At 52.7% G+C, this 141,992-nt stretch overlaps 1 protein-coding gene across 1 annotated transcript; it reads right to left on the bottom strand.

The window, feature by feature from the left end:
* Positions 1-52,598: 52,598 nt before the first annotated feature.
* Positions 52,599-103,687, bottom strand: Tmem132e (transmembrane protein 132E). The gene is made up of 9 exons (XM_046456103.2): positions 102,101-103,687; positions 63,341-64,271; positions 62,385-62,531; positions 61,915-62,107; positions 61,063-61,206; positions 58,760-58,965; positions 56,561-56,849; positions 55,477-55,668; positions 52,599-54,731 (listed from the first exon to the last, which is right to left on the bottom strand). Exons 1-9 carry the CDS (start codon positions 102,165-102,167, stop codon positions 53,682-53,684), a joined length of 3,219 nt encoding a protein of 1,072 aa, XP_046312059.1. The 5' UTR covers positions 102,168-103,687; the 3' UTR covers positions 52,599-53,681.
* Positions 103,688-141,992: the final 38,305 nt, after the last annotated feature.

The raw sequence follows: 141,992 nt of genomic DNA, 5'->3' as shown, positions 1-141,992 counted from the left end.
ATAGCTAGCATGTGCTGGAGTAAGAACCTGGAACCCAGGCCTTTGTGTCGTTCTGGCTTTGGGATATGAAAGCCCCGGACTGAATACTTTCAAAGAATCCTGCTGGTCCTCTCCTCTCTGTGCTGGGAAATGATCAATCCAGGGTAATAAATAGCCAGCTCTTACTGTGAGGCCACGCCAAGCAGCCTGCCCAGGCAGTAGCACGTCTGTGTGCAGCCCCTTTGCAATCCCTCATCTCCCCAGGGCTCAGCAGGGGCTTCCCACAGACCATTCCCCCAAGAGAAGCAGGCTTTTTGAAAACAACTGCGAAACTGCCCGACCTTCTCCTCCCTAGCCTATCTCTTTTGCTCTTTCATCCCCTTCAGGTATCAACCCTGGGGATGGCCAGAAGCATCTCTGAGCTGGGGCTCTGCCCCCAGAGAGGCCAAGGGAGAAAGGGCAAAAATATAAAACAAAGATTATGCAAAAGAATTACCCTCCGTGTTTCTCCCATCTCCCTCATCTCCCCGTGTAAATTACCCTATTATTCTGCTCCCTTAGGACTCCTGATCGTCCTTATTTCTTCTTTTGAGCTAAAGTCATTCATGCAGTAAATTAGTTCTTTGCTTCGAAATAGCTCTGATTGTAGCAGTTGCTGCCACCGGCGGCAGCGACACCACGTCCCCGGACAGTTTCAAAAAAAATAAGGATGAGAGAAATAAAGATAAAAATGCAGAACAACTCTCACGTCTTCCCATTCTATTCACATGTACAAAGAGACATGGGGTGCCCATTTCCCAGGAAATGACTTCTTCGAAAGGCATGTGCATGCTGAGAGGGACTGCAGATGGAGTCCTAACCTAGCGACCACTCAGGATGGGATCCGGAGAATCGGTTGCCAAGGCCAGGGATCAGCTGTCCCTTCCCTCTTCTCAGAAACCGAACCTTGGGTCACCCTGGTTTACTGAAGGTGCCGAATAACAAAGAGGTTCAGAACACACTTTTCTGCTGTGTGATACTGGGCAAGTGTCTTAAGAGTCCTGAATCTGTAAGTTCCCCCATCTAAGATGCAGACCTCTCTCCAGACTCATATTTAGGTGACTTCTCTGCCTCTCACACATCCAGTAGGCAAAGCCAACTTAAAGATGTCCCTCTTGAGGTTTCCCCTTCTAAACAGGCTCCTCCCACAATCTTTTCCATCTCAGTGAAACTCCTCCCATCTTGGGCTCAGGATGTCATTCTTGACTCCGCCCCTTTCTTTCACACACTGCACTCGTTTCCTTACGTGGGTGCATCTGTTTACAAACCACCTCCAGAATCTGCAGACTTCTGATGACCTTCATTGTTACATCCTGAGTCCAGCTACCTTCACCTCTGCCCTGGCAAATCAATAGCCTCCTAACTGATTCCCATACTTTTTTTTCCCTTGTCTCCAAAGTGGTTCTTTAAAAACATGTCACTCCTGGTACTATGTATAATTGCAAAGCCTAGTTAAAAAAATATAATATAAGTCAGTTCACATTGTTATAACATTGGGGCCCTCTGGGAACTGGGGCAGGGTGAAGGGGCCCCCTTCAAATCCTGATTCCTGTGATTAAGGCAGAAAGATTTTGGACATGTCGCTCAGAGTACAGTTTATTAGAAGGATAGGAAAGGAGAAAAAGGAGACTCACTCTCTCTCTCTCTCTCTCTCTCTCTCTCTCTCTCTCTCTCTCTCTTTCTCTTTCCTTTCTCTCTCAGGTCCCCTCAGAGAAGAGATGGCTGATATGCCTCTCCTGTCCTCCAGCTTAATTAGGGTCCCAGGGAAGTTTCCAGAGAGTCCCATCCAATTCCACCTCCTCTTGACTTTCGACTGACAGCAGGATTACAACAGTCTTTTGAGTCCCCATTGCCATGACAACTCTTGGTCACTTTGGCTCATGCTAACTGGTTCTAATTGGAACCTGTTCTTAGGGGGGATTATCCCCATCTCCCTGAATTCTGGGATCTGTTTGGTGTAAGGGTCATGTAACTTGTGTTCTTCTTCTTAGTTTTTATTTTTTTCCTGGTGCCAGGGATTGAACCCAGGGGAGCTTAACCATTGAGTCACATTCTCAGCCCATTTTTTGTTTTGAGACTGGGTCTCCTTTGCTAGGACCTCACTAAGTTGCTAAGGCTGAATTTGAACTTGGCAATCCTCCTGTCTCAGCATCTCGAGCCTCTGGAATTCCAGGCGTGGGGCACTGTGCCCAGGACTTGTGTTCCTCTGATGGGATTTATTTTAGGTCTGCATTTCTCCTGTGGATAACAGGTAGTTTGCTGAAGAACGTAACGTATCCTGTCCACTTAAGCCAGGCAGGGCTGCCAGGTAAATTGCTTTTCACAGGTGAAAGTATGTGGGGGTCAGCACAGTGGGTCCATTTTATAGAATTATTCCTTTAACCTCATGTTCCCACCACTAACATCTGTCGGTCCCCTATCAACATCTTGCCTCTTCAAAACCTTCCAAAGGTTTTCAATGTTACTCCAAGAAAAAGCCGAGGACCTAAACAATCGGCACCCTTCCCCTAGAGTGGCTGTTCTTGTTATTTACTTTGCAAGTACCACCTGCAAATAGATGTTTGCCTTCCTATCATTCTGATCTTCCCTTAACATTGCAAAATAACTTAATGTGTGTGTGTGTGTGTGTGTGTATTGGGAGGTGTGTGTTGGGAGGTGATGGGGATAAATGGGGGAGGACTGGTCCTAAGAACAGGTGAGCTCACTTGGTACTGAGATTCTCACCATTTCTTCCGAATCTCCATGGTAACAGATGTGCACCCAAAGCCTTCTCTCAAGTACTGATGTCACCTCTCAACTGTCTCTTCTCCACTCCTCATGGTGCCCTCTCCTTTATCACCTATGGCTGTGGCTATCAAATTTTAGCTGGAAGAATAATTGAATGAAGGAGCTTGTTTTAAAAAAATGCACATATATAAATACACACACATATTCATAAATGATAACATATATAAATTTTATTTTTAAAGTACTTGAAAAGGTCGAATTTTTTGTTCATTTTCAAAAAGAAAGATTTGGAAGTAAAATATACAAATATCAATAAAAAGTATAATAAAACAGTGCTCAGTACAGAGAACCAGTGTACACATTTAGATTTATCATTAAACATGGTCTGGATGATGTTCTAGATCAGGAATATTGTGTAGAGTAAGAGGCCCATCTAGGAAATTGAACTTTGAGGGTGAATTTCTCCACAGTTTAAGAGACATGTGTGCATACAGTGCCCACCATGGACTGCCTCACAGATTAGGCTGAGAGTCTCTCAAATGGATGCTTCTCTCGATTTCTGAAGTTTCGGTTATGAACATAGCAGCCGTACTGACTTTCTTCACCTCAGAAAGTGGTAAGGGAATTTCTACTGTTATCCTGTTCTTTTGGTCTGCCTTTTGTTTTAATTCCCACACTGCTCATTCTACTAGTTCTTACTGCTAGTACACAGTGTTTGTGTTTACTTACATATGTGCCAGCTTTTGTGATGACCATTCCATTATGCATCTGAGAAATCCCTTCTGGAAACATTTTCTTTTTTCCCAAAATAGATCCTTGAGAAGTTCATTTAGTGAAGTTCTGTTGGTGTTAAAAGCTCTAGAGTTTGGTTTTCTGTAAATAAATTTATTTCACCTTTGTTCTTGAAAGACAGTTTTGCACAGTACACATCTCTAGAGTGATGGCTATTTTTCTTAGCACTTTGAAGACAGCCCTCTGTTTTCTGGTTTTGGTTTTTGTTGGAAAAGACAACTTTCAGTAGTCTAATTCTAGCTGTTTTTTTTTTTTTTAATATGATCTGACTTTTCTCTCTGACTCTTTTAAGATTTCTTTAGCTTTTGTGTTCTGTAATTTCACAAGCAGGTATATAAATATCCTGTATGTTCCTGACAATATGTGTTAGTGTAGATTTTTTTTTTAAATTCCTGCCTGCTGTATACTTTACTTCCCATCTACTTGGATACATTTTTTTCCTATCACAAATGGAAAATTTTTTATTCATATATTTCTTTTCTTTGATTCTATTCTCCACAGCTGAACCTCTGAGTAAATGCATGCTAGATCTTTTGATCTGTCTTCCATATGTCTTAATCTCTTTCATTATTTCACAGCATCTTCTCTCTGAATAATTTCCTCAGACTGATCTGCCAGTCAACCAGATTCTATCTTCAACTGTGTCTAATTTACTACATCCCCTTCATTTCTAGAAATACTATATAGATATTTTTTTACAAACATTTCCGATAATTTTTATGATCTATTAGTCCTTGCTCATTTTTCTGATTTTCAAATTTCTTTACATTTTACACCTGATTATTCATCAAATATTTTGTGCCTAATAGGTGTCAGTTACTGTTGCAGAAGCTGAGGATTCAGTAGAAAAGAAAACCTATAATATGTTAGCTTTTGTTTAGCTTATATTCTAGTGTATACTTCCAGTAGCTAAAGACTTTGAGGGCCTGAATTTCTTGTGTTTTCTTCTGCTGACTCTTCCTGTGGGTGGTTTATTTCTCCATATGTTTGCAGTCCTTGGTTGTGAGCTCATGTTAGGCTGCATATAATCTGTGGGAATGCAAGGTATCTAATTTGGAAATGCATTCCTCCAAGGAAGACTTGCCTTTGCTTTTTCAAAAGCCAGGGAACGTTACTGTTCTAGAACCAGTTTAATCCTTTTTGAGAACTCAGATTAAAGTAGGAATCTTAGCTCAGTTTCCTACCTTACCAATGCTCCGAGGTTCTGTATCCCCAACAGTTGAGATATCGATATCAACAGTTGTCCACAGGCAACACCTGCCTTAAATTTTTGTTGTTGTGGCAAAACATACTAATTTTGGCAAGAAATTAAAATATTAAGTGGACGATTCAGAGGTATCAATTACATTCCCAATGTCACTATTTACTTTTAAAACTTTTTCATTACTCCAGACAGAAACTCTATACTTATTAAGCAATGACTTCTCATTCGTCCCTGTCCCAAGCCCCTGGGAAATTCTAATTTCTACTTTCTGTCTCCATACAATTTGCCTAGTCTAGATATTTTATATGAATATTTCATATTTCATATATTATTTTTCCTTTTGTGTCTAGCTTATCTCATTTAGCATAGTTTCCAAAGTTCATCCATGCTGTAGTGTATATCAGAACTTCATTCATTTTTATGGTTGAATAACATTTCATTCCAAGTATACATAGCATTTTGCCTACCCACTTATCTGTTGATGGACTTGGGTTGTTTCTGTATTTTGGCTATTGTGAATAGGATATGTATGTGCAAGTGTCTGTTTGACTTCCTGCTTTTAATTATTTTGAATTCATACCTACGAATAGAATTGTTATGTCATGAGGTAATTCCATGTTAGGGTTACATGCACACCCACCAGCACTGAATGAGTGTTCCAGTTTCTTCATATGAGAGAGAGAGAGAGAGAGAGAGAGAGAGAGAGAGAGAGAGAGAGAGAATTTTTTTAATATTTATTTTTTAGTTTTCAGCAGACACAACATCAATTTGTATGTGGTGCTGAGTATTGAACCCAGGCCGCACGCATGCCAGGCGAGCGCGCTACTGCTTGAGCCACATCCCCAGCCCTTGTTATTTTCCATTATTAACATTGTCATCTGACAGGTGCAAAGTAGTGATTCAATGTGGTTTAAATTTTTTTTATTTGTTCCAATTAGTTATACATGATAATAAAATATATTTTGACATATCATACGTATATGGAGTATAACTTCTCATTCTTCTGCTTGTATGACATGTAGAATTACATTGACCGTGTAATTATATATGCACTTAGGATAGTAATGTCCCAATCATTCTACTGTCTTTCCTATGCCTGACTCCCTCCCTTCCCTTCATTCTCCTTTATTTAATCCAAAGTATTTCTATTTTTCCCTACCCCCTGTCCTCACTGTGAAGTTAACATCCGCATATCAAAGAAAACATTCGGCTTTTGGTTTTTTGGAATTGGCTTATTTCACTTAGCATGATTGTTTTAGTCATCGTTTTTTGCTTCTGTGACTAAAAGATCTGATCAGAACAATCGTGGAGGAGGAAAAGTTTGTTTGAGGGTTCACGGTTTCAGAGGTCTTAGTCCATAGAAGGTCAGCTCCATTCCTGAGCTGAACATTATGGTGGGAGACGGTGGTGGAGGGAAGGAGCACACATCATGATCAGGAAGCAAAGAGAGGGGTTTCCACTTGCCAGATACAAATAGATACCTCAAAGCCATGCCCTAATTTCACCTCCTCCTGCCACACCCTACCACTTCAGTTACCACCCAGTTAATCCCCACCAGGGGATTAATTCATCAATTGGGTTAAGTCTCTTACAACCTAATCATTTCTCCTCTGAACCTTCTTGCATTGTCTCACAGATGAGCATTTGCAGGGACACCTCACATCCAAACCATAACAATGATATTCTTCAGTTCCATCCATTTACTGGCAAATAACATAATTGCTTTCTCCTTTATGGCTGAGTAATATTGCATTGTGTATATATACTACATTTTCTTTATTCATCTGTAGAATGGCACCTAGGTTGGCCCCACAGCTTAGCTATTATGAATTGAGCTGTTATAAACATTGATGTGGCTGTGTGACTGTAGTATGTTGACTTTAAGTCCTTTGGGTATAAATGGAAGAGTGGGATAAATGGGTCAAATGGTGGTTCCGTTCCAAGTTTTCTGAGGAATCTCCATATTGCTTTCCAGAATGGTTGCACCAATTTGCAGTCCCACCAGCAATGTATGAGTGTACCTTTCCCCTACATCCTTGCCAACACTTATTGTTGCTTGTATTCTTGATAATTTTCAATGTAATTTTGATTGCATTTCCTAATGATTAATAATATTGTGCTTACTGGCTATCTGAGTATGTTCCTTGGAGAAATGTCTGTTCAAGTACTTTGTCCATTTTTTAAGTAGGTTGTTTGCCTTTTTTGTTCTGGGATTCAGGAATTCTTTATATGTTTGAGATATACAGACATTACCAAATAATTGGAAACTATTTTCTCCCATTCTGTAAGTTGTCTTTCATTTTCTTGATAATGTCCTTTGAAGTACATTTTAAATTTTAATGAAGTTCACTGTATCTATTTTTTTGTTGTTGTTGCTGATGCTTTTGGTGTCATACCCATGAGTCCATGGCCAACTCTGACAGCTTTATACCTTTAGTTCTATATAGTCCATCCATCTACTTTGGATTAATTTTTGCATTTGCTATGAAATAGAGGTCCAAGTTCATTCTTTGGCATATGGAATTCCAGTTGTCCCTGTGTTATTGGTTGAAGAGACTCTACTTTCCCCATTGAAAAGACTTGGAACTTTTGTCCGAAATCAATTGACCATATGTGTATGAATTTATTTCTATATGGCTATCCTTATACCAGTACCACACTCTTGATTCCTGCAGCTTTGCTCTATGCTTTGAAACTAGGAAGTGCAAGTTCTCCTACTATGTCCTTTATCAAGATTATTTTGGTTACTCAAAGCCCCTTGCAATTCCACAGGGAATTTGAGGATGGGCGCTTCCATTTCTGCAAGAAGAAAAGAGGCTGTTGGAATTTCGATAGGGACTGTATTCAATCTGTAGATTGCTTTGAGTATTTTGAACAACCTGACACTATTGTCTCCCTATTTATGAACAGGGATGTCTTTCCCTAGATTGTCTTGAATTTCTCTTAGCAATACTTTGAGGTTTTTCAGTGTAAAAATCTTTCCCCTCCTTGGTTAAATTTATGTCTGGATATTTTATTCTTTTAGATTGTTCACAGTGTGCCTTTCTTAATTTCCCTGTTTCCATTGCAGGTATATAGAAACATAATTGATTTGTATGTGTCAAATCTTTCACCCTGCAATTTTGTTTAATTTTGTATGAGTTCTCAGAGCTTTCTTGTGCATTCTTTGAGATTTTCTATAAATAAGGTAATGCCATTCTATACCTAGAGACAGGCTTGTTCCATGCTTTCCAACTTGAATGGCTCTTATTTATTTTTCTTGTCTAATTGTTCTTGGAATGTGACTTCAAGTAACTGAAGTGAAAGTAAATATCCCTGTCTTGTTTCAAAACCTGTATTTTGAGTTGGTTGGATGCTTGATACCTTTTGTCCTATATTCAGTGAATTTTGAGAGACGAGTGGGACTATTATATCTATTTCTTACTTTCGTTTACCCCAGAGATGTACTTTTATGTCTGTTTTAGAAAAAAAAAATCTGAGTGTTTTTAAATGTAAAGATTCTTCTAGGTTGTCAAGTCTGCCCTTGTTGGACAATAGTCTGTAGAGGGTCGATACCAGGTGACACTTGGAAAACTCCAACATAGAAGACAGGAGATACATTTTCATGGCTTGATGGCCCCGTTTCCACTTTACCCATAATAACAAAAACAGCTGTGTTTTCAGGATGGAAGTTGAATCTCAAAAAGAATCTGGAAATTAATCAAACTTACAGGGTTCTAGTGGACAGGGAGAGGCTCTGGGGAAACTGGCTTGAAGCATGGGAGATAAATACATCTTGTATCCCATACAAGGACCAAATTCGTTTAGTTTCTCAGCCAAGTGTCAATAGATATATAATCAGGTGACACTTTGGAAATGTGTAATCAGTTGCTAGGGAACTTGCCCCCTGAACACGAGTCCGACTTTATCCTGTACATCTGTGTATTGGAAGGGGAGAGAGAGTGAGATTGAGAGGGAGAGATGAAGCCACTCCTTGGGGTGAACTAAGGGAGGGGAGCAGAGAGCACACTCCTGGCATTCCCTCCCCACCTCCTGCCCATCCTCTACACTGGAGGAGTGGATTCCCTTTCCTGGGGTTATGGTCACCTGCAGACCTTCTGGAAAACAGGAGGGGCAGGCATTCTCTTCTTGGGACTTCATGTCACATCTCCTAGTCCCTCTGGGTGCTCCCCACCCTCAGTTCCTGGGGGCCCAGGTGTGCTCCCACCTGCCTGGTGAGCTGTTGAGTGTGTCACCTCCTGCCAACGCCCAGGGGTTACGTTGCCCAGCTACTGTTGCTGGGGGAACTTCAAGTTGAACTGTCTTTGCTCTAGGGCATGTGAAGTTATGCAGTTTCTCCGGCTAAATGTGAAACCCCCATAAGTGAGTGTCTGCTTCCAGAGTGATTGAAGTAAGAGCTTCCCATTTGGATCCTGTCAATCACACCCCTTTCCCTCACGGCTCAGTGTGCTTAGACTGCAGATCCCAACTGAGAGTCTAGGAGAAGTCAGAGAAGCCATTGCGAACCCTCTGAGAGGTCCCTACCAGGCAGAAGGTAGATCCAGAGGGGTCTTCTGATGGTGGCATTAGTCCCCCATTCTGAGGGCGTTTCTAAGCTGGTGGAAGAGATACAGCCTCTGCCTTGGGAGGCTTCTGGTGTGATGGGGAAGACACATCCTGCTTAAGTCAACTCCATGTCTAATGTGGGAGAGCCAGTCTCTGCCTCAGCGGAAACTCTGGCCTGGTAGAAGGTAGACCTCTGCCAGAGATGCAAAATATGATGGAACTGTCCTATTCACATGTGCCCCACTGGATAAGGGGGATCAGGCTGGCTGGGATGACTTGATAGGACAACCTCTGGGAACATGCCATTTGACTTTCTGACACAGGAAGGCTCTAGAATCCTAGCTGAACCCTTGTGGCCCCTGGGAGATCCTGACCACTCCTTCCTGCCCCCACTTGTAGAAGTCCTATTTGGAGTGTTTTCCATTCTTTCCTGGGCTTACCTGCCCTCTCCTGACTCCCCTTCCCCCAAAAATTTATTATAAAATTTCTAAACATACAGAGCAATCGAAAGGATCATGTACCCTGCATATAGATTTTACAATTGTCAACATTCTGTTACATCTCCTTCCTTAAATGCCTATGCATATATCTTAGTTTGGGTATATTTGAAAGTAGGATGCCAGCCATTGGTATACCCCATCTCAAATACTTCAGTATGTATATCATTGTATAGAGTATTTACTTTTGGTTCTCTGTGTGTGTGTGTGTGTGTGTGTGCGCGCGCGCGCGCGCGCGCGTGCGTTGAAGGGTAATTTTACGTCGTTGAAAGGGTAAGATACACAAATCATGATTATATCCTTTAAGGAGATTTTATGAGTGCTTATGCACATGAAATCCAAAACTTCAGAAAGATAGGGGACATTTTGATCACCTAGAAAGTCTTCTCATGTCCCTTTCCAATTACTGCTCTTACAGAAGCACCACAGTTCTCAATAAAAACTAAACCAAACCAAAACCCAGTAAAAACAACCACCAAACCTTTCATCCATGTTGTCACACATATTGATTCTTTTTTCTTTTATGTAACTGAGTAGCGGTCACACTTTATTTACCCATTCTCTCATTCATGGAATTTGTTTGGGGTCATTTCCAGGAGGGGGACACTGTGAATAAAGTAGCTATAAATATTCTTATATGAGTCTTTTTATGGTCACATCTTTTTTTTTTTTTTTTCATATTTGTTGGGTAAACACCCAGAAGTGGAGTTGTGGGTTAAAGGGTGGGTGTGCGTTTAGTGCACAGATCTTACTGTGAAGTACCTGTTCAGATATTTTCTCTTTTTTCTTTATTGGGTAGTCTGAGTTTTTATTATTGTGTTGCAATTTTTCTGTATTTTATTTATACAAGTCCTTTAACAGATGTGCTTGACAAATATTTCCTCCTAGTCTGGACCTTGCTGCACATTTTGTTGATGGTTTTTGATGAGCAGAAGTTTGAAAATTTTCTGAAATATAAAAATTTTTTCTTATAGTTAATTTTTTTTTTTTGCTTCTTTCCTAAGAGACTTTACTCTAAGATATTCTCCTGTTTTATTTGAGGCACTTTCCAGTTTTAGCTTGTGAGTCCAGAGCATCTTGAATTAAATTTTCTGTGTTGTGTGAGATAGAGGTCAAGGTTCATGTTTTCTATATATATATCCAGTTGGTTTCACCACACTTGTTGAAAAAACTGCTTTGTTCACAGGATTGTTTTGGTTCTTTATTGAAAAATCAAATGACCATATAAATATGGGTCTGTTTCCTGATTGTTTATTCTCTTCCATTGATTTATAAGTCCATTTTAATGCTAGTATTCTGTCTTGATGACAGTATGCTAGCTTTTTAGCAGGACTTGAAGTTAAGTAGTTTAAGTGTCCAAGTTTGTTTATCGTTGTCAAGATTGCCTTGAATATTCTAGGTTCTTTATATTTCCATGTAAATTTTGGAATGAGCCTATCGATTTCTACAAATACCTGCTACAAATTGAGATTGGAACTGTCAAATATGTAGAATTAAAAGGGAAGTTAATAATTGAAGATAATTGACATTTTAACAATATTGAGTCTTCCAAAATAAGATCATTAATTTAAGTCATCCTTAATTTATTTCATTAATTTTTTTTTCAGTTTTCAGTATGTAGGTGTTGTACATCTTTTACTAAGTTTATTCCCATTTCATGGGTTTGGCCATATCACAAATGGAATTTTAAAAATTTAATTTTCCAGTGGTTTTCTTCTGGTTAATGAAAATACAACTGATCTATGTATAGGGCCCTTTTATTCTGTGAGTTCACTAAACTCACTTATTAGTTCTAATTGCTATTTCTTAGATTATTTTGGACTTTCTAATATAAACAGCGTGCTATCTGCATAAGGAGACAGTCTTAGTTCTTTGTTTTATTTACTTGTGCCTTTAATTATTTTTTTCTTGCCTTATTGTTTGGGCTATCACTTCTACAAAATATTAAATAGATGTAGTGAGAGACCATCCTTCTTTTCTCCTGATCTTAGGAGCTATGTGTATAGTAGTTCCTATTCAATATTACTTTAGCTGTAGGTTTTTCCTAGATGTACTTTATTGGGTTGAAGAGGTTCTTAATTTACTCAGAAATGTGTTTTTTAAAATTTATTTTAAAATGATGAACAGAAATAAAATATCATAAAAAACAATCATATAATTTTTCTTCTTTATTCTGATAACATATGGAATCATATTGTGAGTTTTTGAGTGTTCAAACAGTCTTGCATACTGGAATAAGTCCACGTGGTCATGATGTTTATATATTGCTAGATTTGATTTGTTAACAATTAAAATCTATAGTCACAAAGGATATTGACCTCTGATGTTTCTTTCTGTCTCTCTCTTTGGTGATGTCTTTGTCAGGCTAATCAGGGCTAATCTGTTATCAGGGTTATGCAGAATTTTAAAATGAGTTGGGAATGTTCATCTTCCTCTATTTTCCAAGTTTATGTAGGATTGGCATTTCTTCTTTCTTAAATGTTTGATGAGTTTATAGTGAAACCATTCCTTTCTTGAGTTTTATTTGCAGACACATTTTTGATAACAAGTTCACTTTATTTAATAGACACAGGACTATTTAGATTTTCTGTTTTGTCTTGGGTAGGTTTTTTAATGTAGATCTTCCAAGGAATATGTCCAGTTTGTTTAAATTTCTTGATTGTTTCCAATTGAAATCTCCCCACATATGTTTTATTCTAAACCCATGTCCTAAACTCCATTCTCTTTTATTCTATTAATATAGAAAATCATATTGTGCGGGGTTCTCTTTTATGTGCAGGGTTCCAGCATTCCAACACAATACTCTTGATCCTTCTCTCTTTACACATTATGGCACACACTGGTGTCCAAGCCATAGTCCTTTGAAGCATCTCCAGCCTCAGCTCTGGTTCTGATAGCCCTGAGAAGCCATGTGACTTATACGTCTAGAACAGGTTGTGCTTTCCCTCCCATTGGCCTTCCCCCCCACCATGCTTTCCTCTCCACATGGGATAGGTTTCCCCCACAGATTCCCTGAAGAACATCTACTCAATTCAGGAATAACTTCCTCTATGAAGCCGGGTGAAATCAATGACTTTTTTGTTCTGCAGTCTTCTTGGATGGACATGTGGGTATAGATGTACAGAAATGTGGATATAGATGTCTACAGATATACATCTGTTATACTCCATTGTATGCATTTGTTGATATCTTTCCTTCCTCCACTGAGTCCACAAAGTCCCCAAAGACAGGTACCATGTGTTCATATTTAAATCCTTAGTACCTATGTCCTGTAGGTTCTCAGGATATGTTTGTTGACTGAATATATAACATTTGCATTTTATGAAGAGCCGGGGTTCTAGGTGGAATGACCCAGCCTTTCCCTATCAGTTGCCTCTTCTCCTGTTCCCTCAGTCCCCCTCTCTTCTCCCAAGGTGGGGAGCCACTGGTGTTTTCCTGCTCTTCTCAGGAGTTTCTAACGTCTGGATCTTCTTCAGGCCGCCTCCCTTTCCCTCTCTTCCCTTCAGTTCCTGTTGTCTCCACTGCATTTTGAAGTAGCCTTGCCTCACCCTTGAGCCACTCTCTACGCTGACCCCTGGGCTTTCCACTGGCTGGCTCTAGTCCATCCTTCCTGCTATTTAATTTTTATGAAACACGTCAGGAAGAAGCTTTCCTGGTCTTTTCATTGTCCAGAAGACAAATGACAGCTGGCTTTTATTGAGTATTTACTATATGACAGGTTTTACATGCTTATTAGCTTATAATTAATTACCCCTTTCAGCCTCCTTGTGAGATAAGGAAACCGAGGCATAGAAATGTTAATTAACTTGCTTAAGATCATTTAACTACTTCCTGGAAATGGAATCCAGATCTTTGCCTTCCATTGGAAGCCCTCATCCTTGTTTCCTAACTCTCTTCTCACCCCTCTTTCAGGCACCGATGCCCTGGATAGAAACCTGGGGCTCATCTTTATATACCATCACTGTCTTCCATGAAGCCCATGAGCAGTATGACCTGAATCTTTGCCCTAATTGTTCCCCTGCATAGGATGCTGCTTGACTTCTCTCCCCATGACTGCATGTTTGCCAAATTTCTGCCCTTCCCTTGAATCTCATGTAACTCTCCCCTCTTCCAGGAAGCCTGTCTGGTTGTACCAATAGAGATCTTCTTCTCCCCCACCCCCCGACCTTCCTCCTTTCTCCTCCTCTATCTTTTTTCCAGGGATTGAACCCAGAAGTGCTTTACCACTGAGCCACATCTCCAACAATTTTTATTTTTTTATTTTGAGACAGAGTATCACTAAGTTTCTTAAGGCCTCTTGAAGTTCCTGAGGCTGGCCTCGAATTTGTGATCCTCCTGCTTCAAACTCCCTTGTCTCTGGGATTACAGGTGTGCCTCGCTGTGCCTGACTGATGATTCTTCTTTGATGCTCAGTAGAACTTATTGCTATTTGCTTTTCTCCCTGAAGTTTCTGGTTGCTTAAATTCAGTACAAGTTCAGATCCTCTGTACCCTCCCAGGGAGCACAAGGGTACAAACACAGCAGGCCCTCACGAAAGCTTATTGTTGATGAGTGTTTTCCATTTCTTCATCCGTGGCTCACTTGATATTTGAATAAGCCCTAAGAAGTACCAGGCACTGGGGAGGAGGCCCAGAGATGAGGCTGAGGAGGTCGATAATGACCGAGGATAGTGACAATAATGGCTGTCTTTGTCCACTTTGCCTGTTATAATAATCTATCAAAGGCTGGATGACTTATCAACAATGGAAATTTATTTCACAGGGCTCTGAAGGCTAGAAGTTGAAGATCAGAGTGCTAGCATGGTCAGGTTAGGCGTCTTCCGGGGCTGGCTTGTGTCCTCACATGGTGACAAGTGAGTGGGAGAGTTCTGATCCCTATTATCAGGGCACTAATCCCGTTCCTGAGGGTTCCATCCTCATGACATAATTACCCCCCATATCCTTACCACTGAATGTCATCACACCAGGAACACCCGTGGAAGATTTCAACATACACTCAATGCAAACATTCAGTACGTCTCAATAGCGCTAATGGGTGCTAGGTTAAATTCTTTAGAGGGATTATAGAATTCAATCCTCACAATAATCCTATGAGGTAAGAACACCAGTAGCCTCATTTTATCAGGAGGAAACCGAGGCACCGAGAAATTAAAAGAAAATCGCCAAGGTCTTACAGTAAGCGGCAGGTCAGGAGCCAGGGATCTTGGTTAAGTCCAACCCAAACTCAGTTTGGGGGGCTCCCATTCTTGCATAGATTCACTAATTACAGAATAATAACTCCCACTTACTGAGTATTTAAGACACAAGTATCTGTGCTAAGCACTTGCTATGGTTTGGATATGAGGTATTCCCCCAAAGCTCCTGTTCATGCAGGAATATTCAGAGGTAGAATGATCATATTTTGAGAGCCGTAACCTGTGGACTGACCACGTAGTAGCTGTAGGCAGGTGGGGTGTGGCTGGAGGAGGTGAGTCCTGGAAGGGTGTCCCGTAGAAGGGTACATCTGTCTTGCACCTTACCCTACAATGCACTGAGTAGCTTTGCTCTTCTGGGCCCCTCCCCCACAGAGTGCTGCCTCTTCTTGGGCCCAGAGCAATGGCGTCAGCTCTCTATGGACCAAATCCTGTGACACCGTGAGCCCCAAATAAACTTTTCCTTCTCGTAGTTTTTCTTGTCAGGTATTTGGCTCACAATGAGGAAAAACTGACTAAAGCAGCACTTTAAATACATTGTTTCATATTAATCCTTCCTCCCTAAAAATCCTTTATAAAGCTAGTGTTATGATTCACATTTCACAGGTGAGGAAAGAGGGGCTCAGAGAAAGTTTACTTGAGCAAGTAGGGTGCAGAGCTGGGACCTGAGCCAGGTTGGCCTTGACTCCAGAGCACCTGTTTATTTACCTTTGCTTTTTGGTACCTCTGCTACCGCAAGATCTGGGACTTGGAGGAGCCACCTTCACAAGTCGCCCGCCTCAGCTTCCTGAGCATCACTGATGGAGGATCCGCCTAGCCCAGCTTGACTCCCTCCAGGGCTGAGGGGCTCACCTGCTCCGGAGGCAGCCCATCTGTGGTTGGACAGCGCTGGAGAACTCTTTTATTTTTTTCCTAACAAGCCCAAGAAATCCACCTTCCTCAGTCCCCAGCAAGTCCCCTGCAGAGCTGCCTGTGTCCCTCTGTCGGGCTCCAGCTTTGCCCGTGGGAAGATTGAGTTCAATTCTCAGGGTCAGAGAGGCCACTGACCTGCCCAAGGTTGTGCAGTGGGGGTGGGAGCTGGGGACGTGGCAGGCACCCCTTGGAAGAGAGGCACACATGTCCTGGGTCTTTCATCTTCAGTGGTTTCTGATCTGTCTGGCTGAGCGATTGCTCAGAGCCACCCCTGTTTAACATTCATGCAGATCCCAGGCTGGGCAATTGCCGAAGTAAATCACCCTGCTAGCATTTACCCCCCACCCAATCCCCAGGCCCCCAGGCCAAGTATCTTCCTGGTCTCCATGGCAACAGAGCCATCTGTTTCACATGGCATCCCAGGCTAGACGAAGTTCATGTTGTCCCAACTCTGCTAAGTTGTGGATAGTGCTGGGAGAAGCAGGAGAATGAGAGAGAGACGGGGGACGGAGGAGGGGCCTGGGTAGTCATTTTGAACAGGAAGCTCATCACAGACCTAATGTCCTCATGTTTTGTGTGGAACACTAGGTTCTGAGAGGAGAAATAGCAGTCACACAGCCATTGACATCAGAGCTGGGTCTAGCAGGCAGCCCATACACATTCACTGGATGAATCACAGAATCATAAAAGTTAGAAGCAGACAACACATTATGCAAAATTCCCATCTTAATGCAGGAAAGTATCCAGAAATTATACTCTACAACAGATGGTCATTCAGCATACGCTTGGATGCTTCTGGTGACCGGGAGATCACTATCTCAACTGCCTTCATGGCCAGACACTTAGAATACAAAAAGGTCTTCTGCACACTTCTACATAGTTCCCAGCCTGCCTCTCTGTAACGTTACCCACCAGTCCTCATTCTGTTGGAGCCACAAAGATTCAAGTCCTTTACGTATCTTGTCCTATCTTGGGGAAAGTTTGAGAAGAGATGATTCCCCATCTCATAGAGGTTTGGAGAAGTGAGGTAATTGGCCAGAGATCCAGAGCTAAGGTAAGAGCCCAGGTTTCCAGATGTCTTGGCCTTAGTCAAGGTTGGGGGCAAGGAGGGTTTTCTCTTAGCTCCTTGGATTGCTTCTCACCCCTTCCCATCAATCATGCTCCTGGAAGATGTCTCAGCTCCCTCCTTGGTCTGTGCAGTTAGTTTCTGAGTGGCACTTTTCACCTGACCCTACCCATTTTTGTCTCCATAAGGCAAGAAAATAGTTCCCCTGCTCAACTTTAGGCTTAAACTTTGTGGGTGGGAGGAGATGGTTCCTAGGTGTTTAGTCAGCTTTTTTTTTGTTACTGTGACTAAAAGACCTAACAAGAACAATATAGATCAGGGAAAGTTTATTTGGGGCTCTTGGTTTGAGAGGTCTCGGTGCCTATGGCTGACTCCATGGCTCTGGGCCAAGGTGAAGCAGAATGTCATGGCAGGAGAGCTTGACAGAGGAAAGCAGCTCAGACATAGTGACAGAGAGCTCCACTCACCAGGAACAAAATAGGTACCCCGAAGGCATGACTCCAGTGACCTGTCTCTTCCAGTCACTCCCTACCTGCTTACAGTTACCACCCAGTTAATCCTTATCAGTGGATTAATCCATTGAGTACATTTCAACTCCCATATCTCAATCATTTCACCTCTGAATGTTCTTCCATTGTTTCACACATGAGCTTTTGGAGGACACCTTATATCTAGACCATAATACCAGGCCAGGTCTTCCCCACACGGTCATTGCCTCTCAGGTCCCTCATCCCTGTGAGAACATCCTCCATGTACCTGGTTGGTGTGAAGCTGGAGAAATGAAGAAGGTAGAGATGGCTGCTGCTTAGCCTACTTTCTTCCTTTCTACGCATCTTAAACTTGGGCCCTTGCTCCTGTTCTTGCAATTAGATTGAGAAGCCCAGAACAGTTTTGCTATACTCCGTGGACCACCATTCTAGCCCTCTAAAGGAGTTCATTGCCATTGGGGGATAGACCTCTGAGTATCCTCTTGCCTTAGCTGAGCTTGCTTTCTACTACAGGGGGCAGTGATTGACCAATCAGTGCAGGCATGCAAATGAGAGAATCCTGAGTAGTCTTTTCCCTGGCCACTCATCAGCAGAGTTATAGCCTTGGCTCTCTGATTGGTCCGTCGGAAGACAGCTTGGGAGTTCAGGCTTAGTTATCATCTTTAATGGGCCAGCCGGCAAGAAAGGGAACAAAAGAGCAGATAATTAGAAGTAGACAATAGCATACTTTCAGTTTGCCTTGGAATGCATTATGCTGGAATTTTTTGTATCATGTTTAACTTCAAATAATGTAACAGTTGACTTTTGTGGAGTCAGATGGTGAGGAGAGGAAGAGAGGTGTGAAAGCATAGATTAGGATTAATGAGATGGGTAGGGGAGCTCCCACCCCTCCAATTGAGATGTCCCTATCTTATATCTTGTCCCTGTTTTGATTGGTGTCAGACCTTTTTGTTGCTCCCTCCCACAGCAGATGTGTTCACAAAGAACTTCCCAACATTTAGCACCAAGACCCCTGGGTGTGCCCAGTGCAGGGTTCTGTGTGCACAGACCAGACACAAAGATGAATTGTTCCCTGCAATAAATATCGACTGATTCATAAATCTGGTTGCCAGATTCAATCACAGTCGCTGCCTGCATAATCCAGGAGAGGGAGGATGCTGGCTAATTGTGTGTGGGGCCAGCTGATTCCCAGCGGAAGAATGTATAAACATCAATGTCTCTCAGTTCCCTGCAACTTGAGAGCAAGGGGGAGAGCAAATCCTCCTAGCCAAGGGAGCAGTCTCTGAACAGTGATGAAGAGCAGATGAACCAGGGGACAGAAGGTTCCACAGCACAGACTGCTGCCCTCCTCCCTCCCTACCTGTTGGGAGGTCCTCAGCTTGAACCCCCAACATCACAGCTTTTAGCTGTCTCTACGGCAACCTTATTCAGGCTGACGCTTGATGGTGCTGAACATCTGGATGAAAGGCAGAGTCAGCCAACCCATCACCCCGATGTTTCTAGAAGGATTTTGATGTTGCTGTTGCTGCACCAACGATTGAACCCAGGTGTGCTCTACCATTGGGCTACATCCCCAGCCCTTGTTGTAATTTTAATTTTTTTAAAATTTTGAGACGGGGTCTCACCATGTAGCCTAGGCTGGCCTTGAACTTGCATCTTCTTGCCTCAGTCTCCTGAGACTCTGGGATCCCAGCCTATACCACCATGCCTGCTTGCCCAGGTATTTCTAAATACTTAGAGCTGTGTGTGTGTGTGTGTGCTAACAATGATGATTTTTTTCACTTTCCATCCAGATGTTGGATGCCAGGAAAATATAATCTTGGGGGCCCTTAACTGCTCTTTCCTAGACTCCCCTTTTACTGACTTGAGGTCCCACAAGCATCTGTGGGGAACTTCGTGGAAGGATGCTGACGGTTCTTCTTGCTGGTGGATGGTTGGGGAGGTTATCTTCCTTCATGTGGCCAGCTGCATGGCCTGAGCAATTGGGGTTTTATTTAAGGGAGAAGACCTCGGGGCCCACCCCTCACTCACCCTCTCTCTCCCTTTGGCCCTCCAGCACTTTATTCAGCCCCCGACCCTCCCCCTCCCACCCCCCTTTTGTTGCCTAACAAGGATGAGCAGAGCATCCGCCTTGGGAAGCCTGTCTCTCTGGTTCTCTGTTGAGCCTCTTTCCAGAGCCATACAACCCCTCCCTTTTGCAAGTGTGACTTCAAGCAACCAGCCCTATGCAGCCAGACCCTGCACAATGGCTTGGGATCCCTTTGGGTCTCCACGGGAGAGAGGTGGGGCCAAGGGCCCAGGGGCTCAGGGTACCTGGCCAGGGTGTGGGAGGGCCCAGGGCAGATGTGGGAGGTGGGAACGTGGCTCTCATGGCCCGGGGCTGTCTGCAGCTCATCCCAAGGTTGTTGCCAGCTCTGTGGCCTTGGGCAGGTTCCTGACTCAGTGTCAGGGTCAGGACAGTAGGTGTGGGAACGGTATCTGTCTCATAGGATGGTTATGGGGTGGAAAACGTTAATGCAGGTAAGAACTCATGGGGTTTTCCTTCATCCCACACATTCCCTGTTCTGACTCCAACTGGGTGTCCTCCAGTGCTGCAGAGATCTGGTCTTACTCATCCCAAGCACTCATCCTGATGCAAGTGAAAGGCTCAGTACCATGAGTCTGACCTTGCTTCAGATGCCAAGTCAAGTCTTGGGTCCTCAAGGTACTTGCTTCTGTCTGACTGAGCTATCAAGTGGGGAGTTCCCACGTCCCCCTATCCAAGGTGTGATAACGTGCCACACCACAGTGACTCATATGACTCAGGAAAATGCTAACCTTACCCTTACGGTTTATTATAAAGGATAGAAATGAACAGCTGGATGCAGAGGTACACAGGGGAAGTCCTGAGCATAGGTGCCTCTGTCCCCATGGACTGGGGATGTGCCACCCCACAGTGTGGTGTTCTTCACTGTGGCTGCTTCTAGAAAGAGCCCTGCCTGCTCTTAGGGGTTTCTGTGGAGGTTTCTCTACACAGGCATGACCATGGCCTTAGGTGATGAACTCGCTCTGCAGCCCCTCTCCCCTCTCCAGCGTTGGGAGCTGGGGCTGGAAGTTCCAAAACCTTCTAATCACATGGTTGGTTCCTCTGGCTACCAACTACAGTCCTGAATCTATCTGGGGGGCCAGCAGTAGTATAGCCTCAGGTGTGGCTGAGAGGGGCTCATGGATAACCAGATACTCCTATCAATCAGGAACTTCCAAGGGTGTTGGGAACTCTGTGCTGGAAATAGGGGACCAAAGACCAAGTGTGTGCATGTGTGTGTGTGCATGCGTGTGTGTGCATGTGTGTGCATGCGTGTACGTGTATTATACCATAGAGGAGACCACTGCTTGGAATAGGACCTGCACTCCAATGTGCCAATGTTGGTGGTTATTTCTGTGATGGCCTGGGATCCTTGGTGTCCCATTCTGCTGAGAACATAGAATGCTGGTGTGTGCAGGTCACTGGCTGGCATGTGAAGTACGCAGTCAGAGAGTCTTTGGCCTACCCCGTCATTATGTCCATCACAAATACAAACAGAGGTCAGGAGGGGCTGGATCAAATGCTGTTTGGCGAGTTGGGGAAGGTTCGGTGGAGAGAAGGGAGGCCTGACGGGCTGTTGGAGGAGGTACTGCTGAGGCTGAAGGGCGCTCCCTGGCATGGAGGGAGGAGAGCCAGAGTGTGGGGAAGAGGGCGTGAGAAGGGAGTTGGACCGGGGTGCTGGGTGCTATGTCCTGGGGGGTCTTGAAGGCCGGGTGAGACTGAGCCTAATCCTGTAGATGATGATGGGAGCCCCGGAAGGGCCTGCAGGAGGCAGAGCTTCGTCAGAGAGCTGAACTTTGATGTGGTCTCTCCAATGTGGCGTGACCATGGGATAGAAGAGGGCTGAGATGGGCAGAGGAGGTGGCTCCTGGGTTTGAATGACGCATGTGGATGACAGGACCCCATACAAGGTGAAGGGTGGAACCCGGAAGACTGAAAAGTGCTACCAGAGAAACAGAGGGGCTGATCTCGGGGGCCCCAGCGAGGCTGGGCACGCTGTGTCTCTTCCGGTGGCTCCTCGGTTTCCCTCTGGGTAAGGGGAGTGGCTACTCCCATTTGGGAAGCATCTTATAGAGTTTGGATTGAAACTAATACACCCACAGACCAGTGGTGCTGGAACACCGGGGGATCAAGCAGCTTAACCCTGTATTTCACAGGTGCTAGAGGGAGGTCTAGAGAGCAAGGGGCGTTTCCATTGATGCCTGGCCTGGTGAGGAGCCCAGCCTGGACTGATTCTCATTGGTCCTGGTGGTGGGGGGGGGGGGCTCCCAAACACTCTCCAAACGTCCCATCCCCCACCCAGCCAAGTGAACGTGAGTTCAAGTCGTTTATCACAGATATCCTGAGCACCTCCTCTGGTCTCATTTCTCTCTGTGGCTGTCCATTGGCTCCGAATATCTCTAATTTTTCCTTCCATCACACACCTGCACACATGTACTCTGCCCCGCAGCGCTAGCCTACACCTTCTGCATTGAGAAGAAGCCAACGCCACCATGGACAGAAATGTGTGGCTCTAATCACCAAAATCATTGAGGCCGCTCAGTGGAAATTTCCTCCCTGGCCTGGCCTGGCATCCTGACTCCCTCTGCCCTCACTCACACATTCATTCACGGTTGGGCGATTTTACAGGCACCTGGATGTGATATCTTCAAGCGGCTTCCAAGACTCTACCTGGACTGTGGCCCAGGTGGCGCTGGGTCTCGCCTTTGGCAAGCTGAGGGCCTCATTCAGTAATGATGTGCGTCCGTGCTGGGTACTGCCAGGAACGTGGGATTTGGGCAGTGAATAAAATGGACAGACTCTCTGCCTTCACGGTGGGAGACAAACACACATGAGGTGGCCAGAGGCATGGAAGAGAAAGAGCAAGATGGCGAAATGAGAAAATTGTGGGGCTGATCAGAATTCCAGGTTGTGTCGCTGGGTCTACCGGAAACAAAGTGAGAGGACCAGGTGATATCCGGGGGGATGCAGGCAGGGGGCCTGCGATACACAGCCTCAGAGGTAGGACTGTGCCTACCGGGTGTGAGAAGTCGCAAAATGGGTGATGTTCCTGGAGGGGAATAAGCACTGAGGAGATGAGGTCACAGTGCCCAGGTCTTACAGGGCCCTGGAAGTCATGGCAGGAATGCTGACTTTTGCTGGGTGCAGTGGTGCATGGTGCAAGCCTGTAATCCCAGTGACTTGGGAGGCTGAGGTAGGAGGATCACAAGTTGGAGGATAGCCCCTGCAACTTAATGAGCTCTTATCTCAAAATAAAAATATAAAAAGGACTGGAGATGCAGTTCAGTGGCAGGACAGTTGCCTAGCGTGCATGAGACCTGGGTTCAATCCCTGGTACACACACACACACACACACACACACACACACAAAGCAAGCTGGCTTTTACTCTGGGTGAGCAGCAATCTCACAGATCATCCTTCTAAGACCCCTCGCCCACACCCCGTTCATTCATGACTGTGTCTGGAGGGAGGGCAGGTGTTCCTTCACAACCCTGGAACAGTCTGCATTCATCTGATTCTGCTTTAATGCATCCCATGGTTGAGGGCCACATCTTCTGATCCTGGGCTTGTCCACATGGGCAGCCTGGGGAAGGCCAGATATCAGCTGAACATATGATGTGCTGGTACTGCCAGCTAAAGTCCCCTAGGCTGGCCACAAGAAGGCAGCTGCCTGCTGACTCACCTGGCCCAGGGCTCAGGACAGACAGCCATTTGTTAGTATGTAATGGTCCCATAGACCCACTTAGCCCCTTCCCACCTGTCCCCTTTCAAGCCTATGGGATTAGAAAAAAAAATCAAAAACAAAAACACTCTAATCTGAGGGCCACATTGAAGCACTTGGTCTCTGGAGCCAGAGAGTGTCCATTTCTGGATCCGCCATTTGCCTGCCATGAGATCTGAACAAATTGCTGAGTACTCTGAGCCTTGGTTTCCTCCTCTGTAGAGCGGGTAGGGCGAGAATGGCGCCTCACTGGTGGAGTAGAGGGGAAGGCTAATGTGAGGATGCAGATGGCATGTTTAGTGTGCATGGACCTGGGTATCCAGTACAGCAGCAGCCAGCATGATGGGTCCATCTTGGAATCTCTGCCTCACCCAAGGGTCAGGGAGGTGGAGGCCCCAGAGCCACTGGTTTGCAGGGCTCAAGATGCTGCGCAGAGGTCTGGGGACTCTGAAAGTGGCTGTGGTTCTAGCTCCCTAGGTCCAGCCCCAGCTCTGTAGGCCACCCAGGGACTGTCCTCATAATTACGCCAGTCTGCTGGAGCCAACTGGGCATTGAACTTTTCCAAGGTGATGCTGGTTTCTTTTTGCAGGGCTGAGGATCAAACCTGGGGCCTCGTACATGTGAGGCGAGTGCTCTACCACACCCAGCTCTGTCTCTCTCTTGAAGCATGGAGTTTCTGCAAATTATATATATGGCTATGTGCAGCATAGTGAGGTGGATCCACATGAGGGAAGACAGAAGTCTGGGTTCTCGCCCTGTGTGGGCTCTGTGACCTTGGACAGGTCACCTCTCCTACCTGGGTCTAAGCAATCTTTTCTGTTAGAGCTTGAACTTGGCCCAGAAGATCCAGGGGTCCCTCTGGCTGAGAATAATCTATTCTGAGGATCAAAATAATAAATCAAAGCCAAGTTCTGGTGCCAAAGTTGAAAGCTACTCATCTGTGAAAAGAGGGTTGAAATTACCCCGTGTTTAAAAAAGAAGAAAGGAAAAAAAAATAATGGGACTCAGAATGAGTCCGCTCTTTGGGCAAAGCAGGTGAGGGGTGGTGATTGTCATCTTCAGTGGTGAAGAAGCACTGGGAGTTTGTGATCTCTGATGGAAAAGAGTTTTTGCAGGTGTTGGGAGGGGTGGTGAAGTCACTGAGAGTCGGTGGCAGGAAGGGGAGAAGGTGGGCCCTAGAGTGGAATGTAGGAGGGGTGGAGGCAGCTGGGGGATTCTGGCCAGAGAGTCTGGTCTGAGGTTGGGGTTGTCTTGGAGGCTGGGTTAGGGAGGAGCCAGAAATTGGAGGAGAGATTCTCACAAGCTACAGGGAGATTCAACATGGCTGTGAACAAATCCTAGGAAATGTCTTTCCCCAGTAAGGGGGCATCACAGGCCCGACTGGGGCTTCAGAACTTGCATTTGGTTTTCTCCTATTCAATGGGGCCAGGAGGGACTGCACCAGGGTGCATGTGTATGTGTAGAAAGGGGCCTGGAAAGACCAGGAGGGCAATATCCCATGTGGCCACAGTGCAGGGTTGGGGTCGAGGGCCATCTAAAGTGTTTGGGCCCGGGGTTGTTACCAATGGGAAGATCAGAGAAATCAAATAACTTGATCTGGCCGCCAAGGACAGAGATTTGTGCGCAGGTGTTCCAGGTGGAGAGGGCTGCAGAAGTCCAAGCTCAGAGGCTGCTTAGCGAACACAAGGTGGGTCAGTGCCGACCACTGCTCCTAGGCCACTGCCCCTGCTTAGAGACCCAGGGCAATGCTCTATCCAAGGGATCCGCAGCTTGAGGGCACATCCGATTGGACCAGGGGTGAAACCTTGCCAATCAGAGCCCCCATCTGGGAAGTTCGCAGTTGGATCCCAAGAGCTAGTCTGATGGCGGTGATCAGGTGGCAGGGAGTGGAGCATGGTGCAGAGTACATGCTAGAGAGGATGAAGATATGGGTCAGCCCTGGGGTGGGGGCTGTCAGCAGGGGAAGCGGGTGTGCATTGCTGAGCAGGAGAAGAAAACAGGGTACAGAAGGGAAGGGGGCAGGTAAAGCCCCAGGGGCCACGAGAGGGGTCCCATCAGGTTCTTAGGTTAGCCGTTATATTCCTAGCCACCAGTTCCCCTCGGCTAAGCCCTGGGGCTTGCTGCAGGATGGAGCCTGTGCAGGCAGGTGTCAGCTGTTTAGATCTGAGCCTGAGGAGTTTGGATGGTGGCCAGGCTGCAAGATCCTATGTAAGTTTGCAGGTGCAGGATGCTTGAGTGGGGCGGCCACTGAAGTTTGAGCAGCCCTGGGAGCCCAGATGTAGTAAAGAGGAAGGGGTGGCTCTTTGAAGTTTGGGACTTATGTGTCCCCAGCAAGAGAGCCCCGAGGGCAGGGGGATGGCTCAGAGAATCCTGCTGAGGGCTTCATGCCTGCTGTGGGCCTATGTCCTCAGGGATGGGAGAGGTACTTTCTGTCCCTTCCCTTTGACACTCTCCCTCTCGTCTTGTCAGTCTTGGATAATGTTCCCCACCCCACCCCCACTCTCACCATACACGGAGGTCACCAGGAAAACAAGACCAGCAGCCAGCGAGGGGCGTCATAAGAGCCCAGGGTTTGGATTCTGGCAGATCTGGGATCTGGTCTGGCTCCCATTTATAGCTTGGTGACTTTGAGCAAATCCTTCAACTTCTCCAAGTCCCAGGTTCCTTGTCTATAAACCACGGATGACGGTTCTCTCTCCCAGATCTGTCAAGAGGATTAAATGGCAAGATGAATGTAAGAGGCCCGGCATGCGCCTGGCACCTGGTACAGACTCACAGTTCACTTCCTCCCCAACCAGGCAGGTCCAGTCAGGTGGACACGGCCCCAAGACGGCCAGACCCAAACTTATCGGGGTCACTCTTTCCTTTCTAGTGAGAAGAGCCCACCTGGGGCAGTGTTGAATAGCTGAGTGAGTGTGTCTGGGTTTCCGAGAGGCCCAGTTCCCACACCCCGGAGCCCCCAGCCTCCGTCCAGCTACCCCACCTTCCACACTCATGCATGGGGCAGGGGATGGCTGCCTTTTGCACCTGACAGATGTAGCTTCCTGTCCCACCACGTGCTGGCTCTGTGGCCACAGGCAGGGTCCCTGAAGCTTCTGAGGCCTCAAGTAGTACATGCCTGGCTCCTTCCAGACTGCTGAGATGAGGGTGGTGTGTTCCGGGCTCCACCCGGCCAGCTACACAGCCCAGGGCTTTAACTGTCCCAGACCGAAACCCTCAAGTGTCCCTGCCCTTCAGATCCCCACACCCAGGTCGGGGCCTACAGGTGGCAGCCTCTGGGTCCCTGCCTCCCTCCTCTGTCCCAGGTGTGAGACTCCTCGGCTTGGCCCACTCTCTAGCACCCGCCCTTTTTCTGAGAAAGAAAAGAACAGAAATAAACCTCCATGTCATTAAGCAATTAAGTGGAAGTCAAATAATCCCAAGGACAGAAAAGCCAATTAATAAAGGAGCAATGAAAGAGACCAGAACCACGAGGGCTTGGAGCAGACCAAGCAACGCCGCGACACTGGAAGTTCAGGAGAGAGTGGGCTCTGGGTCGCCAGGGGGGCCCCAGAGGAGCCCCGCAGGCCTGGAGCCCCTCGTCTGTGGAGGATCCTGGGGGAATCCCAGAGGGGCTGAGGAGACACGGCCTCTGCCCCGGAGCAGTAGACTTTCTAGTGTATTAAGCTGCCACTCTATGTCGGGCCTTGTGCCAGGTATTTTTACATAACATTAATGCACAAGAAGTTATCATCATCAACTTGACTGTCTCATTCAGCCTGAAACCCAGAGTCCTCCCAAGGGTGAATGCTACCTGGCCTCTGTGCCCAGCCCCTGTCTTGACCTTTGCTCCTGTGCGGGGAAGGCTGCCTGGCCCAGGAGCCTCCTCTCTGTTCAGTTTGGAGCAGGTGGAGTTGGTAAGGTCCTAACTAGGGCATCCCTGATGACCTGAGGCCCTAGGCAGACGGCTGTTAAACGCCAGCGCTGGGAAAAGGACCTGCCACCATAGGCCCTTCTTACCAAGGCCCGGGAGGGGCAGCTCCCTGTTCAGTCACACCTGGAGCTGTGGTGGGTGCAGCCCCCTCTTTGCTTTCTGGGGTCTGCGTGCTGGGTTTAGCCTAAATCAGGGAGATCTGAGGCCCAGGGTCAGAGAGCGCTGGCTAGAGGGGCTCAGCACCTGTGGACCACCTGGGGCCACGTGGGGCAGGGCCCACCAGGTGGGAGTCCCTGGTGGCACTCTCTGGCACAGCTGGGCGATGGCATGCACCATGAATGGAAGGCCCTAGAGCAGTGCCCACTGCTCAGCTCAGGAGCAGGGGCAGCCCACAAAGGGATCCCGGACTCCCTGGTCCCCAACTATACCTGCAAAGGTCCAGAGCCATTTCTAGCCCCCACAGGCTTTGCTGAGGCAGGAGGGATTGACAGTAAGCCGGGTGACAGAGTGAGGATCTAAGGTCTTGGCTGATTGGAGCCGAGTCCAGAATCTGATCAAATAACCTTATTGGTTACAGAGAACAAGTCAACCTTGGGGGTTGCAAGAGCTTAAGCTTAGGCCAGCAAGACCCCGGGCTTTAGCAAATCGTTGGGCAGGGGCCCCAGGCAACATTTGTATTTTGAAGGGGGAGTAGAGACAATCAAGTTGATACCATTCTCCTGGCCTCTGTTAATATAGCAGCCAAAATAAGGGGCAAGCTTTTTCTTTTCAGGGCAAGTGCATGCTAGTGTAAGATTTAGGAGGGAAACTGACCCAAAGGAACATGTCCAGGGGAAGACCAGGCAGGGTCCCTGAAACCTATTATACCTGGAAGCCAACACTGAACATTGGGGTTTAGGCTCAGGGATTGGACACACCTTACTTGGGAGGCTGCCCAGCCTATCTTTAGATAGCCGTGATCAGTGAAATGCCAGGTCTAAAGGCTGGAGGGAATGGGAAAGCATAAAGTACTCAGGCTAGAGACAAAGAAGGACTTCCATAAGCCAGGAAGAGAGGAATACAGTGTGTATGTGTGCGTGGGATAGAAAACCTGCAAACCCAAGCACCAGCTGAGAACAGACCCCGGCCGCCTCAGCTGATTCTGTGGCCCCAGGAGGGAAGGAGAAGGACAGGGGGCTAGCTGGTGCATGCTCTCCCTTTTAATTACCCCCTCAGCCTAATTGGTCTTCCAGCCCCCTCTCCGGCTGTCAGGAAGAGGTCTTTGTTTGATGCTTGCATGTTTACCAAGCAAATGGGTTTTAAAAGCTTTCATAGACACACAGAACCCATTTAGGAGGCTTGGCGGCTGAAATTATTTATAGAGATTAATGGTGATCGTCCTCGTGCCTTCAGGAAATCAGGAGCCATATGCCGCAGTGTGGTGACGGGGCACGAGGGCCAGACCGCCCCTGTGCCCTTCCCTCCTGGCCCACCAGCCTGCCTCTGCCTGGGCCTGTCTCTTTCCTCTCAGCCTCCTTCCACTTGGGCCTCTCTTGGGCCTCTCCTGTCTGCTTCTCTTTTGGAAGGTGGCTGTCCCTCCCCCCTTCCCTTCTTCTTCCCTTCTCTGTCCTGGTCTCCTCTCTGTCTGTCTGCCTCAAGGTCTAGATTTTCATCTGTAGCATTTGTAGACTCCTCTGTCTCTTCCGGCTAATCTCCATCTTTGTGGCTACCCACCCCACTCTCTGGCCTGGCCTTGATAAGTTCCTATCTCTCGGCCTCTCCGTGCCTATCTCTGCTCTATCTCCCCCTCGCTCTGTCTCTGTCACGGATCCCTCTCTCCTCCATCTCTCGGCCTCTGCTCCCCTCCACCTTTTCCTCTCCCCTCCCCTCTGGCGATGGATCCTGCACACTTTGTCCAGACAAAACACTGGGCCGTGGCCTGGGTGGGCAGCTTCACCCCATCTCTTCTCCAGTGCAAGTGGCGGGTGGGTGGGTTCCCGGGTGTCTGGCCTGGCTGTCTTCCTGGGTGGGGGCTTTCATGGCTCTGTGTGTATGGGCTTGAGTATGGGACTCCTCGGCTTCCTCTGCAGAAATAAGGCCCAGAGTGGGGGAGTCTGCTGCCCAAGGCCGCCCAGCTGGAGCTTGGGAGCGGGAACAGGGAGTGGAGACTGGGCGATGGTATCTCGGGCTCCTCCCATGTTCCCCGGCTGAGAGCCACAGGCCAGAGGAAGACCCCAGCGGGGTAAAGGAGTTGGGTTCCCAAAGGTCAAGGATTCCAGGAAAGCTCTGGGAACTGGGCGGAATTTGAGTTTCTCTGAGATCAGGTCCACCTAGACCCTGCCCAAACAGGCTGCCTCTCACGGGCAAGCCTACTGCTGTCCCCTCCCCAAACCGCTGGCCCTCTAGCTTCTGCTGCAGACTTGCAGGGACAGGAAGCTCCTTTCTCTGGTCTGCTTTGCACATGATGCTCTGCCCTGAGTGAAGCCTCTGCCTGCAGAAACCCTGGAGCGAACCCCAAATCTGGGGACGCCGGGACCAATGGGGAAGAAAGACTCTGAGAAGCCGGGCTCCAGTCCTGGTAGAGGGGGTCCCGCATACTGGCTGTGTGCCCTGGCCTCATCCTCCACCCCTGGGAGCCTCGGCTTTCTCCTCTGGACAATGGGATCGGTGGTAATGTACTTTCACTTTGGGGTTGACAGCCATGTGACCCGTGATCATGAGCCCCAACTTGGACTCAAGTTTGGAGGATGACTAAAAACCCCGTGTTCTCATGCATACTGCCCTACTTCCTCATTGTGTGGCCTTGTACAAGTCTCTTAACCTCTCTGAGCCACCATTTCTCTATGACATGGTGATAAAAGTAGTCCCTGTCACATCAGAGAAGCTGGGAGAACAATTCAATGAGGTCTTGCAGGCACAGTGCCTGGCTTGGACAAGCTGCTTAGCCTCTCTGTGCCTCAGTTTCCTTCTCTGTAAAGTGGGGGTGATAATAGAATCCCCCCCTGCGTGTGGCTATAGCTATGTCTGTCCTGTGGACCGGGCGTGGGTGGGTAACTGTCACATGATTGCTGTAGTCAGCACAGTGCCTGGCTTGTGACAGGATGTGGTCCACCGAAGCCCCACCCGTGGACTCTGCCCCCTCTTCCTCTCCTGAGTCCTTCACCTGGATCCCTGCCCTGTTCCCCAAGCCTGAGAGGAGACAGTGTCTTGGTCAAAGTCAGAGATGGCTTCCTGCTCTTTCTCTGTTCCAGAACTATCTGGCGAAAGGGGAGCGGAGAGCCTGAGCCGTGCAGAGGGGTGGCCTGGGGCTTCGGGGAAGGCCTCTCTCCTCTGTCCTGTACCTGCTCATCCACCAGCAGGCTCCAGTGGGGCCTCTGATGGCTCTTTAACAAGCTCCATGAGCTTCTCAGATCCCCTGCTCCCCAGGAGACTGGGGTGGGCAGAGTGGGGACAGGTGCAGCATCCTTGGGGGGACCAAGGGAGGAAGCCCCGCCCATCCCAATCCTCCCTGGGGGACTTGGAGCTATAAGACCAAGTCCCGGGAGCACCCTGCTACCTGCACACCCACTTCATTGCTCTGGGTGCTCGCAGCAACCTGGGCTCAGAGACTGGGGGTGCCCAGGCCTTTGTGGCCAGCCTCGTCCTTCTGCCCTATCTGCTCAGTAAGCGATCTTGACCTTTTCCTCTTCCCAGAAATTATTGAAGGGAATTCAAGTCAGTGGTGCTGGCAGCAGCTTGGGGCGGAAGGGAGGTGGGTTCTCATTTTCTGGCTCTGTACTTGACCTTACATTTGGAGAGATTCTGAATCTCCTTATCATCTGGACCTCAATTTGCTGGTTTAGAGGATGAAATGAACAACCATGACCTCATTTAGCCTTTAATGGGGGGGAGGGGGGCTTTTATAATTAATAACCCCATTAACACCAGCCACGTCGATTCTGTGCTTCCTGTGCGCCGGGCACTCTGTGGCTAAGGCTTTCTTCGGGGTCCTGTTTAACTCTCGTCCTTGCTTGAGGTAGGGCTGTCAGGTTTCCCAGCCTCCGCGTGGGAGATGGAGAGGTGGAGCCCCGGCCGAGTTCCCACAGCTGGTGGCTGGTGCAGGATTCCGACATCACTGGGTCCCACACGCGGCCTGGTGCTGTTTCCACCAGATCATAATGGGGGAGTCGGGCCTGAAGACTCAGGAGTATGGAAAGGGTGAGGCCCCCGGGAAGAAGGCCCCATGTGAGGAAGCGTCCCCCAGGCAGGGCAGCTCCCCTGAAGTCCTATCCTACGGGAACCTGGTTCCCATAGTGGGCTTTCTGGCCAGGTCTTCAGGGACACTAACCCTCTCAGGATCTTTGAGGCCCCATCTGCAACAGAGCCAGCTGGGACATGATTGACAGCTTGGCGAAGGCCTAGGGAAGGGGAAGAAGATCAGAAGGGGGGGCGGGAGGGGGGTGTCTTTTAGCTTGGCCTTTACTTTCCCAGCACTTTGCACAGAGTAGGTGCTCAGGTAAAGCAGCTGACTGACAGAGGAACCCAGCAGAATTCCCTGAGCTTCCAATTTCTGGCCTCTAGAGGCCCCTCTGTGAAACCCACAGACTGGGCAGGATAGGAGGAGGAAGGCCCTTTTCTGCCCAGACTGGAGGGAACCTGCAAGTCGTTCCACGCTTCTTTCAACAAAGACTCAGCTGTGTAACTGCTGGGACAAACCACCAAAAGTCCTCTGCCCCCTTGGCCACGCCTGGATGCCCAGTTACCCAAGGGCAGCCGCACTGGGGCCAGAAGGACCCTGCTGTACACAGCTATGCCGTGGGGTTGCCATGCCCCGGACCCTGCTCTTCCCCCATCTCAGTTTCCAGAAGAAAAATGGTCATCACCTTGGGAGTATTAAAGGCTAATTTATTTTTGGAGAAGTACGATCATGATCACGACTTACATACAGAAATAAAATGAACATATGTCAAAGATTGTACTTAATTCATTAATTATTGAGGGACCCCGTGAGATGTTACAACCTGTTCAAAGGAGAATTCAAAGAGTACCTCGTGCATACGGTCAAATAAGGTGTGCTGGAGTGGACGGACAAACAGACGCCCAAACTGGCTAGTTCATCAGTATCCACGGATGAGCTGGGATGACGGTCACTGCGTTCCTCTGAGGACAAGTGGCATTCCTATGGGCCAGAGTTACTTGTATTATTCTCGGTTGAGCCACGGATGGCAGCGAGGAAGAGAGATCAGGAGAGATCCTGAACTTGGACCTCTGTGCCAGGCACCGTCTATCCAGGCGTGGCTTGCAGGCTCCCAGGGACAGGCCATTCCTGCATGTGCCGCATGCTGTGCACCTGTGCACGACGACCTCAAAAGCAGGTTGAGGAGAGTGGCCAATGTGGAGATCCGTGTTGTACCTGCTGGTGGCCTGAGTACTGCAGGCAGAATGGCAGGGATTCCTGTGCCCTTGCCCTGGCTGAGGAGGGACCCCAAGTCTTATGGACGAAGCCCACTAGAGACGGGGGCAGCAAATGGAAGGTAGATCTAGAGGAGGAAGGAGGCTTGGTGGAGGCTGGAGCTGGGAGCCTCCTTGGGGTGGCTCTAGTAGCAGGTGAGGCAAGGGAAGGGAGGAGAGATGCGCAGGGTGGTCAGCAGGGCACCGAGCAGTGGCTTTAGGAGAGCAAAGAGCCCAGCCTGGGAATCATCTTGGGCTGGGTCCCCGACCGGTGCTGGCCACCTGACCTAGGTAAGTGAAGCCCTTTCAGGTCTCAGCCTCTCATTTGCATGTTATACACCTGTCAGAGCACCTGGTCCTGGGACCACAATTCCTGCGGTGCAGGGCCGTGTCCCCATGGATCTTAGCAGGCTTTTAGTGAATCTCTATTAGATGCAATGATTTTGGGGAAAAAAAAAGAGTACAGCAGAGGAGGAGCAGGAAGGGATGACGGGAGGAGGAGAGGCCCTGCCGGGCAAGGCGTGGAGGTCTGAGCTGCCGAGAGGAGCTGGCAGTGCTGGTGAGGATTAGCTCAGGAGAGAGGCGAGGGCCCAGCCAGGGCCCTGGCTGCTGCTGGCTGAGCTGGCATCTGGTTGAGGACCTATCTTTAAGGACAGGAGCCCTCTGGACTTCCTCCAGACATGGAACTCTCCCGAACACTCCTGACGATGGATGGGGGTGGGGGGAGAATCAAGCCTGGGCTTTCTCTAAGGGAAGCAGAAAGCCTGGCACTCACCCCAGTGCTCCTGCTAGGGGTCTTCCCTTCTGTCTCTGCCATGCAGACGGGCAGTCAGGGGTGGGCAGGAGCCTTGTTAGCAACTGCCCTAGGGCTGCCTCATATAAACTGGGGCACAGAGACGGCAACATATTGGCTGAGGCAAAACAGAATTGGCCCACATATAAAATGTGTTCCCTTGGAGGTCTGGTTTTGCAGGTACAGAGTTGTGGGAGATGGCAGCTCAGAGTCTATTGGATGAGAAGGTAGACAGGTACCAGCCCAGGTCACAGAGCAAGCAGGTGATGAAGCATGGGGTCCAAGGTGAAAATTCCGTCCTGCCTTCTCCGTCTGAGTGAGGAGACGAGATGTCCCTGGGTCTGGGAATTTTGTTCCTGGACAGCTTGCAATCCAAATCCAGAGTCCAGAGCTTGGCGGTGGCTTAGAGAAGGGGCTTTTCTGTAGGGGCGCAGGTAGGGATGCCTCGGTCCACTAATAGCCAGCTGGGCAATGTCCCAGGCTCCCAGGCTGCTCTGGAAATGGAGGGGCCAGAGGATGCCAGGCTTGTTGGCAGTGTGGCAGCCCCACTCTGGGGATGGGGAGAAGATGGGATTTGAGAAGAGGCACGGGGCAGTGGTCCAGCATCTTTGGCTATTCCTGGTAGTGCCACCTGGATCCCAGCTGCTCTGGGCCAGTGTGCCACCACGCAGTGCCTGGAGCAGCCACCTCTTCCCTACCCTTAGTCACACTGCAGATGGGAACCATCCACCTTGTTACCCTCAGCCAGGTGTCCCGGGGCGCTGACCCTATGGAATCCCTGCCTCCTCTCACTCCCTAATCTAGCTGCCTGTCTGCACTGAGGTCCCTACCAGCCATGACTGCACAGGCTCAGAGGCCAGGTGAGGGTGGCCAATGCCTTTTTTTCCCAGGGGTCCTGGGCATCCTAAGCCAAGGTGGGAGGGAGTGAGGACTGACTGGTGTCTGCACGTGCCTGGAGACCCCACTGATCCTCACGAAAACCACCAGGAGTGCCTATCATTAAGCCCATTGTGCAGAACAGGAAACCGAGACCCAGAGGTGGTAATAGCCCACCTGAACAGACCCATGGGGCTTTGTGGGAGTGGAGCCAGGACCCCAATGCAGACCTAACCACATTGTCCCTTTCTCATTCACCATCCCCACCAGAGGCTTGGTGCCTACTCAGTGTGATGCATGTGCTCAAAAAAGACTGTGGGGATACAGGGGGAGGGGCTGCAAATTCAGATGGGAGATACCAGGGACAGCTTCACAGAGGTGGGGCATGTGCCAAATAAACAGTGACCTAGGCAGTAGGAAGAAGGAGTCTGTAGGGCACCTGCAGCAGAGCTGGTGGCAGAACAGGCTTAAATATCCCTCAAGAACATTGGGCTATATATCCTGCAGTTCTTATCCCCGTGGACGTGACGATTGGATTAATATTGGTCTCTTCTATCAATTTCTGAGCTCCATAAACCCAGAGGGAATGACTTTTTATTTATTTATTTCCAGTTATAACCAAACCTTAGTAGACTGTGGGTGAATGCTAGGTACTCAGTAAGGAGTGATCAGTTGGATGGGTAGTGTCTCCTTCATCCGTGACCTGCAGACCCCTCTGCCCTTCCTCTGCCCCTCCCTTCCTTGGTATCCAGCCCTCCTTGCCCTCTATGGTGTGGATTGTCTCTGGGAGATCTTGGGCCAGGCTCTGGGTTGGAGGCGGAGGCTCCCGCAGCCCTGGGCTCTGTTTCCTTGCCCTCCCCAGCCACCCATGCCCGCCTACCATCTGCGAGGGCCAGGGCAAGAGTGCAGAGAGAGATCCACATACCATATGTCTAAATACCTAGAAGTCATTCCGTCAATGAACAAACTGGTAAATAAAATGTTTTATCGTCCGCCTTTGGCAAGTATATTTTCACCACGACAAAATGGATAAGTATATATAAAGCTATCATGGCAGCAAATATGGAAGACAATTGAATTGAATTTTTACTGTGCATGTCCCTGGGTTCTGCGGGTGGGCTTCGAGTATTTAGATGAGAGAGAAAAATGAAGACTTGAAGCCTGAACTAAAAGAGGGGCAAATGCACCCTCTGTCTATGTGGAGTTCAAGAGCGAACAAATGAGTCCACGGGGGTGGAAATCAGTTCGGGGAGGTGGCTTTAACTGCCAAGAGGTCTGAGGTTATGGGGTGTTTGTATCTAGACTGGGGTGTTGCGGAATAGTCGTGCACACTGATCCAAACTCACCCAACTACCTTTAAAACCAGAGCATTTTATTGTACGTGAAATGACGCCCTAAATACAAAACCTTAATGATATCAGAATCGCGAGAAACAAACCACACAAATTAAAAGTGTGTCATGCTTCAATTATTACATAGTTATTCTATAAAATCTACTTTTCATGCTATTATGCTAGCAAAATCAATAACTTCATTGTTAAAGTTAAGGATTCTCATATAATTTGTGTTGTATTGACAGTAATGAGCTAAAGTAGCCCTGTCCAGTGGAAATGTAGGAGTCACAGATGTGACTAATTGCCATATTAAAAAAAATAAAAAGAAACTGGTAAAATTAATTTGGGGAGGGAGGCACTGGGGATTGAACCCAAAGGCATTTAACCCCTGAGCCTTTTTTATATGTTTATTTGGATTCAGGGTCTCACTGAGTTGTTTTAGGGCCTCGCTAAGTTGCTGAGGCTGACTTTGAACTCATGATCCTCCTGCTTCAGCCTCCTGAGCCGCTGGGATTACAGGCATGTGCCACCAAGCCTGGCAGGTGAAATTAATTTTAATACATTTTTTATTCCATTCAAAATGTCGAACATGTGATTTCGGGAGGTAGTTGGTATAAAAAATTATTAACAAGATATTTTATGTACTTTTTTATGCTAAGTCTCTGGAATTTGGTGTGTATTTTATACTTACAGCCCATCTCAATACAAACTAGCCACATTTCAAGTGCTTAACAGTTGTAAGTACATAGTGGCTAATGTACTGGATCCCTCATATAAAGGATTTGAGAATAAAATACAGTTTTATGCAGTCCCTGAAATTTGAATGTATTTTCATTAAACATTTAAGTTCAAGTAATACTATAAAATTGAAAAATTATACTCTCATATGTTTTCAAAAAGAATTCAAAATGATCTATTAAAATGAAAAGATGTAATTACATTACAATGAATATTAAAATTTTAAATAAAGTCATTTAAATATCATTGAAATTTATTTTTTGAAAGCGATTTAAATAGTCTTACACATTTTTATAATGATAAAATTGCTCACAACTCTAGCATTTTTGTCTGACCTTTCTTGTTGTAATGAAGGTATTGGGCCTTTTACATCTAGGTGTACAAATATTCCATGTGACGATACAACTTGCCAGTGTTGCAAAATGTCCCTCAGCTGCCTCGTCCATGGGAACGAATGCTACAGATCATTCGATGACCTGTGGGTAATTTCAGAATCATCAATTAAAACAGGGAGACAGCTCAGACGGGGACACTTGGCATTATTTGGAAATGATTCTTTGGTTTTCAAGAATTTCTTGCATTCATGTTATCAGCGAGCAAAGATTTGGAAAGCTAATGAATTCATCTTCTTTCTTTTTTAAAAAATATTTACTTTTTTTAGGTGTAGATGGACACAACACAATGCCTTTATTTTTATGTGATGCTGAGGATCGAACCCAGGTCCCGCCTATGCTAGGCGAGCGCTCTACCGCTGAGCCACAATCCCAGCCCAATTCATCTTCTTTCTTACCTAAAGACTTCTGCTTCCATATTCTGGGGCCAATGTTACTGGCAGCAGATTCCAGCAACCTCCATGATATTGGACTCCTACATCTTTTATTTTGAGAACCTAGAGCAGAAGATGGGGGAAGCCTTTTCCCCCTGACACTCAACATTATTAATCGCGAGAGCAGATGCTTAGGATTCCGGGCTACACCAGGACAGTGCTGAGCATAATCATCTTGAGTGACAAGAGGGTCCCATGTGTTCCTTAGGGTGAGTGTGTGTGTATGTGTTGAGTCCCAGCAGATGGCTGCCATTTAAATAAATGAAGAGTTGGAGCACAGCCACGCCCATTTGTCCATGCTTTTGAGCTGCAAGGGCACAGTAGTTTTAACAGGAATCGCTTGGCCTATATAAGCCTGATGTGTTTCTAGCTGGTCTTTTAGGGCACTTGGGCAGGGAGCCCTTTTGCCTGGCTCTGAGTGCTTTTCCTCCTAGGAGACCCTTGAATGGAGCCCTCGTGGGCAAGGGAGGATTTGGTGGAGGCTTCTGCTGCAGTTCCCGGAAAGGTCTGGGAAGGGGGCTGGGAAGGCTTCCCAGAGTAGATCGTTCAAATTCGGTTTTGAAGGCTTTGATTGCTTTTGGTAATGACTTTGCTGTTCCTAGAGCACTGGGGACAATCCTCTCTCAACAATGAGGCCAAAGTGAGCAAGTGGTCAGGGCCAGACCAAGAGAATGGTTTTTTGTGCTTCTCCCTTTTGGTCAACTCCTCCCCATCCTTCCTCTGAACAGCCAAGAGGGAATTTCCCACAATCCCTCACTTGCCTCTTAAGAAAGCCACGCCGGCCCTGAGCTCTCTCTTTCTTCTGGCCCCCTGTGACCTGGAATGGTGGTGGTAATGGCCAAGGGGTCTGGCCAAGTGTCCTTGGGACTCTGTGTCTGCTCTGGGGAGCATGATCCAACTGAGAAGGTAAGGCCAGTGTGGGGTAAGTAATGGGGCAGTGTGGGGTGGGCATGCTTACCCTGTTGCAGCAATGGCTATGGTGACACTTTTGTTTTTGCATCTGTCTCCTCTCCTAGATGCATCCATCTCGGTCAGTCCCTTTGTGCTTGACACATGGTGGCTCCAGGGTTTGTAGCTACCGTCAGCTATCTTTGGCACAGGCTGCCTGCCAGGTCCGGGTGGGGGCTTACCCAAATGAATCCAAGGGGTCTGTGCCCTCCGGGAGCTCACGGCCCTGCAGAGAAGCCTGCAGTACACCCTCTCCCTGATCCCTGGAGCCCCGAGGAAGTGCTCAGTCTGAGACTTCCAAGTAGGGCACTATAATTCAGCTTGGAGGGATCAGGAGGCTTCTGCAAAGAGGCGACAAATTGAGCTACTTGTTGAAGGAAAGCGTGAACAAATGAGCCTGATGCTGGCGCTGTGAACTTTAAAAATGTGGGAAGGGATTGCCTCTGAAGTTTTAAATTGAATCCCTTTAAAATGTGGCTGGGCTGAAAGTGGGACAGGAGAGGACTGGGGGCGGGGCGGTGTGGAGCCAGGGCCTGGGGGCTGCTGGGAGCTGAAGACCAAAGCGGCTGCCAAGGGGTACCTGTGGGGCTTCTGCCCCTGCTCTTTCCAGCAGTCCCTGCAGACAGCCTCAGCTCCCAGCCTAGGGAAAATGGTTGCTTCTTGTGCAAGAGGGATGAGCTGTCACTGCTGGAGGACAAATCTCTTTTAATTTTGTCCTCCAGAGGAAGGGGTGGGGTTGGGCCCACGTTGGAGATTGGCCCAGTGAGCAAGAGCCTGCTGGCTCCACTAGCCACCAGGTGAGGGATGAGAGGAGAGACACTCCCTCCCCTTGCCTATTCTGGGCCTGGCCACCAGGGGACAGGGAGGGACTGTTCTGGGCTTGGCTTCTCCAGAGATGCAGACGCTGGAAAGTTTCTTAGGAACCATCCAACAAGGGCTTCTGAAGGTGGCCTCCCTGGAGCTTTAAGGGGAGCCCTCAGTGGGCCGGCCACCCCTGCTGAATAGCATGTGGAATGTTCTAGAAGTCAGAAATTTTTAAGACATGGTGTGTGCATGGTGGGGATGTTTTCCTCAGCTTCTTGAAGGGGACCATGACTCACTCAAGTTAAATCTCCTAGAAGCTTCCTTCCTTGTTAGATGTGGAAGGGACGGGGCTCATCTAGTGTCACATAGGGTAGGGGGTCCTGTAGGGTCTCTGGAGCCTCTGGCTAAGCAGGTGCATTGAAGGAATTGAACTTGAACCCAGGGCTCCTGAGTGCTCCTTACATACCCTTCTCCTTGTGAACTGAGAGGCAGAAGGATTGGGGCTAAGAGATAGAAACCAAACCAGAGGTCAAGGCAAAGTCTGGTGTGCACAGATGTCCCTCCTACTCCCCCAGAGGGTCTGAGTCGCCGAGAGGGGGCCTGATGTTGGAGGAGACAGACGGAGAGCACCTCCTCTTCCGGGAGGTGTACACCCTCAAGGACACCTGGAGAGGCCGGGGAGGGGAGGGGAGGGCAGCACCCCCCCCGCATACACTGGTGCTGGAAACTTTAAAACCATGGATATGATGGCTTCTGAAGTTTTGGAATGAAGCCCGCCTTCATCCCTGCTTTAATTTTCTTGTCGCTCTGGGAAAGACCCATCTCTGCATTGGCCTCAGTTTCCCCATCTGTTAAGTGGGAGATCATCATAGTAGCAACACTCTTCTTAGCCAATGAGGCCTGAAGACAAGATGGAGGGCACGGAAGCACTTTGATGCTCATGGAGAACAGATGGGACGAATTGTAGACAAGGACTTCAAAAGGTTATAATAGGAAGACATGGTGGTGGGAGAGGGGAGGAAGTGATGGGGAGGACCAGGAGAAAGATGAATCTGGTCAATAAAATTTGTAGGAGGCCATTGATTTGGACTAGGCTTCTGTATTGGGCTCAATGGACCAAACCAATATGGGGGTCACTCATGCTCAATGAAACTAATGAACTTAGGAGTGTACTCATGTAACAAATCACTGGGTTCCAGTTAATTACAGCAGCTGAGCTGTGGTCAATGGTAGGTGGCCAACTGATCCGAATAATACCAATGCCAAGCCAATTAAGCTCTCTATGTCACTACGGTCTCTATTGTCACTTCTGTTTTCTCTCCATAAACACTGCCTGAACACATTGCCACCCTGGAGTTCTTTGAACCTGTTCTGATTCCGAGGCCCGCCCCATTCCAGAATCATGTATGAAAGACATCCACGTAGGAACTTTAAGCTAAGTGTATAGTAATTGGAACCTTGGATAAGTCAAGACTGGCTTGAGGTGTCTATGGACGGTCTACCACCTTCGGGTGGTTCAACCTACAACTTTTACATTTCATGATGGTGTGAAAGCAATAGACATTCAGCAGGAACTGTACTCTGAATTTTGAATTTTGGTCTTTTCCCGCGCTGGAGATGGGCAGTCAGATGCACAGTCAAGATGCTGAGCAGAATAGCAAGCGGGGGCCCCCAGGCCACTGTGTGATCATGAGGGGGACACGCTATATAATGGACGGTGTTGCTAAGCTGTGGCGTTGGGTAGCTTCGGTGGATTCGGTGAATTTTCAATTTACAAAATTTTCAACTTCCAATGGGTTTATCAGGACATGGCTCCATTGGAAATAGAGGTGCATCCATAGTTATTGCTTTCTTGGAAGCAGTGACAGCAGCATTTGACAGAGCCTCCTGTGGGGTGGCCTGTGGCTTGGGAGGGGAGTGGGGAAGTTTGGTTTTACCTATGTTCCAGCCCAGTCCTGACTGCATTGGAATGAAGACACCTCCTTAGAGGCGCTGCTGAGGAAGGAGGTTTAGGTATATGATATGACTCCTGGGGACAGGGGTAGGATTAAAGTTATTCAGCTACCTAAAGCTGAATTTGGTGGAAGGGGGACCACTAAGGGTGCTGGGAGGTAAGGCTGGGAGGGTCTGGGAAGGCTCCTTGGAAGAAATGACTTGTGGGCTGGCACAGAAGGATTCCAGCAGCACCACGGAGAGAGGCACCCCCCAGGTGGAGGGGCCAGCAGGGTGTAGCCCGAGCTTCTCCATCACCAGCTGCCATTTTTTTTCTTGGACCACATCAGAAGTGAGGAGACATATGATGTGAATCATGGCCCATCGGACTTTCTAACCTTTGGTTCTTGCAGGTGCAAGTAACTGACCACGGTCTCATCCCAGTGGGTGCCCCCAAGAGGCCTGCCAGCCATGGCCATCCAAAGAAACACGTTCCAAAGCTGCCTCTCCATCCCCAGGAAGACTGCAGAGCTGGGCTCGGCTCCGGGCTGCTCTCTGCCAGGCTCGCCTGTTTGCCACTTCACTGCAGAGCAGATGGATGACACAGAGGCACCATTTTTCTCCCACAGCAGCGGGAAAATGAATCTCGCCAAGTGTTGCCGACACCATCCTACCAGGTTCCACATCCATCGCGGACCAGGGCTGCTGACAGAGCACAGGCCCATTCCTCAGCCCCGTGCTGGGGCCCAGGGGAGAGAGTGGTGAACATTTAGCATGTCTCCCTTGCTCACTGTGGTCCCTTGGCTCCCCGCAGATCCATCCATTGCCCGGGGCTGCCCAGGGCTTTTGTTGCTGCAGACCTGGTGCTTGACATCTCTTGGGAAGGGAGGCTCCAGGACAGGAAGCAGGTGGGCACAAAGAGGAGGTACCAGGTGCAGAACTGCTACCCTCACACAACCTTACAGCATGACAAAGGGCATCAGTCACCAAAATGCCCAAAGCCAAGTCTGCCTGGGACTCATGAGGCAGCAGGGAAGATGGAAGATGGGATGTGGTCAGGAGCCCTGCATTTGAATTCTGCTCCTAGGATCTAGGACCTTGGACAAGCCTGGATCTTGGTTTCTTTCACTATTGGACTGGATTCCTTCCAGTGCTAGGGATTGGTGATTCCAGACTAAACATATGTGTTGTAATTTTAAAGACATGGTACTAATTAATGTTCACCATTTACTGAGCACTTACTATGGGGCTTAAACAATATGGAGAAGATCACTGATCTCCATGATGACCTTGGGGAAAAAGTCCACTTCAGCCCCATTTCATGGTCTGGGTGACCGAGATACTGATAGTACAGTAGTAAGTAGCAGAACCGACATTAAAACCCAGCCCTCTTGACATCGATGTCCTTTCTTCCTACTACGTGACATGACAATCTCGGGGCACAGACACTCTTGGAAGCCTGGGCCATAGGGAAACTCAATAAAGGAATAAGTGATTGAAATGAGGGATTTGAGCAGCTTGAGAGAGTCCTTTAGGAAGGCATTTTATTCACAGATTCAGGAGACATCCAGTGTGACTTCATCTCTCATCCATTCTGTCCCCTTCCTGCATCATGACCATCTTTCTAAAACCCATTGGCATAATCTGCTTGGACCACTCTCAGTTTAAAAGTCTCCACTGGCACACATTTGGGTCAAGGAAAGATCTAAATTCTCATTGCTCTGCCATGCCAGCTTGCTTCGTGGAACTCAGTGGAAGAATCCTTGGGGCTTCCCAATACCCCAGATCCTTTCTCACCTCTGGGTCTTCTCTGGTGTCTGGATCCCCTCCCCTTGCCAGCATTAGTTCTCTGTACGTTGTCCCAGAGAGAGTGTGGGACCTTACTAATGCCTTTCCTATCTACTCAGCCACTAAACTTGTGCCTTCCCCACCCCCACCCCTGGGAAGCTGTCCAGGTGAGAAGGTGCAGCCTCTTTTTCCAGGACAGAGGTGCAGTAGCAGGTGGGACCTGAGCCATTGGGGCAGGTGTTCTTCTAACCTGCTCTGTGTGCTCAGCTGTCCCCCCTGCCTGCCGGGTGACAGTAGGTGATGGTGGGCGGGAGACACAGCTGTTAGCTGGACACAGCTGTTAGCCTGCAGGAGCTCCTCATGGGCTCCCAGGAGGACAATAGAGCCTCCGTTCATTCATTTGATTCTAGCAGAAGGACAGGAAGCACCATCTTTCAAATACAATCATCCTGCTCCCGTTCACAGCCATTTTTGTCTGGGGCTGTGTTATGGGCTACTTGGGGCTAGAGATTTTATTTGGGTTTGTTGTGGTGTTACTTCTACTCCTTCTGAGATGAGTGGGTGGCCTTGTTTACTGTTATTAGGAGTCCCTGGCTGGGTGAGGTGGTTGGTGCATGGCTGGAATCATGAGCAGCCCTGGAGGCTGAGGCAGGAGGATTGCGAGTTCAAAGCCAGTCTCAGCAACAGTGAGGTGATGAGCAACTCAGTGAGACCCTGTCTCTAAATAAAATACAAAATAGAGCTGGGGATGTGGCTCAGTGGTTGAGTGCCCCTGAGTTCAATCCCTGGTACCAAAAAAAAAAAAAAAAAAAGGAGTCCCCTTCAGGTGTGACATGGGGAGGCTCCTAGTGGGGCCCTGGGGGTACAGGAGTGGGTGAGAAGTGCACACTCCCCCATGCCCTTTCTCAAGTTCCTGGCCTTTGTAGAGCCAGGCCACTTTGAGAAGGGAATGAAATGCAGAAAACCTGATGTGAAATTGGGCACACTCACTCTCCCTTTAGATGCCATTTTGGGAGTCTGTGGGCATCTGAAGCCCTTCCACAGGCTTCTAGTGAGAGCCCTGTTCTGAGGCTCCAATTCGGATCGCGGATCCCGGGCTACTTCCCCTCAGCCAGGCTTCCCTTCCAGTGCCTCTGACAGCAGTGGAGTCCCTACCTGGGAGTCTCCCACGCCAGGGGTCCTTCCCCTGCCCCCAGCCTTGGTCCTGAGCCCTTGCTGGCAGTGGGCCCTCCTGAGCTGGGGACTGCCTCCGGCTTCCTCAGACTCAGGGCCAAAAGGTGGGGAGTGGTCTGGGCCCCAGGAGCTTGCTATGTTGGGTTGCCCCTCCACCCTGAGAGGACGATGCCCCTGAGGGTGCACTCCACCACCCCCTTCCCTGTAAATGGAAGAGGGTGGGGCCTCTGGCCCTGCTCCCGCACCCTAACAGCTCAGTGTGGATCTCAGGCAAACACACATATGAAGTTCCTTCTGGCGTGTGGGGGATACAGTGCTAAATAAAGCAAGGTCCCTGCTCCCGTGAAGGCTTCATCCCAGCGAGAGTGACATAGAACGTTAGCTAAATAGGAGGTCTCAGGGGCTGGCAGGTTCCTTGAGGACCCTGAAGCCAGCTGGAGGGATGGAAGGTGCTAGAATGGAGGGCTGCTGTCTCTGGTAGAGGGCTCAGTGGGGGGTGCTCAGGGGAGCAGAGCTGGGCAGAGCTCAGATCTCTGGCTCTTCCCACTTGTCCCCTGGTCCTGTGCAAAACTGACTCAGGGGCCAATGGCCTTATCTGGGTCTGGGAGGGGACAAGTAGGAGACAGCTTCCTGGATGTGCTTTGGGGACCCAGGGCCATAGTTGGTGCATCTCCCTGGACACTGCAGGGTCAGGGACATAGTCTACCAGAAGAGACAAAGTCCCAAGGAAGAGGGCAATTGTAGATGAGGCTCTCTCTCCCTGGTCATATACTGCTTTGGAAAGGGACCTCCCACCTGGCAGCCCCCGGAGGTCCCCAGCTCCTCTTCTCTCACTCGATGGCAGAGACCTCTTCCTCTGGAAGGGGTCAGGCTGGTGTACCTGGAAGTCTCTGACCCAGTGATGGCCCTGCCTGGGGGCACTGAGATGTAGGTCCTGCAGGAGGAGAGGAACGGAAGGATGGAGTGGGAGAGGTGGCAGCTGTCCAGCTGGTTGTGTCCTCACCAGCCTGTGGACACAGCCCAGAGAAAGGCCAGCAGGAGATAAGCCCCCTACCGCTGGCCTGGGCCTTATCTCAGCACTGCAGATAGACATCTTCATCTAGCTGGACGCTGAGGCTCACAGTGACTCTTGGGGCTCTGTGCCAGGCTGAGGAGGGGGAGGGTCTGAGTGTGGCTCCCTGGTGGTCTTGAAGGAAGGTCTGGTGCCTGACAGCTCTTGGAGAAGAATGTTCTAGGATAGGGAGCAGCTGAGGAGCAAGGAGAAGGAACCAGGTTCAGACCTGCTACCCCCACACTTGGGGGAGGGCCTGACCCTGTGAACAGAGTCCAGGGACCTACATTCCCTAAGCAATGCTTCCCTGTCACCTGGACCAATGGATGTCCACTCCCATGCACAAAAGATTCAGTTCAGGCACCTCACTTTAGGGTAATTCCAGGGACTAGGCACCATCAGGAAGGGTCTCTTGAAGAAGGTTTTAAAGGTCTCTCTCCCTGCCACCAGCTCACCATCAGCCCTCTTTTGAGATGTCAAACAAATCGTTCCAGCTCTTCCTGCCCTGACCCAACAAATCATCAGTATCTTTCTTTTGGGGATTTTCAACGTCTTCACAAAATCGTTGAAGTGCCCCTGAGAAATGACTCAGCTCAAGATGGAAGTCCTGCCCCTAAACCTCAAACCCAAACAAGAAACAGTAATTGGAGTAGCAGATGGCAGGGTCGGATCAGACCTCTAGGCCATGCAACTTTAGCAAATTCATCTTTCTTTAGAAAATGATAGACGACTAGCTCATATTTGCTGGGGGGAGCTGGGGGCTGGCCATTTTCTGTTTTTCATGTGTGGTGACTCATTTAATCCTTGCAAGAATTCTAGAAGGTAGGTAAGGATTTCCCGGACCAGGAGCCCAAGTTCAGGGAGAAATCAGTTTGGTTTCTTCTGTGGCCCAACCAGAGTGAGCTTGAGTCCCCCAGCTGCCTTTTCCTTCCGGCCATCTCTGGTAGGGCTCTCCATCTCCAGGATCTTGGTCCCTCTCCTCCCAGAAGACTTTTTGGCTGTCATGCAGAGAATATCCTCCCAGAGAACCAGGGGTTCCCCTGAATGAGGGATTCCGTCTCCAGGTTCCACCTCACCAGGCACCAGCCCCAAATAAATCATTTCATTAGAGTTAATCACATAGTCCCTTTAACTGAAAAGTGCTTCCGAATAGAGGGCTCTCTAGTCAGAGTTAATGAACAGATAAGAATCTTTGTAATTAACTCAGTGATGGCTGGCATGGTAATGGACGTTCTTCTAAAGCTGCAGGACTATTTGTTTATTGCTGTAAGTATAGGGTAGACATGCTCCTGGCCACCCTCTCTCTGACCAGCTCCTATACACACAAGGACCCCTCAAGGTTATTTATGCACAGCCCCTCCTTGCAGAGACTATAACCCTCCTTGGTTATAGTACAGCTCAGAGGGCTGCCTGGCTTGGCTCCAGTCCCTCTCCATCGGGGCCACCCCCTCCTTTACTTGCAATGCTGGCTGCCACCCTGTGACTTGTGCTTACCTATTATCTTTTCTGCACTGATCATATAGTCAGGTATGAGCGGCCTGTTTATTACTGCACTGGAGCTGTGGGGCTCCGTCTGCCCATGTGCGTGTGCGCATGCGTGGAGTGTGCGCACGCACTTGCGTGAGAGTCTGGTGGGGAGCGAAGAGGGTGCTCTGAGAGTTAGCGTTTGTGATACTTTCTGCATGCGTGCGAGGAGTGCGCGTGCCAGGATTGCGTGTGCCAGGAGCGCACGTGCCAGGAGTGCGCGTGCATGTGCTCCTCTTGCAGCAGAGCGTTTTCTCATCTTCTGACAAAGCCTGCCCCTGGGCCACTTAAGGCCACAGGTGCTTTGTTGTGTCTCCCTAGAGTGGAGTTTTCTGGGGTGGAGAGTTCCCAGGGAAGCCACCCTGCTGTAATGTTCTTTCCTTTCCCTGCTCTCCTCTGTCCCCAGGGAGGCACTTCCGCCCTGTGGGCTACTCAGTCCAGCCCCCACTCCCTTGGTGGTGAGGTCTCCATGGGGATGAATCTGGAGCTGAGCCTGGGGGATTGGGGACACACTTCAGAAGGAGGACCCCTACCTGGTGTGCAGGTGTGAGTGTGTGAGTGTGAGTGTGCTGTGTGGGCAGGGCGTAGGGAGACAGCCTGGGGACACTGTCCCAGCTTCCTGTCAGCACTGATGAATTGCATCCCACCAGGGGTGGGCTCAGCTCCCTCTGCCTCTAGGAGGGTGGAGTGCGTGCCAAGGTGGAGGCGGCTGGTAAATAATAAGGAGCGGTGGAGAAGGGGAGGGAGGAGGGATCCTTTCTTGCCGCCTCCCACCATCTTGAACCTCCAAGGCTCCCTCCCTTCCTCCCTTCCTCTCTGCTCTGGGGGGAGCGGCTCTCAGGTGGAGTCACCCTTTCAGGACAGGAGCGCGCTGCTCACCTCCACTGCAGACGGGGCTCCCAGGACCCACGGGCGTTTCCTTTTCTCCCAGAATTCCTCCTGGTTGGCAGGCTCCCTCCTTGTGGGAGAAGTCCCTGGGAGCAGCCATCCAACAACTATTGGAAACACTTGTAATGGAGGAGAAAGAAAGTCGTTCTAGAATTGCAGGTGTGTGTGTGGGGGAGGGCCAATCTAGCCCCACAGTGAGGCTCAAAGAGGCAGGGTGGGACCCCGACATCAGGGCCTGCCTCACCCTGCCCGAGCTGGGATCCGGGGAAGGCGGCTCTGCACGCCTGCCCTGCTCAGCACCTGGAGGGGCTGTAGGGTCCCCCATTCCCCTGCTGGAAGCCACTCTGCAGATGGGGTCATGATTAGACTTCTGACTGGGCACATAGTCTCACAGAAAAGATGGGTCCTTCCCTGTGGGTACCTCCTTCTCCCTGGGAGCTGAGAAGGGCTGGGAGCCTCTCTGGGCCTCTCTCAGTCCTGGGCAGTAGTGGATCCCCCTCCAGGCCTGTAGAGGGTCACCTCTGCCCCCTCCCCACGCCCCTCCTCCTCTCCACCAGGCCCCTCCAGGGCTCCATCTCTCAGCCAGGCTAAATCCATCCCACCCCCTAATCCTCATCCCAGCCATCTGGTGGGCCCTTGCTAATGCCCCCTCAATGCGCTCTACACCACAGCCCCTGGTCCCTTTCAGAATCAACCCGGGCCTTCCACATCTGCTCTCACCCTCTGCTCTGTGGCGGTGCGCCTGCGTGCAGGGATCTCGGTGCACATGTTTGTGTTTTTCTCTGGATGCACCATGTCACTTCCTCTGGGTGTGGTCAGGTCCCCGCAGGGGATTGGGTGTTCCCCATGGGCAGGGCTTTATCTCCCCCTGCAGACTGGAGACCTCTGTAGAAAAGGGCTTCCTCTTCCATCAGACTGGGGGCTCCCCTAGGGCAGAACCTGGGACCCAGGCATCAGACCGGGAGCTCCCTGTGGGTAGGGGACAGGCAGCTTGTACTTTGAAGATGCCCTGTCTCTCTGGCACGCACCCAGGATCACCTCACTCACCCTGCTTGCTCTTTCACAACACCCACTTACAATATGGCAACCCCAGCCCACAGGAGTGTAAAGCAGAGACTGGAGAAGCCTGCACCGCAGCTGAGGACCACCAAAGTCCCTTCCCGCCTGCCTCTGCCCACCCACAACAGCTGTCTCTCCAAGAGGGTGGGGGATGGTGCAGGGTGTGAACGGGCAGGACTTGGTGGGATCCAGGACTTCACACCTCCAAGTCCAAGAGCCATCAGGACTGAAGGCACTAGGGGGACACCCTGGGCCCTGGACTCCAATGGAGGGTCTTGTGTTGCTCCACACATGGGTGATGTCGGGTTCACGGCCACACCAGCAGACACAGGCAGAGTGAGAATTCCTGCTGAGCCCCTGGACTCCCAGCCCAGTGCTCTGCCAGCACATCAGAACGCCTCTCTGAGTCCCCAGACTTCCCTGCGGGGGGCCATGGGGAACAGTGGGAAAATCATGGAACTTGGGGCCCATGTAGCCTGGTTCTGCATCCTGGCTCTGTTATGCATTTGCTTTGTGGCTTGAGGCAAGTCATATAACTTTTCTGAACCTCAGTGTTGTCGTCTGTAAAACGGGCGTAGTAATAGCCTCTACCTTAACTGGTTGTTGTGAAAATCCATGAAAGGATGGAGACGAAGTGGTCTGCAGATTGTGAGGTCTCAGTAAACGTCGGTGACTTTTTAACACTCCTACTTTCTCTGTGCCTGGATCCGTAGAAAGGTTTAATAATTGCTCACTGAGCCAAAGTGACAGGGATGGGGGCCTGGATGGCCTCAGTTTGCAGTTTCTCTTGCTAAGTCCTAGGGGACAGCAGGAATTCCCCAAAGGGAAGGTCAGGTGCAGGCTGACACCCAGCTCCCTATGCTGGGCATCTCTGCTGATGCCACCAGCTGTCCAGACAAGCCCAGCCCCACCGCTTCTTAGAAAAATGTTGCAGGGTCTCTGCTTTGAGGGACTGCCTGCTGTGACAGTCTGCTGGGAGGAGGTTCCCAGTGGTCACTCAAACCGTGGCAGAGGCCAGTGTGTATGGTTGAGCCATCGTCCTGCATCTGCCTCAAGCATTATCTACCATCTGTACCTTAATTGGGGTCTTGCAGCCTGGCCCCCCAGCACAGGGCACATCAAATCCTTAGGACACTTCTCTAATCTCCCCCCAAGGCAAAACTTCTCCAACCTCATCCCCCTTCACTTGACAGTGTCATTGGTTGCCTCAGAATGCAGTAGACAGTAGGTGGGCCAGGTCGTGTCTAAGCTGGAGACCTTGGGCAAATTCCTTGCCCTCTCTGTGCCTGTGTGTCCTTATCTATGATATGGAGTACACATCCCTATGTCCCTAGACTCTTGGTAGAAATACAAGTGTTGAAACAGTGGGGCTTTTGAAGGAAGGCCAGTGGATATTATCTAGTAGTGGTGATTTCTGTGTTTTCCAAATAAGGAAATGAGGGCTCAGAGTTGGTGATGTATTAGCTGGAGGTCACACAGCCAATACACTGTCAGATTCCAGAAGCCCCTGACAACCTGACTTGGGAAGTAAGAGTTTCCTCCTCTGGCCCATCTACTCTATTTGTAATCCTCTCCTTTTGGTGCCAATATCTGTCTCCCTGCCCCAGAAGTCATTTCTTAAGGGTGACCCTGTGCCTGGTACATGGTAAGTGTTCAGTTCATCAAGGCAGAGGTGGGGACCTGGCCTAGGGTGGCACAGGTGGAGGTAATTATTCTGGTGGCCGCTCCCTATCCCGGCCCGGCCTTCCCCGCTCCGGCTGAGAAATCTCATTTTGCAGCGAGCTGATTCATGGACCCGGTTCCTGGTGTTCCCCGAGCAGCTCTCTGTCAATAACTATTCTTTACAAGGTCCCTTGATTCGTTTTCAGAGTTGAAGACAAATTTTTAAAGAGGAGTTCAGTGCCAGGGCCATTCCAGAGGGGCTGTTAACTTAATGTCCCCCCTCATTCCCGCCAATCCCGCTCCTGCTTGAACTCGGCCGGGGTCAAGGCGTCGCTGTTTCTAGCAATCGCTCCTGAGTTCTTGCATGTGGACCCGGAGGGGGGGTGGATGAAGAGAAAGGGACACAGATTATAGGACAAGGCAGCATGCATGTCGCTGGCCATGTTACCTAGTGTGTGCTGTGTGACTTTCGGCCAAAGGTTTTTCCTCTCTGGGCCCTCGTCTCTGGTTGGTGAAGGCACAGAAGCTGCCAAATGCTTCCCTCTGGCAGTGGCCTGGCCTCTGAAACTCATTCGGCAAGGAGGTGGCAGGTCTTCTCTCCTCCTGCCATCTCCAGCTGGGATAAACCCTGGGCAAATTCTCCTGCTGAGTACCACTGTATGCACCAGCCCTGTTCCTGCTGCGCGGGCTCATGGCCCGAATGCTTCCTGCAGCACCCTCCTAGCGAGCACCCTTGCTCCTGCCGTCCTGTGTTCCTTCACCCAGGGACAGGGAAGTAGCTGGACCTCAAGCCTGAGCCTAATTCCCAGATTCATGCTGGGCCCACCACACCTTCTCTCTCTCCTTCTCTCTTTTTGGTACTGGGAACGAAACCCAGGGATGCTTTGCCACTGAGCTACATCCCCAGTTCTTTTTATTTTTTGATTTTGACACAAGGCCTTGTAAAGTTGCTTAGGGCCTCACAGTTGCTGGGGCTAACCTCGAACTTGCCATCCTCCCGCCTTGGCCTCCTGAGTCGCTGGGATTACAAGCGTGCACCACCGCACCTGGCCCACACCTTCTGTAGTCCTCACATGTTTGCACAAATGCTTTTGTGTTTCCTTACTGCCAGGGGCTCATGTTCCAGGCTTAGGGGGAGTAGGTGCAACCACTCCTCTGTGCCCCACCGCCCCAGGGCAAAACTCTGTGGCCATCCAGGTGATAACTTACCTGTCTTCCCTGTGAGGGCTCCTTGAAGACAGGTGCACAGGGCTTCCCAGACCCCCCACCCCCCCCGAGCAGGGCCACCACGTAACAAGAGCCTAATGTGTTGAATGAACAAATGGCTCCGAGCTGAACACCTGTAGCCTCCCCACCCCGAAACCTGGGGTACTCCTCCTCGAAGCACACCTGTCCTCATCTCTCTCCCTTATGAGAGTCTCAAGGGAACGACTTGGATCACTTATGATTTTCTAAACTAATTAGATAGTAGAGTCTGCAAAATCCCAAACCTGGGATGATACCAAGGCCATCGATGGTCTGTAATTTAGTCAGCACACATTGGTAGAGCACTTGCCAATTGACCTGTGTCCTTCTAAGGTTCACCAGGAGCTCACATCAGGGTGGATTTGAACATCGGGGTCTGGTGCTCCTAGAACTCTAGGAGAGCCCACAGGTGAACCCCTGTGGTTCTGCCCTGCACACAGCTCTTCAGCAGCTACCCCCTTGCCGCAGAGCCCATCGGATCCTTGTTGCAAAATCATCCGTCCCTGGTCTTCTTGTCAAACCCATGCCTTGCCTGGAAGCTCAGAACTGGTTGTGGCCAGGACCCTTCCTTGAGACCCTCTCTGTGCAGTGGTCTGCCCTGGCGTCCTGTCTGCTGCTGGGTGCCATATAGGACACTTTACACATTACCACCTCATGGAATCCTCACAACACCCCCGGGCTGCTACTGGGGTGGAGCAGAGAGTCATGGAAGCCAGCATCTCTACTTGGTGGGCAAGGGCATATTTGGGGGTGCAGAAAGCTGCTGGTCCTTTCTGGGGGGTTGACGGCTATTCTTCCTCTCTTCAAGATGGTTGCTGTACTCACCTGTCCATGGGCATAGAAGGCTGGGCCAGTCTCCCCCTGCCTGCCTGCAGCTTCTGTGCCCTGTCCTCTGCTTGGGGTTGCTGCCTGTGTGTATGTTGGGGTGATCTCTGCGTATAAGGGTCTGTGAGTCAACCATGGTCCATTGGTGGGACAAGGGGACACCCAACATGCCTTATCCTACCATGGAAACCCTAGGAATTTCCGTATCAATGCCACGTTGAAGGGACAGGAGGTTTCCATGAGGCAGGGGAGAGCACTCGGGGGAGCACCCCAATCCTCTCCCCTCTCTTGTTCTTCCGTGGCCTCCCACCCTCAGCTGGCCCTTCCCACCTCAGAGCCAATCCTGGCACACACCTAGAAGCCACCTCTTCGTAAGGCACACTTGCCAGTTTGTGGATCCTTTGTCATTTGATGTGGGCATCCACGGGGCATCCGAGGGCCTAAGGGACCTGCATGCAGGGGCCAGCCAGTGTGGCCTCATGTCATGTGGTGTGCGCATGGTGTATGCGTGCGTGTGTGCATGTGTGTCCACGCCACGAGCAAGAGACGGAACCAGGCACCATGGAACCAGCCACCATGTCTGTTTGCCGGGAGTTGTGGCTCCCACCCCCAGTCCAATGGCCTCCATTTATTTATGAAAAAAATCCAACACAGTGGTGGGTAGAACCCAAGAGAAAAGTGGCTGTGGGATGGGGCAGGGGAGGCGCCAGCTCCCTCTGCCTTCGTGTGCCCCTTGGCCCCCCACAGTGTTCCCTGGGCCCTCTTCTCCCCCTGCAGGGATTTCCTCCTGGGGGGCGGGTGGTGGTGTGGCTGCCTGCCCTGCGGTGCAGAGGGAAGGGGTGGTGAGCAGAGCGGAGGCGGCTAAGGCGCAGTCGTGTTGACCTTGCAATGGGGGAGGCAGGAGGCACCTAGGCCTCCCTGGGCCCTGCTGGCCACAGTGCTCTGGGGTATGGTTTGGCCAGAGAGGGGACTGGGGACTCCTCCCGCTTGGGGCCCCCCTGCCCACAGCCCTTGGGGGGGCAGGAGGGAGTCCTGAGGAGAACCCAGAAGGTGCTGGCTTGGCACCAGACACCACTGTAGAGTCAGCTCTAGGCCCTGGGAGGCACCTGGAAGCCAGCAGATGCCATGACTGTCCACCGACCCCCAAATGTTGTCTGCAGCAAGATCCTTGGCAAGGCAGGCAGCCGCTGCCTCCCCACCCTGCAGGACAGAAATCCCTGAATATTGGTTTAAGAAAAGTCTTTGTGCAGTCTGTGACACAAGATTCCCCAGGTCCCCCTGGCACAGGGGGAGGACAGGGGAGCAGGAGACAGGACCGGGCACAGTGTGGGCTCACCTCCCCCATGCTGGACCTCAGGGCCCCGGCTCCTGGGGCAGCTGGGCTGCCTAGACCCGCAGAGGCTGGAAAGGACAGGACGGAGCCCTGCCTGCTTCCCTCCTTGCAAGCCCCTCAGGAAGGGGCCCTCCACCCCCAGGTGGCAGGAGAGGTTGACACTGGGAGGTGGGAGGGGCCAGAATAGGGAGCCATCCAAGTTCCTCCAAGCAAAGCTGCGGGGGTGGGGAGTATAAAACCAACCCGCCTGCCCTGTGGTGTGAACCGGGGTCCCCGCTGGTCCCACCCACGCAGCCGGTGTGGGGGGTCATCCTTGCCACCCGGGATGGCGCCTCTAAGCAATCTCTTTGATTCTGCGCATGTAATTGTGCAGGTCCGGGGGCGGAGTGGCCCGCTTGGCTCCCGCCACGTCGGGGCAGCCCCAACCCAGGTCCTCTTCATCCTCCTCGTCCTCTTCGCCGGCTGGCACAGAGTCATAGGCCAGCTCCTCCGAGGGCAGCGTAGTGAAGGTGGTGAACTTGACCCGCTTGCGCTTGGAGGTGGGAGAGCTGGCGGGGTCCTCGGCCTGGTCCCGGGCGGAGCCGCCCGAGGAGCCATCGCCGCGTCCGTGCACCTGGCTCTGGACGCTGGTCTGGGAGCTGCCGCTACTGTGGTGGTCCCCGTGGCAGCAGGCGGGCACGGTCTCCAGAGGGTTGCCGGCGGGCGGCGAGAGCTCCCCTTGCACCCGAAGCGGCTGCCCGTTGCCCAGGAACACCCAGTGGTGAGAGTGGTCCATGCTGGTCTGGCCCTCGGGCGGGATGCGCTTGTGTCGGTAGCGGAGCACGAAGACGATGCAGTTGATGAGGAAGACGAGGATGGCGAGGCAGAAGACGCCCAGCAGTGCGTACATGCCGATCTCCAGGTCCGTCAGACCCCGGGGCATCTGCAGGAAGCCGGTGGGCAGCGGCAAGAAGTCCTCTGTGGGTGGCACCGCGGAGGTGCCCAGTCCAGGGGCCGCCAGCGCAGGGCCCCCTGTGCCTGGAGGACCGGCTCCTCGGGCCTCGTCCTCGCCCCCGCCGGCTCCCGGCTGGCTGGGGCCTGGGTAGTCGTAAGTGGGGTCCTCTTCGTCCCTCCCGAAGTGCACTCGCAGGCCCACGGGGGTCGTGGCCAGCACGCTCTTGCGCTTGGTTTTCTGGCAGCTCTCGGCAATCGTGAGCTCGGCGCGGAGCAGCTCCCCGGCCCCCTCGGCCTCAGCTACCACCAGTGGGAAGGCCCGATCCTGAGTGACTGTGGCCACTCGCTCATCCAGGCTGCTCACCAGCAGCCCGTAGTCCCGTGGGCTGTAAAGGGAGAGTGGGGCCGTGGTGCCATCACTATAGGAGAGCCAGAGGCTCAGGAGGGCTTCCTGCGGAGGAGGAGGGGATAGGAGTGAGAAAGCCTGCCCCACTAGGTCCTGATGGCTACAAGGATAAGGATCAAGGATCTCTGGCCCCCTTCCACCTTCCCCGTGGAAACTGGCATGTGGCAGGCACAAGTCCTCCCAGGTTGGGGGGGAGGGGTGAAAGGCATCATGGCATCCAGCCTGGTGCTACCCCAGAGACTGCTTCTGTCCTCTTGAACCCAAGGCAAATTCCGCCTTCAGTTCTGCTCTTATGCTGCGGGAGTAGCCCCAAATCTGCATTCCTGATCTTGAGATCCCCCATCAGACCCTTGGCTTATGATAACACATGCTCCTAGCCTCCTCCTTGGTCAGTCTTAACTTCTGAGAATTCCTCTTCCTGCAGAGGAGCAAGCAGAGCCCAGAGAGAAGCAATGGCCCTGGCTCATGCGCAGAGCACTGGGGGTGGAGGACCCCTGCGTCTTGACTCCTGGCTCCATGCTTGAAGCCCACCTCCTCACCCCCTCTGTGCTCCCGCCTGTCGCCTGTCCACAGGAAGATCTCAGGTGGCAAGTGCAGGAGAAGCTCCCCAGACCCCTGTGCAGGGCAGGGGGAGGGGACAGGGCAGACACCGAGGGGTTCTGAGGGCAGAGAGAGCTTCCGTCACCTGAAGACCTGACTAGGGGACTCATGGCATAAAGGAAAGACAGAGCCCCTAAGCCCTCCCTCCACGCCCCAGACCCCCTTGCTGGCAGGTCAGGCGGCCAGCTACCTGCTTGGGGAAGGTGAGGGTCTGCTGTGCAGCTGTGGTGGCCAGGATGGTGTGGCTGCTTCCAGGGCTGGGCCGCAGGGAGAGGGTCAGGCTGGCCACCACCTGGGCCTGCAGCTGTGTGATGCTGACCTTCTCTTCTGTCACTGTCAGCAGCGTCTCCCCTAGCACCGCCTCCGTCAGTGGGGACACCACCTGAGGCAGAGCAGGATGGGGATGGGAGAGAGCCAGGAAGGCGGCAGCCCCCACCCAGGGTCTCCCCAGGGAGGATGCCCAGAGCGATGGGGTGGGCAGGGAGGCAGGGAGGCAGACTCCTGGCTCTGCCTTAGGCCTGCAAGCAGGAACCAAGGTCCAGGGGTCACAAGAGGGTGGGGGGCTCACAGGAGCCAGTCAGGAACCCGGATGAGAGGGGTGAGCTGATTTTGAGGACAATAACCCTCACACAGTGATAAACAGTAAGTGATGTTTGGCCTCAAGGTCAGGGAGACAAAAAGGAGAAGTGGGGACGGTGGCAAGTGGGAGAACTCATGCTCACGGAAGGGGAAACTCATGACTCCTGCTGATCGTGGCCAGGTGGGGATGTAGGCTCAGTCTTGCCGGATTCATTTTTTTTTTGTAAAAACCAGAAATCTAGACTGTTTTTTTTTTTTGAAAGGAGAAAACCTCTCAATTTTGAAATGTTGCACCAATCGTTTTCTAAACCAAATCTGACTGCAGGCAGATGCCAGCCCCTGGGTCCCTATTTATAATCTCTCAGATCCATGAGCTCTACCCAGACACTGAATTATCAGGGAGCAAGGTCCAAGCTGAGTTTCTGGAGCGACTCTCCCCTGCTCCCACAGCCCCTCTCCACCCGCACACAGTCCCCCTCCCTGTGGGAGGCTGGACAATGGTTGATGCCTCATGCAGTGAAGACCTTTGCCAAGATGAAGCTGGAAGGACTTGACCTTCAGTGGTGTAACTTCAGGCAGAGTGACAGGTGGGAAGGAAGCAGGTCCTGGGGCCAGTTGGGGTTGCTCCCAGGGGCTCTGAGCTCCCCACCCACAGGTAAACCAGACCCCTCTGTGCTCACCCGGCTCAGGCCTACCTTAAAGGGGGTGGTGCCTGGCTCCAGTCCCGCTAGCGTGCTACTGTCCACCATGTGTGCCACTCGGGGGTCGCCTACCCGCATGAAGTCACTGACCAAATCCGTGACCTCCACCAACCAGTCTGGGCCCAGCATGGTGACCACCTGGTCAGTGCCCTCAGATGACGTTGTGTGGAACTGGGTGAAGACCTGCAGGGTGGCATGCTGGTACTGCAGGGTACAGCCCCGGCTCACGCTCTGCCGCCACTCCTCTTCCTCCTCATCCTTGTCTTCGCTTTCCCGGGCTGACCTGGGGTGGGGATGCACCAAGGTCGGAGCTGGCTGGGCTGAGGGCACTTCACCCTAGCTCTGACCTGCACAAGTCTCTGCCCTCATCCTTGCCCTGATGGTCCTTCCAGCTCCCCATGGGTGGAGGCTCTGCAAACCTCCTCCTGGTTCGTGCCTCCATCTCTAAGTTTGTGCCAGGAGCCCCGACCTTTTCCTCTCTAACCCAAGCCTCTGCATAGTTGGCACTTGATCCCAATTGATGACTCCTGCCTTCTTTAGCACTAAGCATGAGCCTGGTTCTGTGCTCAGCTCCAAACTGGAGTAAAGGGGCTCCCTGTTAGAGAGCGCCAGAAGGCCTAGCTGAATCACGCACAACTTGCAGACAATGAACTTGGAAATTTAACGGAGGAGATTTCCAAGCAAGGTCTAGAAGGGGCAGCCCAGCTTCCCCTCGCTGCTTTTAGTAAAAGGTGAGAGGAGAGAGACAAATTGACAAACTGTTAAGCAAAAGGGAACTCTGGGATCTGATGACTTGGGGAATTCTCAACCTAGCAGGTTGGAAAAGATGCTCACATCAGTAGATTCCATGCCAGGAAGGCACGCTCCAGAGAGAAAGCTGGCGAGAGCTTTGTCAGTATCAACCAGCCCAAATATTCATTCACACAAAGGGCTCTTTCATCTGTGTTGACTAATTTAATCCTCACCACAATCCCATGAGAAGTATTATCTTGCTTATTTTACAGGTAAGAAAAATGAGGCACAGAGAGGTTATGTGAATAGCCCAAGTTTGCACAGCTAGTACTGAGTCAGGATTTAAGCCAGACTGCAGAGTTTGTTCTATCCTCACTACTTAAAGCAGCATCCCCATCACTCGGTAGATGGTCAGAAATGCAGAATCTCAGGCTCCTCCAGACCTTCCCCATCAGAAGCTGCATTTTAGCAGGATGCCCTGGTTCACTCAGGTTTCAGAGGCCCTGGTCTGCACAACCTTGCTTTTGTAAATCTCTGTGGAACTGAACTCAGTCCCGTTCTCCCTTGGCCACCTGCTTCTTTCTCCACCCCACCCTAGCTGCCTGCTAATTTCCCTTGCTTCTCTTCCTTGCTGGGCCCTTCTCTGTTGTAGCTCTGAGAGAGTGGGTGGGTGGAGCATGGTGAGGACACGTGTTGATGCCCTGCAGATGGGCACTCAGGTGCATGAGCCTGCATCACTTCGAGGAGGCGGGGTGTGTGTCACGGTGCCTGTGTTCATGTGCTCGTGAGTCTGCCCTCAGTGTGCCCATGTAGGGGCAGCTGTGCCCAGGCACTTGCGTTCCTATGATGGTGCATCTGCTCCACTGGATGTACCTGGCTGCTCTCTCACCCTTTCTCCTTTCTACTCATCCTTTAAGATTTAACTCAAGCACACACCTATAATCCCATCGGCTGGGGAGGCTGAGGCAGGAGGATTGCAAGTTTGAGACTAGCCTCAACAACTTAGTGAGGCTGAGCAACTTAGTGAGACCCTGTCTCAAAATAAAGAATAAAAAGGGCTGAGGATTTGGCTCTCTGGGAAAATGCCCCTGGGTTCAATCCCCAGTACCAAAAAAGAAGAAAAAAAAAGATTTAAATCAAGGGTCAACTCTTCTAGGAAGCCTGCTTTGGCTTGACACCCGTGCACAGGACATCCCATGCACCATTGTGTTCTGTGGCACATAGGTGTCTGCCTTCTCTGCTGGACGGAGAACTTGGCAGGGTCAGCTCTCTGGTTCCATATCTCAAACACCGGTCAGTAGTACCTACCACACAGTAGCTGTTCAATACGTTTGTTGATTGCACAGCTGACCCACAGAACCGGTTTACTCGGGGCCTTATACACATCGGCAGCTCAGCCTCTGAGGAGGCTGTATCCACCTGTGAGTGTCCCAAGTGTCCTGTGTGTGCGGGGGGCTGTACCTGCTGTCAGGGAGGATAGGTACCCTCCAGCCCTTCACTTGGCTGAGGCGAGCATCCGAGAGCTCGATGTGCAGAGGCAGCTTGGGGACCCAGACTGTCATTTCCAGGGGGGCGCTGAGGACGTCGTAGCGGAAGGTGACCCTGGCGTTCATGGACCCTCGAGACTCCTTTCCGCTCACAAATACATAGTCACAGCTGCTGGAAACCTGGGGAGAGGAGGAGCCGGCCATGTGCCTTGCCCCGCAGGTCTTCCTGCAGGGCAGTGTGGGGGACATGTGTGTGGCAAGCAGGGGCAGGAGGCCTGCTGGAGAGAGAGGGGCCACCAGGTGGGAGAAGGCGCTGATTCCACTGGGAGATGCCACTTTCCACCCTGTTTTTCTAGAAAGCCTGCCTCTGTGCCCACTGGTCCTTGGTGGTGCCAGCCTGCAAGTGTTTCTGTAGGGGCTGGTTCTGACCTGACGGAACCACCTGGTGAGGAGACCCCAGGTTGAAGGGCCTCACAAGGTCCTTAGTAATTGATAGCTCAGGAGTCAGGTGTCTGGGAGGAGAGGGCGCCCCCACTGGGCAGGAGGAAGTTGAGGTGGAGGGGATCGTGGTGAGGGGCAGGTCCACGCCTCCTCTGTGCTGCCCCAGGAGAATGGGCAGCTGGGTAATTTCAGGTGAGGGGGCTGCACTAGCCAGGTGTGGAGGCGAGGAAGCCGGGGAGGGAGCATCAGATGCCCAAATGCAGACTCCTGGATGTTTGCCACCAGTAGGGGAGGCTTTGGCAAATGCATGCCCACCTGGGCAGCAACCTGCATTCCTAGAGATTCCTAGAGATGGCAACTGGCTGCCTCCTGAGCACATCTTCCTGGAGACCAGTGCCCACTCACAGAGAGGTCGCTGCCAGGACTTCAGGGCAAACACAGATGGGTGTGTGTGCTCAGTGTGCCCACGCACACACCTGGCACATGCTCGAGTGCCTCCTATGTGCATGGTGCCCAGGCGCTCCTGCTGGCACATGCCCTCAATGGGGTGGAGGATCCCCAGAGTCTCTGCAGTGGGGGCGGGGAGGGTTCTGGGACTGTGGCTCATGGAAATGAGCCCCTGGACCATCCCAGGTCCCTTAATCATCTCAGAGGGTGCATGGGGGAAAGTGGGGACAGTAGCCCTGCCAGAAATGCTCATTTCCCACCTGGGCAGGCAGAGATGCCCTCTGCAGCCCGGCAGATTCCACTTAGAATGCTGGCCAGGCCCATAAAGAACCTGGGAGCATCGCATGGAGTTTCATCACAAATCCCATTTAGAAGCCTTGATGATTCCCCTCAGTCTCTACAGCTATCACTCGGGTAGGGGAATCTGGGCAACAGAAAAGGTGCAGGTGAGGGCTTCAGGGACCTGAACGGTTTTCCAGCCAGCCAGCAGTGGAGAGCCCCATGGCCCCCCGCAAGGCTTCCAAGCGGCTGCCAAGGGCCAGGGGGTGTGGCACGGAGCCTCTGCTCTGACTCCCCTGAGAGCCTTCTGCCAGGGTCGGGGCGGATGAGGGCAGCACCAGGTTCTCCACTCTCAGTGGGACCCAGAGGCAGGGCATGAGGAGAGTGGGCACGAGGTAGCCCAGGTGAGCAGAGAGGACCCCTGCCTCCCTCTCCTGCCCTCCTCCAAGCTTCCTTCCAGGGCTGGCAGCTCCGGCCCCATGCTCCTTCTCTGCCCCATCTCACCTCTGCAAATAGGGAGGTGGCAAAGTGGCCACCCAAGACAGAAGAGCATCCTGTGTTCTGGGCTGAGGAAGACTTGGGGCAGAGCAGGTCCCTGCTGGAGAGCTGTGGCTGGGAGGGGCCTGCAGGAGTCAGCGGGTGCGGCAGAGTGGGGACCTCTGTGTACAACCTTCTGAGGACTTCCTCCCTGAGCTCCATCTGCCCCGGGGTTCAGGGTCAGTCTGTGAGGAGCCCACCTCCCCGCTCTCCCTTGCCTTGCCCAATGTCTGTCACACCCCAGGGCTCAGTAATGACTTCCTGGGTTGAGTTTGAGTTCTCTTTGGGATGGCCAAGCCGTCAGCTCCCTCTTCCTCCAGGAAGCCCTACAGGACTGGCTGTAGCGGTACTCGGAAGCTCTCTAGGGAGAAGAGACTTAGGGATGGACCGTTTCAGACAGGCATGCGGCCACTCAGGATGCATGAGCCTGGTGCTGTGGGAGGGAAGGGGAGGTTCTGAGTGCAGTTTTTAAGGATGAGTGAGATAAGCCACCTCGACTCTGGTTTGGGGGTCCACTCCCCCAGAGGGTCCAACACCATCTTCATCTAGAGGACCCGCCTCCAGGAAGCTCACCTTGATGATGTCCTCATTGTCAGACTCGCAGTCCACGAGGGTGGAGACATCTAGCACAAGGCCTGTCACTTCGATGGCGATGACTTTCACAGGGATGGCCACGGTCCTGCCCGTCAAGATGGCTGTGTTGATGATCTCTGTATCCTGAGGGAGGAGCAGAGGAGGGAGTTCTGTTTGTGGTCCCTTTCTCTATAGGGATATGTCTACCAAGACCCTGGACCCGGCTGCTGCCACTCTTCAGAGGCATAACCTTCCCATGGGGACACTGGCACCCGTGTGCAGGGATAAGCTACCACTCAGACTCACGCTCCTTCTTGGAGGGTCTGTCACGTGGACAGCTGTGGAGCCTCACCTAGGCCTCACTCTGCTCCCCAGCCTTAGTCTGTGTGGGCCTCACCATCAGGATGCTCAGAGTAACAGCTAACGCATTCACCTGGCTCCTCAAGGTGCACTGGGTTGGTCCCACATGGCCATTCTACCCCGTGCTCCTTCTAAAGTCATGGCTTCCTTTGGAGAAACTACTCACATCTCCACTGCTATATCTTTGTCCACCTGTCCAAGGCACCCTCCTCATCTTCCGTGACAGTGAGAGCCCTTCCCCTTACCTGACCTCCTCCCACCTGACCTTCCTCCCACTCCCCTGCATGGCTACCCCCTCTAGGAAACCTCCCCTGAGCAGCCTCTACATGGTGACTGCCCACCCTCCAGGAGTGCCCACCGGGAGGGTGGAGGCAGTCTCCTGCGTAGTCCCCTCTGTGGGCGCCCACAAGCACACACGCACTCAGCCATGCTCACTGCCCCCCCACACATAGAGACATAGGCAGCCACTGGCCTGGTTGCCTGGCCACTCACCATTGCTAGGGGCAGAATGGCTTGCACATCCCGCTGGATGACTGTCAGCTCGGTGACTGCCCGCTCCAGGTCAGGTAGGGCACCATGGCCACGGTAGTCGATGTGCCACATGATTCTCCGCTTGACCGAATGGCTGGTGAAGTTCTCCATCTCAAAGTCTAGCTGTAGAATCTCCAGGGGGCCCTGGCCCTCCCTGACAGGGAGGGAAAGAAGGGGGACAGAGGATGAAGACCAGGAGAAGCCGGGGAGCTCTGAAACCCTCAGAGGGGACCCCATCCCTCCTCAGCAGCCGCCTTCTATGGCCCTGGGCCTCTTCAGCCCTCTCGAGGTAACCTGTCCCCAAAGTCCCATGTTGGGGTCCAGACCTCAGATTTCCCATCAGCCGGGTCCCAACCCTTCACAAGCCCAGCCTTGCCACTGAGGACCCCCCACCCCTCTAGGTGCCTGCTCTGCAAAGAGGTAGGGCTCACCAGGGGGGCAGGGGAGTGCCCTGGGCCCAGGCCACATCCACAGTGGCCGTTGAGTGCTTTGCCCCCGTCAGCAGCTCTGAGGTCACATGCCACTGGACACTTCGTGACTTGGTGCCTAGAAGGGTCACACCCTTTTTGGCCTTCACCCTGGAACAAAGAGCGAAACAGAGGAGAGAGAGAGGGTTAGGCTGGGACCCAAAGTCTGGGTGCCTGGCCACCACCTCTGGGCTGGAGTTGGGGTGGGGGAACAGGGGAGCTAAGAGACCCTGAGTCCTAGACTTAAGGGTCTTGGTATCTGACACCACATAGGTACGTATTGCTCATGTGGGGCAGTGTGTCCGTGGGCTCTATTTTATGTCAGAATCGCCCACCATGACTCAAACCATGCATTCCAACTGGGAAACATCGTATGTTTTGTGGGGGATGTGATATGATCTAAGCATTTTTGAATTCATGAGCTGTGTTCTTCTGAAAGTATAGAAAAAGTGGGAGTCTCAAAAAATTCTTCTCTCAACCCCAGGACTGAGACCAATGTCCCAACAGGCACATACACCTGTTGGTCTTATGGCTACCATCCAAGGGGGTGCTTTCTGACCTCTGTCTCCTCTCTAGCCTTTGTTTCCTTCCTCTGTAAAATGGGGGAGTTGGATAGCTGATCCTCCAGAGCCCTTGCAGCCACATCCCATCATTCTGAGACTCTACATGTGTGAAAACTGGCTATGCCTTTTACTGTGATGGTGACTCCATTGAGATAAAGGAGACGCAGAGGTTTTGGTTGCCATCAGAAGGACTAAGAACATGGGGGTGGTGGCTCACCTAAGTTCGCCGTCTTTTGCCATAGATGGGAGAGCTGAGATTAGGATGCTGGACAGAGATCCAGCTAGGACCTGGACAAGGTGTCGGGGATCTACTGGACCTTGGAAGGGAAGCCAGACCCCTGACCACAGCTCTGTTACCTGAGTGTGAAATGCTCCACGCTGGGGCTGGAGGGCGAGGAGGAGTTGGGGGCCAGGTAGAGGAGAATGCTCAGTACCTCCCCTGGCTTCAGCGGCCGGTCGGGCAGGCGGATCATCAGGTTGCTGTCCAGCCTGTGCTCCTGCAGCGCCCTCCGAGGTGGCGGGCGGAAGAGGCTGATGCTCCCGATGCGCAGCAAGGGGTGCTGCGTGGGGCTTTCAGCGCGCGCCCCCATCCCCTGCCCAGGTGCCCGCCGTGAGCCCCCGCAGCCGCCCGCCGCATCGGGGGCGTGGAGGGTGTAGTAGAGCTCAGCCTGCTGGCTCTCGCCCGCGGCCTCAGGCTCCAACCCATCCGGGGACTTGCGGCGGGCGCTGGGGGGCACCGCGGGGGCCGGGGGTCCAAACCAGGCCAGGGGCAGCTCGGCCCGCACAAGGCAGGTGGCCAGGCCTCCACTGAGACGGCAGGAGCTCTTGACCTCCCGGGCATCCCTGAAGGCGTGCAGGCGGACACAGGGCAAGCGCTCGGTGACCCCAAAATCATCCCAGTCTCTGCCGGCCACGTAGAAGAGCACCTGCGCCACGGGCTGCGAGGCGGGCACCCGGGCGCGGACGATGAAGGCCCGCACCTTCCAGTTGACCGTCAGGCGCTCGGGGATGTCCAAGGTGCTGGAGGGCTGCAGCAGCTCCCGCGCTACCACCTGGCTGGTGCTGAAGGGCCCCAGGGAGACGTTGAGCACCGGCAGCTCCTTGGTCTGGAACACCACGAAGGGCTCGGAGCGCTGCAGGGAGCCGTTGGCCACCGCTGGCCACGGGGGCCGCGCCTCCCGCAGGAAGAAGGCCAGACGCGTGTGAGACAGGCGGTAGCTGACCGGCAGCACCGGGCTGGCCGGAGGCCCCGGTGGGCTGGGACTGGCAGGGTGGGAGCGGCCGGAGGCTGGGGACAGAGAGCAAAGAGACCCAGAGTGGTCAGGAGAGGCACGCTGGACCCCAGCCCCTGGCTGCCTACCTCTCACCCCCCACAGACAGCCTGGTCCACTGTCTTTGGTGGTCCAGGGCCCTGCTACCAGGCACCCAGCCTGGCGCCACCTTTGTTCTTTGTTAATAACCCTCTTGCCCATGTTTTATTTCTTCCTCTTCGTCCTCAGGGTAAAGCCAATTCCATCATAAAGCCTTGTGAAGCTTTGGTGAAGTTGCCTCCCCTGGTGCTTTGGAAACCTCAAGACCTGCCAAATGAGCCTCAAAATTGTTTCTGCCTCAATGTGCCTGGTGAGGACCTTCTGAAGTCCCGAGCCTACAGGGCTGAGCCCAGCTCTGGAGCCCAGGAAGTGTAACTCTTCCCTGCACGCTGGGCTCTGTGCCCAGTGCTCCATGTTCGGCCAGTGTTAGCTTGTTTGATCCTCAGTGCAGTCCTTGGAGGTGGGCATTGTTATGATTTCTATCCACTCAATCACTTTCCTGACAGTAACTTTTTTTTTGAGTACCTACACTTGCATCGTATAGATAAAGGAACAAAGATGACAGGGATTTTAATAACTTACCCAACTTGCCTGGGCAAAAGAGCCAGGAGCAGGATTTGAACCTGAGGCTACTTGGTTCTCAAGCCCCAGTCCTTAACTGCACCAGCAGTCTCAGATGATGTAGGGGTCCCCAGGGACCCCCTACTTCCCCTTGTTCCCTCTTATCACACACTATATAAACAGGGAATCTTGTCTTCAGTCTCCCAAACCTAAATGTGGGTCTTGTGTTTGGCTTCTCCCTTCTCCCAACCCTTGCCCCGTTTACCGAGAAGCTGCCAAGTTCTAGCAATTCTGCCTGCTGGCCAATTGCTTTGTCCTGGGCTGTCCTCTGCCCTCCATCCCCAGGACCCTGCCCCAGGTCAGGCCTCACTCCTGTTGTAATGCCTAACTGGGTCTCCCCTCACCCCCTCTCTCCTCCTCTCTGGCATCCTGACATTCCCCCCTCCCCTACCACAGCAGCCAGAGCCGCCCTTCTCCTGGACAGGCCAGACCTTAGCGACCCTCACTCCTGTCTCAAAACATGGTGGCACTGTCAGGGCACAGGTAGGACCTACAGTGGAGGCCTGAAGTTGGAGATCCTTTTCTGGATCTTCTCATAAACTCTCTGAGTCACATCTGTCAACTTTAAAATCAGGATGATAATCATGCTGGTTATTGTTATTTGTTCTGCGTTGGCGAATCCGATAAGGAAATGCTCTATCAATTGTGCAGCACAATGCAAACGTGGGGAGGTATCCCTAAGGAATCCTTCTTACAAGATAAAGCCCACACCACCTCACAGGGCCCTCTACTTGTAGACCCAGGACCCTCTTTCCTCTAGGACTCCCTTTCTCAAGCCCCTCCAGCAGGACAACCAGGTAACTGAGTGTCCTTACTGCATCCTCCATGTGGCCTTATGGCCCCTCCTTTGCTCATGCTGAGCCCTTTACATCCAACCCTCTCCTTATTCAAATCAGAATCTTCCTCCAATGCCACCTTCTCCAGGAAGCCCTTTAGGATGTGTCTCACTCAGAGCTTTGCCCTTTTCTCCAGGGTCCTCTCCCATCCTGCATTGGGTGGGAGCTGATTGTCTATGGGGTCTGGCATCAAGCAAGGCTTCAACAAATCCTGGCTGATCTCCTCTGAGCCATCTCTGTTTAAAGGGGAGACCCCTGGTCAGCGCCAGACTGTCTTGGAGCTTACGTATATTTATCATTTTATCACTGTCCTTGAAACCTTGATAGTTTCACAAACATTCACACCCACTTCCTCCCGAAAGCAGTGAGCTAAAAATTCCCTGAACTTGAGGGTCCGGGTTCTCCCTCCTATTTTGAAAATCTGCAGTTTCATCTCCTCATTCAACAAAATAAGGCAATTGGCTTGAGCGAAGGCCCTTGGGGTCAGTTGTAGGAGGAGAGGTGCTTGGTCTCTCCACTCCTTCTTAAGGGTCCTCATGAGCAGCCCTGAGAACCCACTGGGGAAACGCTGGTCCCTGGTCCCCTAGGCAGCCCATGCTTTTGCCACCAGACAGTCTCACTGAATTCCCAGGAGACCTCGGTGTCCAGGCCCCTCTTTCCTGCTGGATGCTATGTAGCCAGCAGAGAGCTATGGGGGTGGAAGTGGGGCCGTGGAATCCAAGATGAGGTCAGGAAGATGTTTGCAGAGACACCAAAAACCTTCCTGATTGGCATCTGGAATCTCAGAACATGTCCCTGCAGCCTGGGAGGACTTGCCCCAAGGTGGGCTTGTGGATATCCAGAGTAGTGTCCTGAGCCAGGCCATAGAAGTCAGTCAAAGCAGGAGGACGCAGGGAAATGGGCTGTGGGACTGAGGACACTCCCTGGGCACGTTCCTTCCCATTTGGAGCCTCGGATTCCATCTCTAAAATTTGATTGGTGACGTGAGCCCCACCCACCTCATGGGGGTGCTGATAGTGGCTGACAGACCCAGCGGTAGGACAGGCTCTGTGAGTGGTCAGGCAGCCCTGGGGGGATGAGGCACTCGTTTGGGTGGGAGTGTCCAGAGCCTATGAATGCTGGGCCTGAGGTGGGGACAGTCCACCATGCTTGTCCCTCTGACTTGGAGAAGGGCAGCTGTGGCCAGGAGAATGTGAGTGCTCAGGGCACAGGGAGGGTGGGATAGGCTGGAGTGAAGGGGTGGAGGGTCAGAACAGTGACCCTGCCCTCGTTGGCTATCCCCAGGAGACCCCAGAGGCTACTAAGTGGCACTTAGTTCCATTTGCCCCTCTCCCCAGCCCAACTTCACGGTGGACCATCTGGACTCCTTGGAAGGCACCGTGGGGGCAGAGGCCACCAGATGGCCACCAGACTCAGAGGGGCGTGAAGGAAGGGATTGGGGAACCGTGTTTGCATGTCCCCATCTACCTCCTGGGGAGAGAAGTGGTCTGAAAACCAAGGTCCTGGATGATTCAACCCATCCTTGCTGTTCTCAGAATCTGTTGAGCAAATGTGTCTGCCTCGGGCCTCTGCATGTGCTGTCCTCTTTGCCTGAGAGCGCTCCTCTCTCTCTCCCTGTCTCTCTATCTTTGTTCAGTGCCATCTGTCCAGGCCGTCCCATCTATAGTGGCATGTCCCACCCCCCTTGGTCCCTCTCCATCCTCTTTCTTGATTTATTTTCTTCATAGAATTTATTGCCATCTAACTTTACACGGTGAGCCCGTGTGGTTCCTGTGCACTAGACACTGTCCCCAGGGATGCACACACCGCCTCCCTCCTCTGCTTAGAACAGGGCCTGGCACTTAGTGGGCCCTCATCAGCATTTGTTGAAACCGACGCTGACTGGGATGCTGTGGGGTCATGAGTTCCTTGTCACTGAGGCATGCAAGAGGAAAGCAGACGGCCACTAAACCTAGGAGTGCCTCTTGTAGCCTTTTGGCCACCTTGTGGATGAGAAATCGAGTCTGGGAAGGGATAGTACCTAGATTAAGGGAACAGCCAGCATTCAGAAAGGGGTGCCAGAAAGATGACAGTGTTACAATTTTCATATTTATGTCCTTGGGACACACAGCACCCCTGCCCATCACCACTCGGAATCGCTCCGTCCTCTGGGCCCTGAGGTCTCCTCTGTGGCTTGGAGCAAGGTGGGTCGCGGGCACCCTGGCACTAATCTCCGCTCTCCTGCAGCCAAAAGGAAGTGGCTTGACTTTTCTGAGCCTCAGTTTCCCCTAGAAGCATGGGTGGCCCTGGAAACACTCTTGGTGTGGCCGGAGGAGTGGAGGAAGTGAGACGGGAGGAGGCAGCAGATCACACAGTAGGTCAACTTCTGTGATACTAGGGGTGTGCTTGCTAACAGGCACACGGCCCTGACCTCTGGACATCTTGGAGCACGGCACGCACGGGCCTGGGGAGGAGAAGCTGCTGGAAGGTTCCCAGAAGGAATACGGATGTGGGGTGGGGGAGGGGGATCAACAACGAGACCAAGGTCAGGCCAGGCCAGGAGGTGGGCGAGAGAGAGGTGCTTCAGAGGTGAGCCGGGCGGGGGGGGGGGGGGGGGGGTAGGGTGGTGGTGGTGGAAGTGACAGCTTGCACCCGCCTTGGACACACTCAACACGGGAGCTGCCCCTCACCCCCAGCCTGGCTGGGAGCCTGCAATCATGGGCACACGTACTGGCCCTCACCTGCCCCTCAGGGCTCCAGGAATCATTTGAAAATTCCCACCCACCCGGACCCTCTCCCCTGTGCCATCTCCTGTTGAAGGAACTTCTCCATGTCTTCTCTGGCTCCTGATAGGGTCTCGTGGTTCAACTGTTGTCCCCCTGGTTCTTATGTTGAGGTCCTCAGGCCCCGTATCTCAGAATGGGACTGTATTTGGGGATGGGGTATCGAGGGGGAATGGAGTTAAGGGGAGGCTGTAGGGGCCCCTAATCCAGGGTCCAGGACCCAGGTCTACAGAGAGGGAAGATGATGTGAAGACGCAGGACAGACAGGATGAGGGCCCTCGCCAGCAGCTGCCCTTCCGACACCTGGTCTCAGGCTGCAGCCTCTGGAGAGCGAGGACGCACTGCAGCCAGCTGCCCAGCCTGGGGCGCTGTGTTATGGTGGCTGACCCAGCAAACATGGGGGCTGGCCTCAGTTTCCCCAGTGAGACATGGAGGCACCAGGATGGCGGAGGAATGGTAGCGATGACTGAGGTTCCCAGCCCTCCCCATCATCCCGGAACCCTGCCAGAACTATGGCTGGCAAGTGACCCTCCCTGCACAGATGTGGCCAGCTCTGTCCTCCCCACAACCAAAAGAGACCGAGGAAGGAATCTGCAGGTGGGGTAGAAAGGCATCGATCCACCTGGACCCCAGGGGGAACTGGGCATGGAGTGGGCGTGGGGTCCTTGTCTCCTTCCATGCCCAGCACGGGGGGTCCCCTTCCCCGGAAGCTCCTCTCATGTCACCTCCCAGGGAGATGGCTCCTCTTCTCCCTGCAGCTCTGTGCTCTGTGTAGCTCTGGCCTGGACACATCAGGGGCATGGCCCAGTGCGGATGAGAGGCAAATGACCAAAGAGCAAAGGATGCTGGCTCGTGAGCCCCTCTGCAGTGCACAGGTCTCTCCAGCCGCGTCCACCTCCAGGAGGCAGAAACCTGCTTTCCTACCGTGGCCTTTCCAACTGGACCCGGATATGGGCGACCCGGGAGCTGAGTCCGCTGTGCATAGAACCAGGGGTGGCATACAGTGGGTGCTTAATAAATGTCAATTCTATCTACTTATGAGGCTGAGGGGTACCAGCTTAGGGTTAGTGGGTAGACAGAGTCCCTTCCCCTTCATCTCAGGCTGGTCCTAGTTGTCTGGGAGCATATGGGTCCCTCTGGCCACTGCCGGATGAGCTTTTTCCTGGGGGGGTACAGAGGTCAGGCCCCTCCCTCACCTTCCTGAGCACATAGATGGGTCTTCACAGAGGCGGGGGCCAGGCAGGCTGGTGCCCTGGCCATCTCTTTGCTTCTAATCAAGATCAGATACCTCCTGCTTCTACCTCTAATTGTCCCCAAATTAAAACTAATCACTTGTGAATCAGAAAAAAAAAAAAAAACTGTAATTAGTTTTGGTGAGTTTGAGGCTGAGGGGCCCCGTGGGGCACGCCCGTTGGGATGGAGGGTGCTGGGCTGACCGGGAGAGCACGGTGCTCCTCCATGGGCCACACCTGAGGTCAGTGTCTGCAGATCCTTCAGCACTTGCTCCGGAACTTGGCGGAACAGAAGAATCATCTGGAACCAACACAACAGCATACAAAGCCTGGGGACCGATCCAGGTGGACACTTCAGAATTCCCAGAGGACAGTCCCTGCAGCCTGGGTGTTTAGCATTCATCCCAGGTGCTGTCACCATCACGGAAGTTTGGAAAACAGCACTAAGTAGGGAGGGTTGGTGGAGGAGCTGAAGAGGTAGGGGGTTGCATAGTGCCATGAGACTACGCTGACGGGTAATGACGATGAATTTCCAGAGCCTGGAATAGTGCCTGACCAGATAGGCACCAGGTCCATGCATCAGGGAGTGGACCAATGAAAGAGCCAACGAGAGGGAGCAAGAACCATACCAACGCAGGTGGGGAGAGTCCCAGGGGCCCCTTGGCCCGTGACCAGGAGGCCAGGGATGGCTACACCCAGCAACCCTTCCCCAACCCTGACCCGGAGGGCCACAGGAGTGGTACGACATAGCGGGTGGGAGGGACTGGCTTTGGGGAAACACCCAGCTTCAGCAGAGCCGCTGTGCAGGAAGCTGAGGCCTGGATTGACAGGGCCTCTGGAATGGCCGGCTGCCTGTCCTTGGCTGGTCAGAGGGTCTGACCTCGCATTCTGCTCTCTGCACCCAACTTCCCATGGGCAAACAAGGCTTCACAGCCAAAAAAACGCGGCAGACTTTGCAGAGCAGGGCTGCCATGGGCACACCCAGGTCAGGAGAAACCTCCCCGGGTTTTTAAAGAGAATGAGTGGTACTTGGTACTAAGCAAGGGCTTTCAGAAATGGGCACGCTCTTGCCCCGTTGGTAAAGGGTAAAGTGGGTAAGCTTTCCAGAAAGCAATTTCAAAATCTGTTTTAAAGGCCTTACAAAATGTTCATGCTCCTTAACCCAGTAAATCCTGCTGCGGGGATCTAATAAGCAGAAATCTGCTCAAAGGTTTATGGAAAAAGGAGTTCACTGTGATGTCATGCTTATTAGTAAAGAATTAGGTAGGACCTAAAATGTCCAAAAGTAATGTTGTGTTAAATAAATGCAAATGCACAAGATGGATAGGTGCACATCCATTAGAGATCAAGTTTTTTGTTTTGTTTTGTTTTTTAATGTTTACTCAGTTGAAAAAAATGCTCACAAAATAGTGTTAAACTGACAAGGAAGAGCACAAAGAGGCTCTGTGGCCCAGTACTGATCTTACATGAGAAACACAGACGGAGAGGAAACATACTGCAATGCTAATGGTGGTTATCTCAGAGGGGTGGGGATTACGGGTGATTGTTGTTATTTTTTTACTTCATGCTTTTATGTATTTTCCAATTGTCTGCAATGAACATGTATTGCTTGTAAAATTACAAAGAAAACAATAGATGAAGGAGAGTGTTTGAAGCTTTTCCAAGAATAAAAATAAAGGAATTAAGACAAACAAACAACAAAAAAAAGGGAAACTGTGTGGCTTTGGAGAAACAAACTCACATTCAAATCCCTGCTCTGACATTTCTTAGCTGTGTGATCCAGGGCAAGTGACTTAACCTCTCTGACCCTTGATTTCCATTCATGTAAAGTGAAGATCAGGGAACTTATTTTATGAAGTTGCCATGATTAAATAAGAAAATGGGTTAGTGTCGTCCCTGGTAGAGTCGGTGCTCCGTGTCATCTGCTTCTTGAGTCCTTCACTTGTCACTTACTGGTTGTTTGGGTTCTGAGAGGAGGGATGTGCTGACCTGTTTTTCTCCAGCACTTGGTGCCTGTTTGGCTCATGGCAGGTCCTCTGTCAATGTCTGTTCAGTTAAATAGGACAAGTCAGAGTTGACAGGTGCACAAAGCAGTGTCCCAAGGGCCTCCAAGGAAGCATGGAGGTGGAAGGAGTACTTGCTGTCAGGGGCCCTAGAAGCCAGCCCAGGAAGCTCTGCTGCTGACCTTGGTCAGGTCCCCTCTCCTCTCTGGGCTCAAGTCCTCATCAGGGAGCGGCTTATAACCCCTGCCCCGCATGCCGCATGGGTGGCTAGAGGTGGGCAGGATTGTGTGTGCAGGGATCTCGGGGGTCCCTGCAGCAGACAAACCCACCTCTGGGTTTGTCTAAGTTGCAGAGATTCCTCCATACAGGCCAGGCCCCATGGGCGTGCACCCACTGGAGGCTGGAGCTGCCCTGGACCATGGGCTGGAGGGGAGAGGAGCCCAGTGTGTAGGCAGAGGAAGAGGTGCTTCCCTGGGGCCTACAGCCTGCTGCAGATGTCCACCCAGCCCTAGCCCGCCCACCTGCCTCCTCCAGTGAGCCCCTTCTCAAAGCAGCTGGTGCTCCCCCCCCGTGAGGCTGCAGACCCCACCTCTAGAGCCCATGGGGGTGCTCCTGAAGGGCAGGAGGGTGTGCCCTCTCCTCCAGTGCTGCTCCCCAGATTTGAGGGCCCCACGTGCCTGGTGCCTTGAATGTGAGCAGCCTGTGACCACGCCCCCCAGAAGGGTGAGAGGAAGGGCCTGGAAGCTTGCAGTAGCCCCTCAGGAAGGCTGTAAATCCTGGAGAGGCGGCCACCGCCCCACCCCCATGCTGGCGGCTGCCCAAGGCTGGACTAAGTGGGCTGGGAGGAAGCTGCAGGAGGGGTACCCCCCTCCCCCAGGGCCTGCCGGCGGCTCACCCAGTGGCCCTGGCTCCGTGCCACCCGCATGGGAACTCCTTAGCTCTTGGCAGAAGGGATGTCAGGTCCCTCCCCGGCATTTTGCTGAGGAGGAACCTTTGGGTCAGGAGGGTGGGGGTGGGACTGGCTTAGCACCCTCGGCCTTGGCTTCCTAAACTGTAAAGGGGGTGGGAACAGCACCCCTTTCAGTGGTGGCTTTGAGAACCAAACGCTCTAGGGGAAGGTCATCCACAGAAGGTTTCCCCTGCCCAGTGCACAGCGAGCCCCCTCTAAATGTTAGCTCTGATTTGAGCGTTATCACCCTCATTAGCTGAATCCCCACCGCCTCCTGAGCCAGGGTCCAGGGGTCCTCCCAGGCCCGGCAGCGGATGGCCGGTTCTGGGGAGGGGGAACCCACACTGTTCTTCAGGACTGGCTGCTGGGGGAAATGCCCCCTGCTCAGGGCAGGGCCGCCCGCTGTCATCCCAAGTACAGAGCCTTGCCCAGGGTCAAAGCTGAAGAGAGGGCTGGAGAATGAAGGAATGGGGGACAGGGGGACCCTGGGGGGCTGTGACTGCTGACACAACCCAAGTGTGAGCATGAGCGTGAGCGCACACACACACACTCACACACAGCCCACCAAGCTTCTCTGGCTGGTGCGCCCTGGGTCATCTGTCCTTACCTGGACACTCCTTTTGTGCTCTTGGCCTAGAGGCTGCAGCTCACGGAAATCAAAGGCCCTGGCAGAGGACTGGGGAGGGGAGGACCCATGGCAGAATGAAAGAATGGGGTGAGCTTAGCTCACTAGCTCCCCAAGGGCCCAGAGGAGGGCCAGGGGACCAGGAGGACAGGTGGCCATGGGACTCCAACAAGCTTTGCCAGCCTCCAGTACTCTTGGGTAATGGTGGTGGTGGGGAGGGCTTGCCCAAAGCACACAGTGAAAGAGCACCCTCCCTGGGGCTCTGGTCCCCTCCCCCTGCTGGCCCCAGGGGACCCTCCCTCTGGCACCTGGTGGAGCCCTGCCACCAGACTGAGAGCAGTCCTAGTCCTAGTCCTAGGGGAGACCAAGAAAAGGCTCCTTGGTCCTGGAGACCAGCTGGGTCAGGGTCCCTGCCATCCCCTCAGTCTTGGGGCTGAGAAGGGGTAGCCCGATGGGCCGGTGTGGACCTCTGTGGGAAGGCCCTGTAAGAGGTACCGCCAGGCTTGTGCTGGGCCGTGGGGTCCCAAGACAGAGTGACCTGGAGCTTCATAACCCAGTATTGAGAGGAGAAGTCAGGGCAGAGGAAGGGTATCTGTTGTGGGGACAGAAGCCCTGCCCCTCCAAGAGTATGGTGGCCTGGGTTCTCCCTGTGTCTGCTGTGAGTAAGGGCCTGTATCTATTTGTCCCTCTGCATCTGTGACCTCAGGCTTGGGACCAGGCGTCTAGCAGGCTTGCGAAGACAAGAAGCCATTATGTTTCCAGCTCAGCACCCCTCACCCCCAGAAAGAGCTTGGATTTTTGCAAATCTAGAAGGGCCCCCATCTCTCAGCCTGTCCCCAGCAGTGACCTCCCCAGCAAACCTGCAGCCCCAGCCCTCAGTCTGGGGATGAGCGTGAGCGCACACGGGATCTGATGTGAGGTCCCTGTCTCGATGGAGAGAGCTGAGTGGGGAGCCTGGACTGGAGGAAGCCAGGTCAAGGGGTTCTTTAGTCCCCAGGTCTGGAGCCAGCCAATGGGTGTGGGTCTAGAGGTCAGAGGAAACTGTCTTAATAGTCCTTTGTTCCCAAGTGTCCCCACCACCAGCTTCCCCTAACCCAGGCCACTTGAAGTCAAGGGCTTTCTGTTCCGTGAGCACTAGGGGAGTTCCACCTTCACTTGAAGCACCCGGGTTTCTTGGGGTTTAGGGTGGCCACGAGTGACTTGGAGAAGAGGGCAGTGAAGGGGCCTCTTGGAGAGGTGGCCTGCCAGCCCAGTCCTCAGCACCCCGACACCAGGGCTCAGGGCAGGAGGAGGGCAGGACCAGAGGGCAGCTCTGACAAACAGGTTGAGAGTGGGATCTGGACTCTGTCAGTCAATCAGGGACGAGAACTGCCACCAACACCTGTCCTCACAGGCTGGTGGCTGACCTGCTCTGCTGGCCTGCCTACCCGACCTGCGGAAACTGACCTGCCCCAGGGGGAGGGGGAGGGGGAGCATCGGAAAGAAGGCAAGGCTGAGGCTGGAGGCAGGGGAGGCAGGGGAGAGGCCAGAGAACCCAGGGAAAGAGGGGGGAACCAGGGTGGCCAGCCTGTGGCTGAGGAGTGAGGGAGAGGAGGGGAGCCAGGGTAGCGGGAGGGCGCCCGGGAAGGAGCCTAGCAGGACCTGTGCGGAAGGTGGCTCTGGCCTGGGAACGAGGGGGTGGGTGGCAGCAGGAGTGCGGGGGAGGGGCGCGCTGTGAGTTACACTAAATGACGAATGTGCATTATCCTAATTATAGCGGAGCAAGCTGAGCCTGCCCACTGGTGCAGCCGCCTGCATCTCCTAATAAGCAATTAGCCGCAAACAACAGAAAAGGAAGGTGTGTGTGTGCGTGTGTGTGTTTGTGAGAGAGAGAGAGAGAGAGAGAGAGCGCTCACACATGGAGCTGGGCCTTAGGAGTCCCTGGGGTCTCCTGGGCCCTGGGCAGGGGTACGGGCTGCAGCAGACCCAGGGCCCTTGGGGAGAAGTTGAGCCTCAATGTCTCCATCTGCAAAACGGGGCCAGCAAAGCCCACTCAGGCACAGTTGTGAGGAGTCTGGGATCCAGGCTCCCCTGGGACACTCCCACCTGCCGTCTCCCCCAAGGGACCCTCCATGATTGGTGGGGCCCCTGCTCTAACCGCCCCTCCAAGCCTAGACCCTGTTGCCCCAGGTGTGTCTTGCACCATATGATGGACTGAGAGATGTCTTCTTGAGCATCCTGGGCATCTCCAACAGTGGCCCAGGATTTCACGGCTCCCTCCTCTCCTCCACCGGGGCTCCACCTCACTGCCACCCATTCTTTCTCTCTGAGGGATGCTCACCTTCCTGCTCCCCAGCTCAGGTTTCCACGAGTGTTCCCTTTGGCCCTGAACTGTCTGTCCCTAGCTGCTCCTGAGTACTCTCTTCCCACCTCCCAGCCACCCATGACCCTGGGCCTCTCTCGCTATTTCTTTGCAATGCTGTGGTGCTGTTCCCCACACATTCCAGCTTGTTGGTGTCCTCCGTGCCTGGACATCTCCCAGGTGTCACCCCCTCTATGGGAGCTTTCTTGACAGCTCTACAAGGGCTGGGTTAGGCCCCCGTGTCTGAGCCGCCACATCCACCGCCTGTCCTTTTGCTCTGAGCTGTGACTGTCACTGTGTCAGGTGGAACCTTGCTGAGGGCAAGGTCCAGGCCTGTCCCCCTGCGGCCCAGATGCCTGGGACAGTGCTAGGGCTTGTGACCGGATCCTCAAAGACATTCAACAAATAAATATTTATTCAGCCTTTCTTGGCAAAGACCCTGCTGGGAGCTGCCAGGGAGAGAGAGGTAAAGAAGATGGTTTCTGCCCTTAAGGAATTTGCCGGCTCACAGGGAGACCAGACAAGTGCATAAATAACCATGCTAAAAGGTGGGCAGCGCCAGGAGGGAGCCCTCGAAGAAGTGAGAGCTCCCTGGGGCTCCAGGGGGAGCCAGGCAGCCGCCCACACGGGGAGCGCTTCAGAGGGAGCGGTTGCTGAGCAGAGGGTCTTGAAGAGTGGGTGGAAACTCAACCACAGGCTGGCGGCGGTGGCACCTGGGATGGGGGAGGTCAGGGACACTTGGGGTGGAAAGGACAGGGTGACACGTGGGAACCAGGGAGGGAAGGCAGGTGTGGATGGAGAGGCATGAAACAGGAAAAGCAGAGAGATGAGACGGGCAGGGTGGGCCCTGGAGGGCCAAGGCTTTGAGCCCTCCTGGCTGTGGAGCCTGTCTGTGGCTTCATTCCAAAGGCTCTCGAGCGTTCCTTGGGGCCCCCGGGGCTCTGTGAGGGGCCCCCCAGGTCCTGATGTTCTTGTCATGGATTTTCGCGTGGGCTAATTCCAGGACTGATGGTCCAGGGCATGGTCTCATGGCAGGGGGGGAGCCACTAGGAGGAGGGGTGTGACACTGTGAGCTGGCACTTGTCCCTGTGCCCCACCCCCACCCATCACAGGGTGAAGTGGAGGAGGTGCTGGTGCCTCGCTTGAGGAGCTGCTGCTATAATTAATCTCCTGAGCTGTCCTGGTGTCAGTAGCACATCTGGCCAGCTAACCTAGCTACGGAGGACCAAACCCTCTGCCCAGGGCCGGGCATCCCGAGGGGAAGGGGCATCTCCTTCCCTCCCCTGAGGGCTCTTTACAGCTGCATCCTGCTTCCTCTTCCTGTCCTCCTCTCACTCCACCCTAGACCTCCATCTCCTCTCCTCCCACCCCTGCCTCAGGCCTGACCCGAGCTTCTGCTTATGAAGGTGCCCGGAGAGCAGAAGGGGGGGGGGGTGGCATGCACAGCTGAGCATGGGACCCTCCCCAGGCAGCCCCCAGAGCTCCTAGAACATGCCTCCTCACTGCTGCTTGATGCACCCCCCTGCCCCCCCCCCCCGCATTTAAAAAGATGCTGAAAAAAACGCCACCTCCTCCAGGTAGCCTGTCCAGATTGCAGGGAGCCAGACTGTTTTAGATATCTTTGTGTCTCATGCCAAAGAATCTGAGATGAGAGCAATTTAGGACCCGAGTCCCAGCCCAGGGGAAGAGAGGAGAGCCGGAGCTGATTAACCACTCAGCTGTGAGTGCCAGATGGGAAGTAGGACTTCTAGGCTGTATCTCCACTGTCCTCGCCCTCCTGACTCCAAACATCAGCTGGAGTATTCAACTAGACATTTTTGAAGTTCCCTATAGTTCTCAGATTCTGGAAGAGGCCACACAAAAGCAGATGACATCCTCTTCAGCGCTAAGGCCACCTGCTCCCTGGTCTCTACTAAAAAGATAACTCTTATGTGTTCTGAATGCCCACATCTGGGTCTGGTTGCCAAGCACCTCCACGCCTCAGTTCCAAGAAGGAGAGACGGCAAAGTGGATTAGAGAACTGGATTCCCAATTCACTGAAGACTCCAACCTGTGGGAAGGGGAAGGTCCCACTCGGAAAGTCAAAGTTTCATATCATGGGTGCAGATGTGCAGAGTGCTAATTCCATCCTGCGGCGCATTATCAACAGTAACGAGACGATACCCCCGCTCTTTCTGCCACCAGAGAACGCACCTGTGGTCTCAAGTCTACACAGAGACACACTGCAGCAGCTCAGCTGCCACCCAGATCACAGATCTGGAATTCAAACCCAGTTCTATTGCCAAAGCACCCCAAAGGGGTATCCTGGGGAAAAGTGATACTGTGACATAATAAGAAAAATAACATTGGATCTTTGTCCCTTGTTCCTGACACGTGGCTTCTAAAACCTTTGAGCTTTCCAAATGATAGAGTGAGAGGACCATCTTCCGATATTCATAATGAACCCCTTTACCCCATTCCTGAGTTTATGCTAATGAGCTGGCTCTAGGAGGATGCCCTGGTTGCCCGGGGAACCAACCATGTGCTTGGAGACTTGGCCCCATGGCCCCTCCGCTGACCTCTGGGCAGAGTCAGGAGCCGGAGATTGAGTTGACCACTAATGGTTAAATATGCAACCCATCCTGCCTGCATAAGGAACCTCCATGAGACCATTCCACTGCAGGATGGGGGGAGTTTCTGGGTAGTGAACACACCGTGTGCCTGGACGGATGGCGCACCCAGCTCCCTGGGGACGGAGCTCCTGCACTATCTCTCCCTATGTACCTCTCTGTCTGATTGCTCATTTGTGTCCTTTAACAATATCCTTTCTAATAAACTGGCAAAGGTAAGCATGTTTCCCTGAGTTCCTCGAGCTGTCAGAGCAAATTATAGAACCTGAGGAGAGGCTCCCGGTAGCCAAGATGGAAGGAGCACGGGTACCCTGGCAGCTGGTACTTGCCATTGCATCTGAGGTAGGGAGCAGTCTCGTGGGATAGAGCCCTTAACCCATCAGCCCCGCAGGAACGCCCGGCAGCTAGTGTCAGAATTGGATCCAATTGTAGGACATTCACTTGGTACCTGGTGAATTGCTGGTGTGGAGACACAAAGCCCTCACATTTGATGTCAAGGTGTTTTGGACAGAGAACTGGGGTCTCCTTGTGGAAGGGATTCACTCGTTGTCCCCTCCTTCCCTATCTGAGCACCTGTCTCTCCAGCCCATGTTGTCCTTGTCTGTCTCCCTGTGCCCTCAGGGCCCTTGAGGAGGTGGATAGGGATTCCCATCTCTATTCCGGTTCCCAGCTGGTGTAAGATTTTCCTAAATATTGGTTGAATTAGGTCAACCAATATTGATTGAGGGCAGCCTGGGAATGAAAAATAAGTTAGTGATTTCTTGGGGTCAGAGCTGCCCAGCAACAGAAGAGGCTGCCTCGTAGGGCAGAGTTCCAGTCCCTGGGAGGACCCCAGGCGCTTGAAGCTTGGCAGTCTCCATCAGGGATGCTGCATGAGCCTTCTGCATGGGTGGAGGTGGCCCGACACCCTTCCAGCCCAGGTTGTGGGAGGCTCCTATTGGATGGCACTGCTGGCTACTGCATGGAGGGTGGAGGAGCAAAGGAAGGAGGTCAGGAGAGAGGAGAGGGAGGGATGAGTGGGAGATGGTGTGGAGAGAGGGGCCCTTGTACTTCACTTTGGCAGAGGAGGTGCAGCCACAGGGGAAGGTGAGATTGGAGCTGGAGACATTCCAACAGCCGTTGTCTCTGCTCATTAGGGGAGGCCATGGGATCGGGGCATCTAGAATGACCCTCAAAGTCTCCTGGGATAAAGAATTGGTATTTTTTGGAGGTGGAGCTTAATGGGAGGAGGGTAGGCCATTGGGGGGTGTGTCCTCAAAGGAGATAGTAGGACCCAGCCCCTTCCTCTGTCATGTTTTTTGCCATGGATGGGATGATTTTGCTCTGCCACACACTCCTGCCATGATGTGCTGTCCCTCACCCCAAGGCCTAAAAGCAATAGATCTGCCCAATCACAGATGGGAACCTCTGAAACTGGAGCCAAAATAAACTTTTCTTTAAGTTGGTTATCTCGGGTATTTATCATAGGGATGGAAGCTGACTGACACAGGGGTGGGACACTCCCCTCAGTCCCAGGTGTCCCTTTCTGTTCCTTCCTTGGCAGGAGACCCAGCAAAAACTGAGGCTGGGCACCCCTCTCCCAGGACCAGGCTTTTGAGCCATCCTGGAGGTAAGGGAGAGGCAGAGCCATGTGGCAGATGGGATCTAGAACTCCAAACCCATGTGATTTGTCTTCTGATTCTGCCCAGCCCTGGCTGTGTGACTGGCGGGTGTCCCTTCCCATCCCTGGGCCTCAGTTTCCAGGCCTGTGTCCTCTCAGCCCCCTTCCGTTTGTGACCTCTGGACCACCCTTTCTTGGGTGAGAGACTGAACCAGTGGTCTCAGTTCTTCAGGGTCTGGAATAGCAGGGCCCAGCGGCACCCAGCCGTGGACCTTGGGATGAGCTTGCCTTCTCCTGAGCTGGGCTTGCCCATGCCTGGCTGAAACCAAGGAGACTTTAGCCAGCGGGACACATGCAGAGGGTGGAAGAGCCATCCTTTTGGCATGATTGGGCCTTTTTTGCTAAAAGAAGAATGAACTTCCAGGAGGGCCTGGTGCAGACAGCAAGGGAGAAACGTGCACAGGCCAGGACTGGCCAGAGTGACTGGGGGTCCAGCCAGTGGGAGGGCCTGGAGTCACCAAGCCCCAGGCACCTGCAGACTCGCGAGAAGAAAATACTCCTTGTTTTTAAGGGCATAGAATCATGGCAGGGGCAGGGGGTTATGGCATATGCATGGCAATAACTGATAAATCTTTCCCAGATGCATGGAATCCAGCCATGCTGAGGGGCCTCGGAGGGGTCGCCACAGCCCTTCCCCTGCCAGTATGCAAGGCCACCGCTTAACAAGGCCACAAGGCAGTTCCTTGTTTGTTAGCAGTCAAATAGGACACCAGGGCCAGGTCAGGCTGCTGAGAGGCTGGGGGCACCTGGGGCTTGCTCTGGGGAGGCAGGAAAGGCCTGGAAGAGGCTGCCCCATCTTGCCTGGCCACACCCACCCCTGAGGCCAGGGCACTGAGGACACCTGACCTCTATGTTCTGACAGGAGACGGCTCTCTGGGCCCAACTCTGAAGCACAGTGAGGATCTTGAAGCTGGGCCCAGCTTCTCTCATCACACGGTTCATGCTCTGAGGGCCCCAATTGCCCGTGTGACAGTCAGGGACAAGGGACCTGAGTCTGCTCACTTAGGACTTCACGGCTGATTACATAAGGAAATAAAAGCAGGTCTTCAGGCAGTGAGGACAGACACGTTCCTCTCCGTGCAGCCAGCACGTCTGTGGGCTCCTCCAGCGTTGCCCCCCCCCCCCCGCAAGTTCCTGAGCAGCTCCGGGGAGCTGGGTTCCAGGCAGTAGCAGCCTCTAGATCAACCTGGTTTTGAATCCCAGTCTTGCCTCTTTCTGGCTGTGTGACTTTGAGCAAGTTGCTTCACCTTGCTGAGCCTCAGCCTCCTGTCCTTTATAGCACTGATGGTAACATCTACCTCATAGGGTTGCCTGAGGATGGGACGGTGAGTGCCACACACACAGGGCCTGACACCGAGTGGTGCTGTCATAACCCTTGGCAGTGCTACTAGTCACCCATCATTCTCATTAGACGTTGGGCTTTCTCGTTCTCAGAGTGCATTCATTCTTCATCTGGTCCTTTAGGAGGTTACTGTGTCCCACGTGGGGCAAGGAGTAAGTCACAACTGGCCTCTGAGGGGAGACAGACCTGCAAGAAGCTAACAGAGCTGTTGGGGGCACCCAGAGCAGGCAGATGAGGCCACCCAGGAAGTACAGTGACCTCAGCAGGGAGCCAAGTAGGAACTGTCAGGAGGAGCCTGGTTAAAGTGACCGTGGTCACCTGCGTGGGGTGGGCACAGTGTGTGTGCATGTTTGGGAGGAGAGTGGAGAAGTGTGTGGTGACACAGACCAGGGAGGCCAGACCACAGGGCCCTGGACACTGCCACCAGGAGCCCCGAGGATCTGCCCCTCTGCCCCAGTAACAGGAGAGGAGGCCATCGCAGGTGGAGGGCCGGGATGACTCGGTCAGGTTTTCACTCTCTTGGGGAGTGGCCTGCAGGGAAGAGACTGGGGTCAGGGCAGGCACTCGGGGTGTGATGCATGGTCCAGGGGAGGCCAGCAGGTCTGAGCAGGGTGGTGACAGTGAGGAGGCCAGCTCCCTACCTACCAGGGCTGTGTGGCCTTGGGCAGCTTACTCCGCTCTCTGGATCTGCAAAATGCCATTGTCGTGAGGATTAAATGAATGAAACATGCGAGGCCCTTAGACGGATGCCCAGCACTGGGTGTGCGCTCAGTGCGAGGTGGCCACTGTGGCTGTCACTTCACAGCCGCACAGCCGGGTCCCTGGTGGGCTCAGGCCAGATGTGGCCAGGGAGTGGAGAGATGGGGGAGAGGGAGTGGCGCGGGGAGATGGGTAAGTGTTCCAGGAACCAGGCCAGGCCCTGCACCTGGGTCCCACCATGGCTCTGTCTGCTGGGGGCCACAGCGCCCTTCTCCTCTTCCCGGCACCTGGCACGGCCCAGGGCTTTATTACTGTAACCAGACGGCAATGCCGGGCTGAGCCTGGAGGTCATCTGCTGACTTCTGGGGAGCACATCTGCTCAGTGCATAGGGCACAGGAGACATCTGGGCCCAGCGTCCCCATCTGTAGTAAGGGGAAGGGGCTGAGTGGTGCTTCCCTGGGGTCCCTCGTCACCTTGGCAGATCTCGTGGCCTGTGAGTTGTCAGCCTCCAGGGCCCCGGCACCCACGCCTGGGAATGTGAGGTCACACTCATGTGACAGGAAACATGGTGCCTCCTCCAGGAGAGGAGCCCAGCCAAGGGTCTCCTCCACCATCACTCTCCCGCACCCTGACCCTCTGACCCTCATGGCGTTCTACTTTGTGAGCACACAGGAGACTTCAAAAGGGAGGCCACCCTAGCCCATGCAAGGGAGCCTAGGCTGCAGAACAGTGACAGGAAGGTCTCCCAAGAGGCCATGCCACCTCCAGCACTTCCTGGAGGACCACCAGAGAAGCAGATCCCGTCTCCCTGTGCAGGGACCCTCTTGCTTCCACTGCACTCAGACCCCTTCCTGCTTCCCCGTCTCCTGCCCTGGGTCATAAGAAGGACACAGAAGCCATCCTGAGGGGTGTGCAAGGGAGGCGTGGGGTGCTGAGCCCACCGTACACTGCTCCCGGATTCTCTTCTGCCTGAGATCTGCAGCTTGTCCCCTGCTGCCCCAGAAATGCCCTCCCTCTGCCAATCTGGCTCCATAGGATGGTGTGGCCTTCTACAGGGGGCACGAGGAAGCTACGGATCTTCTGGTCTGTCAGCACGTCCTGCTCTCACCTGTCCAGGCTGGAGGGAGACAGGGAGGCTCCGTTTCCCAGGTGTGGAAGAGAGGAGCCCCCCCCCCAGCAACTCTTCAAATGCATGAGAACTGCAGGGTCCCAGCGCAACCTCCTCACATCCCCCATGCACTAGAGACCGTAAACTGAAGCCCAGAGAAGTGAAGGGGTCCCCTGAGCCCACAATGAGAGTGGACAGGGCTGTGTGTCAGTCTGGCCTCTGATCTGTGCTTGACCAACACTTTAGGGACTAGACCAGGCCAGGGAACTGTTTACTAGGGTTCCACAGCCCAGGGAACTGGCCCAGTTTCCTGGCAGCAGTATTGTTACTTCCAGAAGGTATCTAGGTTCTCCCTAAAGACCCTTTCTTCTGTGCAAGGTGGGATCTGATGGGATAAAGAAATAGTTATTCTGTATTATTATTATTATTATTTTGTTACTGGGGATTGAACCCAGGGGCACTCTACCACTGAGCTACATCCCCAGTCCTTTTAATTTTTGAGACAGTGTCTTGCTAAGTTGCTTGAGGCTGGCCTCAAATTTGAGATCCTCCTGACTCGGCCTCCCCAGTCTAAGATTACAGGTGCATGCCACTGTGCCCAGCTTGGGAGGTAGTTTTCAAACTGTGTTCCAGGAGGCTGTGGCAGCAGGGTTCCCCTGCGACAGACCCCAGACCCAGTGCCTTGCAGAAACCCTCAAGGCCAAATGGTATTCACAGAAGAGAACAGGATCCTGAGTCTGAAGGCTGGGTTCAGACCCCTCCTCTTCTGCTAACTTGGAGCAGTGTCCTCTTGGAAGGGGTCCTAATTGCTCATATGGGGCAGTTAGAGGGGGCTATCGAGGCCCCTGGTAAATGGGAGGGGTCACAGGTTCAGGAAGGTCCTTGAGCCTGGGGCTTTGGGGTGGGGGTGGGGAGGCAGCCTTGGAGCCCAGGCACTTCCTCCTCCTCCTCCCCAGAGGGGCCAGAGCCTTACAGAGAAGCGACTTGGAGTCAACAAAGACAAATTGGTTTAATTGACCCAAATTAGCAGCAGGAAGGGCCTGGATGGCCCAGCTGCTGGTCCATTTAATCACTGTCATCCTGTGTGGTCAGGGACAGTCCCCTCCCCCAAGGCCATCAGGGTCATCCTCCCTGTGAATGGCAGCCTCTCTGGTGTCCTCCATCTACAGGAAGTAGGGCTGGGACTTTGGGGACAAAGACAGCCTCTGGCCAGAGCTCCCCATAGCTCCCCATAGAGCTCACAGCCTTGCCTAGGACACGGGGACCCTCGTTCTGAGTTCCGCTGGAGTTCTGGGGCACAGTGGCACTGACCGAAGGACCTCCATTGAGACTCTGTCCACCTCCTGGGCTTTAGAGGTGGGCAAAAGGGTGTGCTCTGCAGGGCCCCCTGAGCTGCTCGGCTCCCCTCTTTCAAATCCTCACCAATTCCTTTCCAATGCTGGGGCCAGGTCCACGGGGACCTCCTGAAAAACTTATCAGGTTGCAAGCCACAGCCCTCAGTGGCCCCTGGGTTCCTGTGGGCTGTTCCTGCCAAGGGTCTGCACTTTGAGAGGGCAGGAGGACCTCTGTCCACCCCAGGGGCCTCCCGCTTCCCGCCTGTGGAGATCTTCTTGCCTCTCACAGCAGACACTGGTGGAAGGCCCATGGTGAGCTGAGCCTGGGCCTGGGTGACAGATCATGGCCTCACCTTACAGATCCCCTTCTCCAGCGGCACCCAACTTTTTCCCGTTTGGAATCTGATCCACCAGCAGCTCTTGCACGCTGCTCTGGGCCCCGTGCGGAGTACCCAGTGCTCTGTGCCCTTCCCAGCTCCATCCTGGACGCCAGCTCTGCCTGGGTCACGCTCCAACCAGGTCTCCTGCCCCAGGGCTCTGCCTCCCTAGACCTTTTAAGCCCTTCTCGGGCCTCTCCCAGCTGCTTCTCTCTGTGACCATTCAGGCCCTCTTCCCTCTGACAGCAAGGTCGTCGGACATCTCCATGGACGCTCTCCTGGGTTCAATCCAGGTGCCAAAATGCACCGCAGAGAAGACCCTGAGGGGGGAGCCCCTGCTAACTAGCTTCCCTGAAAGCAGAACATCTCTGTCTCCGTCTCTCTCTCCCACACCCACAGATGCGTGTGAACGCACGCACGCACACACACACACACACACACACCCCATATTCCACAGACGGGCTTCAACTTATAAAAGGGCTGCTTATCAAAAGTTCATTGGAAATTGGCTCTTAGAACTCGGAAAACACATTTCAACACGTTTTCCTACACAGACCACATTATCAGGAGTCATCGGTAGTAGTTCAGGTTGAATATCCCTTATCTGAAATGCTCGGGACCAGAAGTGGTTTGTAGTTCCATTTTTTTTTTTTGCCTATCTTTTTGGGAATATTTGCATATACCTAATGAGGTATCTTGGGGGATGGGACCTAAGTCTAAACATGAAATTTATGGGTGGCTCCTCAGCACCTGACATGCATAGCCTGAAGGTAATTTTACACGATATTTTTAATGCACCTGCATTTTGACTATGATCCATCATGTGAGGTCAGGCGTGAAATTTTCCACCTGGGGTGTCATGTCTGTGCTCAAAAAGCTTCAGAGTTTGGAGCGTTGGGGATTTCAGGTGTTGGGATTAGGAATGCTCAGCCTGTGGTAGTTATCGGTATTAATATTCCCAGGCTAGCCCACCAAGCGGATTTTTACCCATAATTCGGTGAGTATTTATTGATCCCCTACTATGTACATGCTGAGACTGATTGGCAATCTAAGAGAGATACCTTGAATTCTGGGTCCCAGAGCAGGGGACCAAGTGAGTCAGAGGAGGCAGGAAATGGAGAGGTCCCTCTAAGTCACTTAACACTACGACAGGCCCATCTGCGACTCACCTCTGCCTCCCTCCTCCATCCCAGGGTCCCATCCTTTCATCCTCGGGGTCTCCCTGTCCCCTTCCCTGTGCAGGTCCCAGCTTCAGGGGATCCCCCCTAGGTCTGTCCCAGTGCCACAGTTCCCAGAGCCCCCCTATCCTAATCTGGGAGGCCTGGGTGGTCCCACCATCCCTGTTCTGCAGCCTCGGGAAAGGCTGGCTCTGGCCGTGGGTTTCCATCTTGGTTTCCCGTCAGAATCACCCGGAAGCAATTTCTGAATCTCTAGGCAGAAACCCCAGACCCTAGCATTTAAAAAATACTCCTCAGCATGCAGCCAAGACTGAGCACCACTGTCTGACCTGTTCTGTGTCTTGCAAAAGGTATTGTCTTGTCCTCCGCCTCAACCCGCAGATCCCCAGAATCCATAACTGCCCACCCTCCCCTGACTGTGACGCGGCAGCAGCAGCAGCAGCAGCAGCCGACACTCGTTTTGCACAGGCCATCAGGGAGGGATGGGGATATCCTGACAGCCTCAGTGCCGAGGCCACAACCAGACCAGCCCACCGCCACAGTGAGGACAGGAACTCCAAGATGATGTGACTGACCGCTGGCCAACGGGTGGGGTGCTGAGCCCCGACCGGATGCATGGTGCTAGGTGTTCCTATGCAGCTTCTAGAATGCCCCCTAACGAGAGCGATTCATCTTCCATGATCCGACTCTCCATGCACCCTCTTGCTGTGAAGGAACCCCCACCTCTGTTTCTTCATTAGAGGCCTGCTCTGGACAGTCCTTGGAACCTGCTTCCAATTCCATCTAGAAGGTCTTTGCCTAAGGCTGGCCGTGTCCCAGCTGGGTCCCTCCTTCTGTCGCTGCTTGGAAGCCCTGTCCATCTATTCCATAAGCATGCCACTTATTTTCACCCACCTGGGCTCAGTCGGGCCCCCCGTGAGCCATCATCTGTGAGCTTGGGATGGTGAGCGCACGCCCAGGGTAGACAAAGGGTGGCAGAGGTGAGGACCTGGTAGAGGCTGGAGATCTGAAGCCATAATTCACGAGCATAATTCAAGAGCTGCCGAGAGGGGCCGGCTGGAGCTTCCAGCAGGGAGCAGGAGGTGGTGAGAGCTCCTCAGGTCAGCACCCGTCCACCCCCAGGAAAACCCTAAGCTGCCAGTCCAGGCCCTGCCCAGGTGAGCCGTCATGCTGAGCTCTGGCCCACATCCCCAGGCTGGTGGAAGGTAATTTCGCATTTGTAACAATTATTCACATAATTGGGTTCCAATTAAATCAGAGAGGGGAGTGTTGGGCTGCGTCTGTGTTTGCTCTCCGTCTTCCTCCTCCTGCACATCAAAGGGAGCGCAGGCAGGATGAGTAACAGGCTCTTCCTCCTCTGGAGTGAACCCACCTTCTCAGGGGTGTCTCCCGTGCCTGCGGCTCTCATTGGGGCTGAACTCACTGCAGGGTGCCCAGGGGTGCTGGGTGCCCAGGCAAGTACCAGTTCTCTTCCTGGACTTCACCCCCACTGGAGACAGAGTGGGGTCCCAGGGAACTGCGGGTAGAGAGGGTGGGCCTGCTCCCATCAACAGCACCGCGCAGGCCCCTGGGTGGCACGGTAGTGGGTGTCTGGGGGAGGGAGAAAGTGGGCCAAGAGCTGGCCAGCTGGGCTCCTTGGGGGTGTCCCAAGGGCTGCTAGGTAACAGGGAAAGGTGGTACCTCCACGTTCCCACCAACCCACAACTCTGATCTCATCTGTATCACGCGTGGCCTATCTTGTCTACAGGTAGCGTATAAATATGTTATGATGTGTTGTATATTGGTTATACATTTTTCTGGCTAAAAATATTTTAGAAAAACCACTGCTTGCATACACATCTATCACATCTCAGACAAGGAGACTGAGGCCCAGAAAGGGGGAGGGTCTTGCTCAAGGCTACACACTGTCCCTCTGCTACAGAGGAAGGCCCCTCACCTCAACCCCCAATGGCCAGGTGACGGTAGAGCTCCATGGGCCAGAGGGGCGGAGGGGAGTGAGGGTAGAGATTCCCAAGGGAAGTCCTGCCCAGGTCATGGTCTCTAGGTGGAACTTCCCTCCCTAGCGCTGGAGGGACTCTCTTGCCTCTGGTCCCAGGCAGAGCCCACACTGAAAAGAGGTCATGGTCACGAAGAGCGGCCAGGGCCATGGCTGAGAGTTTGTCCATGGCGGTCCTGAGTGTCAGCCCCAAGGAGAACCGAGCCACGTCTGGGGACCCTGGCTGCAGGAGCTTCTCAGAGGGACCATATCTGCAGAAAGACACAAGTTCATTCAGTGTCTGGCAAACAGTAGGAATTCTGAAAAGCTTGGGAGCATGAATGAATGAAGGAGACCTCAGTCTAGCGGTCAGGACCTAGGTTTCTAAGAGGGGTGAAAGAAAGGAGCTCTGTCGTAATTTGAGATGCAGAACAAGGAAAGGGAGAATCAGACGGGCCTCAGGGTGTCCCCCAAGCCCTGCCAGAGGGAATTCCCCACTGATGGGGTGAGCCTAGCTCTCCTGGGGGCGTCTCTTGTGTGAGAGAGGCAGGCTCCTCTGGTGGAGTCCTCAGACGGATCGGGGAGGCACAGCTGTCCCTGGGAGTCCCCAGTGTGGTGGAGCAGGCTGAAGGGAAGGGGTGGATGTTCTTGCCCCAGGAGCTCCCTGTCAGATGGAGGTCACAGCCCTGACCTTGGCATTCCCCTGGCTGAGGGAGGAGGCCAGGCCCAGGGTGCGAGGCTGATTTTCTGCTTTCTGGCCTTGGAGCTGAGGAACCCTGCGTCTGGATGCCCTGCAGGAAGAAGCCGGGAGCTGTGGCCAGGCAGGCAGGAGAGCCATCGGCATTCCGGTCAGGCAGCCAGTGGCTGAGTTATTATTATTTCTCTTTTTTTTTTTTTTTTGAGCTACTTAGAGCAATTTACAGAAATCATTTAGGGGCCGTTTAGGGAGAAGAGAAAAGATGAAGACTTTTAAAGGCAGGGCCCCGGGAAGGTTTTATGCAAATCAGCTTTGCAGGGACTGAGGACCAGTCTAGATTCCCAGAGGGGAGCGGGGCAGGAGGTCCCTGGTCCCCACACTCCAGGGCTGGGAGACTCGGGGAATAGCTGGGAACCATGGAAAGGGATCAGGGGGAGCCTGTATTGGACACGGGCTGAGACACGAGAGCAGGGAGCCCGCTCCCCGGCTAAGCCAGCTGCTCCAAGCTCTGTCTCCCTTCTGTGTATGGGGCACCGTACAGGAGCACAGCTAACGGCCCTGGGACCAAGCTGAACGGGTATGACACTGCCTCATGACACTGGGGGCCAGAGGCAGAGCCTTGGGACCCATCACCCCAGAGAGGAGAAATCACTCTTTTTAGGCTGGACAAGGATACAATTGGCCTTGGCTGGGCAGGATCAGAGGTCTGAGCTGGATGCCTGGGAGCACAGGTTGTGTGTGTGTATGTGTGTGTGGGTGTGTAAGTATGTTACACACACACACACACAAACACACACACACACAATGTGAAAGGGGAGTGGCGTGGTCACAGAGAGGGGAGTAGTGGGGGAAAAACGAGAAAATCAGTCACATATTAGCGAAGCTGTCCCCACAGTCCCCACCTCCTGCTACTTGTGATGTGATTAACGGAGATGGAATCTGGTCACCCCATGCCCACACCATGCCTTCTGGGGTGCATCTCCCAGATACAGCCCACAGGGGAAGCTGGAGGTGGGGGCGAACTCAAACTCAGTGACAGGCCTGGGAGTCAGGAATCTGGGTCTTCGACCTGCGGTTGCAACTCCTGACTGCTGGGTGACCTGAGTTAAGATCATCCCCCTCTCTGGGGCTTAGTCCCTCATCTTTAAGACAGGGATGGTTCCAGGTGAAAGGGGCATGAAGTCCCCTTCTAGTTTCCCTGGTGTAAGTTTCTTTGACTTTAGGGACCTTGCCTCACTGAGCGGCCCCTCTGTGCCACTGTCTGGAGAGACTGCAAGTGTAAATAGTGTGCAGGGCAGCTCCCCAGCCCCCCGCCCGCAGCAGGGAGGCTCAGGCTGCTCTTTCTTTCCAGTGGCTGGTCCCCAGGATGCAGGCCTAACATCCGCTCTTTCTAGCTAAGATTAATCGTAGCTCCTGAGCCTCAGCTCAACAACCCATGGAGTCCCCTCAGGGAGCAGAAGTGACTTTGGCCAAGGGGTCCCTGCAGAAGCCCCTGACTCCTGGGCCACATCCCCAGCCCTATTTTGTATTTTTGCTTAGAGACAGGGTCTCACTGAGTTGCTCAGCACCTGGCTTTTGCTGAGGCTGGCTCTGAACTCTTGATCCTCCTGCCTCAGCCTCCCAAGTCGCTGAGGTTGCAGGTGTGTGCCACCGCGCCCGGCCAGGCTGCATTCTTTGCCAGCACCACTGCAATAGCTGGGTGGGAAGGCTCTGGGCAAAATGTCCAGCCCTGGAGCTGCTGGAACTCCGCCTGCCGGCGGCTCACACAGATTTCGGCAGTGGTTGCTGCAAAACGACAAGAATCCCACCAGACCCACTTCAAAGCCCCAGTGAGTCCAGGTGTTCTGGCACCTCTGCCACCCTGGCATGGATTGCACTCCACTGGCATTGCTCACATCCTTGCCCCGTGACAAGGGGCACTGTACTTTCATCACCACATGCCTGGAGTTTGCTGCAGTGCTTGGTGATGAGGAAATGTCCAAAAACACGCACTAAATAAAACAATAGCTACCATTTATTGAACACGTACTATAAGCCAAGCACTGCCCCAAGTCCGGAACTGGCATAAACTCATTTATTCATTCTAATAGCTTCATGAAGAACATAGTCCTCATATCCCATCGTTTAAATGTATAAATGGTGCCACAGAGAAGTTAAGTGATTTCCCCAAGGTCACACAGCTAGGATTTGGCCGGCCAATGTGCTACTGAATAAGTGAATGCAGGAATAAATTCTTCACCTCTGGTCCCTGTCACCCATTTAACTACCAATCTGTCTTCCTAGTGGCTCTCTGGGTGGAAAGGGTGAGAGGATGGGAAGGAATCACCTCCATGATTGATTCTCTCATCTCACAAATACGTGCTGAGTGTTTCTGGTTGGGCTCTGGTTCTGGTGTTGGAGCACAGAAGCAAACAAGACTCACGTGGCCCCTGCTCACGGGGGCTTCCATTCCAAAGGGGGTCAGTGTGCAGACCAGTGGACACATACCCAAGTAACATGCCACATGGCGGAAAACGGAGTGGAGTGAGGGGGAAGAGGTGTCCAGGCAGGACACCAGACGAGAAGGCCGGGCAGCAAGACCAGGTCCCCAAGGCTCTGTGCCTGGCATGCTGGGGATGGCAAAGAAACCAGCACGGCTAGAAATGAGCAGCATGGAGAGGTGGGGTCCAGAAGGGGACAGCCATGAGGGCTTGTGAGCTGCCGTGGGGACTTTGGCCTTCACTCCTGGTGAGGCAAAGATGCTGAGCAGAAGTGGGCTCGACCTGACCCGTGGTTTCCAGGGGGACATGGTCTCTGGGGTGGGGGAAGCTGGGAACCGCCTCCCTGGCCCTGGACAGAGCTGCTGGACTAGATGGGAGTCGCAGTGGCCAGCATGAATCACACCAGCGCTGGGCAGGGCTGGACAGGGCAGGACAGGGCAGGACAGGGCAGGGGACTTCCAAGGAGGCCTGCAGGGAAGGGCCTGGGCCCAGCTCACCAGAGCCAGTGTGTGACTCCTGGGGAGAGAGCCGCAGGGCCTTCGGGCAGCAGCCAGCCCTGTGCCCACAGCACTGGCCCCGGGCAGCCTGGCTTGCTGGACTCCAGATGCGCTGCTGGGGAGCATCAGGGGCACAAGGACCGAACAGGAAAGAAGGGACCATGGCGCAGGACTCCATGTGGAATGTGAGGTGACACGACAAATCTTTGGATACATTGGTTCAAATGAACGATTAAAATCAGTGTCCGCTGTTTCTTTTTCTCATGTGAAGACTAGCAATGTTCTAAAGCAGACCCGCGGCTCCTGTTCTGTCTCTTCTGGACGGGGCAGACGCCGCCCAGCAGCCTGGACGTTCAGGACAGGGACACTGAACTCCAACTGGAGGAGGGAAGGGTTTGTCCCCACACACAGCAGGCCTGAGAGCCAGGGTGGGGAGTGAACAGTTAAGTAGAGGGAGAACGTGGCTGGGGAGTGGTGAGCAGAGTGGAGCAGGCTTGTTTGAGGTGACCCCTGCGGCCAGCAACACCGTGGACTGTCAGTGACCACGGTGACCATATACTGAGCCGACTGTGCAAGGCAGGGCCAAACCTCTGCTGCCCACTCAACGGCCACACGGGATGGGAAGGCTTCTCTTCCCATTGTTGTCGAATGAGGAAACTGAGATGGAAGAGTGGCATGCCCAGGGCCACCTGTCCCCAGCCAGGAGTGGAGGAGCAAGCCCTGGGCCAGGACCTTCAAGGGCCAGGCTGCAGGACCTGGGAAGGCCTGGGCTCCATTGCAGAGACTCCCCGGGACCCTGAGCCTGACATGCCACACAGGCTGCCTGCGCTGGCCTAGGGGCCCAGCCTTAGGGGCTACCATGGCAGGGGTCACCATCAGGAAGCGGTGGCGTGGCCATCCAGGTACTGGATGTTGTGGCCGGAAGCTGGAGGCGGAGGAGCGTCCTCCACCCCAACAGGCTGCAGAGGTGCTGAGACTGTGGGCAGAGGCCTGGGGCTGCTTTCTGGGGAGGAAAGGAGGAGGGAGAAAGGAACAGGGGCCGGCCGCTGGCCACTGCTTTTAAAATCCAGGAGCATGTTGCTAGGAGTCACCAAGGGAAAAAAAAAAAGATCCCAAACAAAACAAAAACCCAACCTCCGGGAAGCCTCTGGCAAGTCTCTTGTGTTCTCCAGGCCTTGGCTGCTAAAATAATGAGTGCACTTGCAAATACTGAGCCTCCGCCATGTGAGCTGCCTGCCCCCTTCCATTTGCCGTCCGGCCTCACAGAGGTGGAGACCAGGGAGGAGAAGGGCAATCAGGCCGGAAGCGCTGTCAGGACTCTGCTAAGTGGCAGAGGAGGCTCTCACACTCAGACCCCTTCCCTGGATCTAAAGCAGGCTCCTTGCCATGCAGCGGTTCCTTGGATGACTTCTCATGGTCATTCCCATTTGGAGATCCCCGACTCCCAGAGGGGCTGCTGCAGCAAATTCCTTCCGCTTTATACCAATCTGCAGAATGACCCCTGACCCAGTAATTATTGGGACTCCTGCTCTGATCATTGCCATTCCCCCCTCTAACCCTTCCAGGCCTCCCCAGCATTCCACTGATCATGAGGTCACAGTCCTGAGAGGCCTTAAGAACGTCCAAGTCAAGGATTACCAACCACGTACCTGGGCACACAGCCTCATAGCCTGCACTCACCGCCGGCATCCCTGGCTGTCCCCAACCTGCACTCTGAATGCTCTAAGGCCAGTAGCTATTTTTGCCCTGTGTTTCTGTCCTTCTCAGGGAATCAGACCCAAGAGACGCTGAGTGTCCAGCCTTCTGAAGCAGAATTTGAGCCTGGCCGTGGGCTCTTGGAGTGACACCTCTTCCTTGAAGCCTCCCCTGAGCCCCTCTAACCGTTACGGAATTTTCCTTTCCCTCCCTCCCTCCACAGCACTCTGTGTCCCTTCCACAGTGTCTGCGGCTCTGCATTTGATCACAATCTCTGCAGACGGAGCTCATCTCCCTGGGATGCCCCATTAGAAGCTCCCTACGGGCAGGCGGTACATTTCCTTCATCTTTCCACTCAACCCGGTGCCTGGCATGCGCTTATAAAATTAACAGCAACAATATTGACAACTGTCGTTTTTGCACATCGACTGTGTGCTAAGTGTGACTCTAAATATTTGGCGTGTCCTAATACACTGAATCATCATAGCAACCTTCCTTATAAATGGGGTAATTTCGTAATCATTTGCAAATGAGGAAACCGAAGCACAGAGAGGTTAAATAACTTGCCCCACACCACACAGGGTTTGACTAAGATGAGCAGTTTGGTTCCAGAGCTGAGTGCAGGGAAAGGGTGAAGGGGGTGGGGAGCCATAAGGGGAGGGGGGAGCCATAAATGTCTCCACTATGTGGAATCGGAGCAGGGTCGCTGCTAGCCCTGGGGGGTTGCACTGAGTGGCACACAGTAGGTGCTCAGTAATAATGGACTATTAAGATAACGAGACAGTTCAATGGCTGTTCAGACACAGGTGTGCGGCTGGTGGGGGCTGGAGGCTGAGGAGAATATCCCAGGCAGGAGGACTGGCAGTGCCCACCTGGCTCTCACCCCGCCACTTCCGCCAGCTCCAGCCGCCTGTCCCCAGCCTTCAGACCTCTCATGCCTGGGCTGGCGGCTGGCAGTTTTTCTCCTGCCGAGAACAGCCATAGAAAATTGAGATCATTTCTCTGCCGTGCTGGCAGCTGAGAAAATGGCAATTTTTCCTATTTCCAATCCAAGAGTTCCTTCCTATTGGACAAATGCCCCATGAGCCTGTCGGGGCAGGGGAGAGTATGGGTCACCCCTGGGCAGGTCACATCCTACGAGGCGTGGGCTGCAGTGGTCATGCAAGCGACAGGCTGTGGGTGGCAGGAGGAGGGGGCCACCAACCAAGACCCCTGCGGGTGTCAAATAGGGGCAGGTGGCGAGGTCCCAGCAGCAGATGACCTAGTTGCTGCAGGCTGCTCGGGGACTCAAAGGAAATGGGGCTTTGCAGTCCTTGAACTCAAGAACCTCCAGTTTATCATGCCCCCAATCAAGAGTGGCAGCAAATGAGACCCAGCATGTGTGTGTGACACCCCCACGTCCCCTTAGAAGTGGAGTTTCTGTAAAGGTAGATGATTTGTTAAAAAATTAAAATTTGTACCTGGCTTGGTGGCTCACACTTATAATCCCAATAGCTCGGGAGGCTGAGTCAGGAGGATCACGAGTTCAAAGCCAGCCTCAGCAATAGCAAGGTGCTAAGCAACTCAGGGAGACCCTGCCTCTAAATAAAATACAAAATAGGGCTGCTCCTCGAATGGTCAAGCTCGTGCCCCAGGACTCTGACACTGGCTGCTGCCTCTGCCCTCGGGCTCTCTCGGGTGCAGATGTGTGGCTCTCACTCAGTGCACATCCTCCCCTGACCCCGTCTCTGCTGGGTGATGCTTCATCCAACAGTCATTCGCTTTGATGCTAATCATCTGTCCCCAACGCACACGCTCCTCAGAGTTCCCAATTCCCCTTACCCTACTTTTTGCCTTCTAACAGATATAACTGCTGACTTATTGGATAGATTCATTCCCGACCTCTGCCTTCCCTTCCCCCACGATGCAGGCAGGTTCCCTGAGGGCAGGGGTTTTGTTGTGCCCACTGATCATGGCAGCGCCCCAGCTGAACACCTGTTGGGTGACAGGTGGGGGTGTCCCTGTGCACATTCATGGATTCCTCTGGCCCATTACCAAATGCTTGCTTCTCGTTAGACACCCCTGGGTGGGCAGCGGCCGCGAAGCCATCACGCCCTGTCTGTGTCCACGTGAGCCCAGGGCCAGTGGGGAAGCCTAATGAAAAGCACAGCAAATCTGCTCACATGATAATCGAGTGGCCTTCTCTGGTGGACATGCTGTGGCTGGGGAGCTGGGCAGGTGATGGGTGGGAAGGTGCTCGGGTCAGAGGGGGCAGCAGGTGCAGAAGCTCTGATGTGGGAAAGAGCATGACTCGTCCAGGAGAGGGGTGGAGGGCAGCTCCAGGTGAGGCTGGAGAGGCCCCCACGGGTGGTCCCTGTCTCTGTGGCTCATTCTGTGCTTGGTCCCTGTTTGCAGGACACGGAGAGGTTTGCTAAGAAGACCTCCCTGTGCGGGCTCAGAAAACCTGACTTCCAAAGCTGGTGAGGCCAGGGCTCTGTGAAATGGGGACCACAGGGCTACCTGCACGTGGTGGCCACCATGAGCGTCAAGTGGATCTGAACCGCACAGGCGGTTGGAACTCTCCATGAGGCGGCGTGGGACCGCGGCTGAGCAGGCGCGCACTGAGCATGCGCCTCTCTTCTGGCTCCCACCGACACGACACCTTGCTCCTGCCGTGACAAGTCTGCTGCATCATCTGAACCAAGTTGCCAAAAATACATCCACTTCTGGGCCAGAGCCAGGCTCCCCACAGCCCCCAGGTCTCAGGGCCGGGGCGGGAGGACCGTAAGGGAGGGCCCTACAACCTCTGAGCAAAGGGGCGTCTCTCCCCCCAGACCCGCGGCAAGCAGGCGACCATGGCCACCTGTGCAGGCTGCTCATCAGATGGGCCTCTGTGGAGACGAGGCTGCCTCTCTTGTCAAATGGGGTGCTCCTTGAGGGCACCCCACCTCTTCTCCTCTCCTTCAGTAAAACAGAGAGGCTGCCACCCAGTGCAGTGCGGTTCTCCTGTTTGAAGTTGGTCGCTGCCGGGGCTAGGATCCTGGGGAGGGGTCTGAGGCGGAGGGGAGGGGTGTCCTGGCTGTCTGCTCTCCCTGGGGCCAGGGGTCTGCCCTGGAGGTCCCCATGTTGTTGGGCCTGGACGTCTTAGATGGAGATGCCTTCGGGGAACCTGAACTGCTTTAAGAGACATCCATCCATCCTGGTGACCATGGGCACACTATTCTCTCAGCCCCTCCTAGGATCAGGAGAGAGATGGGCCCCGGGAGGCACAATAAGCTGAGAAACCCCACACCAGCCAGTCCACATGTTCCCACTGCTCCCAGTTTGAACTGATTAGGGAAGTCATTTATGCCAAGAGAGTCTCCAGTCGCTCATCCCCATAGGCCATAGGTGTGGGTGAGAATGCAGTGGGAAGGACTCGAGTTGGATAAAAAGGAGAACTTTCCAAAGGCAGATAATTATTTAGATAATTTAGGCAAAAAAAAAAGGGGGGGGGGAGATTTTCTTCAATTATCTTTTCTACCCCCATTTTTTTTTGCACTGAATAATTCATTCTTGCATTCATTCATTTGTGCAATAAGCACTGAATTATCTAGGTAATTGCTCCCATTTTCCACTCCATCCTGCTGGGCTGTCTGTTAGCCAGCAGAGCCTGGGGTGCTGGAGTGTGTTAGGAGGGAGGGGAGCTAAAAGGGGCAAAGGGAAGAGTGGAAAGGGGATGGTCACTTCTGGACTTGCAGCCTGTGGGTGCTGAGGGTGCTCTCAGGGCTGGCTTGTCCCCCTGTGACCGTGCTGGCCTCACTTCTCAGGACCCCCTCCCTGGGCTGTCCATTTGTCCCCCAGAGACTGGTGTGTGAGGCTGGCTGAGTGCTGGTGCTCCGTGACACCCTGCCTCATCCTTGGGGATGGCTGGAGATGGCGCAGCCGGCTGAATGGCTGATAACGAGTCCTGCCTTTCTTTGCATTTAAAAAGACAAGAGAAGGAAAACAGGAAAGGACATTTATTTTCTTGGAAAAAAAAATATATATATATATACGCACATAACCGGTTCATTAATTTCTTATTAAAATTCCGTGTTGAGCACGGGCGAGGAAGGAGTGGGGGAGACCCTGGGGAAGGGGCGGGAGGAGATCATCCCCGCTTGTTAGCGCCTGCCCATGTTAGTGCCCATGGAGGGAGGCTGGGGAAGGTGAGGGGTGATGAGGGGGCTTCTCATCACCAAGCAAGGGCGGGACTGGGCCTGGACAGTTCCTCCTCCTCTCTGCAATGGCAGAGGAGGAAAAGAGGTCTCAGGGAGGAGCGAGATTCCTGGGGCCACGCAGCAAGTCTTGATGACAGTCCGTGTTTGAACCCAGGCATCCTGCATCCTGGGGGCTGTGGCTTCAAACTGCTTTGCGATGGCGAGAACCCAGGGCTGCCTGGTCTCTGCAACTGGGCCTGGAGCTCGAAACTGGGAGCTGGGAGGGAGACCCAACCCCTCTGTGTTTCTTTTTTAGTGCTTGGTCAGGTTGATTAAGGAATGCTACAGTGATGGATGGCCTCCCCTGCTAGGCCAGAGGCTGCCTGGAGACTGGAAGAGGCTGTGGAGAGGGAGGATGGCTGGGCTGGGGGTGGGTCTTCCGTTAATCCAGGAGCCCTGTTCAGGCTCTGGGCTGGTCCTGGTTCCAGAACTAACTTGGGGGATGACCTTGGTCAGCCCTTGGCCTTGCGTGTCCATTTCCTCAGCCATCCAGTGGTTGGACATGATGGCTCTGTGGATGTCACTACATGATGAGCAGGGAACAAAGCGAGACCCTGCCCTGGGCAGGCAGTGGGCCAGGCCCTGGGGGTGGGGGGCAGCCCCTCTCTGGTGTGGTGTCTGCAGGAGCATCACACCTGCCCCCAGCCTCAGGGGTCCGTGGGGGCTTATCTGGCCCCCAGTAGGGCCTCGGAATCACCCTGATAGCCCACAGGGGCCGCACCTCCTGAGCCAAGCACCCAGCCATCCTCAGAACAGATTCCAATAAAGCTCATTTTCTGTCACCAAGTTTATAACACATCCCCACCTACTGGCCTCAAACATTAACAAGGCTGTGTGGTGGCACCGGGCTCCATGTGGCCAGGAGGAGCAGGGGTGTGGGAGGAGGAAGGCAGCACACACCTGGCTCCCAGCAGCGGGGCCACCCCAGCCTGGCCCTGTCCTCCTGCATCTCCAAAGGAGGCCCCGGCTTGGGTCATCAGGGGAATGGAATGGGGAGCGTGGACACAGCCTGGGGAGAAACTCTGCGCTTTCTGGGCCGGGGGCCACACACACTTGAGATCATGCACCCAGAGCAATGGGGGACACTGGCATTTATATTCTGAGACCATGTCATAACACGACACCTGGGATCCATGTGTCTTGTAGATGCCACTCCAGGGGCATGGCATGGGCCTGCTCCTTCCTCTTGCTCTCTTCCTAGCGTCCCTGCCTGTCTCCTCCCCTGTCCCTCTTCTGCCCCAGCGCCCAGAGCTCTCTCCCTCGCCTCATCCAGTTCTTCTGAGCACTGACTATGTGTGAAGCACTGGAGTGAGAGGCAAAGACATGGAAGATGTGACAGTCTCCTGTCCTCGAAGCAGGTGGGAGTCAGGAGGTAAACACGCCTGTGCACATGCTTCCTGTGTGTGCCCAGCCTGGCTCAGTCTCTGAAAGGCAGGAGGATATGTAGAGGCAACACCAAGACAGTTCTAGTACTTCTGTTGGGGCAGGAGGGCTGCTGGAGAGAGCAGTCACTGGGAAATCTAGGGAGACTCCCCGGAGGAGGTGATAACTGAACTGTGCTTTGAAGGGTAGGAAATGATTTCTGGAGGAAGGGTAATCCAGATGGAGAGAACGGCACGTGGAAAGCGAAAAGGCAGGAGAGTGAAGAGTTACTCCTCATGAGGTACATGGAGGATGGAGAGGGGTGTACCAGACATGAAGATGTCCATAGGGACATGTCCATGGAGGATATTGGACACCAGGGCAAAGCTGACTAAGGCAGCTGATATGATCAGCTCTGCCACAGACTGAGCCACCAGCCGGTCCTCCCAAACTCACATTCAAACTAAATAGGGAGGAGAGTCTCCCCAAAGACAGAATCAAGAAAATGGCCTTCACAGATGATCTCTGGAAGAGGCCTTGAGACTGGCAACAGTGTAGGGGACCCAGATACCCCCCACCATCTACCCTTTGAGCTAAGCTGGGCCCTGAAAGGAAATGGGGGGTTCTCTGCCCAGCAGTCCTGGCAGAAAGAGAGGAGGGCATGGATGGGCCAGAGACCACACTGCCCGTGGAAGGTGGGGGCACGATGGAGGCAGGCCAAGGTCACCCTCCCCAGTGGCGCCAGAGTCAGACAGAAACCCAGGCTACTTGCCTCCAGACTGTCTGTGTGGTCAGAACCCTGTGGCCCCAGGATCCTGCCAGGCGTCGAACAACTGCACCTGCCCCTCCACACCGACAGCATCCTGGACCACCCAGAAAACCCAACCATGAATTAGGCTTGAGATTAAGTCCATGTGCCTTCCTTATCAGTGGAAATGGTTGGCAGAATGGCCATCAGGCAGCCTTGGAGGAGGAAGGGCCAGGGGACCTTTTTTTTCAGGGGGAGGTTTCTTTTATTTGGGCCTTTCCCATTCGGGGGATCCCCAAGTTTTAAGCATCTTCCCCAGAGCAGAGGGGAGACTCAGACATGGGATGGGGAAGAGGCCCCTTGTCTCAGGGGAGGAGGGGCTTGGAGAGGGAGTCAGACAGTCAGGAGGCGGAAGCCTGCCCCACCTCAAGTGTTTTCTTCCTGCAGCCAGGTCCTGAGCCCCATGCGTGCAGCACTGGGCTAGCAGTGGCTATGTGACAGACCGAGGAAAAAGCCACGGTTCTGCCCACTGCTCCAGGACCACCAGCAGGGAGACCCTTGGGTTCCTAAGGAAAACCAGAAGCAGAGAGCAAACAATCCCAGGCACTTGCAGGCAGCAACCAAGGCCCACCTGGAACTGGAGCCTAAAAAGCAGACAAGATGCTGGCAGGTGACAGAGGGGAAAAGAAATTTAGTGCCAAACTGAGGGATTAGGAAGGGGTGGGTCGGTGGAGACCTAAGGACAGTGTTTGAGCTGCATGGGGTCTTAACTGGATTTCGGGATGGAAGTCTGACAGCAAAATGCAAAGGTGGGGAGAACCATGCCTGGACCCAGTCCTGAGCTCCCAGGTTTCCTCCTGCTGGGCACTTGGATTCCATGCTCACCGGGACTAGTCGCCAGCAGCCCGCAGCTCCAGTGTACAGGGGAGCCCACCTCTACCCCTTTCCCATCCTCAGTCTTGCAAACCCCAGCAGGCAGAGATTTGGGGTTCAGCTGCACTCCCAGCCGCCCCACCCACTTCCACCTACCCCAGGCTGGCGCTTGCCCTGCCCATTGCTCTTGTAGTAGAGAACTGAGGTTTGCTATCACTGGTGAACTGAAGGCAAAACAGCCCCCTAGAGTCACTCCCCACGGGGAACAACCAATCCCCATTCATAGAGAACGGTCAGCCAACTCCCCTCCCCCTCCTGGCCCCAGGACCCTTGGATTCTGAGAGACCATTATTTTTCTTATTCTTTCAACCTTGAGAATGCGCCCTGGTCAGGGTGAGGGAGGCCGCTGGCTAGAGACCTTGGGCACACACATGGCGCGCTTGGGCAGGCTCCTAGGGACTGGGCAGCTCTGGGCAAAAGCTGAGCACGGAACAAGGAGAGTCTTCCTCCAACGTGGAGAGGCCACTACCCCCTCCGTCAAGTCCCTCTCCATCCTGTCTGAGGCTCACCCTCAGCGTGGGGTATGGAAACCTTCTCCACCCCGCCCTTGCTGGTTGGGGAAATGTGTCCCGGGCCGGTCGGATACACGTTGGGAAGGGCAGAGGCTGCTCTTCTCCATTCTCCTCCCTCGGGTCCTCTCCCTCTCCCTTCTCCTCTTGGAGCATCTCCAGCTTGCGGAAGGCCCGCCGCAGCCACCTTCCGTCTGGTCTGAGTTACCACGCTGGGGGGCTGTTCAGAGACCCTCTGTCCCCCATCCGTGTCCCCCCTGTCCCACAGCCAAAGCGCGCCAGCCCAGCCCCTCCCTCTCCCACCCCTTTCCCGAGGAGCCCGGGGCGAGCCTGGGGAGCAGACGCAACAGATTGCAGAAAGCGAGAGCGCGGAGCCCGCTCCCTCCGCGCGCCCTGCCTGCGCCTGCTGCCCAAACCCCCCGCCTCCTGGCTCCGCTAAGCCTGCCATTTAGATGCAGCTCACAGGACCGCGGGCGGCCGGGCGGCCGCGGCTCCCGGGGCCCTGTCAGTCCACTTCCCTTCTCCAGGACCGCCGCAGGAAGCCAGACAGCGGGCCGCGCGGCCCCGCACCCGCCTGCGCGCCAGCGGCCGGAGAAGATGCGATCGCACGGATCCCAACAACCCCCCGCCCGGCCCGCTGCAGGGGGAACCGCGGGTGGGGAAGCTGGAACGCGATCCAGCAGACCCCTCTAGATTACCGTAGGCGGACACGCCCCCAGGTTCTCGGGTTTAGACCCTTCTTTTTAACCCTGGGAGGAATGGAGCGAACCCTCCCCCCCACCCAGCCCTTTTCCTGGGCCGGGCTCGGTCCCCTCCGCGGGTCTCGAGTTTCAGCTCCCGCCAGAGGGCTTAGGGGCCGGCGATAACTCAAGCCGCAGCCCGAGACGCCAGGCTGGGAGCGGCGGCAGAGTCCGGGGGGTAGAGATAGGGGTTCTCCTTTCTTCGGTCCTCCCTGTGCCCCCTCCAGTGGCGCCCGCCGCATCTTCACCCCCGAGTCTGCTCCGCGACACTTACCGTGGGCGAGCAGCGCCGAAAGGCAGAGCAGGGCGGCGCCGCCGCGGCCCGACATCCCTGGGGCCATGGCCGAGGCGGGGCCGAAGGGGTCCGAGGGGACAACAGTCGACGATGACTTGGCCCCAGGATGGGCTTGGTCACATCCAACTCAGTGTGGCGGTGGCGCCTAGCTGTCTCTGCAGAAGCTTTGGTGACCAAGGAGCGCAATTCGGGGACACTTTGCGGGGAGGGGGCGTCCCAGGCGCCGCTGGCTACACCCTCGGAGCTGGTGGGGGCGCAGCTCCGGGCGGGAGGAGCCTCCACCTCCCTCGGCTGGTGCCCCCTGCAGGATCTGTGAGGCGAGGGGGGAGCCGCACGTGCAGTCCCGGGGCCCGGTGGCCGCGGACGTCCCGGGGGCCGCTTAGAGACAAGCGCCGAATCCCCTGGCCCCGCGGCCCAGCTCGAATTTGAACTCGCTTGAGGGTGCAGATTGCCAACGGAAGCCCCGATTTCCTTGGTTTCGGTGGTAACCCCACATGGAGAGCGCAGCTTTCTTCCTCCAAGAGCCCTGCGGCAGCCTCAGCATAAAAATCCTAGGTCGGGTGCAAATGAATGATTTCTTTCGCAAAGAGAAAATCAAGGCAACTTTAATCCATCCAGAGAAGGAAAAGTTTCCGTGCAGTGCTGAGACGGGCGACGTGGATCGCCACCACCCTAGGCGACGCCCAGACGGAATGCCCGAAGCGGGTGGCCAGATGTTTGTCCCCTTCCAGGGCTCGCTCCTGGACTCCAGCGCTCTCTCTCACGTCTCGACCAGGGCCCGCGCTCATCACAGGCAGGCCCCACGCCTCCTGGCCCAGCAGCAGCTTGGTGTCTGGGGCTAGGGTGGTGCGGCCAGAACCGGCTGCCCCAGAGGAGATGAGATGGGGCTTAGAGAAACGAGGGAGCGGTAAAGCCAGCTAATGCGCCCTGATCCGAGCCCTTCCTACCCAGAGCATCGACTCCAGCCTCCAGACCACAACGTTGCCAACCCTCTGCAGCTCCCGGCCTCCCCTCCCCGGTCTCGCTGTATCAGCAGAGAGGCGCGCTGCCCCGCCTCGCTCCTCGCCTTCCCTGGGGGGGGGGACCTGCACAAACCTTGAACTTTTCCGGGGTTCAGACTCTCCGACGTCTCCTGCTCCCCGCCGCCCCCGCCCTGCCCCTGGACGCCCGCTCTCCCGCTGTCTCAGTGCAGCAGGGCATCGGCTCTCGCTCTCTCGGAGTCAGTTTGGGCGAGAGGATCGCCGCACCAGTCCCGGCTGCGGGTGGCCAGACACGGGCGCCGAGCCAGCGGCCAGGGCACCCGGCACCTGCGCAGCCTCGGGCCGGGGAGGCGGCAGCTGGTGCCTATCGGGCCGAACAGAAAGGTGCCAGCAGCGGGGCCGGCTCCCCACGGACGTGTGTAGGGGGAGTAGAAGAATCAAGGAGCTATAAGGAAGAGGAGGCGGGGGGAACCACAGTTGCACGAAGCCGTCGCCACCGCCGCCACCGCCTCCTCGGCGCTCGCGCCGGCTGCTCCACCGTAAAATACTCGGGAGACACACTCGCGCTCGCCGCCCTCCTCCTGGGTCGAGGATTCAGCGCCCACCCGAGCAGTAGCGGGCGCAGAGCTTGGCGCGCTGGCTCCCCTCCTTCCCCTCCCCTCCCAGATTCCCCGTGGTCACGTGGCCTGGAGCGCGCGGCCCACGGCTCGCGCGCCACGGAGGCTCCCCCCGCCCCAGCTCCCCCTCGTCTGTCCACGTGTCCATTCCGCATTCCCAGCCTGGGGGCGCGCGCGGCTCCTTAATGAGACTCGGGCAAGAGTCGACCCAGCGATTTCGTTCTCCTCGCTTTTACGTTTCATTTTTCCTCCCTGACGCAGGCTAGCGCTGGGACCCAAGTGGGGTTGGCTGGCTGCAGCGGTTGCGTTTCTCTCCGGTACATGCCACCGCAGTCGCCGATGTCCCTTTTCAAAGGATGCAAGCTCCTCGCTGGGCGTAGGAGGTGTTCTACAGTCGTTCAGCCAGAGGCGCGGGTAGGGGGCACCCTACCCCCACCACCAGGGTCTGCGTGGGGCTTCCCAGGGCACCGGTGGGAATCAGTCTAGCTGCCGCGCCCAGGAGCTCTCGGGCTCAGCTTCGTGCTGGGATGTGCCAGGGTCCCAGCTCCTGGTAGACCCAGTCCTCTGGCAGCAGGGGGTGGAGGCCAGAGAGGAGCGACTGCCAGCTTACAGGTTGTTTTGCAAACCTTTAAAGGGGTTTGGGGTTTGGGCGAGGAACTGCCCTTCTTGCACATTCACCCAGGCACGCGCTGGTGAGGGGGAGGGGTGGATGGGATGGCAGTTCATTCCCACCATTAGGCCCTTTCCATTAGTTCACAACCAAGATCAGACTGGACAAGTCAACCGTCACCGGTCAATCAAGCATTGGATCAATAGCAATGATTTTGTAGCATCATTGAGCATCATGCCCTAACCCCCAGAGGCCTGTTCTCAATCCTGCTCTACTCTGGAGGAAAAGGGTCTTCAGTCCTATGCCCCACCCTTTGCCGGGGAGCAAGGGTCTTGAAGATTACCTCTCCATACCCCTGCACTCAACTAGAATGGAGAGTGTGGGGTGAGACAGGTCTGAACAATGCTGCTTGGGGTGCTCTGTTCCAACCCCTATCTGCCTGACTCAGCCCTCTAGACCCTATGAACTTCCTTTTCATCCAGGAAAGCGACTTTTTTTTTTTTTTTTTTTGGAAAATGGCTCCAGAAAGCCCCCCTCTTCCCGGGCTGCTGTCTGTCCCTGCCTCAGCTTGCCTGCAGGAGCCCCTCCCCCACACCCACATCTGTCTGGAGCTGGAGATGTAGTGTGGGGAGGGTTGGCCGGGCTCTTGGAGGCCCTGGGGATGGAAGGTGCTGGAGTAGTCAAAGAAGATGATTCTCATTAGGCCCCTAATGCCTGATGGCAATTAATGTCACCCAAGGGCTTATTAACCATCCCACTGAGAGGCAAGCCAGCAATCAGGCTTATGTGTGGGAGTAGGGGGAGAGAATCACCTCCTGAGTCTGGAGAGGACTCCAAGAAGAGAGGAAAGAAGGGGGTCCTTCCATCCCTGCCCACCCACCTGATTGGAGAGGACATGGGATCTGAGGATGGCCAGAGGGAAGAGATAAGGCTGCTGCCCCCAGCGAAGTGGATCAAATGTTCCTTCTTCACGATTCTTTGCAATTTCCACAGGAGCTGGAGGGCCAGAGGTTCAGCCCACTCTAGAAGCTGAGCACAGACAGTATCAGGAACTCACACACATGCTTCTTCTCCCAGCCCCGACTCAGTTTCCCCTTCTTCCTCCCTCTCTTTCACAACAGTACTGGGACGATCCCCAACATCAGAGGGGCAGGTCTGTGGAGCAGTTCCACCAGATGGAGTCCAGGCTCAGGGAGGAACCATGCCAAATAAGCACCTTCTTAACTTTCTGCTTTCCCTTCCTGGTTGGGGTGGAGTGTCTTTCTGAATAGAAGATTGGCAGTGGTTGGGGGTCATCTCAATTTTTAGCTCCTGGGGTGCCTGGAACAGCCCTCACCTCCTTCCAAGTAGATGGATAGCTGGTGGGGTTCAGAACCTTGCAGGGATGCCTATCAAGGGCCCAGACTGAAACTAGAACCCACTTCCTCCCCTGCCCAGCCTGCCCCACAGTGGACCTTCACAGCATGCCCTTCAGCACAGCCCTGGTTGTCAGGATGCCTGCTAACGGAAGACAGAACAAACCAATGTGGCACATCACTAAGAGGATGTTCCTGGGATCACTATGGAGTCCCAGTCTTTTTTCAGCTACAGGAGGACTCCAGATGTCCTGAGTTAGCCCTCTCATTTTACAGCTGCAAAAATTAAGGCCCATTAATTCAATCGCCTTATTAAATACTTTGAATTTTTATTGAACTCTAATTTTAGGTATGAAGCATTGTGCTAGGCGCTAGAATGCATAGGTTGAACAAGACCGCCAAGACCCAGATGGTACAAGTTCAAGAGCATCAACAAACCCATATTGAGAACCTAGTAATACTAATAGCTAATATTAATGAGGGCTTTTTATATGCCAGGCACCCAGACAGGCATTTTGCATGCATTAACTGGATCCTCACTACAACCCTCTTAAATAAATACTATTATTATTGCCATTTCCAGATGAGAAAACCGAGGCTTAGAGAAAGTAAGTTCATTGTCTAGGGTCATGCGGCTAGAAAGTAGTAGCACCACAGTTCAAAACCAGAGGAATGTGATTGCAAAGCCCAGCTACGTAGCCCACTTAACACTTCCACATGATGTGTAGTGGATCAGGATTACATAGGTGATAGGGCCACCATATCTCCCTGGACATGCTTATGGAACTCTAGGCTTAAACAGGACATTCATCCCAGGGAGGGCACTGTGGTGAAGGAGGTCAACCCAGGGTCTCTGGCAGGAAGGGGTCTCTGAAGAGAGGGCAGTGCTGTCTGCAGCACTGACCTAAGAAGCTCGGCCTCTCACCTCTTTTCCTTGGCACCCAGACTCACACCTACATGCTGTTAGATCTACATCCAGTTTAGCAGACAGTTGTGCAGACATTTGGCAAGCCTAACAGTCACCCAGCCTACCCTGAAGCTGGACCTCTTTGCCCCCTAGCTCGAATTCCAGGACCACTGCTGACCCACAGGTCCGAATGACAGCAGCTAAGGGCAGCGGGCATAATGGCCCAGCCTGTGGGTTTCCCAAGTGGACACCTGGTTCTGGTTCTGAAAGATGAGGTAACCTACTAGTCTGCACCAGCTGCCATCACAAAAATACCACACACTGGGTGACTTAAACAAGTTCATTTCTGGAAGCTGAAAGTCTAAGATCAAGGTGCTGTTAGGTTGGTTGCTCCAAAGTCTCTTCCCTGGACTGCCAGATGGATGCCCTCCTGCCGTGTCTTCACATGGTCATTTATCTGTGCTCATGGATCCCTAGTGTCTCTTCCTCTTCTTATAAGGACACCAGTCGTAGTGGATTAGGGCTTCATGCTAATGACCCCATTTCAACTTAATCACCTCTTTTAAAACCTGATGTCCAAATACAATTGCATTCTGAGTTATTTGGAGCTGGGATTCCAACATGTCAATTTCAGGGGGATATGGCTCATGACCGTGACTATAATTGGTCATCCAAACTGAGATAATTTTGAGAATCAAAAGGGGTGCTATTAATTGTTACCTTGGAACGGCAGCCTTAAGTGGACCATTCAGGACACACTGGAACATATGGTTCCCTAACATCCTGGCCCTGCCACGCACTCTGCAGCCTCACTTTCAACGGCATCTCTCTCAAGCCCTGAGCACATTACCCTCTGCTCAATTTCCCTCTGCATCTTGAGCACCCAGTCATCTCTACACAGTAAATCCTGCCCCCCATGGAGTCCTGTTCTCAATTTAGGATTATAGGTCAGAATCTACCTGCTTCTATTTTTGTAGATAAGAAACCCAAGGTCCGGAGAGAGCTGGTGATGGACCCGAGGTCACAAAGTCAGTTACCAACTCAGACAGGAATATAATCCTCCATCAGGATGGGCCTGGTCCACACTGTGCCCACCCCCAAGTTCCCTAACCAGGCTCAGCTTTGCTGTAGACTTGGGAAACAATCTTCTCTTTCCTGAAGGGAATGAGGCTCCCTAGATAATTGATTCAGAGGTTCAGCCCTGGTCAGTGTGGATGTTGGTTCTGCTCAGACCTTGGATTCTAGTTCTAGTAGTTATATTGATATCACTCATTTATTTTCACCTTGGACTTGTTTCCTCTGTGAAGCCCTCCCCAACACTTCCCTGGCCAACACTCCTATTCTGTGCACCCATAGGCCCTGTGTCTCCTGCATCTAAGCATCTATCAGGTTGTGTTGATTTGTCTGTCTCTTCTTCTGCATAGGAGACCCAGGAAGGTAGGAAGTCTGCGTTGTCCTCATCCTTCTAGACCCCTGGCCTGACATCTATCTAGAACTCAGTTAATGGTCATTGAAAAGTGAGATGTCAATCACCTCCTATGTGCTCAGAGTTCTGTTAGATGAGTGAACTGGTCCCTGGCCTCAGGGAGTGCAGGTGGGAGAGATAGGAGGGCAGACACAGGGTATACCGTCCATGGTGGCAGTGAGTACGGCCACAGAGGGAAGCATATGGATGTCTGGTTCAGCCTAGGGCACAGGTGTGGTTGGATAAGGGACGCTTTCCTGGAGGAGGTGATTTTGCCACTCTGTGAGTGGCACTGAAGGAAGACAAGTTGCACAGGCCAGGGGAAGTGGTGAGAAGAGGCAGCAGAGAGGAGGTACAGGAAGAGGGAGTACATTTCATAAGCCTGGTGCATGAGAGAGCTGGATTTCAGCACCTCTGAGAGCTGGGTGGAACTGAGCAAGGAGGCTGGAGAGGCACGCGGGCACACCGTCCCCAGGCACAGAGGCACCTGCCTGGGCTCGCACGCATGCTCAGAGCTGCTATATGCAGTCACAACTTCACACATAAAGGCCAAAGACACTGGGAGGCTTACAAAGCATTTGAGCAGCACATGTGTCTGCACACGCACCCCAATTCTTGCACTCTTGTGCAACTCTTGTGACCCTTGGAGCTGTCTGTTCACAAGTCTTTTTACTCTCATTCTCTTAGAATCTCCACCGTTAGTCCCTCTTTAGACAGCACAGTCCTTCCACTCCCACCCATGCCCACTCTGACCCTGGCTGTTCCCTTTCCCTTCTTCCCTCCTGCACACGTGGGCAGTAAGCTGGGACCACCCTGGGCTCCCAGCCAAGGGAGGATTTGGACCTGGGCCATGCAGGCTGGATGCTGCTCTCCCCCTCCATCCCTCCCCACCCCACCCCCTTCCAGCTCCACTTAATTCTAGGGCAAAGCACTGGCCAAACACACACACACACACACACACAGAGACAGAGAGAGAGAGAGAGAGAGAGAGAGAGAGAGAGAGAGAGAGAGAGAGAGAGAGGCTCTATCTCTGCTACAGCCCAGCAGCTAAATGGCAGCAGGCTCTTGACATTACTATGACTTCCATGAGTTGGCTGCTGTGTGCAGGCAGGAGAGGACAAGCTGGGGCCTCTCTGCTCCCCAGAGGCTCCTGTGCTGCTGCCCATGACCCCGTTCAGCTGTCGAGCCAACTCTGCCTGGCCCCCTGGGGTTGGCACCACCTAAGCACTGGGTGGCGAATGCCAGTCTGGGCTGCTGGGGAAGGTGGAGGAGGAGGAGCCAGGCCTGGACTGGGAAGGAGGCCAGTGCCGCTGGGTGGGGAAGCCCTGTCACTGCAGACACCACGTCTGGATAAGCGGTCCAAGCCCTCTGGGTCTCTTTGAGCCTTAGCGGGTGTCACAGCAGTGGGTACTTCCCCTGGCTTCCCACAGGGCTCTCATTTCAGGACTGGAGTCAAAACCAGGTTCCCCTTCCTGTTCTCTTAAGATGGGAATTCTTGCTCCAGGCTCCTGCCCTACCTCCCAAATCGAATCCTTGGATCACTTACGTCTCAGTGTTGCTCTGGAGCCTTCTACACCTTCCCACTGCCTGCAGGATTAATTCCAGTGCCCCAGATTGGCACGGAGGGCTTGACACAACCTCCCAGCCTATCCCCACCTCGACCCACTCTCCCTCCACGAGCTGTGCCTTTCTCTCCCTGGAGCCCTGGGCCAGGCATTTGCTGTGAGCACACCTGTTCCTCCTTCCTTCTCTTTTTGTGGAGGCTTTTCTTCCAAGCCTGGTTCTACCTCCCCCAGATGGAATCAATCACTGTCTGCCTCATCGTTAGAATTCACCCCGTCTCTGTCTTAGCTTCCTCTAGTCACTTATAAAATCCTTAAGGACAAGGACTATATTCTGCTCACCTTTAAATCTCCCACAACACTGGACACAGTACTGTCCATGAAATAAAGGTTCCTAAATGTTTATCGAGCAGATGAATGAATGGGTGGCGGGCAAAAGAGGAAATATTTTGGAGGTCAATGCCCTGCATGGTCTCGGGGGACTCTATTCGTTACTCCTCTGAAACTTCACTGTAATCCAGAGTGACATGTAAATATTATCTCCCTTTAGAGAGAAGGAAGAGGAGGCTCAGAGAGGCAAAGCAGTTTGCTCCAAGCTACCTAGCCAGGAAAGGGCAGAGCTGGGATTCTATTCAAAATCTGCTTCTGGAGCCTGGGTTCAATTCACCTGCTCTGAGCACATCTAATTACAAATGCCTCTGAGGCTGATGTTCTGGGAAGTACTATGACCACCCCAGAATCCACCAGCAGGGAACACTCAAAGGAAGTCAGGGGCATCTGTAGAGTGATTTCCTTAGCTGAGGTCCCACTCCTGTCCTCAGCTGGATGAAGCATGTTCTAGGCTGCAGCACAGAACAGAGAGATGGACGTTCTCTGGTCTTATGGGGGCCTCATTTCCACCAGTCCTGGGTGGTTCCTAGGGTAGGCTTCTACTGGATGGTTCTGAACCCAACTCCTGGAGCCAGATGGCCTGAAGTTCAAATCCTGCTTCTGCTGTCCACCCCCTGTGTGATCTTATACAACTAATTTAACGTCAGGTGCTCAGTTTCTCATCTGTAAATGGGGACGTTGACAGTCACTCAGCACTTGGGGGCCTGCACCGGCTCATGGCAGGTACTCTATTGTGAATGCTCGTTACCGCGATCATCCACACTGTATTCCCGCTCCGAGATGCAAGCCCCAAAGGACTCACCTTCTTGCCCAGTCGTCTCCATCTTGCTGTGTGCTCTGGACAGGTTGCTGCGTGCTGCCGGGTGAGGCAGGGAAACCAAACCGGGCAGGGAGAATAGTTCCAAGGAAAGCCAAATCAGAGCGACTTTTGTGGTGACAAATGCTTAATAATAACTTTACAAATCCAGTTGAATTACTATGAATAACAAGCCTCTTTTTTCCCCCCTCTTCTTCTTCTTTTTTTAATGTGTATGGATACCACTCCCGTCTCCCAGAGAGAACACAGCTACAACCCTGAAATCCACCCAAAAGAATCATTACTGGGAAAACAAACTAAAAATAACCCCCAAAGGGAAGAGTGCCAGCTCAGAAGCGTCTCTTTGGAGGTGGGGGCGTCCGAGGCAACTTTGCTGCTGCTTCTGGGGTGAGAGATGCTAATTTTTAGAATGCTATTTGCCTCTGAGCCTGCAGTCTGAACCCCCAGGCCACCTTTAACAGTCCTCCTGGGCATCTGGCCCCTGTGCCATCATCTGGATGCTCAAGGAAGGGTGTGGCAGGTGCAGGGCTGCATTCCCGTCCCCGATGCTGGCTCGGTTACTAGCCTGGGAGAACTGGACTGTTCTGCTTGGCCTCATTTTCACTTCCAGGCAAGTTCCCATTTTTCCAGGTAGAGAAAGGAGCCTCAGAGAGCCTGCGTCACTGGTTCAAGGGCATGCAGTTGGAATTTGAACTCAGGCCAGGTCGGCCTGAGGATCATCATGAAGGTCCCTCTAAGAAGTGCTGTATGGAGGGGCTTAGCTGCTCCTGACCTGCACATTAGGGGTGCATGGGGGTGGGGTTCTCCATGGGAAGGAGCCCATGTCTACCCTTCAGATGGCACTTTCCAAGGCAGGTGCTTTGCCTCCAAGGTCACGGACAGACCGAATCTTGCCTGAGTCTCTTTGCTGATGCTCCCCCACAAGGCAGGGCTGAGTCTTTGCATCTGAAAGGGGGTTCCAGAGGGCAGGACTCCTGCTTAGTCTGGGACATCCTCCAGGTAAGGCTGTGTCCCATTAGTCTGGAGGAAGTCTCATGGCAAGGTCTTCTCCCCTCTCAGATTGGGGACTGCCTCATGGAAGAGTTGAATGTCCCCTGTCAGGCAAGGTCCCCCTTGCTAGGGGTCTTTACCCACATCTAACCCAGTCCTGTTAGACCCTGCCCTTGGTCTCTCTTCCCTCCACTTGCCACCTGGATTCTGGAGTTTCCAATTGACGAGTGACAGCTGACTAATGGGAAGGGCAGTGGGATAAACATGGGGCTCTCCTTGTGGCTACCAAGGCTGTTTGTCTCTGCACAAGAGATGAATGCTTGTCCCTGGGAAAGCTGATGGCTTTTCTTCCTGAGAGCACTGCAGTTCCCCTTGATTGAAATGTGTCCCTTTGGTGATGAGGCCCACTCTGGGGAGGAGAGGATTGCTGGTCCCCCCCTGCCTGGCCTATAGGCTCTGTCCATCCGGGCAAGATAGATGACGTTATTCCAAGCCGAGATGATGCAACCAAGGTCAGAGTGAAGTGCTTAATTGGAATGTCAGGGGCTGGGGCCTGACTCTGCAGGGAGTGATTGATTCCAGAGAGGTGCCCATCAAAAATGCAGCCACAGCAGTGGGAGGAGGTGCGGGGGATCTGTGAGTGACCCAGGCGAGTTCGGGGCAGTGGGAGGCTACGAGGCCCTGCCAACGTCTGCAGTGAGGAGACCCAGCAGGCCCCTGCATCGGACAGGGACTCTGCCTCCTCCAAAGGGGAAACTGAGGCACGATATGAGAGGCATGGCTGGGACGAGGATATAGGAGCTTCACAGTTCAGCTTTCAGTTCTGTGGCCAAATGGCTCTGTCCTTCCTACTCCTCATCCCTCAGATCCCCTGACTGGTCCTGGTCCCTTCCCTATGCTAAGGAAGAGGCCGTGGGAGGAGCATGTGGTCACCCAGTGCATAGAGAGACTGCTGCCCACCCATGGCCTCACTCCTGTGGCTCCAGCCTGTGGGGGACTGGCAGGGTGGCAGCCGAGTTTAGAAGTCATTGAAAGGCACCCCCATCTCTGCATACTAGGAAGCTCTTCTCCTAGGCTCCAGAGACTGAGGGGCACTCTCATGTAAGGGAGATGGGTTGAGAGCCGGGCCTGGTACCCCATGAGCAGCCCTCTTCCATCCCACAGTGGTTTTGACCCAGGAAGTGAGGAAGAGCTGGGCATGGGCAGCCAGCAGGGCTCTGTCTACCTGGCCTTTTGTCTTTGAAAGTTGATGGCAGGGTGGTGCAGAATGGAAGGAGGCCAAGGCAGGGGAACTGAGGTATCCCTGGTATAAATAGCCGCCCGAGTGTGCTCGTCCTCCTCGCCTGGGCGGAGGAGTGAGCGGAGGGAAGAAGAAGCTGGGGAGGTGGTCAGGGAGGGCTGCTGAGGCTGCAGGGGCGGAGGGGACATGCACAGGCTCCGTGGCAGTGGCACCTTCAGGGGCTGGGGGAGAGGGGTGGGCTGCAGGTCCTGAAACCTGGATCTGAGATCTGGGGAGAGGTGAGAAGATTGGAGGCTGGTCTAGGACAGAGTGGGGGAGATGCTTCTGGAGGAGAGGTGAGGGGGACTGCTCGCTGGGAACACACCCACTGCTTCACACCTCGGTACCAGGAGGCTGGATCCAGGGCACTGCATTTGTTGTTGTGCACATGATCATCATCATCACTAACATCGCCATTGTCACAGTTCTTGTCACCATGATCACCATGATCACCATGATCACCATCATCATTACCACCATCATCACCACTATCACCATCATCACCACCACCATCACCATCATCACCATCACCATTACTACCACTACCATCAACACTATTACCACCACCGCCATCATCACCACTGTCACCATCACACCACCACTGTCTCCATGATCGCCATCATCATTACCATCAGCAGCATCAATAGCACCACCATTATCACCATCATTACCACCACCATCATTATCACCATCATCACTACCATCACCATCATCACCACCATCACCATTATCACCATCATCATTACTACCATTACCATCATCACCACTGTCACCACCACACTGCCATCACCACCACTATCACCGTGATCGCCGTCATCATCACCATCAGGATCATCAACAGTACCACCATTATCATCATCATCATCATCAACGACATCACCATTATCACCATCATTACCACCACCGTCATTATCACCATCATCACCATCATCGCCATCATCACCATCACTACCGTTATTATCATCATCAGGATAATTGTCATCCCTAGTAATTAGTCACTGTCCTCATCCTGCTCTCCATTCCTGTGTAGTGCTTTATAATTTAGTTCAAAGCACTTGTACATCCTTCCACAAGTAAGAAATGAGCAGGCGGCAGGAGTGTCTAGTTAACTCCATTTCACAGAAGAGGAAACCAATGTTCAGAAATGGTTAAGTGACAGGCTCAAAGTGAAGTGGCATGTATGCAGATAACCATCACCAGAACTGAGTTCTTTTCTACTGGTCCAGAGGTCGGCATCCTAGACCAGCTGCCATAGGGTCACCATCAACCCCCTCCCCTGTGCATTCTCCTTCTGGTTGGCATGAGCACAAACTGGCAAGGAAGACTCCAGTTTTGATAAATAAGAGAGGCTCCAGCCAGAGTAGGGCAAGACTAGCTATCTGCTCATGGGCAATTCCCTTCCTTGTTAGGGCCCCCCATTCCCTCATTTCTGCAAGGATAGGTCTGGGCCCGATGATGTCTGAGGAGCCCTTTATATTCTGCTAGTCTGCAATGGTGCCACAGAAAAAGAGCCATAGAAACAGAGAAAAAGACAGGAAAGACAGATATAGACACGTGGAGACCAAGGCAGAAACCCAGAGTCGTGGGAAGACCCAGATGAAAGACTCATTAAGATCTGTGAGGATACAAGAGAGGAATAGAGACAAGAGACCAAGAGGGAAATCGGAAAGGGATAGACTACATTAGAGACGAGGTTTAGAGACCTCCTTTCTTTTCCAGCTCCTTGAACTTGGGGCTCCACCAGTGATTAGAGGGCCAGAGGCAGTTGAGAGGACAGGGAAGACTTTGAGCAGGACCCAGGGGCTCCTCTTGCCTCGTGGTCTCTACTCAGGACCCTCACCTGGGTGTCCAGGGGGAGAACAGGTGAAGAATGAGCAGCATGCAGCCTGGAGAGGTTTCTAATGGGCTCTTCCTTGACTGGCAGCCCGGGGTGCTTGGGTCGTGTGTCTCTGGGTTTGAACTGTGGGTCGCAGGGTGCTTTTGTGGACACACCAGGAGATGTTAGGTCTCCTCTTGGAACTTCTGTCTCCCCACTGCCTGGCCCTCACAGCACCAGTGCAGCTGTGGATTTGCCTGCCTCTGGCCATGGAAAAAATGGAACACGGAGGAAGTGGGTGACAGGTGACAGCTGCATGCAGGAGGCTGCTGTGGTGGGGGCTCCCCATTCCTTGCAAAGGTGGAAATGGCTTCTTTCCTCCTGTGAGGGTCCCTTGTCAGCTCTCAGCCACAATCTCTGCAATGCTGGACTAGAGATTGGACCCAAGCTCAGCTCGGGCACCCAACAATGACCTTGAGCAAGACCCTGGCTCCTTACTTACACAAAAAAGTGGGGATGGGTATGTTCTGTCTTCCGTGAGTCTGGGAACTGGACTTTCTTTAGCAACTAGCCCCCACCAGTGCACTCTGTGCCCCAGAAGCCCTCATCTCCTGGGCTGCCTCCCCTGAATATTTTGGTAGTTTCCACACAAGCTAAGTACTCAGTGCAACTTCCCATCTGTGGCTTCCCTTTACCCTCAGCAGACACCCCGAGTGCTTCCTCTGAGGCCCCCGGGACCTGCTGCAGCACAGAATCAGGAGGTGGCTGGGCTTCTCCAACTCCCCCACCCCTCAGTGTCTGTCATCTGTGCTAATCCCTCCTGCAAGGATGGCCACAAGCCTCTCTGCATTCAGCTAGCAGGACCTGGGGTGGACTTGACTCAAGGACAGGCAACTCAAGGGTCCAGAAGAACTATAGCTCATGGAAGAGTCTGGAAACATGAGGAAGAGTGAGGGCTTAAGGGTCATTGCAGCACAGGTTAAGAGGAGGCAGAAGCCAAGAGGAAGCCATAAGGAGAAGGGCCTCCCCGGAAATAGAGCTGGAACCAGGGCTTGGTTAGGGAATTCTCCAGAGACCCCTGTCTGATGAGACTGCCTGTCTCACTCACTCTTTTTCTGACATAATGGCCCCATTAGTAAAGGACCCAGCTCAGTGATGGCAACATATTTGTCCCCTGCTTACTCTTGCACCTCGTACCCCACTCTCTCCTTTCTTCCAGGTTTGCACCAGAAACTTTAGCCCTACAGGACAGTGCTCTCTATGTGCCTTTTGCCTGCAATGCCACCTCCCACCTGTTCCCAGGACACTCCTCCCTCTGGATGCCTCTCCGAGGAGGTTTCCTGACCACTCTTTGCCTCTCCTGCAATGCCCATAGCTCCCCCTTCTGCCCCCACATGCCCTTGCAATTGCCCTGCAGAGCTGGGACCTCATCTTTCTTTCCATCAAGACCTGAAAACTTGCCAAGCGGGGAGACCCTGTCTTTGCTCTCTCCACTCCCAACTCCTGGCACAGGGCCTGCCTTGGAGGGGGCATCGAAGTTGTGCTGAATCAATGAATGACTTCAAATGTTCATGCGTTATCATTGGGGGCATGGGAGGAAGACCAGGTCGCGGTGGGTCAGGAGAGCAGGTGAGTTAGGTTCAGACAGGCGGAACCTGGGGTGTCTGTACTGGAGCATGGAAGTACCCAGGAACTCAGAGCTCAAGAAAGAGGTCTGGGCCCAAGAGAGATTTGGAAGCTGCACACTAATGGGTGGAGCCTGGAGGAAGAATAGGGAGACAAGTTGAGGCTGAGGAGAGATGGGGTTGAAGAAGACAACCCCCCTTTCTTTTCCAGCTCCTTGAACTTGGAGCTGCCCACCAATGATTCTATGGCCAGAGGCAGCTGGTTTGGGGATAGGAAGGAGATGTCAGGACAAGCGTGTCACCCAGTGCTAGGTTTCAGTAATGGCTGTTTTCCTTGCTAACAGGCATGCAGATGCACTGCTGAGGTTTTCTTTGAATCCTCCGATGCCAGGTAACCAGAATAGCCCTCTCCTTCCACAGGGATGGGAACCACCAGCAAGGGATGTGCCATCCTCACACTAGGCTTGGCAGGACTGCAGAGACCTGAGGAGAGCCAGAGACACACAGTGTGGAGAGACTGAGAGGCTGGGCAATGCCAGCTCAGAGGCCGGGCCAGGGTGTAGGGTGCCTCTTGCACACCTGTGCCCTCAGGGAATGATAAATCTCCACCTTTGGAGTGCCCTCTATGTGCCGGACATGGCGACAGGCACTGCATATCTGTTATCTTCTCATAGCTTTTTGGATAGGGAATTTACCCTGTTTTACAAGTAAGAAATGAGCCTCAGAAAGAATAGGTTCATTTCATGGTTACACAATATTGACTTGCAAAACCAGCATCCAAATCTGCACCTCCAGGACTTCACAATCCTTGTCCCCCACTGAATATTGCCGTGGGACTGGGCACACTTACCTGCCACCGCAGGCTGGACCCACCCATCCTGGGAGCTCTGGCTACAGGGCACAGTGCTTGTTTGGTGTTGGGCCACAGCAATGATTTATTTCATGAGTTCTGCCATATAGTTATTTACAGTGGTCCCTTTACCTACCTGAATGGTAGAGTTGTTCTTCCTGTTAGTTTGACCACCATGATGTTGTGAGCAGAAGTAGAATATGTCACTTTCAGGCCAAGCACTTCACCAACAAAATGGGACCAATGTGAGCTCTCTTTTCCTTCTGGTAAAGGAACCAGCAGCACACAAATTAGCTTCTCCATCATTCTGGGCCCAGGGATGACCATCAGCAGAGTCCCCTGCTGACTGGTGACAGAAATGTGATATAGGCAAAAGGTCATGTGGCTTTTAGCCACTGAGATTTTTGAAGGGTTATTTGTTACTGAAGCATAAATTAACCTATCCTGACTCAGATGTAATTTTATCTCATTGTTACAAAAAGGTATGGGCCAGTTTGCTCCTAAGGCTCTGCTTCTTCTCCCCCAGGACTATCTTTTCTGGAGTACTTTCTTCAGGAAAATCCTGGGACTTGTAAATATTCCCCAGAAAACCAAGCAAAGATCCAGGTGCTACTCTGAGCACAGGATCCGAGAGCCAAGGCTTTGTGAGCTTCCCTGTTCCCCGGTGCTGCTGTCAATACCTGTTTCATAATTTACAACAACCATTCATGCTCACAAAGATGTCCAGTCCTAGGAACAACCCCTCTGAGGGAGTCACAGTCATTCCCATTTCATAGATGGGCAGGGTGGGAGCCAGAGAAGTTCAGGAACTTGGCCAGGACCATGGGGCTCTTGGAACTACAGAGCTGGGAATGGAACCCAGGGCTCTTGGCTTTAGTGTCCTTGGATTTCCCATACCCCAGATCAAGGGAAAGGTATGAATTTCTAGAAAAAAGTACAAACCAGAGAAGAAGTTTTGATGGAGTCGGTGAAAAAGGTCTAGAGCAAGAGTCCCAGGGAGTAGTCCTGGTGTCATTCAAGGGTCCTGGAGCCCAGTGGAGGTTACTGGAGGGCCAGGCCCAGGACGAGAAGGCAGTGTCCATACAACTCTGCAGGACCCTGGAGCCAACTTCTGTTTTCCCTTATCCACTGTGCAACTTGGGGCCTTGGTTTCCTCAACCGTAAAGTGAAGGTAATCATAATGCTTATCTCATATGGTTGCTATGGGAACTAAATGAGATAAAGTACAATGGAAGTACTTAGAATAGTATCAGGTTCTTCTTAGCTTAGTAGCTGCTGTTACATGTCACCATCATCATCACCATCATCATTGCCATCATCATCATCATCATCAACAACATCACCAACATCATCACCATCACCAACATCATCACCATCATCATCATCATCATCACCATTATCATTGCCATCACCATCATCATTATCATCACCATCACCGTCATCATCATCATCATCACTCCTGTCATCCTCCCCACCCCACTACCACTATATTTACCATGTTTTTTTTCTTAACCATGGTTTGAACCCAGGTGCTCTTAACCACTGAGCCACATCCTCAGCCCCTTATATTTTATTTTTAGACAGAGTCTTTTTAAGTTGCTTAGGGCCTCACTAAATTTCTGAGGCTGGCTTTGAGCTTGTGATCTTCCTGCCTCAGCCTCCCGAGTCACTGGGATTACAGGTGTGTGCAGTGCAGGTGCCAAGCTACTGGACCATCATTCTTAAAATCCTGGACTAGTTACTTTCACTTTCTGGGCCTCAGTTGCCTTACCTATATGATGGGAACAGTAAATACTTGTAAAGCTGTGAGATACATAGAGATAAAATAGATTGAGTGCTCACCAGGTGCTTGGTGCCATTCTGAGTGCATTCTCTCAAGATTAGTTCATGCATAGCGGGACTGGGAAACCAAGGCCTTCTGACTACAGAGTGGGTCTCTTACCCACAACCCTAATAACTTATATTGAAAGCCCGAAGCCTTGCAGGTGGTGGCAAGCTGTATATGCAGGACAACACACGATACTGCAGGATCCACCTGGGGCCTCTGACATACTGCAGTGACATACAGGTTATGTGAGTCCATGAGAGTTAAATGCCCGTGCGTGAATGAGTGACATGTGATTGAAAGTATACATTGGGTCCCTCTGTGAGGTCTTTCAACTTTCTCTGTTGTGTGCTGGTCCACCTACAGTATTTTGTAATCTGCAACTATTGCGTTTCAAGGTAGGTCACATAAGTCCATCTGTGGGTGTGATACCGTGGGAACCAAGCGTGTGTTCCTATCTTGTGAGCCATGTGGGCCACGGTGGGTGCGTTTGTAGTGGCATGTGAGCTGTGGGGCTGCCTGTGTACGTGCGTGTGCCTGGGAACGGGCAGGCGGAGTGCCGTGTCCATTTGTCGGGTGTGCATCTGTGTCTGGGTGCCGAGGGTGTGTGCTTGTGTGTGCATCTTCGTGGGAACCAGGGAGCCGTGTGTGTCTGGTTATGTCTCTGCATGCAGGATGCTGGTGTGCAAGCGCGTGTGCTGTGGGCTGAGTGCCCCAGTGTCTTGGAGAGCCAGAAGGCCGGTGCGGAGTGGGTAGGGGAACCGGGGGAGTTGGAGGCTTCAACAGGCTTCTCTGCTGGCCTGGCTCCCGCAAACACCGCCTAGCAGACGCACCAAGTTTTTACACACGTGGAAACAGCCCTCTAAATATTTACCCACCAGCCTGGTGGAAAGGCATGCATGCTTTCCTTCCCCATCTCCCCCGCCACAGGGAGCTCCAGGTGTGATCACTCTGCCCTCCTGTCACTCCCTGGGGCTTGGCTTGGCCGTCCTCCTGCTCCCTCCTGGGACTCAGTGTTCTCGCAGCAGTCAGCGAGGAGGGAAACGCCAGGAGGCCCGAAGCCAACCCAGCTGTCATCCTGGGCCGTGCCCCTTGGCCGTCCCTCACACCTGCCTTCACGCCTGCTCAGGTTAGCAGCACACTCGCTTGCACACTTGGGCAGTCACATGTGGCCATCTCACTTTTATCCTCAGGTCCACTGAACCATGGCTTCCCCTTGACCCTGGCTCTGGCCCCGTCTCCTACCTCGAGGCCCCCAACCCCCTGATCCTTTCACACTCTGCTCACCCATTCAGGCCCCTTCACTTCCTCCCTATGGGTTCCAAGAGCTTGTCTCCACACCCCTCTGGTCCAGGGAGCTGCTCTCCTTCCTCCAAAGCTGGAGGTCCCAGAGGGCCCATGTGGCACTCTGTCCATGGTCCTGAACCTTCGTACCTAGTAGACACTTTCAGCCATCGCCCTGGGACATGGGGAGTGAATTGGTTCCAAGTTCAGAAATTCAGAATGGGTGGGGGGAAAAAAAAAGTCAGTCTAGGAAAAACTGAAAGATGGATAACACAGGCAGACTATGAGAGATCAAAGAGGTAAAACGATAAAGAGAGACAAGAGGAACAGAGAGACACAGAGAGATAAAGAGAGAGAGAATCAGATGAAGAGACAGGCAGGTGAGCAGGCAAGCAGGCGGCAGAGAGAAGTCACTGGAAAGACAGAAGTGCTCTGAGATTTTAGAGAGGAAAACAATGACTTTTGTTTTGACATCACTTTCAAATAACTACTTGCTAAAAAGACATATTGTTTTCCTCTGGGAAGTTGGGGGAGTACATGCCCCTTGATCCTCCATGCAGGAAACAACAAATAATGAAGCCCAAACTTCAGATGCTGGGACTCCCTGCCAGAGCTGAGATTTGTTCAAAACTAGGAGAGTTCAGGCCAGGCACTGGGGCACACACTTGTAAACCCAGAGACTTGGGAGATGGAGGCAGGAGGATTGCAAGTTCAAGGCCAGCCTCAGCAATGTGGCAGGGCATTCTCTTGAAACTAATAAATAAAATGGGCTGGAGATATAGTTCAGTGGTAGAGCACCCCTGGCTTCAATCCCCAATACAGAAAAAAAAAGAATGTCAAGGCTGGCAACTTGGCAGGTCACCCTCTTTCCACACCATTCAGGCCTGTGGATCCCTCTCCCTCACCTGTCCTGCCTAGACAGGGTTTATAAGGTTGGAGATCAGCTGGAAAAAAAAAATGCTGGAAATAGGCAGACCCTCTGATGGCGCCTGAGAACACTTGATATCAAGGCACACAAGTTTCTGAAATGGAGGCAGGAGGGTGGACACAGGGTCCACTTGGATTGCATCTCTTTTAGCCACACTGGCTTCTCCTACCACACAGGTGGGTCTACGGATTGCTGACCTCCTTCCTTGGTTCTGTGGCATCTTGCATGTGCTGGACTCTCCACGGGGCACAGAAGCCATCACCTTGGGAGTTGGTTGTTGTTCGTGTTTGACAGAGAAGGCAGCATAGGTGCAAGAAAGTTAAGTAACTTGCCCAAGGTTCCAACAGCCGGCAAACATCCAGGTTCAAGTCCAGATAGTCATAGTCCTTGAATAGGGTCTCCTTGAGGGCTGGATGTGCAACATCACTGTCCGATGGCAGCTCTCCAAGGATAGCACTGCGTGGTTGTCAGGAGTCCTGGAGGTGTGAACCTTGGGGTTTCCCATATGTTCTGGAAGGATCCAGTCAGGGCCTCCTCAGTGAGGCAGTTGGGGTCGTGGGCAGGGGTTTTGGAGAATGTGAGGCAAGGGAGATGGTAGCAACCGTTCAGCCCAGGCAGGCTGAGTGGCTTCAGCCAACCGCGAAATGCCACGGCCCCCGGCTGCATGTGCCCCTGCCCACAGAGACAGAGGCTGCCTGGCAGGGTGGGAGCCCAGCTAATGGCCATGTTTATAGCTTGAAGCATTATTAGCTCTTAGGAGTGCTCAGCCTCGTTTGTTGTCGACAGCTGAGCTTATTGATTGAGTGACTTGATGCTTTTGCTTATTAAGTGCCTGGAGTGTCGGCAGATTTGGGCCAGGCTTGGCTGGGCTGTGGAGGGATGTGTGAGGAGGGGGAGCCCATCTGCCTGTGGCCCGGGCCCACCCCACTCATTCACTCAGGCCCAAGCGTTGGGGTGACGGGCATGCGCGTGTGCCCCCTCGTGCTCATGTTTCCGAGTGGAATGTTAGGAGAACCAACCTTGGTGTCTGTACCTGGTGGTGACACAGCAGCTCTGGGGGAACTGGGATTTGGATTCGGGAGGTCTGGCTTTGAATCTTGGTCTTATCTTTCCAAGCTGTGAGCTCGGGCAAATCCTTTGCCATTTCAGAAACTTGGCTTCCTTATCTGGAAGATGGAAATTCACAGAAGACCAGCTCTGTCTACCTTGGAGACCGAGCTAATGAGGTACAGCAGTTTGTAAACTGTAAAGTGCGGCGCACATGTCAGGGAGCGTAGCTGTTGTGAGCTGAGCTGTGATGTCGTAAGTAGGTTTATGCTAGGGGACAGGCAGAGGGGCGGAGAAGGAAAGAGAAGGGGAGACTCTGAGGGATGTGGGGTATCCGGCTCTGAGGCACCTGCTCTGGAGTTTCCACTCCTATTTGTGACCAGGCCTGAGGAGACCTGGGTTTCAGGCCACTATCAAAATATAATAGCCTCTGGCCAGTTGATTTTATTTTCTGGATTTTTTCCTTTAATTTGTCCAAAGAGAGATTTGGATTCATTGCTCTCCAAGGCTGTTTTTAGCTCTGCCTTTTTATGATTATAGAATCACCGAGTCTTTGCCATCTACAAGTGAGGACATTAGTGGACGCCCATTTAAACATCTCACGCTTGAGTCTCTGAGTTTGGTATATCCCGTGGGTTTTTTTTTTTTTTGTGTGTGTGTTTGTGTGTGATGCTGGGGATTGAACCCAGGGCCTTGTTCATGGGAGGCAAGCGCTCTACCAACTGAGCTAGGTTCCACTGTGCATGCCTGCGGGAGTCGGAATGCCCCCTGACTGCTGTGTGATGCAGTGAGCACGCCCCAGCCTCCTAGCGCCTGGAGACATAGACTTGTTAATTCAGAGGGGCCGGGAAGCCAGTTACCTCCCTGGACTCCAACAGCTAATGCGAAAGCCCATTTTCATAGCTGATAAAAATATGGGTGCATTAAATGAGCAAAGCAACTGCAAGCCTGAGAGCACTTCTGTTGAGCTGGTGCTTGATGAAGGGCTGTTGAATGCTGTGCTCCGTTTGTTAAATGGACCCTCCCCCTCCACTCCTTGCTTCTGAGCTGTGGCTTCTGCCAGGACCTGCTGGTCTGGCCATCCCGCCCCTCCGTAGGAAGTTCTTTTTGTCCCCCTGTCAAAGCCCTGTTCAAAGCTACCTCCTCTGTGAAAACGTCCTTGCCCTTCCTTCCCCCCTGGTTGGAGGAACCCCTATAAACCCTTCCCCTGTGCTCTAGCACCAGGAATGTGGCTGAAGGGAGGTGACCTTCCCTGACACCCGTCACTGTTTGAACCCGTCCCGCCCTTTGACTGTGGGAGGTCAGGAAAGCCTTACAGAGCTTTCCAGGCAGTGCAGGGGTACGGGGGAACCCCAAGCAGAGGGACCTTGGTAGGTGTTTATGGGAAAATAGAAGGGTCTTAGGTGTCCATTACAGGCCAGGTATTTTCAAGAGCTGGGACAGTAGCTTCAGCCTTCTCATCTGCATATAATAGTAGCCATCACCAAGGACAGAAGGCAATGGCTGTGCCTGGCATGTGGCACCAATCAGAAGGGAGCCCAGGCCTCTACTTTCTCCTGTCCTTTCTGGACCAGGAGGGAAATCAATCCATCCCAGGCAGGAAGGCCATCCCGGGGGGACCAGAGTCAGGCTTCCTAGCATCCCCCGGGCTTCCTAGCAAATGCCAGAGTGAGTCCTGGGCTGCGCAGACTCAGGCTTTCCAAATGGAGCAGGGTCCTATACCAAATAGCCTGAATCGTCAAGAGGAGATTGTGCATTTGGGACTCTGATGCTTGAATTTGGGCTCAGCCTCCCTGACTGAATCCACCAGGGTGCTTTTCCGTGTGGTCCTCGATGAGCGAGGACATTGAAGGGCTCAAGCCCCTCCATGATTGCCATCTCTCTCCAGAGCAAGTCCCATGTCCCCAAGAGCAGCTCAGACCATTTCGAAATGGCCCAGTGACCATGCCTTTAGGTGCTACCCCAGTGTCTTCCTCCATAGCCACATCAGATGGGGTCTCCTCTTGCAGCGGACAGCCACCATTCCAGAAGGCTGAGCCTCTGCACGTGCTGGCTCCCTGCCTGAGCGCTCCCTCGACAACCTCAATGCAAAAAGTGCTCACTCATTCCCTAAAGCCCTGGCAGCTCCTCTCTGCTGGGGAAGTTTCCACCCAGTCTCCTTGGGGAGGATGAATCCCTGCCCTCTCCGGGTTCCTGCGCACTTCCTCAATTGTGAGCTGTCATCATTGTGAGATGCAACATTGATTTCATAAGAGCTTTTTGGGGAAAAAGAAACCCTGCTTTCAATGTACACATCTGCATCTCAGGAATGGGTATATATATATATATATATATATATATATATATAGTTCATGCTACTCTCAGGGCACAAAAGCCGTAAGAATTTCCTCCGTTCCTTCAATCAACTGACCGTCTTGACTGAGCTCTGTTGTAGGCACTGCGAGGGGCAGTGAGCACATCAAGCCTCGGAGCCCTGAGCTGGCATTGCATCTGCAGAAACAGCAACCAGAAAACAAGGCAGTGGAGTCTCCATAATCTCACAGAAAGGTCATGGCGAGAGTTTGGAGAAATCCAAGGCAGGCTAGGAGCATGGAGAGGATCAGGGTGTTTTCTTAGCTGGGAGGAGCAGGGAAGCCTGCCTGAGGAGGGGACCTTTGTTCAGACTTGATGGAAGTGAGAGGACAAACCATATGGGCATGTGATGAAGACGATTTGAGGGAGAAGCCAGGGCAAGCACAAAGCCCTGAGCTGGGACCATTTTAGGCCTGTTTGAAGTACGCGGGACTGAAGTGGCAGGAGGGAGGACAGAGCTGGAGTGTGGTGCAGGTGGCAGGCAGGGCCCTGGCACAGGGTAGGTGTGAGACCCCCCCCCCCCTTTTTTTTTGATACCAGGGGTTAAACCCAGAGCTTTATCACTGAGCCACATCGCAGCCCTTTTAATTTTTTATTTGGAGGCAGGGTCTCCCTAAGTTGCTCAGGGCCTCAATAGGTTGTTGAGGCTGACTTTGAATTTTTGATCCTCCTGTCTCAGCCTCCTGAGCCACTGGGATTACAGGGTTATGCAGCACAGGTGTGGGGGTTTTATCCTGAGCATGATCCGATTTGTTTGCAGATGGGATCCACAAGCACCTCTGGCCCCACAGATTGTAAGTTTGCTGAGGGCAGAGACCTTGGTGCTTATCGGCTTGCTGAGTAAATGCTGGATGGCCTGAGAGCAGTCCCCTTCCTGGGATGATGGTCTGGGTGGGAACTCAGGGTGTGGTAGAGTGTGAGTGAGGCTGGGCACAGGGGGCCCTGGCGGCCCCTGGTTCACCTGGAATCCACATCCAGTGGCACGGGGACAATATCCACTGGAGGACCCTGTGCTGACCATCCCTGCATCCCGGATGGTGTTTAGAGGCCTATCTGGAGTGCAGTAGGCACAGGCCAAATACTTGTTAGTAGAATAGCAATGTGAATTGAAAGCCATCTTTCTAGCCTTTCAAAAAGCCTTTCTCACATGTCTCCTAATCTGATCCATTCCTTGAGCCTATTTGAGGCTCTTTTCATAGATGAAGAAACTGAGTTTCAGAGAAGCTCAGGATATTGCACAGCACATGCTAGAAGAAGAGGCAGGGCTTAAGCTAGATCTCCTGACACCTGCCCTCCTTCCCTTTGTCCCCCACCACAGTTAGAGTGAACCAGATGGCTTGGCCTCTGGGCTCTGCACTTCCCTGCAGCTCTGGAGATGGTGTTTTCTGACCCCACGGTGAAGAAGCAGGCTCTGCAAGCCCCATGGTGGTTATCAGGAAGGAGCACAGGAAATCTAGAACATGCTATCGTTGCAATGTCTCTGCTCCCAGTCAGGCACTGGTCTCAGCTCTGCCACTGACTGGCTGGGTGTCTTCACAGGACCCGGTTTCCAAGACTGTCAAGTGAGGGTTGATCTAGATGCTTCTCCAAGGCCTGTTCCAGAGTGGACAGGAGGATTCACCTCTGTGCCTTGCAGGGGAGGCTCACGGGCAGACCTGTGCCCTCCGTCAAAGGGGCGGACACTGGGACAGGTGGCCACGCCCCCTGGGGAGGCTGCTGCAATAGATCCAGGGTCTATGCCTCTATCCCCAGCGTCACTGCCATCTGCCTGCTCGCCCAAGACACCTGGGGGGAGGCGTTGGGGCACCGGACACCCTTCCTGCCTCACTCCCACATTTACACACCAAGCTCCTGCCCTCCCTTGCTGACACTCTGCTGCAGATGTGAGCGATTCCTCCTCCTTACTCCAAGGCCCTTCTCGTCCATCTCCACGCTGCAGCCAGCATGAGCTTCCTGACCGCGATTCTGCTCATGTAATCCTCCAGCTCAAACCCTTCTCCAACGTCCATTTGCTCCAGGACAGAGTTCAAACTCTGTAGCAGGGCTCACACAGCCCTGCAGGGTCGGGCTCCCCTCCTCCCTCCCTCCTCTTCTCTCATCTTCCAGCCTTAATTCTGCGCTGGCTTCCCGCTGAGCTCTCTCCTCTGTTCTTTGAACATGCCACATCCACCTGCTGCCCTGCTTTGCACATGCTGCTCCTTTGGTCTGGAACACTGTTCTCCGGTCAGTGTCCCCCAGCACACCCCGGGACCAGGCTCCTGCCCATTTGGCTATCACTTAATTGCCTTCGGTATTCAGCTTCAAGAAATCTCTTCCTGGAGCCTTTTGTGGATTCTGCCTCTCACCCAGGGGTGTCCAGGCCCCTTCAGGGAATCTCTGAGCACATATCCTGGCCACTGGAATTTCTGTGCACCTGTCCCCTTGGCAGTGAGTTCCTGGAGAGCAGGACTCTTGTTCACGTCTGCATCCCCAGGTACTGCAGGTTCTCAATGCTTATTTGAAAAGCGGGTGCAGCCAGGCATGGTGGCGCACACTTTTAATCCCAGTGGCTCCTGAGGTTCAGGCAGGAGGGTGGAGAGTTCAAAGCCAGCCTCAGCAAAAGCGAGGCTCTAAGCAACTCAGGGAGACCCTGTCTCTAAATAAAATACAAAATAGGGCTGGGGATGTGGCTCAGTGGCCGAGTCCCTCTGAGTTCAATCTCTGGTACCAAAAGAAAAGATTTGCTTCTGCAAACCCTGATAAATGGATAAATGGGTGTGGAAGCATTCGTTCACTTATTTGTCACTTGCTCAGTATTAGAGACCAGGGGCTGAGGACACAGAACGGAGGCCGTACCTGGAGGCAGGGGAAGGAATCCATCTCCCTTACAGCTCTGAGGGTTTGGATCTTAGATATTTCCTCTGCCAGAAGCACTGAGAAGGCCCTGGTGTTACAGAGCAAGACCTGCCCTAGGACCAGGGTTGGGGTTGGGGTCAGTCAGCATCTGCCACTGTCTTGAGGCCACCCTCTGCCCTTCCTGAGGGGCTTCTAGCCTCCAGGGAGGACTGTTCTCTTCTCCTGGCCCCACCCTCCCTTCTCCTCTGCCTCGTCTCCCTCAGCTGTTCCATTTCCAACCAGCCAGCTTAACTTAGGCCTCCCGGTTGGGCTTTTAATTTGGATTTATTGCCGGCCGTGATTGTATGTTAAACAAACTCCAGGCGATTATTAAAAACATGATTATCTCGGTTTATTGTCTGGCGTGGTCCTCAGTGGGTATTCTGTTGCTGAGAGGTGGCCAAGCCTTTGTAAGACAGTGGGTGGTGGGGGGAGTGAAGACCCCCGGGGAGAGTCCACCCTCCCTCCCCACTTGTGACACCTCTGAGAGAAAGTGGCTGTTGGGGCCCAGGGCCCTTCTGAAGCAGAACCCGGCCAGCGGGGCTGCACACATGTAGCAGGGAGGGCACCAGCCTGGCGCTAGAGAGCCTGGTACCAGTTTGACTCACGACTTCTCTGGGCTTCAACTTCCTCATCTGAAAACCAGAGAGTTGGGCCAGAATGGTCCAGTGCTATAGAGCTGAACCCAAGCAGGATCTGGGGGGCGAGAAGAACTGCACTTCATCCCTCAGTAAGACCTGAGCCAGGGAGGTCTCCAAGGCAGGCACAGACCAGAACATTCTTCTCAGAGGCTCACTCAGCCTTACACTAGTACTGCAGACTGGGGAGTGTCAAGCGGTCCAGCAAGCTGACCTCTAGTTTGGGAGACGCACCAGACAAAGGCTCAGAAGCCCCAGCCCTGTGTCCCACTCCGGCTCTGCCATCGACTGTCTGAAGGGCCTTGGACAAGCCCCTCCTCTACTTAGGGTCTCATTTGCCATTTTGAAATGAAGGGGTAGACACTCCAGTGACTTTCAAACTTTAAAACATTAACAATGTCCTCTTCTTCTAAGCAGGTGGGGGGAAGAAGCTGCTTGGAAGCCCTGGACCCTTCCAAGGCTCTCAGCTATCTTTGTTCAAGGTTGGTGATGCCACCCACTCCTCTTGTGGCAGATTTAACCCTCCCTCAGGGAGTGGAGCCTGCCGGTCACCTCAATGATCCTCCCCCACCCCCATGAAGGGAGGGTCAGGTGGCCTTGGCTCCCACTTGCTGACATTAGGCAGTCACAGGGGCACCTCTCTGTGTCCAGCCCTCTCCGCCTAGTGGGGAGCAGGCCTGGGCATGGTCTGGTGCAGTCAGTGCCCGTCAACCTGCGGCCTGGCTTCCTCTCTCTTTCCTCCTCCACCAGGCTCTGCAGGCAAACGCTCAGCCAATCCCAAGCCTGATGAATCTTTGATGAATTCTGAGTAAAGACACTTTAAAAAATTCAGAAAGGTACAAGGGTGTTGGGAAGGAGGGAGGTGAGATGACCCTGCCCCCAACCCATCCTTCTCCCCGCGTTGGTCGGCTAACGAGGCCTGAACCCTGGAATGTGGGTAGAGAAGAGGGGGCAGGATGCACTGAGCCCCCCAGACCAGGGAGCCTGCAGAACAGGGCCTGTCCAGGCTTTCCTGACAGCAGCAGAGGCAAATTCCAGAATCAAAGCATCTTAGAGAAAGATCGAGCTTAGAAATATCGTCCTGTACCACGAGGCAGTCAGAACCTTGAGTCTCAGAGGGTGATGTGTCCAAAGTCAGACCCAGAACGGCCAAGTGAGGGCTTGAATTCAGTCCCCTCTCCTCCAGGACAGTGCTGATTCATAGGCTGCCTGTGGACACCAGGGCCTGAGATGGGCTTCCTGACCGAAGACAGAGAATTGCATTTCGGCGTTTCCCCTTCCCCCACCAGAGCCCAGCAGAGCCATCTCCAGGATGGACAAGGCCCAGGGGACAGTCTGGCCATCCATCATCTAGATCTGGAAGGACAGAGGCTCAGGGAAGTGGGAGGGGAGGGCAGCTCTAACCCCTGCTTCTGGCTTTCACTGGTTCTGATCAACAGCCTACCCCCAACCCTTGTCCCCCCAAGTCCTTAATTCTTACAGGAACTAGGGCTCCTCCCTACTGTTGGTACCCTAAACCCTTCAGGTTGCCTTTCTGAACTTTGATCTCTCTCTCTCTCTCTCTCTCTCTCTCTCTCTCTCTCTCTCTCTGTCAGCTCTCAATGGCTCTTCCTGCCTGGTTTGGCCTGGATGAATCCATGTCTGGACTGGTTCAGGGTCCTCCCAGCTGGCCACTGGAGGAGGAGAGAGGGTTGGTGTTCAGAATCCACTATTCTGGGTTCTAAGCCCGGTCCTAACAAAACTAGCTGGGTGACTATGGGTGAGTGACTGGCCCTCTCTGAGCTTCTTCCCTTATCCTTAAAACAGGAGATGCTAAGAACAAATGAGACAAGAGGGGTGAAGGCCGAGCATATGTGGTGGAGGCACAGAGTGTGTGCTCCGTCCAGATGGGTTGTATGCCTCTCTCCCTCTAATATCTGAAAGTTGGGACATTTCTCATGATTTCATTTACTGTCTTCCTCAACTCCCCACCATACTCAATCCCTTTAGACATCCTCATCAGGTGGATTTCTTGCAATGGGCCGGCCGAGAGGGTAGGGACACTGCATAACTCAGCCCCATTCATCTTACTGTATGTGGGCACAGCACCCTCCTGCTGTCCTGTGCCCCTGGCAGGGAGGTGGTCAGGAAGACTGGATCTTTAGCATCTGAGAACTCTATCGGGCTTGGTTTTTCTCCTGCTGAAGCCCCGTTCCCTTCTCTTGGCAGTGATACCTGCTATCTTGCCTGGCTCTCCGTGCATTTGAACTTTACTCTGAGAACTGAGATTTCAACTTGATTCCCGTAATTTAGACTTCAGCTTTTGGAACGGCTTCTCCCTTTACCAAGGGCACCCTGTTTAGATTTCCAAGCACGTAAGATTCCAGAGACACATTTTTTGGTCTATTTCAATTGCACATTCATAGGACTTGTAAATATAAAAGAGGCCCATAAACTGAGAGATGTCGGGTAATGGCCTCAAAAACAATACATTTTATATCGGAACTTGAAGGGGGAGTCCCTAAATCGGGCAGCTGGGTTTGCACCCTGCAAATCTTTAAATCCACAGGGAGATTCTGCCCGTGCTTCAAGGGGTTTCTGGAGGATCCTGGTGCCTGGAATCGAAGCTCAGATCTATACTCATTTGCATTCTGTATTTTGAGCCCTGGCACAACCGCTTCCTCGCTGTGTGACCTTAGCTGCCTCCCACAACCTCTCTGAGGCTCATCTTTCTCATTAGCACAGGGAGACTAGTAATTACCCATCCACCTCCCAGGGCCAGGGGAGTTACCCAAGATGATGTCAACAAAATGACTACTGTCATTTACACCCCGAGACATCCGCTCTTGCCTCTTCCTCAGACTGCAGAAGAGAAAGTGGAAACCAGAGAGGTCATTTTGTACTTGCCAACAAACCCTCAGATTGCTGGGATTCATGCCCAGGACGTGCCTGACTCTGAAGTTCATGGTTCATTTCCTAGCCTAACTTTACCGCAAAGAGTCTTTTTTGTTGTTGTTGTTGTGGCGGTGGTGGTGGTGGTGGTAAAATATGCACAACGTCAAATCTCCCATCCTAGCCATTTTTAAGTGCACAGCTCAGTGGCATTAAGTACATTTACATTGTGGCACGGCCATCACTGCCGTCCATCTCCGGAGTGCTTTCATCTCCCCACGCTGAAGCCCTAAACCCATTAAACCATCACTCCCACTCCTCCCGCAACCAGCCTGACAAACGCCATTCTTTCTTTGTCTGTGAATTTGACCATGCCAGGTGCCCTTATGGGCAGAATCAGCGTCTGTCCCTTGGTGACGGGCTCCTTTCACTTAGCGTAATGTCCGAGAGGATCATCGCATGAAAGCATGTGTCTGGATTTCCTGCTGAATGATATTCTAAAATATGGACGACTGCCAACGGGTAACCTCAGGATATGTTTTAATGCATACGACAGACCTGGTACAGGCTAGGTTCACGTCCTCTGACATCATCTCTTTGGTACTTATTGTTGCTCAGTTGAAAATTCTTCGGCAGTATTAATCATAGCAATGACAATAATAACTGCTCACCAGATAGAGAGGTCCCTTCTTTGATACCATCTCAGCATTTCCTGGGTTCAAACTCTGACCAGCCTCAGAGCTACCCAGGGACCTTGTGAGCCACGCAGATGCCCTGATCCACCGCTGGTTCACATGGCCAACCAACTTCTCCCCAAAATCGGAGCCTCACTCTCCTGGTCTTTGAATCTCTTCTGTGGCCTGCTATCCCTGGAAGCACCTGGAAAGATGCCATAGGACTTAGGTTGGGAGGATGGGAGGGCAGAGGAGTGGAAGCCTGGGAATTCCTGAGCAGCTCTCCCAAGACCACAGGCTCTGGCTTTGTGACTGGCCCTGTTCTGAACTCCTCTGTGGTGGACGAGGATTCCAGCCCTTTCTGCAGAAATGCCTGGTATACGACATGACTTCTGGGGACCTGGATTAGAACACAGGCAGACAGCTGTGTCCCCCTGGCCTCCACCTTCCCAGTGAATCAGGAAGGGGTTTTTGGTCCCAGGCTGGCATCCATAGAAGGCTTGGTGTGCAGGCTGGATGTTTATAACTACCTTGAGAAGGTTCCAGCACCCTCTTCCACCCAGAGCAGGGTGCAGATGTGACCTAGAACCCTCACATCCACCTTCCCCAGTTAAATCCATCATAGCTCCACCTTAGATGTCCTCCCCTGGTTCTCCACTGAAGTTCAAGCAGGAAGTCAATGCTGGTGGGGCAGAGAAGATTCCAGACTCTTCAATCTACAAAGCCAATGGGAAGCCCGGGGTCCCAGAGCAGGGTGGATGCAGCACATCTAAGCAGTAAGTGGAAGGTATCTCCATCTCCCTTTCTGTCTGGAAACTCTTCCACCCACTTCTACTTGTCCTGGAGGACTCAGCCCAAAGTCACCTGCTCTGGGACACCTTCCCTGACTTCCGGGGGTCAGAATGGGGCGCACCTGCCCTGAGAGGCGGACTGTGGTATCGACTGCACGGTTGTGACAGAGACTGGCGCTTACTCATCTCATCACTCAGGGTCTTTTTGTGGGGGGAGGAAATCTCAGGTAGATCTTTTCCTATCACAGAGGCACAGCTAAACTGTATGTCGCAGCTGTTTTACAAAATGATTTTATTTTCACCCTAAGAATCACGTTTTGATTAAGAATTCTATCATGCATGGTGAGGTCCATCAGATTTAGGTTGTGGTTTGTTGTCCTGGTCTAGAGATCAACTAGGGGATTTAGAATGTGACTAAAATAAGACAGTCCGTGTGTGACAAAATTTGGAATTCAGCGTGGCATCTTACCCGTCTTATATAATTTCCTTCTTTATTGTTTTGTTTCCCTTGTAGCCTCAGAGTCAGATGTCCTGGATAATGTTCTGATGATGAGCAGTTATATTTGTATTGAAAAAAAAATTATTCTGTCACTTTAAAGTTAATAGTTCTGAAAAAGAAAAGAAAAAGCCAAAGTCGAATTGCTTATTCAAAATGGTCTTCCCAAAGCTCGTCATGACTCTGCAAGCCCTACTCTAAATTCTACCCTGTGACTTTCACTGCCCAGGGACGCGATGTCGACAGAAGCCAATAGACATGGACACAGAGGTCACATCGTTTCTGCTGATGGGCGCAGCTTCAAATGCACCCAAATACCTGGGGTTATCTGTGGGCACTCCCTCGGATCTTGGTCATTATTCTTCATTATTATAGACAGGCTTTTCTAGATGCCCCCAGAGGTCTGTTTGGAGCACCCAAGAGTTCCATCAGCCAATCCCTAAACCGAGGACCTACTGTGTGTTGGGCACAGAGTCTGTGAGTGGCGCCCTCTGCAGTTCTAAATGGGAATAGCACAATCCATGACGGAGATGCAGGTGGTGTGGTGGGAACACCTGGTCAACAGTTGGGCTGTAAATAAATACTTGGTTTTGGGATAGTTTGAGCTTGACAGGAAAGCTGCAAAGACAGTACAGACCCTTCTCCCTACTCTTCCCCTCGGGTTAGGGGCTCCGCTTCAGAACTTGCCAGAGAGGAAATTTTCGCAGGTCCCTGCCCCAGGATGGCTTGTGCCTCTCCAGATCACTCTGTGCTTTATTTTTAGGCATGCTGTGCATGTTGCAGTTCTGACGATTTCTCCATTTGCACGGACTGCTAGGAAGCTCAGTGGCAAAGTTGTGGCTCAATTCTTGCAAAAGCAGAGGAACTCTTGGGGGACATTTTGAGGGTGAACTTGACCCTGGGTTTCATCTGGTTCTTCCTACATCATGCCACTTTCCCGGCTGACTTGATTCTCGTGTCGTGCTTCTGTATCGTGCTCTGCCGGCTTCTTCAAATCATTTTTGGAACAAGGTGGGGGCATGTATCACTGGATAAACAAACAGATCATTTTATCTCTGTTCCCAAGGTGCCTGATGCTGCTGTTCTCGCATTTGTCACATTCTCTTGTCATTGCTCGTGGACGTGTTGGACTCCCCCACTGGGCCACCTGGCTCCCTTGCAGCTGGACTCCTCTGCGTCACTGAGGACTGCAGGATGGGCCCCGGCTGGCACCACAGGGCTCAGATACTGAGTCTCCCTCTGCCATCTCAACCTGCCCTACGTGAGCGTGCTCACACACACACACACACACACACACATGCACATGCACATGCACACACGCACAGGCACACAGGCTCAGAGTCCGACCACATTTCTCAGTCTCTCAGCTGCCTTGGTAAATATCGTTTTGGAGGTGGGGGGGAGGTACTGGGGACTGAACTCAGGGGTACTGGACCACTGAGCCACAACCCCAGCCCTATTTTGGATTTTATTTAGAGACAGAGTCTCACTGAGTTGCTTAGCGCCTCGCTGTTGCTGAGGCTGGCTTTGAACTTGCAATCCACCTGCCTCAGCCTTCTGAGCCACAGGGATTACACACGTGCACCACCATGCCTAGCCTTGTATGTGCCATGTTGAGGCCGAGGCAGAGAGGACCAGTCAATATCCAGAGGGAAGATGACTAAGAGCCACTGCTCACCTGCATTCCAAAGAGGGTGTCCGGGAAGCTGAAGAGGGAAAGCAGGGGTGTGTACTGCCCGCTCCTGCTCACCTCTCCTGGCTTTGCTCTCTGTCCTTTCCGGGCCCCTCCCTCCACTTGGTCATATATGGCCCACAGAAACCCAGGATCACAAGGTGACCCTTTCCAGCTTGTCTGTGTCTCACCTAGAGACTCAGCTTGGATCATTCTCTTCCCCAAACTTCCCCACCACTAACCTCCTCATGGTACAGAAAGGACCCAGAAAGGGAGAGTGACTTCTTTAAGGTTGCAGCCCAGCAAATTTGAAGCAGGCCGGTTCTCTTTCTGCCTGAGAAGTGAGCGCTCTGAGCTCTGGGAGCATCGGGCACTAACTGAATCAGAGGGAGAGGGTTTGGGGGTTTGGGGAGCTTTCCGAAAAGGCAGTCTTCCCAAGAAGCCAGGGGGTCAGAGATCATTCCGGGTAAATCCCTCCCTTCTGCTCACCCCCACGACACCATTCCTCCTAGAACCCCAAAGACACTGAGTTTACTTAGAAGGAGGAGGAAGCATGACACAGGAGAATCTTGGGGTGGGGAGGGAAAGGTAGGCCAGGGAAGGGTCCAAGTGACTTGGCGTGAGAGGCGTGGGGGAGGTCAAGGGGTCAAGAGCAGGAATGATGAGCTCCAAAACCTTCTGCAATCCCGCTGCTGGCGTGGCGATGTCGGGATGCGGCAGGCAGGAGAACGCAGGCTGCCTTCTAGAATGTTCACTGATGGCTTGGTGCCACCACTGGGGAAGGGGGTTGCCGGTGGCAGCTCTTCCAGATTTTGTTTCCCAGGAAAGCTGAAAACCCGATGTTTGTGTGAAATCCAGATTCTCACGAGTTGACAAGTAATTCAAAAATTTAAAAGCTCTCCGTGAATACAACTTGGAGATCTCATTTGGGTCCTGATGCAAACAAACCACCTGCAAAAAGACATTTTTGGAGACAATTAGGGAAATTTAAATATGTACAGGGTTACGAGACACTAATAAGGGATTTTTTTTTCTTCATTTTTGTCTGGGTGATGATGATTTTTGTGGTTATGTTCTTTAAAAGTCCTCATCCGCTAGAAAGATGTATTGCAGTATTTATGGGTGAAATAATGCGGTGCCTGGATTTGCTTGAAAATATTTCAGACACAAAAAAGACAAGCGTTGCGGGGAGAGAGGTGACATGGGGCTGACAAATTGGTGATGGTTATTGAAGCTGGGTGATGGGTACATGCAGGTTCATTATACTACTATCTGATTGTGGATATGTTTTAAAATGTCATTAAAAATAAGCACTGTTTGGGGGATGAACAAAACCTGTCCGTTAGCCGGATGTGGCCTTAGACCACCCTTTTTCAAGTTCTAGGTCCACATAAGCCGCAGAACATCAGGGTTGAGGACATTCTAGAGACATACAGGTCAGAGGTTGGCAAACTCCAGCCTGGGACCCAAATCGGGCCTGCCACCTATCTTGGTCCATCAAGTTTTAGTGGACTCCAGCCACAAGCATTTGTTGATGTACTGCCTCTCGACCACAGTGCAGCTGAGTCACTGTGATGAAGACGGTGTGTCTCCCAAAGCTTGAAATAATCACTATCTCACCCCTTACAGAGGCGCCTGCTGACGCAGAGTCAGGCCAACAACTGTCTACCATTAGCATCGAGGTCTTGATGGCATGTTGTCCAAACCTGGGGCTCACTTGGGGCAGGGGGAAAGATGGGGACTCTGCTGGTGGAGGACAGACGGAGACCTGAGAAGCAGGTGTCAGTGACGGGCGGGGAGTGGTTGAGGGCTGTGAGCCTCTGTACAGGAGCCTGTCACACTCTAGGGGCACTGGGGACCATCCGACTAAAAGGCAGCATGAGGTAGGCAGGGAGCTTGGGCTTTGGAGCTGGGCAGGTCTCACATCACTAGTGATCAAGTGTATGTCTCAGTTTCTCCTTCTGACACATGACAATACAGAATGGTGGCCAGAGCTCCTGTGGATTAGAGGGTGCTGATATAACATGTATCACAAACAGTTGGTGATTAATAAATGGTACCTATTATTGTTACAATGCCCCTGTGCCATAGTCATGGAGTTTGGGGATCATAAAATCTCAATGTTACTAAACTTTACTGTGAACCTTAGAAAGATCCTCTTAATGAAAGGAAATAAATGCTGAATATAGAGAATTCACATGACTTTTGTTAAAAGCAAACAAGGTGTTTATTGATCTCAGAAGAGAAAACAAAGGAGAAAACTGCATTCTTTGCACATATAAAAATGATATGGCTTCACTTGAGTGGGAAGCTAGACATTCACATCGGATGCCAACCATAAATAAGGCTTCCTAGGAAGGCATTTACACAACGGTGTTCTTTCTCTAATCCAGTTTAGGTGTCAGAAGGTAGATTCTGGAATGCTTCGCATCTATCTAGACAGGTCATGGTGATCTTTCCTTGCTGTTTGTGTAAACGACAGTAGCATTGAGAAGTAATGCTATCTAGGATTGTTTGGGAGACAAAAATGAGATAATCTATGTAAAGCACCTAGCATGGTGCTTGGCATATGGGAGGTGTTCAGTAATTCTTAATTCCAACCATCCACCCTTCCTTCCATCAACCACCATCATTTGTCTTGTTCTCCCCAATAGCCTGTCCTTGGCTTATATAGTTTATATTCTATGTATTCACCAGACATGTCCTGTTTTAATCCAGGGCTTAACGAATATGAATACGAAGACAGATTCTTATTCCATGGGCCTGAGAAACAAGCTCTTAGGTAATGTGGAAACTTAGTCACACCTTAAATATCAAGGGCGGAGAGCAGTGTCTCTCAGCCTCAACACGGTTGACATTTTGAGCTGGATCATTCTTTATTGTGGATTTGCCTGTGCTCGGTGGGGTATTTAGCAGGATCCCAAGCTCTAACTCACTAGTTGTGACAACCCCCCCTAGATGTGACAACCAACAGTGTCTATGGACATTGCCAAGTGTCACTTGGGAGAAAAAAAATGGCCCCCAGTTGAGAACCATTGATGTAGAGAGAATAATTTATTCCTAGGCAATGGCAGAGACCAGTGACAGGATGCACGTATGACAGTCCACATGGGCCAATGGGATCCATCCGGTCATACTGCCACTTGACATAGAAGCCTTCTGAGTTTGTGCAAGTCTACTCGGTGACATGTGCACAGTGAAATTATCCAAAGGCATGTTTCTCAGATCCCCTCTCTTAAGTGATGCGTGATGGAAGGCTCGTCAATGACCACGTGCCATCAACATTGGTACCAAAGTCTTGAGGTTCTCAGGATGACAGTGATGACAGCCTCCACCGCTCCCTCTGCCTGAGCCTGCTCTGAACTTTCCCATCTCCTATGACTCCTGATGCTCCAGCCTACCTTCGGGGTTAGCCCATCTTCTGTTGCTAGAGTAAGATGCCCGAGATCCAGTAATTCATAAAGAGATTTATTCAACTCAGTGCTGAGGGATGAGAAGTCCACGGCATGGCTGGCATCTCTTGGCATCTGGGGAGGGCCTTTGTGCTGCATCATTCCGTAGAAGAGGGCACTGTGTGGTGCTGGCTCGGGCCTTTTGTCCTCTTCTAAGCCACTGAATATTATGGGTGTTCCACCTTCATGACCTCATCTAATCCTAATTACCCCCCAATGGCCTCACCTCCAAATAGAATGAGCACATAAATTGGGGGATTACAAGTCCAACACATGAACTTTAAATGGAGGCCACATTTAAACCATGGCACGTTAACCCTGCTTCCACTTCTGGAATAATCCTCCCGGGGGCCTAAGCAAATAGGAATCATCATTTAGAGGTGACACGCTGCCTCTGCTGCTGTAACCCATGGGGAGGGAAGGGCATGGGCTAGAATCTTTGTTTTGCAGACAGGTAAGTGGAGACACTCTCGAGGGTGAAGTGCACAACTCGGAGCCGGAGCTGGGTGATAGCTCAGATGGCCCAGCTGCCCCTGGGAGGAGGTAGATCTGGTCATTCCCCCCATTCTTCCCCTGTCTTGCTATTCTTTCCTCTTGACAGCAATATTCTAGATGGGGAAAGGGAAGTACTGAGAGTTCAGTAGCTTGCTGAAGGTGTCGAGTTGGTAAATCGGTAGTTAGGATTCAAACCCAGGCCATCTGCCTCCAGAACCTACCTGCTGTATCGCTGGTTGAGAGTTAGAAATAAAGCCCCTTGCCTTCTAAGTTTGTCATTATTGTCATCATGAAGCCTGAGGACGTGGTCACTAGTGTCCAGAGACAACCAGGATGGAACCATTTTCTGCCAGAGTGTAGCCTCTGCTGCACCCCGGTGATGCCAACCACTAGGGACACCTCCCACCACCCTGCTCCACAGGAAACAGTCCCTCTGGGAGTCCTTGGAGCTGACTCAGGTGACGACTGAAGGGCAGATACCCCAGCTTGTTAGCCTTATAATGAACGGCCCGGCTTTGCCTACCCAAGAATGCTGTAGACTGGGGAGAGACAGAGCAGCCTCCTTTGGACGACTTCTGTCATTGTCAGGAAGCTATGGAACCTACCTACACAGGCAGATACTGGCTGCCGGCTCCCACCAAGGAGAGGGATGGAGAAGAAATGACATCCGGTTTGGATGAGAGTTTAAACCTCAACTCAGCCACTTTTTAGCTTTGTGACCTTGGGAAAAGGACTTGACCTCTCTGAGCTCAGCTTTGTTTGCAGAATCCAGTGCCAATACCATGTCTCTTGGAGCACTGTTGTGAGGATTAGGGGGAACGTGTGGGGCTGCAGGTGGGTCCTGGGAATTCCCTACGTGGAAACTGATAGTAACAGGAGATGGTGGCTATTAAGGTCACATCAGCTGGGCCCTGGGTGATCTATGCTGATGGGAAGGCCGACAAGTACATAACGGGCCCTCTGGTGTTTGTTGGTTCAGTGGGGTTCCCTTTCTTGGGAAACAGCTCCTCATCTTTAGGGGACATCCTCTCCCTGCATTTGGTATCAGGGGCTGCTATTCCCAGGATCATGACCCCATTTGAAACTCAGGGTGAGGGTGGGCATGTGGCCACTCTTGGGATTTTATATACAGACATTTGGGCAGAAAAACTCCGTCCCTGTCCTCAGAGATGACTAAAGTGGATTTGTGCAAGTCTACAAGTATCTGAGGCACGGCTCCACTCCTACCCTCGTGTCCTACCTCCCCAGACCCGGGGAGAGCCTGTCTCCAGTGGTCGAGAACCACAGACAGAGGCACACATTTATACAAGAGAGGGCACTTACATGGTGACCTCACTTAAGAGAACAACTCCCTTCACCCAGACTTCTCTATTAAATGAGTCAATAAAGTCCCCTTTTAGCTTCAGCTCTCTCGAGTTGGGTTTTCATAGCTCTCTACCACAAGAAAGCTGGCTCCGACAAAGAGGTCTTCTAAGAGACGGGGTGAGCCACAGAGGGCGTCCAGCTAAGGAGCAGGGGCGCAAAGCCAGGCAGACACTGTCCTGCAGAATTTCCCACCTCGTGCTTCTCTTGCTCGAATGGATTCCTTGCATCTTGCATGTGCTTTTATCTCAGAGCACTGTACAGCCTCCTATCGTGTTCCAGGGAGACTTAGATAATCAGGGCTGGAATTCTGTACCAAGAATCTTGTTCTAGCTTCGTTCAGTGAGCCTTATCTACAGATGCTGGATGCTGTTCTGGATACACGTGGCTGTAGCCCTCATGCCAGGAAATCAGCATATTCTTGATTGGGAGGGAGCTTCCACGTGCTCCTGGGTGACGTCGTACAAGATGCCAGGAGTGTGAACAATGGGCATGAAGTGTGGCTAAGCCAAGAGCTGGCCCTTCGGGTCATGTTGAGAGGATAAGCCAGTGAGGTGCTGTTTGGGGCTTCTGGAATCCTCCCTTGGTGCATGGGGTTAATTTGGTTGGAGATGCCTTCACTATGCAAACGTGGTAGGAACTGGGAGAAGGAATCCTGCCCTGGATTCAGTATAAGACAAGCAGCTGGATGGTATTTAGACACCAATGTAGGCATTAAGAAAGGGCAAAGGGGAACTTTTTTTTTTTGACTACTTGTCAGGCACCGTATTAGGTACTTTGCCAAAATCATCCCAGCAGGACCTCAGGAGAACAAACCTGGGCCTCGGCTCTGCTGGTGGCAATGCAAACCTGAAAACAGTCTGGAACTTTTCTCAAAGAGTTAAACACAGAGTCACCATAGGACCTAACCGTTCTACTCCAAAGTATACACCCCAGAGAAACAGAGGCGTATGCACACAAAGACTCATGTGCAAATGTTAACTCACCATTACTCAGCAGAGCCTCAGGTGGGGAAACCCAAACATCCATCAACTGATGAGGGGTAAGTAGAATGTGGCACATCTATTCAATGTCAAAAAGAGAATGAAGTACAGGCTACGGCATGGTGAACCTTGTAAATACTATTCTAAACCAAAGAAGCCAGTCATAAAAGATCATATACAGTATGATATCATTTCTATGAGGGTCCAGAGCAGGAGAATCTGTAGTAACAGAAACTAGATTGGTGGTTGCCAGGGACTGGGAGGAGTAAGAGGGTGGGGAGACTGGAAATTGATAGCTAAGGGTTAGGAGGTGTTTTTTTTTATGGGAATAATGAAAATGTTTTAAAATTGATGGTAAGGATGAATGTACAACTGGAATATACTAAAAGCCATTGAATTATATGCTGCAAGTGGGTGAATTGTACGGGGTATGGATTATATCTCAATAGAGCTATTAAAGTGGAAAATGTTTGTCTTAGGTACAAAACGGGAGGCGGAAAAGGGGGTAGTTGTTTTTCAAAGTCTTGTATAATGATTTGACCCTTAAACGATGAGCCTGTGTAACACAGAATAAAACAAAAATTAACTTGGCAAGGTGGTGCGGGCCGGTAATCCCAGGGACTTGGGAAGCTGATGCTGGAAGATCATAAGTTTTGAGTCCAGCTTCAGGAACTTAGTGAAACTCTGTCTCAAAATAAAAAATAAAAAAAATAAAAAGGACTGGGGGTGTAGCTCAGGGGTAGAGCGCTCCTGGGTTCCATCCCCAGTACCAGGAGAAAAGAAAAGAATAAAACCCAAACTAAATTAAAAATCACACACTAATCTTAAAACAAAACAAAACAAAACACACACACACACAAAACA

The sequence above is a fragment of the Marmota monax genome, unplaced genomic scaffold (genome assembly GCF_021218885.2).
Source record: "Marmota monax isolate L192 unplaced genomic scaffold, Marmota_monax_Labrador192_F-V1.1 WCK01_AAM20220418_F8-fsc00317, whole genome shotgun sequence".
Taxonomy (NCBI): domain Eukaryota; kingdom Metazoa; phylum Chordata; class Mammalia; order Rodentia; family Sciuridae; genus Marmota; species Marmota monax.
The sequence above is the reverse complement of the archived record's forward strand: the minus strand, read 5'-3'. Positions and strand labels throughout refer to the sequence as shown.

Coding starts and splice junctions, on each gene's coding strand:
- Tmem132e (XM_046456103.2), bottom strand. CDS start 102,167: ATGGCCCCAGGGATGTCGGGCCGCGGCGGCGCCGCCCTGCTCTGCCTT. Junction 55,669..56,560: donor CAGGCACCACCCCCTTTAAG/GTAGGCCTGAGC, acceptor GCTCTGCCTCAG/GTGGTGTCCCCACTGACGGA. Junction 54,732..55,476: donor CCCTCACCTTCCCCAAGCAG/GTAGCTGGCCGC, acceptor CCTCCTCCGCAG/GAAGCCCTCCTGAGCCTCTG.